Below are 144,179 nucleotides of genomic sequence, written 5' to 3'. Positions count from 1 at the left end.
ACATATTAAGACCCGTTTACGGTGTGTTTTAGCCGGGTTTTCGCCTGGAAGGCTCTATAGAAATCTGGCACCCTATTGAACGAAGTTAACATGAGAGAGCGTGCCGTTCACAGACACCAGAATGAATGAGTTCACAGTAACGTTTATCAGGCAGTAATGCAGCACGTTCAGTTCACGTTCGCCCAAAATATGAACGAGTTCATGAACTATCGTTCAATGAACGCGTTCAGGCACAACACTGGGAAAATTTCATTAGCCTTTTTTTGTTTTATTTTATTTTTTTATGAAAAACAAAACAAAAAAGTAATATGTTATTAAATATATATGTTTTTAATATGATTTGCATAATAATAACATATCATTTGTTATAAGAGCTGGGAAATTACATTTTTGGAATGTGTCAAAAAAAAAGAGCTGTTTAAGTTTATTGCTTTAAATGCACATGAGCTGCATATTCCCACCCCATCTCCAGAAAAGGGTGTCGCGTATCAGTCTCTCTGCACTGCATATTTACAGCAATAAACAGCCAGTAGAACCAACACAACAGAGAGAGGGAAACGGTGTTTAGCCATACAGACTGTATGGGAAGCCAAATGCACTGAACGGAGTGGAACGAAACGGCGAGCTCGCACCGCGCTGACCTGTCATCGGCGCGGATCAATTGACCGAGCTGCACAACCACACTACCGAATGGATCTCATGCTAAGCACGGCAATCTAAGTGCAAATCTAAGCGCAATCATGGCACAAGCGCAGTGCTGATCAGTTAAAAAATAATGTACGCACACAAATACGGTTAAAACGCTAAGCACAATAACGGCATGAAATTCGCAAAGGAGTCTGGAGTGATACACGGATTTAGATCAATTTTGAGGTGCATAACCTTGAAAAATGAAAGTAATACACAAGTAATAGATGGATATTTATCATTGTTGGGTGGTTGTGTAAAAGTGGACTTTGCATAAAAGGTGCCATTTAAAAGATAAGATAAAGAAAAAGAAAGTGCTTTCCAGGAAACACTTTTGAAGTATTAAAGGATTCGTTCACTTCAAGAATAAAAATGTCCCGATAATTTACTTACCCCATATCACCCAAGATATTCATGTCTTTCTTTCTTCAGTCAAAAAAGAAATTAAGGTTTCTGAGATAAACATTCCAGGATTTTTCTCCATATAGTAGACTTTAACGGGAGCCAATGTGTTTCAATGCGGCTTCAATAGCCTCTACACAATCCTAGTCAAGGAATAAGGATAAGGGTCCTATCCGGTGAAATCAATTCATTTTGACATGAGGGTGAGTAAATTATCTGGAAATTTTTATTCTGGAAGTGAACTTATCCTTTAAGATAACAAACACACAATGCATATGATACAGAAAATAACTTCGATAAGGATAAAACAGCGCTTTGAAGATGATATCAGAAGAGAACGACCTATGGGCTGCACTGTCAACAGCAATGTCCAAGGACTCAAGAGACCACCTCAGGAGAAACAGAAATATCTCTTCTTCTGTGCCGCTTTCACCTCAGCCTCTTCTCTATCCTTCTACTTTTTGTTTCTCACTAAATCTTTCTTGTTCTCTCTGTCTCCTTTTCAGTATGCAGGTGAGGTTGAAACGCAGCTGCCTCCTCTGTGCTGTGTTTATCAGAAACAAGGCCCAAATATATCCATATATCCCCAAGCCTCGGCCCTTCTGTGCCAGTCACACTCCCCTGCAAGGTTTTGTTTGGTTTTGGTCTCTCTACATTTTTAAAGGATAAGAAACACTTCAACACTGTGGTGGGATCGAATAACAGGCCTGCTCTTATACTATAGATGTTATTAACATGTGGTTAATAAATCAAATTAATTTTTTAGTAGTAGATACTATCATCACACAATCTTGTGACTCATTAGAAGAATGGACATGAGGATATCGGTAAATTGTAAACAATCTTAGAACATTGCTTTAATGAACCAAAAGTGCTTTAGGAGTTTGTAGATGGTCACGCAATATGACTGAAAGGTGTTACACTTGTATGCAATCTATCATGTTAAACAGTGGGCCCTAATGGATGGTCCTAATAGCCCATCTCCAGCTCTGCAGGTCCTCTAAACACTTAAACATACCCCTGCTACCACTTCACAGTCATGTGAGCCTGCATTTGGGTTGCTCCTCTCTGCTTATTTTCCAGCTCAAGAGCTTTTTTCCCCCCAACAAATAATGGAAGATGAGAGCAAATGCAGAAAAAAAGCACTTAAGCTAAACAACAGGATGATGGCTGAACTTTTTTTCCCCCTTTCAATAGTATTTTCTTTTGGTTTTTGGAACACTTTGATCACTTAGCACCATGTTTGGCACTCAGCTGGCTAAACGTGAGAAGCCATTTGACTTCCAGAAAATTACTACATTTTGCTGTGCTTCAACAATGGGTTGACTTTGAGGAAAATGTACACTTTGTTAAATGAAGCCTGGGGAATTGAATGAAATCATACACTGAACAACGTAAAAATATAGCTTTTAAAAGAAAGGGAAAGAAAATAAAAAAGGCTGGCTGTCTTTATTTCCTTCTTGCACTGTATAATCCAAATATGCACAATTTCGATAAGACTATTAAAATCTATATCCCTTAACTGCCTTTAAGCACTACAAAGGAAACGTTATAATGTCAGAGAGATGCCAGTCACTGACTGTTTCATTGTATAGAAGAGAGCAATTTCGTACCAACTCCTCCTTTGAATATTTTTTTCTTAGATAAATTAACAATTATTGAACTTTGTATCACAGTCCAAAAAGGCAAACTGTCATGCACAGCAGATAAACAAGTAGAATACTGGAAAATTAAATGTTCCACTATCAATTTTTTTCTTCTTTCTTTATCACAGTGTGCACATTGACCCAGCAGACTTTGTCAACATTGTTTACTTTCCTTGAAAGGAAGCTGCTGTCAAAGCACCAGAAACTTATTGAAGTGGCAAAACAGCAAGAACAACATCAGAGAGTCTAAATACAACTCATCCCTCTGTTTGAGAAGGCTGGAACACACAGCTGTATAGAAGTGTCAATTTTACTGCAGTATTTTGTGTATACAACTCTCAACTATAATGGAGTTCTGGATCCACATTATAACTTGAAAACTATGAAGACAACTGGATTTTAAAATTAATGTGTTTTTATATATATATATATATATATATATATATATATATATATATATATATATATATATATATATAAACACATTAATTTTAAAATCCAGTTGTCTTCATAGTTTTCAAGTTATAATGTGGATCCATGAAGGCTATTATATATATATATATATATATATATATATATAATAGCCTATAATGTATTAATTGTAAAGATGTAGAAAGCATAGCACCATATATCATTTATGAACATATTTATCATTTAAAAAATATCTGCTAAATGATGCAATGATTTGAAATATCTGTGCCTATAATTAACAATAATTATTAATTCTAGATTTTCAAGTCATAGATTTCTACACTGCTGTAATGTCCTTCCCCCAAAGCAAAGAGCGGATTCAGAAACCACTTATGTCATTACACTGCTAACATTCTGCAACTGCAGACAAGAAGAACTGAACACAACAATACTGGAGAGTTTTAGCCTTTTTCCTAGTCTACTTCCACTTCTATGGGACTTTTTAGGATACTTCAGACAAATAATACATTCGATATATCTTCATAGGACTGGCTCAATTATGACAACTTTGTACATTTGTATTAGATTTTTTTTTTTTTTTTTTTTTTTATGGGTGTTCCACCCTGTTGTGTGCTTGGAAAAATAGACAATTAAGCCAGTAGTCAATCTTCCTTTGTTTAGCCTCATGATTACTGAAAAACAGCAGAGGTGGATTTTAGATTGTGACAACAGAAAGACTGGAATGAAGAGGAGGACTTGGAAAAAGAGTCTGATGTTGGTCCACTTGGCCCATTTTTTCCATGAAACAAGAGATATGGAGGACTGGGCTGGCCGGTGGGAGGTTTTCAGTGACAAATATGAGAAAGTCTGGAATGTGTTCACAGATGTCAACTAGTATCCTGTGACGGTTTCTAATTATGAGCCACCATCACTGCCTGGCCCATAAAGAATTCAGCTCTAAAAAGAGAAGGAGTCCCAAAAGTAAGGCCAAGCAAGAGGAAGAGCAGAGGTCCCAGGACAGCCACACTCTTCACAATGTCAAGACACTGTTCATTATTGAATTCAAACCATAATTATCATGTGGTTTCTGTTTTCTATCTTTGCAATCTCACATCACTCACTGACTGTCAGAGAAGCCAGAACAAACTTCTGGGGCGAAGCAGAAGATGACTATTATTTAATCAAAATATGATTATCTATCAAACACATATCTACCTTAACCATCCATTCCAAAATACAAAGGAAAACAATTATTCATCCCCTACCCATCTACACATCCATCCATCCATCCCTCCCTCCCTGTACCCATTTGTTCCCATACAGTATCTACTCATTGGTCCAAATATCCATTTACCCATCTACTCATAATTATACTTGTACATTAACCTATTCACACATCCATCCACCAAAAACAGATTTGTGAAAATATCCATCCATTCATCTTTAATCCATCCATCACCCATTTATCCAGCCATAAATATACTTTAATCCATTCATCTATACACACATCAATCCATCCATCCCCCAAAAAAAACATATCTTTAATTGTACCCATCCTTCCAGTATATTAATAAATGCTGGTGCTTAAAACAACTTCATACAACTGAGTATCAACTGAAGTGAAGGGCCTTTAGGCAGGTTACATAAAGCTGTTGTCTCTCTAACTGACCTACTACTGTGTTGAACTGTCTTGACAAACTTGTCAAATTTTTATCATAGTAATAAGGAGACACTTAGGAGGCCTTTTCAGAGCTAAAATAAAAGTTCCGTTTGATGCTGTCAGTGCACTGAGCCCAACAATCTCCCCAAACCCATGGAGTGGTCAGTTCTGGAGAGATGCGAAGCCAATTTGACCTTTATGGTGCACTAACTACCTGAAGCCCAGCCAGTGAGCGGTCAGATTCGATACATTTCAGCACCCTGCACCCACGTCCTGTTGCCATGACTGACCTTTTTAAACCAGCGCTGTCACCACGCAACAGATTAATCTGAGTAAAACCCAGCAGCTCAGGCATCCTCCACCCTGCATGACACAACGCACGCTGACCTTTTCTCTAGGCCTCTCTCCGATCACTCTTCTCCTCTCACACTCCCCTTATCTCACTCACCTCCATTTCTGTAGCTCAGCCTACATTTGTCTTGTCCCCGTGTTTGTTTACTATGACAAAGAGACACAGAGAGAGTGTTACTGTGACTCACTCTTTTGACATCTTCTGTGCAGATTGGAGGCAGATAGCAATGATGAGCAACGTACTGTTTCACTTGGACCAAATGTCAATGTTATTCCTTTCAATAAAAAATGGCCAATAAGTACAGATTCTCAGGGTTTTTTTATTTGAAGTTGTTAAGTTGTTTGAAGTCAGTTCAGTTTTTTGTAAAATTTACAAAAAATATGAACATGATTCGAAATCGTAACTTGACTATGGCTTGATTTTTTTTTTTACTACTTTTTATTGGAGGAGGGGCATTTCAGATTAGATTACATATTTTTTGTTACCATTCCAGACAAAAAAAAAATGTTTATCCTTCTCACTCTGAATTCAGATTTCAGCATAAATTAAGATGGTCCAAGTTATTTTTTGCTGGTTTGATACTGAAAGGAGGAAGCAACACCAGCATCCAAAACCAGCATTGTAAAAGCCATTTCACGAGTTTACACTTCCATATAATAAACTGAGTAAAGGGTTATGCGTATTATTATTATTGTATTATTTATAGGGGTTCTCTCTTGAGCTGATTGGGTAGATGGATGTGATTACTGATGATGAATTGGCCTCGTTAATTATCTGCACGTGCTCCTCCCGAAACTTGTTTATAAAACATCACTTAAAAAGTTCTCTTAAAACTCCCCCTCCCACAATTGACTGTGAGCTTGCATTTATTTAAAATGCAGTGCCCACATATAAAATTTAATTGATAACCAGTGGATAGAACCAACTCTCTGCCATATGAATGAAAAGATCTGTCATTACTAATATAACCCAATTTTATAAACAATGTCAGATAGGAACTAAATGCTCAAAACATTTTCACAGGGCAAAACTGATGATTGTTATTCCTATAACAAGAAGAAGAAAAATGTTGAAAGCTTTTGATGGGCATAGATAGTCTGTTCCCTCTGGGCTAAAATGCTCAAAGCATCCACAAATAAATAAATCCTGATGTGTCATCAGGTAACTTAAGCAGTAAACTCACTTTGAAGATCTGACACCAACTTCTGATACTTGTAAGTACAAAAAAAAGAGAATCGGCAGTAAGTTTACCTCTCTGGCCGCTGAATATCAAGGGAACGGGGGTCGAGCCAGCAAAGGAAAAGAGATTGAAAAACTCCACCTTGTAACACAATGCTTGTAAGAAGTTTTGGTCTTTGAAGAGGGGGAGGACGAATCCCAAGAGAGGAGAGGGAAGATGAGCTTGAGACAACAGAAGTTGGTTTGAAAGTTTCAAAGCAGGCACTAAAAAAGCTGCCTCCACTTCTTCTCTGCCGCCTTATCAGAATTCACAACCAGAACCAAACCAACAAATCATCCATCCCACAACACCACAGTCCATATAAACCCATAGCTGGCACCACTGAAGAAAGCCACCACCAACATAATAGCATCACTCTCTGGCTTTGAAAGTCCCAACACTCTTTGTTTAATTTCTCATGCAATAAATCAATCAATAAATGAATGGCACCTGTACACTGCTAAACCTGATGACAGTATGAAAATGGTAGACAAGGATCCGAGAAAGTAATTTCAGTGAAAGCATAGGCCTCATGAGCAAAGTTAATTTGAGTGAAGGCTCCTCTGTGCTTGACCTACAGGTTAAACACCAATCAAGCAGAGATGGCAGTAATCAGACATACAGCACCTGTCACTGCCTGCTGCTCTCATCTGAAGCACACGGAAACACATGTTACAGATGCAAACACCCTGCTAACAGCAACCAAAATAAAGAGGTTACTTAGCATGGTATCAGTTGATGAAGTATGGCTACGGATCATTGTTTTCCTGACCAATGTGAATCAGTCTGATCAACCCTTCATTGGAATCACTCACTGAATCAGTCAGAGCCATCCTGAATTAACATCTTTGTATTGACACACTTATTGTATCCCATTACTTATATTACACTCAAAATGAACCAAAAATGACACTACCATTCAAAAGTTTGGGGATGGTAGGATTTAACGCTTTTGAAAGAAGTCTCCTATGCTCACCAAGGCTGCAATTATTTTATCAAACTACAGAAAAATATCACAAATAAATAAATGTCACAAATAAATTATGGGTGCTAAACTGCAAAAAACAAATTGGAGATACACATACTTGTATGCTTCAGGGACAGACATTCTTTGTCTTCCCACTCTTTCTATCTCTCTCATAGTGTCATCCTCGTGTTAGTGCAAGCTAGCGCTTATCACAGCTCGCGTCAGAGAAAAGTCAAGGAAACTGATTGCTATTTAAGGTGCAGTGGTATTTTCCTGTGGCTAATCTCTGGCACTCTCCAGCAGTTGATTTTGATGAAGTGGCTGTTGCGGTCCAGTCAGGAAACAGTAGCTGGAATGCAGAAAGAAGAGCATTTAGGGGAATACTGGATAGGGAATGAGTAATACCTAAATGAATAGGACACATACCATTTGTACTATTAAAAATTAATCGGTCAAACTGGTCAGTGAGGTCATTTTATTATTTGCAACAAGTGAGCTCATGTAAAGGGGCATTACTGACTTGCACCCAGTCTTCAATGTAGGCCTACCTCTCAGGTAAAGGTACATCATAAGCACCATGCACCATAAAAATTTTGAAAGAGAAAAGAAATGCCATATTTAAAAGAATAGAAGTCAGTTTTTTTATTATTATTTGAAACATGCATCAACTTGTAATATTGCAATATAATGTGACAATGTTATGCAGGCAAAACATGTGCAAAAGACATAGATTTGATTTGTGCTGAAGGAGAGAGGCAACAGTTCAGAGATTTATATTTGAGCAGAAATGTACAATTCCCACATGCCCACATGGTCAGCTTTGCTTGTATTAAACTTTAGTCTTTATTTTCCAGATAATGCAATAAGAGTTAAAATAACCATTTATAAAATTACAAAATAATTAACCTTTCATAAAGGTTTTTTTTTTTTGCACTACTTAAAAAAAAAATACAATAAATAAAATATTATTTTCATTAAATTATTCTAGAGATTCAGCTGGTATACTCAGTGAGCCTGAGTATTAACCCTCACCCTGAGGCCATAAATACAAGATGGCAGACACCAGACTTGCAGTTCACAGTATGCTTCCAGAAGCACAGCTGAATATACTAAACCTCTGGAGAGCATATGGGCAAACTAAACAATATAATTTGAGATCCGCTAATTAATGTGCACCATACAGCCTATTGTTCATCGGTTATGTCTAGAAGCTGCACCATCTGTTTTTCACACATAGTCCAAAAGTAACTTCATTAAATGACACTTGACTGACACTTGTTCAAAAACATCTCCACATTTTAAATAATCTATGTGTGATGAGCAATGCTAAAATTAGTTTGAAGATATGTTAAGAGATGCTTTCACGCATCCTTGATGTGTCCCTTATATTGTGGTCTTGTCCTTGAAGTAACTGTAGTCAAATTATTAGCTATGTCACATAGTTACACAATGATCTCATTAAGCCATTCTATACATGTTTTGTGCAAACCAGGAATCACTCTATGCCTAAAACTGCCAAAGTTATAAATGATATTTTGCCTAATGAACAAATTTGGCCATTTACAAAACTATGCCCATAATCGGTCCACAGCCAATGTTTATACAGTAATTACTGTAATGAATCGCTCAATATAATGGCTAACTCAAAATCGCTGGGCATTACTCCACTAGGAGTTTTTTGCAATGAGTCCAACACTTTAAGACATGATGGGAAAGGATGCATTAATGAGTTTGCCCTACTCCCTCACACACACACAGAGTTTTGCAATTAAATTTGAAATACAACTCAATCCATCAGATTTTATTTCTTGATTATTACCCATTATTTCCCTCCCAGAAAGAGAGAAACTCTAAAGGCAATTTGCAGTAATGTTACATCCAATAATTCTAGCTTTCTCCGTTGGTTGTATCAATGGATGTTGTAATTGGCATTTTACTCATAGCTGATTGATTAGAACATAAAGTAACAAGAAAGGAACAATTACGTCAAGGAGACAGATGAGCACGCTCGATAGGCCAACTCAGATTCTGCTGATTTCTGGGAATCGATCCCGCCCTCTTCCCTCGCAGGGTGACAGTCTCGCCTATAACTCACTTCCAGCCTCTTGGGTTCCTTCAAATACCCCAACAAGGCGATATGTGTGCACCTGGGCTTTATGTGAACCGTGACTCCTGTGTATGACAATGACTGGTGTGCTGTAAGGTTAATGGTGTGGCCACGGAGCTGTCCAAGGTGCTGAATGAGCTCTATTTGTGAGAATCTCTGCAATAAAAAGAGATTTACTATATGTGCTCTGTGTAATACGGGCAAGCGCTAGAGAGAAACAGATCATGAAGGAAATATTGAGCAAGCAGAAACTGTTCCAAATGCTTTACAACACTTCTGAAGTTGTTTCAAGGAAAAAGTAGCAAGATATTGAGACACTGCTGTCTAATGTATATATATGATTAGGCTCCAACAAAGCTAACAAACATACATAGACTTTTACATTCACCTGATAAAATAAGATTCAACACAATAAATGAAGAAAAACCTGAAACCAGTGTAGAAAATGTGTAAAAAAAAAATGAACAAACAAACAAAAATTCTTAAAACACCAAAGAATTTGGTTTGGATTGGACTGAACAATCTTTCTTCATTTCATATTACAAAACTCAATTGTGTCATGTGTGAAATTAAATGATATTCAGGGGCCAGTTGTGCAAGCTGTGCACAAGTTACAACTTAGCCAAGTTCCAACATAAAGGGGAACTAAGTTATAAACTAATAAATATTTTGGTAACACTTTAGTAAAGGGACCAATTCTCACTGTCCACAAATTGCTTATTAGCATGCATATTACTAGCATATTGACTATTTAATAAATAGTATCTATTAGTACATATACTACTTATTATTGCATATATTCTGCAAGACCATATTCTACATATCTAATCCTACCCAATACCTTAACAACTACCTTACTAAGCAGCAATTAGGACTTTATTAAGGTAAAAGTTGTAGTTAATAGTTAATTAATAGTGATAATAAATCAATGTATCCAATAAATACGATTTACCTCATAAATTTAAGATTCTTTATACAAATACCATGTGGACATTTACACTTGTTTACTTTTCAAGCATGACAACATTGTGAATAAATGACTTTTTAGTAGCATAGACCCAATAAAAGCAGTGTGTGTGCATCAGTCAATTATTATTATTATTATTATTTATTTATTTTTGGTATCAGTATTTATTTATTGCTATTAATTTTAAATACATTTTCTGGATGTTATTTGATTTAAAATTGCTTGTTACATTATATCATGTATTTCAGTTGAAACTTACACAAGTTAATTAAATGAGTTGCAGGAGGCAAAAGTTATAATCAACCATAACTGGATAAACTGACATTTACAGCACGTCAATACAACTTCTGCGCACAAATTTGAAGGCTGCTATTGGATCATTAGGTAAATGCAGCACAGAGAGGTTGCAACCTGCTAGCTACATTCTGCCTTAAGGACAAATGATGCGACCAACTTAAGAGATTTCCTTCAGTATAAGGGTAAGACTATAGGCTATTTCCACCCATTGTATCGTTGCTTAGAAAAGTAGCACATCTAACCTAAAATGTGAGGTATGATTCATGAACATCAGGATAAAAGAGATACATGTTTAAGCTTTATATTTAAGAATTTGAGCAAACCACTAAAACAAATTAGAAAAATAATAGTCATGCTTTCCTCAGTTCTAATAGTTTTTTTTCTGAAATGAAAGCAGACACAACCAGTACTTTGTGGTATGTGTCACAAACAAACCAGAGAAAAAAATATCTTCAAAGAGACTGCTCAATTTTTATATTAAATCGACTGGCTTTCAACTAAAAAGCAGAAGGATGGATCAAAGAAATGTCATTTTCACTTGTTTTTAAAAATAAAACCTGTTTAGCACTGCACCAATAAAATACATTTGATTAGAAGACCCTCTGTTTTTTACAGCACTGCAAAAGTTAAAAGTAATGGAAAATAAAGTCAATATTACTGGGGTGAGGGGGAAAAAGAACAGAGACTTGCGGACCAAAGTCCACACCGTAGGGAGGAAACATGAGACGGCTGCCATTAATGACAGTCAATAGAGCAATAATACCCTTAACAAGGTCAGAGCCGCACCAGAGAGTACGATGCTGGCAAGTGTCCGTGCCGCCCCACAGAGACTGATGAGAACACCGGCCTGGTCTGGTTTCTTATGTTGTGCTTGACCGTCAATAAGGACGTGATGAATTCTGTGTGGCTTGGAACACTGGGCAGGGTGAGATAATAAATAAGCGGCCCATCAAAATAAAGGCTCTGGACACTGATGCAATTACAGAGCAATGTGTCCACCAGTCCATAATACACGTCTGTCGATGCAAACTCAATAGGCTTAATTAAACATCTCAAAAACATTGTAAGCACAGGAGGAAAGAGCGGAGGGGCTACATGCTAATGTCCGTCCAGCAAATGAATTCGAAAATTTGGAAGTACAGCACTGCTCCCTTTTCAAATTAACTCCCAGCAAACCTAATCAAACACATTCTATATGTGTGCAATGTGTTTCTATTATTTTTTGTATCCGTTCAAAATGGGAAAAAAGACCTGAAACAGAACTGCTCTGTGAAGATGCAGCAAAGAGTTACGTTAAGGTATTATTTAGGTATGCAGTGTTACTTTTAAAACGCAGTCTTAAAAAAAATGATAAATAAATAAGAATAGGACACAACAGCCTAACAACAACAAAAACACATTGTGTCTACATCAACTTAATTGTAAAATGGATTTTTGTGGACTGTAGGATAATGATATATCTTTGCTCAAAGATATGGAAATAAAACAAACACTTTTAATCGACTTATAACATGGTTTAAAGCCACTGACCAGGATGACCGCCATGTCATGTGACCAAATGTCACAACAACCGTAGAATGACATCAAGTCACATACTAAAAGAATGGCAAACGGCAGCTGGGGTGAGATGCAGGGGGCAAAAACAGTTCAAAACAGGCTCCTAGGGGCCGGGCAAAAACAGAAAAAAAGCCCTTCATCAATAAGAATCTTGCAGACTGAGGATTGCAAGGATTGGACCATAGTGGACTGGAGTAAGTCCATCGTCTATGATGAGTTCAATTTCCAGCTTTGCCCACCACTTGGTCGTCTAATGGTTAGACTGAGACCTGGAAAAGGCCTACAAGCCACAGTGTCTCGCACCCACTGTGAAATCTGATGGAGGATCGATGATGATCTAAGGTTGCTTAAGGTCCCATGACATGAAATTTTCACTTTCTTAGGTTTTTTAACATTAATATGAGTCCCCCTAGCCTGTATATGGTCCCCAAGTTTCTAGAAATTTGTAATCGGTGTAAATCGAGATTTTGCTATCTTTTCTCTGCCTTTGAGAAAATGGAAGCTCAAACGGCTGATCTTGAATCTCCTCCATGTGACGTTGTAAGGAGAAATGTTACCTCCCCTTTGCCCGCCCAAATATTTACATATAATTCAGTCGCAATGTCAGCACAGGCGTTACAAACAGACTTTTATGATATGGATTCGACAGCACCGCCACAAACAGTGAGTGACAGTGTTCATTAATGCCTGATCTGTGATCAGTGATTTCTGATGAGTAGCCTATCATTCAAGTTCACACAGATTTTCTTTCTAAATCATTTAATACTGTTTATGCATCAGTGAATCAAGCCAGTGACTAAACGATCAAGTTCACGTTGTTTCTCTTAGTAGCATGAAACAAATCTGTTATTTAAATTGTGATTTAACTACAGAGAGCGATCAAAGAACGCTCCCTTTTTTTCGGAGCTGTCACACATCGCGAGTATATCTGCACACTTGCCTAAACTGCCGTTACAATGAATGACGCTGTTATGCTGCACAACAAAGCTCTTACTGTATTCATGTGGTGTATTCATGTGTTTGCTGTTAGTTGTGGTGAAAGCATTTTGTGAGAGAAAACGTGTTGCAATAATGACGAGATCACTGCATTCACGTGATAAACAGACACCATTTACTCAATCCTCATCACTGCAGCCTTTCATGTGATGGGACGAGATCGAAAAAATAATTATATAATCAACACTTCCACGATTCGTTAATCTCGACAGCTGTAATAGTAATATATATATATATATATATATATATATATATATATATATATATATATATATATATATATATATATAGTGGCGGGAGGAGCACAAGACAGACACAGTGGGCGTGGCGTCAGGCCTCAGAGAGGCTTTTATTAACAGAAAATCAAATAAAACAGGAGATAAAGGTGGCCAAAGGGGAAGAGTGTCCAAAATAAACCGGGAATCTGGTGTCCTCGTCGTGCTGCGGAGTTCGTGTGGGTCGGGCAGTTTACATGGAGGAAGGGTCCAGGTAAGGGGCGGAGTCCGGCGGCCGCACGCGCTCCACTCTTCGGTCCGGGACGCGAGGGGCGGCGGCTTCCTCTAGCGGCCGCATCTCTCTCGTTGGCCGCGGCGCTGGCAGGGGATGGACGGCCCGGCATCCTGGCCCGACGGCCGTGTAAACGGGTGCGGTTCCCAACCGGATCGCAGGTCCGGCAGCTCACGTCTCTAGTGGCGCGGTAGTCCCTCAACGCGCCCTTCCAGGACCCACGAGGACACCAGTGTGCATGCACAGGGACGAGACCGGTCTCCCGAGGAGAGGCGCGTTGGGCTTTTAAACAGCGGCGGTGATGAGGCTCCATTTCCTTCAGGTGTGCCCCATCACACGCCGCCAGCCCTGACTCGTCCAGCGCCCCTCCCCTCACACACCCACTCCAGTCAGGAGCCTGGTGAAGGGCGACGATTTAGGACGGGGTGCCAGTGACAATCAGGGAGGAGGCAGCTGACTCATCACAATATGATGAGTCAGCTAATATCATCTAAATATTAAATGTAAAAATCATACTAACAATATAAGTAGACCTAAGGAAACATTAAAAAGCATTTAAAAAAAAAAAGGAAATAATCCATGTCATGGGACCTTTAAGCAACGCTGGAATCAGGCACATTTGTCTTTAAGGTGCCTGAGTGAAGCTACAAACTTGTTTTCTTCCACTCTAACAATGTACCCCAACTCGGAGGATTGGTTTATCCAGCAAGATGATGCTTCATGCCACACAGCCAGGTCAATCAAGGTGTACGGAGGACCCTGTCAAGGCCAGCACAATCTCCAGACCTGACCCCACTAAAAAACCTCCGGAATGTGATCAAGAGGAAGATGGATGGTCACAAGCCATTAAACAAAGCAGAGCTGCTTGAATTTTTGCACCAGGGCTGGCATAAAGTCACCCAACAACAATATGAAAGTCTGGTGGATAGCATGTCATGATGCTTGAAAGCTGTAATTTAAAAAAATAATTTTCCCCCCAAAATAATTCTAAACTCTAAACTGAAGTTCTGACATCATGAGTAACTTCTAGAAATAAGCTAGTTTGCAAATATGCAGATTTAAATATCTGGTTAACAGCAGCATCAAATTCCTAAAAGCAGACAGAAAGAAAAAAACACTTGTTATAAGAAATTCTCCTTTTGAGTCTGCCATTAATAGGCAAACCACAAAATGTAACACATGGATGTCAATTCTATGAAAACGGTGCACAAAACTTTTATGAATGTAACTTTCGAAGGCTGCAGTATACCAGGTTTATGATAGACTGCAAATAAGTTATAAAAACTCCCTGCACTGCAGCAGGGTAAATCAAGATTTATGAGTATGGTCTTATTTATAGTATGACGTGAATTCATCACCATCGCCTTGAGCCTCATTCCAATGACTGACTATTTTGCCAAAGCAAAATGAAATTATTTTTCAGAAATGCTTATAAAACTTAACCATCATTGTAAAACCGGCAGCTGTTTTACTGAGACATAATAAATCAGCAAAGTACACAATAAAACACAGCCTGTATGTACAGTATTTATAAATCTACTGTGCTGCGGTTTTATTGACATTAGTGTAATGGACTCGTGCGGTTGGCTTTCATTAGATGGAAACAGGTGTTTGGATTTGCACAGATAGTTCATCTTTAGGGTGCTACAGTTAAACAGCTTTGATCTACAATCAGCACAATCTGATCAGCATCAATCATTCAGTTTTTCTCCCAGTTCTCCTCTCCATTACTAGAGCATTTTATACTTCAACTACAACCATGTCTCTTTTAGATTCAAACCAGCGTTTGGCTCAGGAGTATGAATTGAAGGAACCTTGCGCATTCAATTCAGCTCCTCTTTCATGACTTTGTCCTTTACAAAGTCAAAAGCTCTGAAACTCTCGAGAGATGAGTGAGCACAATAGGTTTTGTGCTTTTATGATTACTGAGAATGAATGAATAAAGAACATAAAAATGTGCCTTAGGCACAAAAGACTTTTATTCTTGACAGACTTCTACACATACAGAAAACTATACGTGTTAGAGCTGTCTTTACATACTTAAGCCTGTATTTTGAAAAAGAAGAACAAGTCAAATTGAGAAGGTGAAGACAGAGTAGAAGCAATGAAGAAGCAGAATGTTTGGTCACAATAACTGAAACCTTGGTGAACAAAAGACGGGGATCAGGAGGTATCAGGGGGTGTCAGGGATTTGAGTATCTCCTACTCCACTAACAGCCTATATATTTTTTTTCAACAATAACAGCATGTTATTACTTTACTACACCTATTTTAGATTGTGCAGTAATTAAGTCTGACTTAAGACATGCATTTCAATTTGGCTACAAAATTCATCATTTTAATTCTGAATAAAACTTTTGCACAAAACATACTCGTTCAGTTAAAACATTGACAACACACTCAGCCACCTTCTGTGTACATATGCAAATAGTAAGTGCTCAAAATGTTTCTTAGCTAAAGTTAAAGTATAATTTTTGCGATGTACTTAAGTTATTTTTAAATCATAAAACACAAGGGGTCATAAGTTCTTTCTTTTTTGGGAGAAAAACAGGAGCTTCTCGGACCTCTTTTGTCAGTATTGCCAATGGCATAAGGCTTCTGATCGCTAACCATGGTTTACCAATGAAAAGGATAGTTACCTCATACACACACACACACACAGATAAAAAAAAACATAATATCAAACCAGGCAGGTCATCTGTTAGCTATATGTTAAACTATGGAATAAAGTTGAGGGCAAGAGGCATTTACAAGTACATTTAAAAAGCATAGTTTTAATGTTGATGTATTGAGGCCATCAAAGAAAAAAAGTAACGTCAATAATAATAAAAAGGCCCCCTCTAGCAGATACTTTGTCTTGAGTCTTTCATGTGCAACCATGTGAGGCAGGTGGATGAAGACTTTAAAGCAGAAGACTGTCTGCAGGTGGACTGACCCGTATGTGAACTGAGACTGCCAGCACAACCTGAGCGCAGTCTTCAGAGGTAACTGCACCACTCAATCACAATAACTCCTTGAAATTTTTCAAAGGATCTCTCAAAGAAATATAGCCAATTCCCACTGCTATGTGCGAAAGAGACATACTAACACAAAACATATATTCCTGTCATCTTTCTTCATGCATCTTACTTACCTCTCATAATACCATCTCAAAAAAATCGACCGAAGATGCTCTCTGCTCAATCACTTGAAAAACGTCAATGTCAATGGTTTATCCAAGGGATGAAATCTATGTATTAAGCAACAATTCCAAATGTTATAATAAAAAATTTAAGTTATGATAATTCAAATTCTTAAACTTGGAGTTTGGGGGGAAAAAAGGTCATGAGTCATTTGTTCATTAATCAAAGAACAAGCTTGACGCCGTAGATTCAATTTGCATCATAATGGAATGGCTTTTGAGAGAAAGAGAATAACAACAAGAGAAAGGGAAAGGGAAAAAAGCTAATTAATAACCAAAAACAACTTAAAGAAAAGTATGAATATAAGAACAAAAAAACACTTAAAACACACACACATTTGTTTTGTTATCTTAATGAGGACATTGCTTACACTTCCATTAAATTTTTATTAGGTTAATGATATTTTCTATCACCTAACCTCACCCCTAAACCTACCCATCACAGAAACATGTGCAGAACACTACAGTATCTAGCCTACATTGAAACATCTTTGGCTTGATTTATAAGCCTTTTTAATTAGTGAAGACCAGTCAAATGCCATTACTAGAGGGTTGTCATGATCGTTCACTATATATGACATTTTGTCCTCACAAGTTTCGTTAAACCAGTACATACATACACACACAAAACAAGGTTTAAATTAAAGTAACTTGCACAGTTGTACAAGAAACACACAAGAACCAGTTTTGTAAATTGAAGAACCAGCTTGATGTTAATAATAAATGTTTCTCAAAACAGCTCTGATATGTTCTGTGGTCTCTGGCACTTAGACATTAGCAGATTTTTTAAAGGCAGAATAGGTGAGGTTAGCAACAGCAGGCTAGCTTTGAAGCATAAGATCCCATCCTCCTGCAAATCACTCTCCAAAGCCACGACTTCTCCAAAACACATGAACGTGCACAAGCAGACCAGAAGCTAACCAGCGACACGATGAGAGATGGTGTTGGTGGAAGGTTAAATACAACGCTGTCAGATTACCTCATGTCTCATTCACCAATGAGAAAACATTACAGTACAAAATATTAGTCATTATACCTTCCATTCTCGTTTGGTCTGCTATAGCGTAATGGAAAGTGCTGATGACAAATCATGTCTACGCAAAAAGGATGCACAGAGGTATGCAAATATATATGTTGACATGCAGGTAGCACAGCCTATCACAGCCCTCTGACCAAGAGATATGAATGGAAGAACATCTTTCAGTCCTACACCTTTCACAGATGATATAAACATATAAATACAATTAGACCACTTAATTTAGTGATTGCTCTCGACCACTGCCATCAGGGAAAATAATTGTCATGAAGGGGTGTACATTCTGAGACAATCTTAGATATTTGTGCATGCAAGTATACAGCATATGTGACCCTAGACCACAAAAGGTCTTAAGTTGCTGGGGTATATTTGTAGCAATAGTCAAAAATACATTGCATGGGTCAAAATTATTGATTTTTCTTCAAAAATCATAAGAATATTAAGTTAAGATCATTTCCTACTGTAAATATATTAAAACATAATTTTTGATTAGTAATATGCATTGCTAAGAACTTCATTTGGACAACTCCTCTCAGTGAAAGCTGACTGAAAGGCTCATTATGCAGCTCATTACGCAGCTCATTATGCAGGTCTTTGTCTTCTCAGGTGTAAATCACAATGATATTCATGATAGTTGACGCCTACTCGCATATGACTTTTACAAACAAAAAGTGGCTTAGAAAATGTAAATCAATACATTGTTTTCTGTGAGTGAGTAAACAAGATGATTTTCACAATTTATAAAAAAAAATTCTAGGCTACATGCTCCAGTTCTCAAAAGTCCTGGGAACCAATGTTCTGTATGTGTTTTATGGCCTTATTCAAGTGATTTAACCTTTTTAGTTTTTCACTAACAACGCGTAACATTTTTTTTCTCAAAAACACAATAATGTACATACATGCTGCTCACATATTATTATAGCCCAGTTTGTGTTGATTACAATGAGATTAGACTTTAGTAATAAGATGTTTTTAAGTTACTGAAGAAAACACAAATGTCAGGGCGTGACAAAACTTCTCCAGGCCCCCAAAATACCCTTAGACTCCAGAGGGTTTGTGGCGAGTGGGGCGGGGTCGAGGGACATGGGAGCGAAGCCGGTGGAGTGATTGGAGATGAGCTACACCTGTTCGACCCACTGGTCTCGAGGCCCACGGAGGAGATGGAAGGATATAAAACTGGAGCGACGACAGTGAAGGACGAGAGAGGACCAGGCCTGGGATTTTAGTTGTGTTTAGATTTTTATTTGAGCGCACCAGTCGTCCGTGAGGGGCTGGTGCGCTGTTTTGTGTTTATTTTGTATTAAAATGTTATTTGATTGTCCGCCGGTTCCCGCCTCCTTCTTCCGGATGAATATGAAAGGTTGTATCGTTGCAGTGGTGCCGAAGCCCGGGAGAAGGAGGGACGCGCTGCTGAAGATCCCTCGCCGCTGTGGTGAATCCGCGGTGCCAACGAGCTGGCGAGGAGTGTGCCGCCATGGACGCTCGAGGCGGTGGACTGGAGCGAGTTGCCGGGGACGGGCGAGCTCGCTGCCGACCGCCCGCTATCCGGAGGGGCGGCTGCCGTCCGTGAGGGAGCGGAGGAGTCTGCGCCGTTCGCCAGGTGGCCGGAGCCTGCTGCCATCCACCGGAACGGGGAGGAGCAGGGAACGGGGGACTCCTGCCGGCTGCCCAAAACCGGAGGAGCCGTCGCCGTCCACCGGGCGGCGGAGGAGTGTTGTGCTGTCCGCCGAGGGCCGTCCAGTGCCACCGCCAGGCACCGCGGAGGAGATCACCCAGCTGGTAGAGGGCCGAGCAGCGGTGCGTCTGGGAACCGGATTTTTTTTTTTTTTTTTTTCTCCTCTCTCCCCTCTCTCGTCTCTGTCGCTCCTCCTTCCATCTCCTTTTCTCTCGCCTCGCCTGTCCTACCCCCAGGTTCCCGCAGGTCCCCGTGAGCGGTCCCCCCCGGAAGGAGGGGGGGGGGGGGGGAGTAGAGCGCAGTCTCGGGAGTACCCCCCGGCCTGCGAGGGGCGATGGGGGTATGTGACGAGTGGGGCGGGGCCGAGGGACATGGGAGCGAGGCCGGTGGAGTGATTGGAGATGAGCTACACCTGTTCGACCCGCCGGTCTCGAGGCCCACGGAGGAGATGGAAGGATATAAAACTGGAGCGACGACAGTGAAGGACGAGAGAGGACCAGGCCTGGGCTTTTAGTTGTGTTTTGGTTTTATTTTGTGTGCACCAGTCGTCCGTGAGGGGCTGGTGCGCTGTTTTATGTTTATTTTGAATAATTAAATGTTATTTGATTGTCCGCCGGTTCCCGCCTCCTTCTTCCGGATGAATATGAAAGGTTGTATCGTTACAGGGTTAAAGGCGATTTTCTCAATATTTTCATTTTTTTGCACCCTCAGATTCCAGATTTTCAAATAGTAGTATCTTGGCCAAATATTGTCCAATCCTAACAAACCATGAATCCATAAATGGTTTTATGGTCTAGTGTCACATATGTATACATTTTTTCACCAAACAGTTTTTATAAAATCATTTACTTCTTTTTTTTTATCAGATATATTGGCTGGAGTTTATATCTGGAGTTTAAGAAAGAAAATTCCTGTTTCCCCGTGAGCTAAATCAATAACAGGAATTTAATTACATATTTTGTCAGTCCACCTGCATATGAAAATGAATTCACAAGTAAACATCTGTGGAGAACCAAAAATATAACTAATAAGCTATGATTTGTCTTTTAATCTAAACTTTTAATTCAAGGTAAGTTCTGATATGTAAACCTAAAATTGGTTATCTGTCACAACACAGCAGGTGTAGGAATGGGAAAATTACACCAATGAAAATGCAGATTAGTAGGCTGAATAAATATTTGAATATAACAAAGCAAGAAAATACTGAGGAAAAACAAGTATGGGATCATAATAAATGATAGTACCCAACACAAAATCATGCATTGAATGACTAAACAGCATCTGAATATCTATGCAAGATCTGTTGTTACCCAGAATTCTGCCAATGACTGAACTTCCTCTTCCAGCAGAAAAAAGCAAATGAGCGGCACTAACTCTGAGAAGAACAGCCACAAAACGAATCAGAACTGCCAAGCGCAAGATATCCAGGATCCCACCAACTCAATATTTTCAATAAATCTCTCTCTAAACTTATTCTGCACTCCCCATAGTTCATTTAACATGATCTAAACACTTATTTTCACAGTCCTATGGAAAACAAATGCCTGCTTTTTCTTTAATAAACCACACACATATGGCCGCATGCAGCTAAACGCACAAAAAAACCACACATAAACAGCACAAGACATTTGCCAAGGGTGGGATATACTTTTGAGCGATTAGTATCTCACCGCAGGGGGACACAAGTTCAAACAGAAATCTATCACAGAGCAAATGAAGGAGAATTATGGATCCACAGGCGGTGGCCGTGGACTCCCGACTGAGTGATGTAAGAGTGTGGCCACAGGCGACATATTACAGTCTAGCAGAGACATCCATTTCATTTCTCACACTTGCATCTCATTACTCTCCTGTGTTAAGATGGGAAGACAAATAACCTACAGCCACATGGTAATAGACACCCACTCAGAAACACTGCAATGGCAAACAAAGTTAAAGCAGAAGTTGCAAAGCATCACATGAGCCAACACAGAAAGTGGGTAACGTTCGCTCTCTCCGTGCTCACAAATGCACACTAGTGGCATGACTCAGGAATTGCAAACTCTCAACAACATCCTACCGGTTCAGAAGTTGTCTCGGCTTCAGTGCTGTCAGCTCAGCGACATTCGGCAGAGTGAAACGTGTCTCCTCTGTTCTGTGTGTGTGCCTCTCTCTGTCTCTGAGTGTGCCGTACCAGGCAGTCTAGCCCAGCCCAGCCCAGCGCAAGAAGCTTCAGTTCTGTTCTGTTCAGCACGGGACAGCTCGGCTCAAAACAACTGACTTCAGAAGTGTGCCGCCTACACTTCACAATCACTAAAACTGTAGTCAGTTTCACCTTACCTCACTGTTTCACTACCACAGTCAGCTGATTAGTCAATATGAGTATTTATGTGGTTGGCTGATTTTATTTCAGTGTTAATGAACAAAGCTCATTCAAAAAGAAATACTCATAATTCACTTCCCTTAAGATTGTGCTAAAGCTTTCTGTTATTCCACGAAACACAAAAGAACACATTCTTAAGAACACTCGTGCTACTCTATACAGTTAAAGTGAATGGGGAACAACTGTCCAAAAAAAAAAAAAATCTTTAAAGTGGTCATATGATGCGATTTAAAATTTTCCTCTCTCTTTGGTGTGTTACAAGCTCTTGGTGCATGAAGATCATCTGTAAAATTGCAAAGACTAAAGACTCGAATCCAAAGAGATATTCTTTATCAAAGTTAAGACTTTGCCAGGCCCCCTGATAAGGCTCGTTCAAACACTAACAATTACTATGTTTCTGTCCAAACCAGCAATGATATTGTTCCTTTGTTGTCAGCATTTTAGTTGTGGTTAGTTTAGCTCTGCTATTCTCCAAGTATTAGAATCATTATTATAGTTTTTGTTAGTTCCTGTCCTTGGTGTGGACACCATCTTTGATAAAAAAAAAAACACGCATGTAAACCCAGTGGGCAACATATTGTGTCAGTTATCATGATTATGTCCACATATCATATCATAACATATCATAAAAATACATGTACTGTTTAATATTTTTAATATTTACTGGCACCAAACTTTTGAACAATATAGTACATAATAGGGACGCACCGAAATAAAAATTCTTGGCCGAAGCCAAGCAAAAAGAAATGCTGGGCCGAAGGCCGAATACTGAACACGTTTTTTTTCACATTTTTCCCCCCATGTAGGCCTATTTTGCCATTTTTTTTTCACCATTGAAATAATTAAATTACAAAAATGTGCTTTTTACTGTTTTGTCCAGCTTTTAAAATAAAAATAAAAAAATTACAAAACAATGATTAAAAGATTTCTACTTAACACTGAACATTTTATTTTTCAGGCATGTATTTTTTACTGTACAAAGGCAGCCTTGATGAGCAGAAGATAATTCTTTTAAACATTAAAATATATCAAAGATCCCAATTTGAACACTATGTGTGAATGTAGGGTAATTATTAGTATGTAATTATTAGTATCATTGTTATAGTCTGACTTTTTATTTTATTTCACATACCAACAGTAAAATTGCAATACTATCATTTATGAATGTCGATGGAGTTGTTGCTTATTCTCAGCTTTTATTTTGACAGAAACCCGCAGGAAGATCTCAGATCTTCTTTTTGTTGACAACAGCATGCAGATTTATTAATGATTCTCATTGCGAATTTGGGAAGATGTTTGTTGTGCGTATGACATTGTCACATGCCTTTTAAAAATTCACAAAAACATTACTGAGCAACTGACGAGTAACAAGTTCAGAGCAGATTTTCCTCACACTTTGGACTTTGAACCCTGGCATCGCGAGCTCATGCAGCCCTATCAGAATACATGCAATCTGTGCGTGCATTAGAAAATATAACATTCTGCAGTTTACTTACTAATCGTTTGAGATAATTTGGCGATTTCAATCATCATACAGTAACCTAACCACGAGCATCAGGCACCTCTTCTTCTCATCGGAGACATTAAACCGTCTCTCGCTGTCAGTGCTTCATGCTTGTAATGATTTCTGCATCTTTCTCTGATAGTTTTAGATACTTTCACACTGCCGACATGTTTGCTGTATTAGTGCATGCCTCTATTTGATAGCGTAAGTCATTGTTCGGTAAATATTATTCAGCCTTTTCGAGATTCGAGATTTTTTTTTGCTTTATTCGGCCTATCCCAAGTACATAAACGTGAATAAGTAACATGAACATGGATCAAACGGTTTCAAAAGATGAAATAAACAGCACAAGATGCAAGGACCACCTTTTAATGATTGTTGGAGCTTAAAAGTGTCAATCACCATTCACTTTAGTTGTATCTACATCTTACAAAACTCGTTTTGTGTTTTCTGAAAAAAGTCAGTCATACAACACAACATAAGAGTGAGTAAATGAATAGATTTTCATTTCGGGTTAAACCTTTTAACACAAGAGGCATCTGTTTTTAGAGTTGTGTGAAACAGAAGGCAAAATTGGAAGAGTAAAACTCACTACTTAAGACACAGATTGGGTGAGAAAGAGAGATAGTGTTAGGAGTAATGCCTCCACAGCTCCCCCACCGAGACTCATTGGCAGCCACATCCTGTATCGTCTCCCATCCTCTCTTGATCCCTTTCTCTCCTCATTCCCTGTGATTCCATCATTCTGTCTTCCTCCCCCGAAGAAGGAAAGTGGTTCAGATTAAGTTCCTCTCATCCACACGAGCAGAGCCCTCTATCCTCTCACATCTTCACTTATATATGTACACCTACTGTGAGAACACCCTGCCATTACCCCTCCATCTCATCTCTGAGGAATCTCAGATGTACCCAGGTGTTACTGCTCACACATGTATGCTAATGTGCAGCAATTTTCCTCTATTTCATTGCATTTTCTATTACCACAGAGACTTCAGCAGCCATAAGACGACACTTCTCTTTACGTGAAGCAGTAGAGATTGAAAGAAAAACAGACGGTTTGCTGAATACAGTCCATCAGGCCGTATCCATTCTGCTGTGGAGCTCTGGGTCAGACCGGGGCTGTACTCTTTCACAGGAAGCTGAATTTCAAGGGCTCGGTGAAATGTCAGCTGGGCGCTGGACCTTTAGTGGCTATGATATCTTGAGGGATGGCTCTGGTCTAAAGGTAACAGGGGTTGGCGTATTGTGTAAAAAAAGTGTACCTGGCATTTTCTCTCTCTCTCTCTCGCTCTCTTTTGTGAGAGATCTTTTGTGGAGATCCACCTTGAACCACATCAATGATATAGTCAACCCTTAAAAAGAGTAGAAGAAAGAAATAGACAGAAAGGTTTCCTATCAAGAGACAAAGACTTGAGACCTTAGACCCGCTCATAATAGAGCATGTCTAGCTGACAATGACTTAATTTTGAGTGCTGCATAAGACTGATCAGTCTAAAAAAGATTAAAATAAAGTTAAATATAAAGTAACTATAGAAATGTAATCCTGCAGTAATACAGTACTGTATAGTCTAAGAGCAAACAGGGCTGCAACTAAAATTCTAATGCTTAAAGAGGTCATATGATGCTTGACACAGTGATGAAACTCGTATGTGTTTGCAGTACACAAGACGTGGACAGTTAAGACAGCTGGCTCCACTGTGTGATCCTGTCTCTCTCGCTCTCTCTCTCGCTCTCTCTCTCGTTCTCTCTCTCTCTCTCTCTCTCTCTCTCACACACACACACACGCACAAGCGCGTGCAATGCGCAAAACTCTGCATTTGAAGAGATTGTCGTAGCAAAGTCAGAATGACCTCCTCTCAAAGGTTCATGAAACGGTCATCCATAAATTTGGTAGCAGTTCTGTTGTAAGTAATCTTAAAGATTCCTAAATGCATCTACTTTTGGAAGGCCAATTAAAGTGCTTTTGCTTTCACCTAGATACACACAGCATCTCCCTGACATGACTGCTTCAACACTAACTGCGGTTACTGAAACCCTGCCTTCTTTCTTTGTGTGAACATCTGGGCATTATTACACAAATATTTCAACATCGTAGACATGTGGGGGTGTGTTTGAACGAGCCGTATTAGGGGGCGTGGCAGAGACTCAACTTTGATAAAGAATATCTCTTTGGTTTTGACACTTTAGTCTTTGCAACTCCAGGGATCTTATCTATGCACAATCAGCTTGTAACACTCCAAAGAGAAAGGAACTTGAAATCGCATTATATGAGCCCTTTCATATAGGATAGGGATAAATACAAAACAAAAACAATAAATAAATATGTAATAAAAAAAAAATATATATATATATATATATATATATATTTAAGATAGAATTATCATATTGAAATATATAAAACTTAGAAGATTAATGACAACATGACAAAAAAAATAATACACAAAAAAAAATCATCAAATAAAAATTATTTGAAACACAAAAGGTAGATATAGAGCAGTATGGAAGTAAAATAATGACTTATGACTTTGAAACAAAAAAGCATGCTGAATAGCACTAACTGAAAAATAATGCATTGCATTAACAGTACTTGCATTTTAATGCCTTGAATTTCCAGGGCTTGCATTGTTAGGTCCTGAAATTTTATATAGTTGTTCATTTAAGCTGTGAATATTTCAATTGAAAATATTTCACACACTTTTTATAATTAAAAAATCAATAATTCATATTCACGTTCCAGAATTCACTTCCAAAATATTAAATCGGTTAAAAAATACGATGTATAATATTCGACAGGCAAATTTCGGTCCATTTTATTTCACTTTCCAAATTCGCTTCCACAAATTCAGTGGTTAAAATTCGGCAGATAATTCGCCCTTTCACATCCGGGAGCTGCAGGAATAGCAGTAGAGCACAGAGGCATAATCTCCAACTGCTGTCAATTGCTCACCAGCAGGTGGTGCAAGCGGCTTCTGATGAAGACCAAAGCAACAGGTGGATTAAGTAATACAGTTACAAAAACTGATCTGCAGAAATTAAGCAAGCGCTAAGTAGAAGTTTTGATTATCGGGGCATGTGGAAAAACTAACATTACATCTAAGGAAGACACATATTGCTTTCGGTTGTTTAGTTTCCGTAACTTTGTGTCATGGCTTTTGCGTCGCTGAGCTGTAATACTGGGGATCCCCTCACGTCACACTCCAGGATTCCCCAATGACGAGTTACGCTTCTCAGTCAAATAATACTGTGATATAAGACCTCAGATCTCAGAATAGATTTTATTGATGATTATGCAAACTATATACAGGCAAGCAAATTGGGTCAAAAAGAATCCAATGCGCTGCATTTTCTTTATAATTGATTTCCATTAACGCTGATCTATAAAGTCGACAGTCACACAAAGATATCAATACCATGATTAGTTTTAACAATATGCAACCAATTTATATTAACATAAAATAATGAGTTAAAAACAATCTAGGTATATTCTGAAAATTTAAACTGAAGAAATTATTGACGTGCTACCGCACCCAAGGGACCGTCTGACAATTCCACTGACTGGGTTAAAAGGTCCAATGTGTTTTAATTAAAATTTTAAATAACACAGTCAAATTCTTAATCTTGTATTTCTCATAGTGATTTTCTACAGGTGAGATTTTGCCAATACCTCCCTTCATATATTTACATTATACAATTATTTACATATTAAAGATCCCTGGAAAAGGTTTTCATGTTCCAACAGTTGTAGTACATTGCTAGATACAAGACTGACTTACTAGGGATTGGCGTTTTCCACAAATATCACATTCGAATATTTGAGCTCACAAAAAAAAGAATATTCGAATATTCGTTTATTTAAATTAAGTTTAATGAGTCAGACGTTATTTTTCAGCAACATTTGTTTTCGTCATTTTGAACAAGCTTACACACAATAAGCTTGAACATTACACATCGTGTTTTGTAGCTGAAAACCTTTAACAATGCGTGCAAACATATAAAAGTACAGATTAAAAGCAAAAAATAATAATAATAAGTGAACAAAGAAAAAACGTAAAGCAGCCTGCAGCAATTAGGCTATTGTACACGTAACTTTTAAACTGTCAGCAAATCTTTTTTGCTTTTTTTCTATTGTTTTACATTTTCGTGTTAAGAAATATGGGCATGAAAACATGATCAGTGGAAAGACTGCTCCTTAGTCTGTTAACACTAAGGCTGGCCGCGGAGAAAATGCGCTCTGACGGCACAGACGTTGGCGGGACTCACAAATAACGGTGTGGTAAGCGAATAAGTTTTGTGAAGCGCTTTGTGTTTTCGTTTCACCACTGAATGGGATCCTGATCTGGTGGAATACATGGCTCCAGCAAGAACTGTTCCCACTCGTCTCGGCTGGACTCTCTGTAATCATCGCTGAAGAACTGGCTCAGCCTTTTCCAACGAGTGGGCATTGCATCTTCTTCATCGTGGCGACTGCATCCGCACCACTCGCATCAAGGAAAATGTTCTGATAATGTTAAAAAAAGTGTTTTTTTTCTTACTTCTCTCATGTTTTCATCAAGAAACCTGAGATGTTTGTGCCGAGGGTCTAGGGCAGACACGAGAGGAGTAGTTTTCACTGCATTCTCCAAGTTAGCGGTGTTTATTCGTTGCTTGAGAGATGCTGCAACAATGTTCTTGAATTCGGTCACTTTCTGTGATTCTCCACGGCATATTTGAAGTAGAAGACCGCAGTTCTTAGGGGGCGTTCACATATCCCGTCTTTTGCATGCTCAAGTTCGTTATTTCCAATGTAGGCGCGCGGTATGCGCGCTCATAATGAAAGCGACGCGGTCGCGATGCGCACGCGGTGCGATGCACCGCGACGCGCCCGTTTTTTCCAGGCGCGTCCGCACTGCATCGAGTTAAAAACATCTCAACTTTCAAAATGCCACAAGCGCACCGCAGGTCATGTGACAAGAACTAAACATTCAGCTTCATCCTTTCCCGTAAACGTTGAAAGCTCAGCCAAGATGAAGGAACTGCTGATCATAGCTGTATATGGATTGCCATTTTGAAATAAATTTAGTAGCAGAGCTACTGAAAGCGATTTTTTTTCTTTTGTGCTGCAAATCCATTTATCCTTTGCTGAAATTTCCGCGTCTTCATGGAGAGAGCGCGTCATTGTTGCTTAGCCTCAGGAGCGCTTCTGCCCGAGCGCTTTGGAAAGAGGGAGAAAGTGGCGCGCATAGCCTTTTCCACACATTATTAGGCGCGATACGTGAATGGCCCCTTATTCATTCATTAATTATTTTTTAAATAAATTATTATATATATATAACATGCACTTTTTCTTGTTCCGTAACTTGCATTCATATCCTCATCAGTAAGATGTGAGTTTGTCTTTTAATCGCTGTCACTGTTAGTGCGCTGAGCCAAATGTGTTTTCTTTTCTTTAACAGATTTCTGAGGGAAACCGCGTGAAACCTTGAGCGTTCGTTCATATTTTACATCTGCTTAACTGTCTATATAGTTTGCATAATCATCAATAAAATGTATTCTGAGGTCTTATATCGCAGTATTAGCTGATTGAGAAGCGTTACTCGTCATTGGGGAATCCTGGAGTGTGACGTGAGGGGATCCCCAGTATTACAGCACAGCGACGCACAAGCCATGACACAAAGTTACGGAAACTAAACAACCGAAAGCAATATGTGTCTTCCTTAGATGTAATGTTAGTTCTGTAATTCAAGCGTTGGGTAAAACACCATTATAATCTCCTTTGAATGCTGCTTACTTGGTAACAGCAAAGAGGTTGAAATAAACATACGCACAATCAGCTTTTCCACATGCCCCGATAATCAAAACTTCTACTTAGCGCTTGCTTAATTTCTGCAGATCAGTTTTTGTAACTGTATTACTTAATCCACCTGTTGCTTTGGTCTTCATCAGAAGCCGCTTGCACCACCTGCTGGTGAGCAATTGACAGCAGTTGGAGATTATGCCTCTGTGCTCTACTGCTATTCCTGCAGCTCCCGGATGTGAAAGGGCGAATTATCTGCCGAATTTTAACCACTGAATTTGTGGAAGCGAATTTGGAAAGTGAAATAAAATGCACCGAAATTTGCCTGTCGAATATTATACATCGTATTTTTTAACCGATTTAATATTTTGGAAGTGAATTCTGGAACGTGAATATGAATTATTGATTTTTTAATTATAAAAAGTGTGTGAAATATTTTCAATTGAAATATTCACAGCTTAAACGAACAACTATATTAAATTTCAGGACCTAACAATGCAAGCCCTGGAAATTCAAAGCATTAAAATGCAAGTACTGTTAATTCAATGCATTATTTTTTCAAGATAGTGCTATTCAGCATGCTTTTTTGTTTCAAAGACATAAGTCATTATTTTACTTCCATAGAGCAGACATATATTTTGAACATAGAAATATAAATACAAAGCAGGTAACCACTAGATTACAGCCAAAATGAGTCCGCTACTTGTAAGAAACACAGCATTTGACCCAGAAACTGTAGTTATTTCATAGTGTCTGTGAAGTAAGGAGAAGAATTAAGATTCCAGCAAGCCTGTTGGCAGCATGCAGGTTCAATATAATACAATATAGAGTATAACAGTAATGGATCCTGTGCAAGATACACACATCCACATGAGAAAAATGGCAGAGAAAAATGAGTGTCTGAAGTCAAGGACAATCTGTCAGCCTGTGACCCTTGTACTCGAGCTACTGGAAGTGCCTCCCTCAGCAGAAAGCCTGTGTTACCACTGCTGCAGTCCACTGAGTCTGCAAAACTTTCAGTCAGACGCACTTAAAACTTCCAGCTCCGTTTTAAAGCCTTTAAATCAGCCCACCGACTGGATTGTAATTCTCCTCACAGTCTCATCCCATCTCTGTTCGCCATAATAAAACAAAGCTCCCACAGTGCAAACCCACTTTTCTTTTGCCAATGTAAATATGAAAATAAAGTCACCATGCACTTTTAAGTGCACCCAGTAGAGCTGAACTACTCTGTTGTGCAACTCTGAGAAGTCGTATTGCTTTTACAAGTCATATTTCGTCTAGCAATGTACTCAGGGCATATATATTAGCATTAATTGTAATGTACCTTGGTGCACAAAATATGCCAAGCTAGCAACTGTTCCTGTCCTAAATTAAAGTCTTGAAGTATTCCAGTGGATTATGGGAATGGATAGGTAATTTAAGTCTACCTCAAGAGGAGTGTTATCTGCTGTTATAACACCTTTCAAAATGAAGAGGACTAAAGAGCTGACATTCATACCCCGAGATCTCATTCGAAGTTCTTTGAATAGGTTGGGAGGTTCTTTAAAAGTCTTGCGGGATTGTTGAGCACCAAGATTAACTTTGGTTTATTTGGCCGGTTTGCCATCTAAAAGTTCTTAGCCTAATAATTCCACACATATTTCTCTGAAGGCCTCTTTCCACAGCAATAACCATCCAGAAGCTCACGCTGGAGACTAGAGGCTGCTTTTGTTATCTGAATGTACGTCACAAATGTCACAAAGTGGAAAATGTAAAACCGTACGCAGAACCTGCTCATTAAATCCATACAAGCAGGTACGCAATAAAACCGGCGCAAATAGTTTAAACATAATAACAGTTTATAACAGAGACACAAGTCTCTTGTTAAAATCTTAAGTGTGCAGATTTGTTCTCCTGAGTGCATTTCTGCTAGTTGTGATATATTTCTGAGAAGATCGCTATTATGATCTCAAGCAATGCAAATTTAGGCTGAGAGATGGGACGTGGGAATTAAAGGAGCTGTGGTAAACGGTAATGCGAGATTTATTGGGACTAAAAGGAATTCATTTCGTTTTAATATCTATGGATGGCTCAGGTCAAGACCTTGAACATTTTAAAGTAGAAATTGAGCCCCTCTTCTAGTTAACACTGCCTCTTGACAAGATTCAATCATAAAACCATATATTTGAATGATAGTTTCCAGTGACAGGGGACTCTATTTATGAGTTAAGCAATTAAAGCAATTATGGTTTAGAGATTATTAGCACCGAGCTGATAAATGTCCATTCATTCATTATTGCAAACAGTATAACAAAAGATATAATAGGAAAATTAATAATCTGAGCACAAGTCCCCCCAGTGCAAAGGAGGACATTTTCAGACTGCTGTCTGATTTTACAGAAACCATGTAGCAGAAACGCTCTTGATAAAAAGAAAACTTAAATTAAAAATAAAACAAAAAAGAGAGAAATTATTATTTTATTACTGTGTTTAATTCCTGCCCCCCAAAATATTTGGGGGCATTCCTCCATGGTTGCATAAAGATAAGACAGCTTTACGTGTGACCCCGCCTGCCTGTTTATGGTGAAAGGATGACATCATTAGCTTTATTTAGATCAATTTCACACTGTCTGTCTGATTAATAGGGATGCAATTAAACTTAGCACAGCTCTAAATCCAACGATAAATTACAAAAGGATATGTGGAGGAGAGTGTTTCACATCAAACATTTTCCAATGTCACCAGAGTTGCTAAAGTCCACAGGCACTGAAAGATTAAACTGATGAAGATTACAATTAAAGCACAATGTTTTTATAAGAAAATCTTTCAAAAAAAGATTTATTATTAAAAAGCCAATTTAGCAGAGATAAAACTGCACAAACTTTGACTCAGAATAAGAATTAATTTAGAATCTTAAAGTACACAGAACAACCATGAACACTGACAAAGATGAAGCATAATCTTTGGATTCACCCTCTGTTGTCATTTTTTACCAAGTGTCATTATAAAAACGAATATATACAATATAATCATATATATATAGTGTATACACATGCACGTGCATGCATAAAAGGCATTTTATGCAGTTTGTTTTCAATTCTTTAATATTTAAAAGGTGTGTGTCAACTGTATTGTATAGTTTCTTTAGTTTCTAGTTTGTAAATAAGTGAAAACCAAATTACATTTTCAACTAATTATTTTTTGATTAAAACATGTTTAATTAAAAGAATATTCTGTAAATAATAAAACACTGGTAGAATAGATATTAAAGGTCACGTTCTTCATGATCCCATGTTTCAAACTTTAGTTAGTGTGTAATGTTGTTGTTAGAGTATAAATAATATCTGTAAAATTCTAAAGCTCAAAGTTCAATGCCAAGCGAGATATTTTATTTAACAGAATTCACCTACATCGAACGACCCGTTTGGACTACATCCCTGTAGTTCCTGCAGTAATGACGTCACTAGAACAGTTTTTTGACTAACCTCCGCCCACATGAATTCACAAAAAGGGGGGCGTGGTCTTGCTGCACTCCGACGGAGAAGAGGAAGAGTTGCGTTTGTGTTTGTCGCCATGTCGTCGAAACACTGTTATTTTCATCTCTGAGTCCAATCATCTTTGTTTGGCGTTCCCAGGGACACTGTACATGGAGATTAATGGTTACAATTTATGTTTAACTCGGTTTCCGAAAATTATAATCCACATGAAAAACTATGTGCAGCACATTTTGCTGAGGACAGCTTCCTTTAACCTCTTTTTTTATGCGCATCTCATCAGTAAAGGCGTTCTGTGATTAGAAGTACATCTCCAGCACGTGCGTTCAGATCAGGGTTGCCAGGTTTTCAAAACAAATCCTGCCCACTTGCTTTTCAAAACTAGTCCAAAACTAGCCCAATCGCATTTCCAAGAGGGCAACGTGTGCTAAGCTGGTGTCGAATCACAACACAGGAACCACAACTCGTTACGTATTTCTGAAGGAGGGACTTTATAGAACAAGGAAGTCATCAGCCCATTTTGACACTGAAAAAAGCGGTATACAGATAAGTGAATTGTGTGGAAAATACTGTGGTTTTTTTACACGCGAAACTTTTGCACACTGTAAACACAATCAAAGCTTAAAAAAACACAAAAAACGGGACCTTTAAAATTATTGACCCAAACATCAGGAAAAAAATTATTAAATGTTGAGCTCAGAAAATGATTGACATTTTGTAGATAAATATACAGAAAAGCTCAGAAATTTGTATTCGGGTATTGTCAAAAAAGTTAGCCACTGACACTTCTGAAACTCATGTTTACTATCCTGATAATCTTACTATTTTTTAATACTTTAAAAATCATTTTGTTATGTTTCATATCACTGCGGCTGCCATGTCCGGGGGCTTACTAGAGGGTTTAAAAACAACAGACATACCAAAGACAGACACAACAATCACTGCATCCGTTCACTTTTTAGCAGATTCTCAGGAGAGAGTTTTATCTGTACATGACCCCCACTGTTCTGTTATACAATCACATATCACAGACAGCATTTGTTCCACTCAGATATCCAGTAATCTCTTCATTGTTCTAACCGCCTTCCTGCATCTCACCGCATTTGATCAGCTCCTCATGGAGTGCTTTACCCTCACAAATGAAGCTAAAAATGACCTACATCTACCCATCCCTCCACAAATCACACCCCATGCACGGATTCTTGTTTTTTTGGGCACCCCTTCATTTCGAAGCACTTTTGGCAATTTTCTTCACTAAATTGGCAGTTCTGAATGGCTGAAGGAGCAGCGTGAGGTGGACAGGTCTACAGGAGGGGGTCATCTTACACACAAACATTACTGTCATCCTTTTCATTTCTCTTTCAGCACGCTGTTGTCAGGAAGCAAACAAGATATCATTCTCCACCCACCTCCTGACGCGTGACCGCAGAAATAAAGAAAGGAAAAACAAAGATTTGACAGACATCTGAGGACCTAATCTTAACGTATGGCATTGTTTCTCATTCCTTTGAGTCATATAACTCCAGGCCCACCTGCTCCATGCATTCGGACCACCTCTGCAGCTCATTGCGGTGAATGCAGCCTGACAAAGCATGTTGTCAGAAGATAACTACATTATCCAAACTTTCATTTCCCTCACGCCAGGAGTTCTATCACACACAGATGTCTTTCCACATTAAGCACTGTGCAGGGGTCATTTCGTATTCTATATCCATGCCACCTCCGACATTGCCAGCAGAAATGATAAGCAGAGAAAAAACACCAACAAACCTGTCATCTTTTAGATTGCCATACTCTGAAGATCTCGTTCACCTTTAGCGTTGCTCTCACAAAGTAACTTCGGTCCACACAAGGCCATCTGTGCTCCATTATGGGCATATTTTTACACCCAACATAAACTTTCAGCATCAACGGGTCAATGCGAGACGAGACTGTCACAACGTAATGGCAATTCAAAAGCATCTGAAACAACAGGAGTCGTAAACTCATGGCAAGTTTAAATAAGCCTATTGATCGTAAATTGAGCAACAGCTCAAGAATGGTGCTTAATTCGTCATGTTTTCCTCAGCTGCAGCAATTACAAAGAAAGCGATCCAATTTGGTGTCGTGACGGTGATAAATAGATCGTAAAGGACGTGATTTAGGCCAACCGGGTGCTGCGGTGTGGTTCACTTTAACAGCTTCAACAGCCGGGTCGCTTCTAGATTTAATACAGCGGCTGACACAGATGCTCTCCTTCATTCTCCTTCTCGTCTGGCCTGACATGAATACACCCACTACATAATAGGTTCACAATGCCTGGAGCTTCATGTTGATGACCTGTCAGAATTGGTAAGAATGCATCATCTAGACAGACAAGGCCGACACGCCAAGTCGTTCAGCTGAACAATTAGAGATTCATTAAATTTACAGCACTACAGCGCCTTCGATGAAACTCAAAAAGGGCGGAGAGAACAATCACTTTCGCTTTCGATAACAGCAAAGAAGTGTGATTGAAATCAGATTGAACCTTTATGCTCATCTTTTCACCAAATAAATCAGTACGGCGAGGCTGAATAGCAAGCAAGAGGCACGTCATAATAAATCTCAGCTGTTGAACGTGCTGCGCAACTTTCTCGGGGATCTAGCAGCATTCAGGGAATTAGGAGCATCAAGCATCATTCAGTCCGAGGTGGTGTCATATTACGAGCCTCTTTTCACGGACTAATGCCCTTTTGATATAATCTAGGCACTGGCCCAGTGAATTCAGGCCAGCTTGTGGGAAAACAAAGCCTAGTACACCAATGGAGCACAGCTCCAGAGCCCCTATTTAACCAGGGCTCTGCTGGACGGGTGAATAGGTAATTTCCAAATGCCCGAAATGGGAGTTGCTCAAGAGCCGTACTGAAGAGCCCATCTGTGCATGTTCAGCCAAGGAGGAGAAATTGAAAAGTGTCCAATTAGGCTTTGTATTTTGGATGATGGCACTGAGGCATCATTGGAAGTTTAGAAGGAAGTACTAAAATTGGGTGCTGATGCTCTCCACCATCCCATTAATGGATAAAAAGCTAGACTGGTCTAATGGCCCTAAACATATTGAGAAATCATGCACCGATACATACAGCACACCCATTGATAAAAGGCCTCCAGAAACAGGTCGGTTTTAACTCCAAAATCCAAAATAATACACCAATCTTGTGAAGAGGCTAAACAGACAGCATGTTATATTCTTAAAAGGCTCTTAAAAGTGAGATCTAATCCAGATGGTACAAATGATGTGCCTGCATGCAGCAAATGCACTTCAGATAGATAATACCGTTGTCCAAAAGAGCCCCACTTATCTGCCAGACGATCCATTCTCTTGATCTGTCAGCGTGTGTCCCACAAGGCAGACACATACACACTCACAGATGCACACGAACGCACCATACACAAACCCATCCGGCAATCATCTCTCTAACTTACCTGCAGGGGTTATGTCAGAACTTACCCTGTTCATTACTTCAGAACAAGTGTCGTTAGCAGAAGCCCTCGCACACATTCATCAGAGAGCCTCACCTCAGCTTGTTAAGCATATTAAATGTCCGACAGCAAGGGCTCAATTAGTCCTCTCTGGGGTACGGTGGCAATCAGAGGGATTGTGCACAGATCTATGGTTCGTTTAACCAGGCTGGGTAGAGGCTGGCTGAGAACGATGGATTGTGGCGGTCACTGACAGGAAGTTCTCTGCACTGTGCTTCTTCATGTTGATGAGCTGCCCTGCAGAAAGCACATCTGTCTCTCCAGCAGTAATGCACTGACTCTGGGCCACAGAGGAAAGTGATATCATCCTTTTGTCCAGCCAAGGAGCTCATTTGCCATGGCCTCTCTAATTCATGTCACTCCTTCAGCTCAGAGTCAGTTCTGGCTGTAGCATAAAAGGAGTTTTCAAATAGGGCTAGGTTTAGGTTTTTCACAGGCTTTTGATTCGATTTGATATTGATTATTTTGATATATATCAGGTACAAAGTTTCTAAATTAAAAAAAAAAAAACTAGCTCTTCATCCAATGCTGTAAAATATACACGAGAGACATTTGGTACTACATTACTATAATATTGAAGGTTAATATTCACTGATTTGTAAGCTATAGCCTACAACTTCAAAAATTACACTTAATTAAGTTTTTAAAATAATAAAGTTACAATCACATAATATTTTACATTTAAATGGTGGAGTTATTCAATCATAAATTAAACAAGAACAGTAAAAATTATAATGAATGTTATATTGGGCATATATTTAGCAAAATACCCCTCTCTACAGTTTATTTTTCTGGCTGACATGAGAGCCACATGAGTTACATGAGAAGAGGCAATGCCTCCATCGCAATATGATTGAATATGACTGGTTATGTACGGCTGTGATTGGTTCACTTGATAAATCCCACCTCCTGTTTACGCTCATTTCGCATTTACAAAATTGATTGTCTGAATAAAAAATATAATGGCATTAACTAATAAAAAATAATAGTTTTTTAAGTAATGCAAGTAAGTGACTGGGACATGAATTTACATTTGATAAAAAGAAATAAAAAATCATTGGGATCAGGAAAGGTCCACCAGCCGGGACGCTGTGAAGCACAATAGCGCTATATATCGGCGTGATGCCCACAGGCTACTGATGCTGACGTCAGCAAAGTTTTTGACTGCCAGATGAAGTGCTTTGCTAATAAATAGGCATAAACAAAGATGACTGGTGTTGTCCTTTTAAACATCAAGCTACCTCAAAATGCAATAACAGCATATTAACTTTTAAATGTTTCCTCATTTCAAAACAAAAGCACATGCAAGACAGTGGTCCATCATCAAACAGGACTCTCCAATGGAGGTAGAAGGTTAATTCAATTATATTTTCTTATCCGTTGTTTTCCAGAGCTTGCAAGCATATGCTTGCTGGAGGGGAGAGTCGGGGCTGAAATAAACTTGCGTCGTAGCAAGGGACATCAGCGCTGCTCCTGATTACTGAGCATGGAAATCTGGCAAAAAAAAAGGTAAACACACCGCAGGCGCGGTTTGATTTAAATCCAAGCACTAGGACCCACAATCCAATTATTTATGTGACCGGTCTTTCAAGGATGAATAATAATTATTTTTATTTTTTTAAAGGGGTCATATGATGCGATTTCAAGTTTTCCTTTCTCATTGGAGTGTTACAAGCTGTTCGTGAATAAATAAGAACCCTAAAGTTGCAAAGACTAAAATCTCAAACCCAAAGAGACTTATGCAACAAATGCCTTGTTTTTAATAGGTTTTAATGTTTTTGTCTCGTTGCAACGGGCATGACAATATGGTAAGGGGTGTAACATTTTCATCACATGCTTGAGGTATTCGGCCAATCACATCACACTTGACAACTGGCCAATCAGAGCACACCTCGCTTTTCAGACCGATGAACTTTGTAAAAATCAACGTGTTTCAGAAAGTGGGGCACAGAGGAGAAACAATGTACAGTATGTTGAAAATAATGTGTTATGTGCAATCATATGACCCATTTAAAAAAAAAATTCCTAGGCTTAGTGAGAAGCAACGATTTAAAAATTACAAAGGCAACATACCGATTTATCTACACCAGCCAAGTGATTTAAATTGGAACCTTACTAGTCTTTCTCTGTCCCACTTCTGTCAGTGAATGTGTGATGAACTCATTTAAGAGCAGCATGGGCTCTGTGACAGAACATACCGCAAACAAAATCTAACAGAATAAGAAAATGAACAGATCTGAGGATTCATATAAGCAAAGATGTTCGGGTGATTCAAAAGACTTACAAAAGATTCTTACATAAATCTATAATACAACTGCAGAAGACTTAAAGTCATATGGACCACTGTCAGTGTTATTTTGCTCATCTTTAGATCTTTTATAGCCTATGCTCATTGTACTGAAACGATGTAAAGATTCTTCATTATTATCATTTTTTAAAAGGACTTGGAATGACTTACGAACAAGAAAATAATAACATTATCATCTCACAGGTGAATTATACATTGAATTTCACAGTACAGCACGGTTATACAACACTTCAAGTGCAGTATCTATATCTGGGGAATGAAGTGAGATCGCCTGTGAAGTCTGATCATAACACACGATGAGTCAGATCTGGTATGTTAATATCCTGTGCTGTGTGACGGAGAAGAGAATTTATGATCTTTACTGTGACATTAAACAGAGGAGGGCACTTTCTCTGCTCCCTCTCACTCATCAGCAGGCTGTTATTTCAGAGAATATGATCGATTGTATAATCATATCTGATTTAAGGCAGCAATCAGCTCAGTTTTCTCCATTATCTGCTCTTTTCCTGCTGTATCCTCAGTTCATTGAAATTAGATGAACAATAAATCCAGGGCTTCATTCCTAAAAATTAGTCGTGTCCTAGGGGTTATCACTCATATTCAAATGTGGAAGCGTGAACAATTTGCTGATCCCAGCTTCTTCCCACTATCTCTTTCACTCTCTGTAAAATGTTTAGTTTTATATTTGCTTTAATTTGAAATTCTGAAAATGTAAAAAAACAAAAATGCTATAGTAAAAGGGGATTTACTTTAACTACAATACGGTTTAAAATGTTGGGGTTCTGATGTTCTAAGATTTTGTATGTTTTTGAAAAAAAAAAAGTATCTTATGCAATTATTTGACATAAATACAGCAAAACATAAATATTCTGAAATATTATTACAGTTTAAAAGAACTGTTTTGTATTTTCATATATTTATGAATGGAATTTATGTGATGGATTTTTTTCAGTCTTCAGTGCCACAAAACTGTTTTAGATTTGATTTACTTAAGATTTTCGTGGTTATGGTGACTCATTGATTAATAGTATGTTCAATAGAACAGCAATTATTTAAAGAGCAGGTCATATGGTATTTTAAAGTGTCCTAATATTGTGTTGGAGTCCCCTACAACAGGTTTAAATGCATCTAGAGGTTGGGAAAACACAGTAATTTTCTCAGAATATGCATTTAATATTAAAATAATTTGACAATGACTTCGAAACAATTCGTTCCAAGCAAGTTCGGAGCAAACCCTTCCCTTCCATAAACCTACTCTGCACTGATTGGTCAGCTGGCCAAGCCTGTTGTGAGACTTTGAGCAAGTTAGCCAGCGCTACCATTGGCAAAGCACCTTTACATAAAACAAAAATATAGTGCGCCAATCCGTTCTTATGATAATGACATATAATACAAAAACACTTAGGCAAGCGAATCATGCACACAGCTAAAGTCTAGCTGCTAAACTGTGAACACTTAAAACAATAATTGTGGATTGCCTTATGCTAGCCGAGTGCTAACGTGACTAACTGGTGAAACAATACAGTATGTAAACCAAAATATGTCTACTGTAATGTTTGAAGAAGACGCTGTCTTAACTTTTAATCACACAGAACAGCTGTATAAAAGGAGCACCAGCCTTAACTAACTCACTCGTCTCTCCTGCATTAACCCTATAACTGCAGCAGCAGCAGCAGCAGCAAAATAAACAGCAATTTCACAATGATTATAAAGTCTTTGTGCTACACTACATTCTTTATTGTTAAACAAATTAATTAGAACAACATCAGTCTACAATAATCAACACATTCTCAGGAAATAGTGGGTTCACAGCAAATTATCAGAACTTCTTCAGTAAGACCGTAATATGGTGCTTTACCTGGAAACTTAAAGCTGCACTAGGTATACTGTGCATCACATATTAGCACAAAAACCTGATATTTTGAGCACTCAATTGAAAACATACACTTAAAGTATCAATCGCACTTACAGGTTGTAGTACAGAGAGCTTGTTAGTCCAAATTAAGAAGATTAGAAGCCAACAAAGATAAAAAGCCAAGATTAGAGATGCAGTCCTTGATAAAATGACATGCAACACAACAAAAGGTTCAAAATTGTATTTCTGTGGTATCCTTGAACACAGCGCCTTCTCAACATGATGTTACACACTAACTAGCGGTCAGACTCTGTTTGTATTTCGCAGGCCGCCGGGGATTATGCAAATGTGTTACCCAGTGATGTACACTGGTAAAAAGCAAAAGACTCTGAGTCGACTCTCTCTTTTGAGAGGCAATATCTTTATCATGCATTATTTTGTTTAACAGCTTTGCAGATTGTTTTCTTTTAAGGATAGCTGCGTTATAAACTGCAAAAGATATATTTTTCAAAAACCCATATCACCTGCTCTTTAAAATATATATATCATTTTTTTTTAATTATGGATGTCTTTACAGTCAGGTTTGACCAATTTGCATCCTTGCTAAATAAAATCATTTACAATTTCTTTAAAAAAAAAAAAAAAAACAGTTTATTGTTCACTTTTTTTAATTACCATACAATTATATGCTTTAATAAAATACAGCAAACTGGAGCGTAAAAATATGAAGTAACTTTATTTATACAAAAATAACATCATCACATTTGTTAACATTTCTTGACATTTAAATGATAAATGCATCACATCATTTAATAATTCATCCGGCTATGAACTGTTAAATATAGTCACCAAAATGAACAACTCAAGGGCTTGATTCAACCCAAAGATCCCAGAAACCACCTATCTGAAACAGTTACACACCAACTCTGTCAACCAGGCCAGCTGAGGTCATAGTGTGTATGGGGTGGTGTCAACACCTGCAGATATCTGCCCCACAATAATGAGTCGACACGGCCCTCCACTCCTCTATATCAAACTATAATTGCGTTGCATGCCCCGCAAAGCTCCGTCATTGCCTGACAGACGGCTCATAATTTACAGCCCATTTAGTTTGGCGCTACCCGCCGCTGTGTTTGCCACAGAGAGGGAACAAATCTTAGTCGGATGAGGATGCTGATGCTCCAAGAAGCAAGAGGCACAGTTTACAGATGTCATTAACACAAATAACCCTGCATGGAGCGAATGCCTGATTCCTGATTAGCCAGTCTGTATATGCATTAGCAAACACAGCACAAGACACAGTTCAGAATACCAAAGCCCTGTTTGCGTTCAGTGGGCCTGCCTTAGTTCAATAACACACATATTTACTCATCAATATTACAGTGAGAACCTTGTCTGAGTCAATGCGGATGACAAGTGGAGACGTGGGAGAGTTTGTGAAATGCTCACAAGGTCAAATATTACTATTTTATTGAAGAGGCAACTAGAATCAGAACATATTCCGGTTTCTAATATTCATGTTCCACTCTAAGCGAGAACAAATAGCTTTCACTCTTATACACTTTCAGTCCCACTGAATGTCATTCTCTCTTTTTATAAAAATCTGTTCAAACAGGCCTAATCCAAAATCACACAGCACAAACATTGCAGTTCCATTCAAAAACAAATGACTCATGTCAGCTGGTCCTTTTCATGAATCATTCTAAAAGAATTACAAACTCACACGTTACCATATGATGGATCATTTAATGAATGAACTTGGTTACTGAATAAGCATCAAGTTTCAGTGATGGATTATTTAATAAAATAGTTTAATAACGTAACTTTAAAAGTAAGTGTTTTTTTTTCTTCTTTTTTTTATATTATACAATAATAAAATAGTTTGCTTATATTTGATTAATTCAATTCAGCCTGTTGGGTCATTTTATTTATTTTTTTTTATTTTTACCCAGGTGCTACAGTGGGGAAAATATTTATTTGAAGGTTCTGTAATTATTATGGTAGGTTTATTTTAAATGTATAGAGACAAAATACCAACCAAAAAATTAGAAATTGATTTGCATATCTTTGAGTGAAATAAGTATTTGATCCCCAAGCAAAACATGATTCAGTACTTTGTGCAGAAAGCCTTGTTGGCAAGTACAGAGGTAAGATATTTCTTGTAGTTGGTCACCAGGTTTGCTCACATTTCAGGAGGGATTTTGATTCACTCCTCTTTACAGATCCTGGTTTCTTGGCTGTCATTTGGCAACTCGGAAGTTTCAGCTCCCTCCACAGATTTTCTATAGGATCGATGTCTAGGCCACTCCATGACCTTAATTTGCTTCTTCTTGAACCACTCCTTTGTTGCCTTGGCGGTATGTTTCGGGTCACTCTCATGCTGGATGTCCCATCCATGAGCCATCTTCAGTGTTCTGGCTGAGGGAAGGAGGTTCTCAAGTAAGATTTTACAGTACATGGCCCCGTCCATTTGCCCCTCAATGCGGTGAAGTCATCCTGTACCCTTAGCAGAAAAACAATGTTTCCACCTCTGTGCTTGACTGTAGGAATGGTGTTCTTGGGGTCATAGTCAGCATTCTTCTCCCTCCAAACACAGCGAGTCGAGTTAATGCCAAAGAGCTCAATTTTGGTCTCATCTGACCACAGCACTTTCTCCCAAGCCTTTGAATCATTAAATGTTCTTTGGCAAACTTTAAACGGGCCTGTACATGTGCATTCTTGAGCAGGGAGACCTTGTGGGTACTGCAATATTTATTTGTAAATGTGCAAACTTATAAAATCAGCAGGGAATCAAATAAACATTTTCCCCACTGTACCATACACATTACTAACATATTTGCTGTTTATAAGTACTTTTACAGCAAATATTAATGCCTTATTCTGCATGGCCATATTATAGATCCCTTAGCCTAACCCCATACCTAACCAACTATTAAAACAATGTGCTGCTGTTCAAGGCTGCTTGAAGCGTAGAAGTTATGCATATTATAAATATTATGACATTAAGCCTGTTACTGTAATCCATTTATAATATAAACCCAGATGGGATGTTTAACAAAGGCCAAGTCATCTGTATGGGAGAACTAAATTATCATTCAAAGACTAACAAAATTTTGGTATCGACTCATCTTAACAATGAATCGAAAACATTTGCTTGGACTCGATCACCAACATCCCAGACTTGCTCATTTGACTCGTCTTGGGGAAGTTATTGCAAAACCTTTGTAATGGCGGGAGTTTGTTCAATAAAGCTGATTTATGCCTGGTCTGTTAATTTATCTCCTCTCATTAACCCCGGCCGCTGCTGGCTGCACTTCCTTCACTAATCAGCTGTTACTCCCACAGGCTGCGTCCACACAATCCCCAACATCCGGCACTGCAGAGCCCCGCTCAGATGGGCCCTTACAATGCACCATCCACAGTCCGCTTGTGTTCCTCACACTCTAATTAACCAGATGAAATATTCCACAATTACAGCTGCACAGCTAAACAAGATTATATCATAAACTCAGTAAATTGCTCCATTGTTCTTTTACAGAGTAGCTAAAGTCTATATTTTTCAGTACAGGTACAATTCAACAAATTACCCCATATAAACGTAGTTTTATGAACATACATAAGCAGATGAGTGTGTGTTTATCTAGGTGTGAAGTTCAGCCTGCAACTCTCTGGTCCCTTGTCTTGTAGACTGTGAGGGTAATTAAGCAGGTAATGTGCTTAATTACAGATCTGTTTCAGTGTGACCCATCTCACATGTCCCAAAATAAATTCAATATCTCCAGCTACATTAGTCTAGCATTGCCAGAATAATAAGGCCCAGTCCACATTCTGGCAATGAACCTCACATTTAAACAACCAAAAATCATTGCAGCTGTACATGCTATTAAGGGCAGATTTAAAGAAAATGTGACAATAGATCAGAAATAAAATAAAATAAAATAAAATAATATGCAATACAATAAAATACAATAAATTAATAAAATGCAATTAAGGGGAGATTTAAAGAAAATGTGACAACAGAACATAAAATAAAATAAAATAAAATAAAATAAAATAAAATAAAATAAAATAAAATAAAATAAAATGATAAGCTGATGAGTCTCATTTGGTATTTTTAAGAAAATAATTAAACAAATTAAAAAGAAAATATTAAATGAAATATAAATAAATATATATTTAAGAAATCCATAAATATAAATTGAATATATATGCATAAACATAAAAATATGAACAAAAATAATCTATGAACCTAAAGAAAATAAATAAATTAATTTCTATTCAAGGATATCTATTCAAACAAAATTCTTATATTTGAATATATATTTCAAATATTTGATAAGACTAACCTGCAAAATCTGAACATCCAGTGATAAGTTCATTCTCGAAAGCACTGGTACTGTACTTTGTAAAAACAAATAGGGAGGAGTTATAAAAATCTGTGTGTTTTACTCCCAATCAGATTAGATCTTTGGATTGAGAAAGTTTTTCCAGCGTTGAGTGAATTATGCATCAGAAGGTCAGTGATGGGACAGCAGGCGGCCCTGTGAGCACAGCATCTGAGCAATGACAGCGGAATCACTGTCATTTGAGATTTAAACCTAAAATTACAGTCACACAAGAGATCAAATGTAGCAGCAGTATATGAAAGACCGTCTGAGAAAGTGTGTGAGAAACAAAAGAAGAAAGTGACGAATCAAAGAAAGAGCTGCGAAAAGGACAGTCACGTCTGGATTGAGCTCAGAGTAAGGGCAAGTCCCTGGTGCCACAGCGCCAGGCCATGAAGGATTACTTCTGCTGGTGGCACATAGAAATGGAGTCTTTTGATGTTACGTTTTAAATTAAAATTCTAATTTGGACAATAAAAATTTAATGACCATTTTCAGACTCTCAAAGAGAATAGCAATAAGCATTTCCATACAGGAAGCGCATTAATGTTAAGCGGATATAGCTGGTCTTCCATGACACCCTTTTTTCTGCTGCTTGAGTGAGTTGCTGCCATTGATTCAGCTCTGACCTTCTTCTCATCAAAGTCAAATGCTTTTGTGCCACATGCATGCTCTCCATTTCCCTATGTGAATCTACAAACAAGCTCTGCTTCAACACTACTCTGAGGACGTAACATTTACTGCTGCAAAACAACCGTTCAACAATGAAAACGCATCTGTTTACAAACCAAGATCCTGTTACAAATTTACCACTGTTATAAAATGGAAGACATGTCATGAGAACTACTTGGAGAAACTTAAGTAAGAACATTTAATGACTTTCAGTGATTACATTAGCACATGCCTAACACATCACTAGTTAAAGCAAACATGAAACTCGCAGACCATTGTACTCATCTAATGTGACATACAAGAAATTTAGAGTAAAAAAGTGGTGCAAAATTAGATTTTATCCATGTTATTGGATTGTGAAGTGGGCTTTTAAATTACATATGAATGCATGTTTGCTGTCAATTGTGGATAAAACTTTTGTCCAAGTAATCAGGCCGCATTTTGAGCCTATGTTTACTGGAAAATCTAAATGGTCCCAGAATGTGGAGTCTAAATTAAACATTATTTTGCATTATGGCTGTAATGTTTATTACATTCACCAGCATTAAATGGCTCCATTAAATACAGTTTTAAAAAGGCTGCATTAACAACAACAGTTAAAGGGGTCATGAACGGCCTTTGTTTTTTTTATTTTGTACTGTTCTCTGTGGTCCACTTAAAATGTTATCAACATTTTTTCCATCAAAACTAATAAGAGGTAATAATTTAGAGGTAATAGGCTGTTCTCCGTCCTGTTTTGACCCCCCTCATTGGAACTCTCTGTGTTGAATAGGCACAGCATTGTCAGCTCGGACGTAAACACCCACTGCTATGATTGGCTAACACTTGTGTATGTTTGACAGCCTACAACTTGGAAATTAACAGCGTTGTCTTATCTTTGGAGCCTCTTTATCATTTGGTTTACATGCACAAATCTGTGGACAGGGCTAAACAGGCAGTGTTATAAAAGCAGGTGTTGATCACCTTCTTCGAGGCAAGGTTTAGCCACACTGTTACATCACAGAGTGGTACATTCCACGACCTGGCATTTTTGGCAAACTGGCTTTAATATAAGTTGTTTTTAAACTAATGAGAAAGTTTTGAGTTCTAAAACTTAAAGGGTTAGTTCAACCCGAAAATGAAAATTTTTCTGTCTTCTACTCACCCTTGAAGCATCCTAGGTGTATGTGATTTTCCTCTTTCAGAATAATCCAATCGAAGTTATATTAAAAATTGTCATTGCTCTTCAAAGCCTTTCAATGGGGGTAAGTGGGTGTTTGTTGTCAGAAGACGTGAAATAAAGTGCGCATCTGTAGTGAAACGTCCCTCACACAGCTCCGGGAGGTGAATAAAGGCCCACTGTAGCGAAACAAAGCATTTTTGTAAGATAAATATCCAGATTTCAAACATAATAAACCATTTTTTCTCACTTATGCTGACTATTGGGAACCGGAATACGTGCAGGCGGAAGATGGAAGACGTATGTGTCGCGCGCATTTCTTTTTAATTTTAGTCTCCTCTTGGCTTATTTCGAAATCCTCCAACATTTTTCTGTACAAATCCTCGTTTTGTGCTTCTAATTCATGACCAACGTTTAGTTTTGTTCTCTCTCCGCGCTCATCACTAACCATGCAGTGCTGACGAACTACATCAGCCTGCATGTCTTCCGGTTCCCAACAGTCAGCCAAGTGAGAAAAAAAAATGGATTTGCTACAGGTGGCCTTTATTAACCACCCGGAGCCGTGTGAGGGACGTTTTATTGCAGTTGCGTGCACTTTATTTCACGTCTTCTGAACTTTTGACAACGAACACCCACTTACCCCCATTGAAAGGCTTGGAAGATCAAGGGTAATTTTTATTACAACTCCGATAGGATTATGCTGAAAGAAGAAAGTCACATACACCGATGCGTCGAGGGTGAGTAGAAGATGGACGAATTTAGAAATACAGAATATAGGACTATTGACTAACATGGCATTCCAATCCATGCATCCAATGTGACATTAGCCTAGTTCAAATTCAGGGCAGACAAGTTCCTAGATTTTTAAAGATTTTTCCCCAAACAGACATGCACATGAAGAGCTATAAAGTGTGAATAAAGTAAAGTGAATAGTAAATAGTGATTTAAATTGATATTCACATACACTACCATTTAAAAGTTTAGGATCAGTACGTTTTTGAAGCATCTCTTATGCTCACTGATCAATACAGTAAAAACTGTAATTTTGTGAAATGGTATTACAAACTGATATAACATGCAAACTTAATAAACATTACTTTTAGTATTAAATAATTTCTCCCTTTAACGGTAAAGCTGAATTTTCAGCATCATTGCTCCAGTCTTCAGAGTCACATGATCCTTCAGAAATCTGATCCTGAAGGATCATTCTGATATGCCGATTTGCAGCTCAATAAACATTTCTTATTATCAATGTTCAAAACAGTACCCGTGTACCCGTGATACATTTTTCTTAGAATTCTTTACTGAAAAGAAAACTGAATGAAAAGCAATTTGAATCTATTTGATATCTATTTGAAATAGATTTTTTACATTTTCTTTGAAGTCACTTCTGGTCAATTTTAGAAGCACTTGCTTAATAAAAGCATTATTTAAAAAAAACATTCAAATGGTAGTGTATATTCAGATCCGAATGTAATTTAATAAATGATAGTTAATGGAAGTTATTGTTAACTGTTAAAAAAAATAACAAGCCATATGAGCAAAAATCCCCTCTTTATCTTCTGGGAATGTTTCAGTGAACAGGAGGTCGGAGCACACAGCAGCACATTTGACTTCCTCAGAGACCTCCTGGATTGGCTGAGAGCTGCCTAATGATTTGGAATGATTTGGAATGACAAGCGGAGTGTAAACAGCTGGTGGGGGTGCTGGGGTGATGACATCGAGAAACTGAGTGCCCTTGGACACCAGGAACAGCTGTAAGACAGTATACACCCTCCAAACAAAATGATGCCTTCCACTCTCCTCTTCCAAACAAAGCACCGAAAAGACCCATGTCAGGGTGGAGGAAGAGACTTCTTACAAAAGCTGACAAAAGTCTATCATGTGACCAAGCAAATCATAGCAGCTAGCAAACTTTGTGTGTTGTCATATATCCAAATCCTCTACAGCTCACATTAATAAACTGGCTCCAGAAACATGCCAAGCGTTCACGAGGACAGCTTCTGAGGACGAGACTGCTCCCCTCTTCATCCTGGAGCTAAGACTGTCCTCTCCTCTCCGTAATGAGTTTGGTCCCGTTCCAAGGCCCAGCACGAGCTTTACTGTATAATGTGTCTTCAATGGTCCACTGGTGACAAGCTCACTAATTCACTCCACATGATTGCAGAACTATTCCTATTAAATGTTCAGGAAGAACTGCTGATGAGACAGTTAGATGGAATGTCAGATGAAAAACAGAGAAGATTCCCCCAATGTCTGCCCTGTATAGCTCAGCAAGCCTTCTTTCTTCTTAATTCACCTCTCCACTCTTTTGTCATGAGTGCAATAATGAAATAACGGATTACTTTCTTCATAAACCCAGTTTTGACAGTAATAACAGCAAGTAGCAAATGAACAAGATTATAATCTTGCAAGTAGCAAATGAACAAGAAAACATTACTCTACAGACATTTATCGGTGCTCCTACAAAACATCGCTCTGATATTGTTTTCTATAGCCCTATTCAGACCAGATTAGTTTTACAGGGGTAGATGGAGTAATGTAATATTCTACCTCAGAACATCTGTAATATTAATGACCAATTCACACGGGATGAGAAATCGCTGTAAAACTACCAGAAGTGGGAGGGGTAACTCGATTTTGCTTGTCGTCACGCTGCTTCCTGATATCCTTGTTCGACTGGACCTAACTTTATATCCAATCAAAATTTAATAATTTAAGTAATTAATAATTCGACCGCACCTGTGATATCTTTTTGATCTGAATGGTGTGTGGAAAACTAATTTTAAACTGAAAATGGCAGAATGTTTACGTACATATTTAAAGCTGGTCTATACAGACAGAATTAGATGAGGTAATTTCTCCAGGCCTTTTTAACAGAAGGTAAAAGTCATGGTAATCTTTGTCCGTAATGATTACCGAGATGGTGCATTTGGATGGGACTGAAATCACTGAGAAGCTTTGGTAATAATTACTTTTACCCCACCTCTCCATGTATAACTAATCCCATCCGAAGAGGTCTTATGACTTCTGTCACATGGTTTTGACGTGTTATTTTTAAATGCCTGCTTGCATTCTGTACTAAATTGTCCAGTGTACATTTCAATCATACAAACTTATGCAATTCACACAGTACTGCAATGGAAAAACATTGTGACACACTGCCTTTGTACCTACTCGCAACATTCCAAGATAACATGCTTGACAAAATCCTCTGAAAAATTTTTTTCTAAAGTGACAGTAAAGACAACAAAATATTGAAATTTCAAATAAATGCTGCTTTTGAACATTGCTCATCAAAGAATCCTAAAAAGGTATCAAAATTTCCAGTTAATTTCAAATATTAAGCGGCACAACTATTTTCAACATTGATAATAATGAGAAATGTTTCTTGAGCAGCAAATCAAGACTGGAGTACTGATGCTGAAAATTCATCTTTGCATTACAAGAATACATCCAATTTTAAAATATACTCCAATAGAAAACATTTAATAATATTCCTATTTTTACCGTAGTTATTCACTGCATTGCAGCCTTGGTAAGCATAAGAGACTTCTTTCAAAAATAAAAGTAAATATCACAACTATCATCTTAAGTCACAACTATAATAAAATAAAGGATTTTTATGGGGGTTTAATAGTCGTGAATAACTCAAAGGCAACACTAATGTAATGATCTGAAGACACTCAAAGGAGACTGCTTTACTGATGCATGCAGGGCTGTCAGACATCAAATGTCTTTTCTTAACTTGAGTTTTAAACTCTTATTACTAGTTCAAATTTAGCCAATTAACCTGTGTTCATGTCACAGCGCTTGAATAATGCAGTTTTCTTTTGAAAATCTGTTAAAATGACCACTGAGACAACTTATTGTCTCCGCCTGACTAGGCCCCTTAATATTTCTGGCAGTTGCAATATGCAATATTTAGGAGCATAATTAATTTCTTTTCTCCAACACAATTGGTTCATTAAAATGGGACACTGCCTGTTATCTTTTCCCCAAAGGTGTTCAATAATTTTCCATTCTACTGCTGGCCTATAAACAGGGTCTTTCTGAAAGAGACAATCAGAGCTATTCAATTATTAAGCTGGAATGGCTCCCTAACGCTGAGTTCACTAACCTTACAACATTTAATTGAGTGAAGAATAATTTCTCTTTCAAAAAAAAACCAATCCGTTTAACAGTCCTCAACAATTATAGCTGGCCTCAGTGGTTGAAAAAGACAGATGGCAAATGGCGAGAGATTCATAGCATTTGTTGACAGATCTGTCTATCAATCTATTTGTATATCTGTCCGATCTAATCAGCATCCATATCATCACACCAACAACAGCGCAGCAAAATGCAACCAGCCAGTTGGTACTGGCCCCAAAAAAGACAGCACTGAGATTGTTCTCTAAAGCCATTGTACACGGCTGCCTCGTCGCATATTGAAAGAGAAATCCCAATCTCAATTCAAAGAGACCAATGCAGCAGTATAAATATTGATCTTCTTGCTATCTCTCATTGGAATAGTTGCCACAGGTCCGTATTTCTATTTGTGTGGGACTGTTTGCAAGGCTGGCCAGACTGCAGCCAATGCACTAAAGTCCATTCAACATATAAACAACAAATACATCAGGGCTCTGTTTAAGCCAGCGCATGGGAACCAGCTCCTGCTGCAGTGTCCTACTGCCACCTACTGCTGAAAACACTGAGCGTGTATCATCACCACTCGAGATCAAAGCTTAGTTGCTTTGCCTCCCAAGTGATGATAGAGTGTTTAGATATTAAATGAAAAGGAGGATGTGCCGATGAGGTTAAGCCATTCAATTAGACATAATTGTTTAATGATACGTTGGGGTGATCATCTTTTGGCTTCATCCAAAAGGCTTTTAGAAGATCATTATGGATCTTCTTCTCTTTATCACATAAACTGTATATTTAATGTGCATATTGATATTTTCAGGGATAATAAAGCTAATCTTAATGTGTTTTCTTTCTAAACTGCTCATTAGATGCAATACCAGACCTTAAAGGGATAGTTCACCCAAATCATCATTTACTCAACAGTTGCTGGAAGCCAGACTTCTGATCTATTTTTTTCTACATTATGGAAGTCACTGGTGACCAACAACTGTTAGGCTACTAGCATTCTTCAAAATATCTTCCTTTTGAGAAACCAACTCATACATGTTTGGAACTTGAGGGTGAGTAAATGGCAATTAAAATTTTTATCCCTTTAAGTAATGAGAAGCCTGAACAGTGCATCGTTAAGCAGCGCAACACAAGAATCTTACTGGTATTTTCAAGTTCGTCATTCATTTGTGGTGATATTCTAGACATTCATTTTAAATCTACCACTTTGGAAATAAAAGGAAGGTTATTACCAATTTAAAATTGCACATCATATGCCATTCTCAGCATCTCTCCTGCCGGGGAACGCTGTCGGAGTGTAAGCCGTGATTGGGCCTTTTCCCGACGGGTCGGGTGAAAGCGGTGGTTTGGAGCTGAGATTGACTCTGGGAGCAGTGAGACAGTCGGTCCTGCTCTTTTCTCATAGATAATGAATCAGACAGTGGGCTGCTAGACTGTGTTTATGGGCGTTCAGAGTCATAAAGCGGGACATGGGGAATTCATATTCACATATACACCCTGTGACATGTACAGAAATGACAGGGTGTGGCCCGAAAGCAGTGCGCCTAGTGACTTGCACCTAAATTCAGGGGAAGAGGAGGATCAGGGATAGCAAATCGATTCAGCGCTCGCCATCCCCCGACCACCAAAGTCATTTTGGCTGCAGTAAAAGGAAATTCTATTACCAGTGACAAGTTTGTTTCATTTGCTCTATTGCTTTCATAGCCTAGACATTGACAATGTTGATGGTTTTTCAAATAAAATCATTTTTATGTCAAGGCCATGGTGCTATATTATCTGCAGACCTGTCTAAATTGCTGTCTTCTTCTTATAGATGTTTTGACACTAAAAATGCCACAGTCTGATTGATATCTCCCAGAATCTCTCCCAGTGGAGTTCTAACCTCCGGACTAATAAATATTTGACCCCACGTGACCAGAAGCAAAGAACAGACTGTAAGGTCAATGTACACTCGCACTCAAAAGTTTGGACATAACCAACCTGACATTAATTATATTTTTGAATGATATTGAAGTCATCAAACAATTACATTTTATACTACCTAAATACCATTTAAACTACCTAAATATAATTTAAAGGTCCCGTTCTTCGTGATCCCATGTTTTAAACTTTAGTTAGTGTGTAATGTTGTTGTTAGAGTATAAATAATATCTGTAAAATTCTAAAGCTCAAAGTTCAATGCCAAGCGAAATATTTTATCTAACAGAATTTGCCTATATCGAACGACCCGTTTGGACTACATCCCTCTAGTTCCTGCAGTAATGACGTCACTAGAACAGTTTTTTGACTAATCTCCGCCCACATGAATACTCAAAGAGGGGGTGTGGTCTTGTTGCGCGAGTTGCATTTGTGTTTGTCGCCATGTCGTCAAAACGCTGTTATTTTCTTCTTGGAGTCCAATCATCTTTGTTTGGGCTTCCCAGGGACACTGTACATGGAGATTAATGGTTACAATTTATGTTTAACTCGGTTCCCGAAAATTATAATCCACATGTAAAACTATGTGCAGCACATTTTTCACAAATCTTCAGATAAAAATAAAAATTACACACACACAAACACACACACACACACACACACACACACACACACACACACACACATTAGATTTCATAAAATAGGAACTACTAAAATACTGTTGCACTTTGGCGTCCTAAGTTCATGTCCCGGCTCACAGACCTTTCTTGATCCCATTACTCCTCTTTAATTTAAAAAGAATTAAATAAATTAATAAAAAACACTACTCCTTATTTATTTGACTGCTTTGCCTTTATTATCCAAAACAAAATAGGCAACAGGCAACTATTTTCAAAAACAAATAAAATAAATAAAACATAATAAAATAATATGATTTTATAAGTTATCCATTTTTGCAAGTAAATAAATAAATAAATAAATATCAGACAGGATGTGCAATTCACATTTCATTAAGTGTCTGTCCCTTTGGCTCCTAATGCTTGAAATGAGCACCTTTATGAAGAGCTAGATGCCTTTTGTATACAGTGTAAACCCTGTTTGAGTTATCTGCCATTAAAACCCATCCAGTTCTTTAAAGAAGCACACACAAAGAGAGGACAAAAGACAAAACAAGCCTGGGCAAACACACATCCACAATTGAGAATACTGGGTACATAGGCATGATCCGGCTCTGATCCAGCAACTCAGACTGACATGATCCCCAATAATGACAAATCTCTCATTCAGAGGCTGCATGGCAGACCACAGAACTCTCTCACACACGCATACATCCTTAAATAAATCTTCAAGTTTCTACAGCTCAAGCTGCATGGCCAAATAAACACCACGTGGCAGTCAACCTTACAATAGCATGCTGAGATCTCTCACACCTGAATATGCATTGTGCAACACACCATATTACAGCCTTATACAAAGAGGTGTAGGGCAATGATAATATTGCTACAGATCTTTATGTCTGACATTTAGTGTTTTCACATTGAAGTCATAATACATCACTGCAGCAGTATTTTAAAACTAATCAGTTTAATATTTGTCATCACAGCCTAATAGTGGAGCCATTCACAAAACTGCTGATTAAGCACTATATATGAGAAGATAATTTTGACAATATGTATGGACCAGGCATTATCATAAAATTGTAACAGACCGAGCAGCTATTGAAAATAAGACCTTTCAACATGCCTCGCTTATTAGCGGTGCATTAAGTACTTCAGACAATCTCACAGAGTGCAATAAAAAGGCTGTATCCTGCCTCCAGCGACCGTTTTCCATAAAGACACACATCTACGATTAAAACTGAAGTTTTCGCTTGATATTTACGCAGTGGGGTAAAAAGCTAACTCCTGGGATAAGACAATTTGGTAAGACACATTAATTGCACCGATGATTATCAGGCAAGATCTACCCCTGCTTCGTATTTATAGTTGTGTCCACTTTTCATTATGGTGTTCATTACTGGATATAAATAATGTGCATAAATGTGCCTGCACCCTTCGACACACTCTATAATATTGCCAAGCAATATCCATCTTGTCTGAGGTTATCAGACATTACCTTACTGAATTATTTCTATTAGTTGCTTCGCAGCTTGCCTTGTCATCCGCCTCTTTCTGCAGCCATGACAGCATTAACTTTTAGCTTTATTGCATCTTCTTTACCCAACATACACCATTAATCTGCTTAATGACTACCATGACCCCTTTCATCCAATTTCATAAAATAAAACATATTAATGAAACGCATTAAAGCTCCTATTGTACAGGATCTTCTTATAAATCAGAGAGCACTTTTCAAGGAAATGGCTGAATATAATGGCTACTGGTTACCTTATTTACTTAATGTTAAGAGGGTTTTTGGACATTTGCACACGAAAATTAAATCAGAGGATATTAGATATTTTTAAAATGAAAGGACTGCTTTAAAGATTGACAGAAGCCTTTTCAGCTTGTTATAAAAACATTTTTTTTTTTTTACTGTCATCCATCAAGACATCCATGTCCTGTGGGACACATAGGCTACTACACATTTGCTGCAAAAAGTTGACAAACATTTCTCTTTAAAAAAAAAACTATGTGCGCACATATATAACCTAATCACACATTTCTTTACAAAACATACATATTCTAAGAATTGGATGACCTCGTGGTAAGTACATTTCTTCCACCGTTTAAATTTTTTGATGAAAAAAATAATGGCTGCCCTCTGCTCCAGGTGTGTGTTTACAGTGTGTGCATGTGTATGTGTTTGTTTGTTCACTACTAACTGCTGTGTGTGTGCACTTGGATGGGTGAAATACCATTACTTTCCTTTCCTAAAGTCTCCATTCCAATCACTGTACTTCCTTGTGGCCTTGCTGTCTGCATAATTATGTGATCTGATTAATAAGAGCACGAGAGCTGAAACCTGCCATATGCACGCTCTAAAATACACTTTATGGTCTGCAAACCTGGCAAATGTTGAGATCAGGAATAATGGCGTTCACTGCCCTGGATCTAAGGCCTTTAAAATCATCTACAGACAGGAAAGACTAATCCCTTTGATCAGGGCCTGCCTGACACCTTGTCATAATTTGTCCTGAGGTCCAAAACACTGGGCAAAGAATTATTAAACTAACGTTACACATCGCGCATTCATAAGTCTGAAGTTTTCAGGGACAGTACAGCAAGTGGTTAAGACAAATCCTATTGACAGAATATTTTATAACTATAAAAATCATCCATTCTCTTGCACTTCTTTCATTCAGTGAAATAATTTAGATTTCAACAGAGCCTGAGTGAAAAAGAAATGACACTTCTCCAACAGCTCTGTGCAAGGGCAAAAGGAAGGAATCTAAAGCCCGAAACACACTCTGCATCGTGAAACAATCGTGACTCTTTCTGTGATCGCAGAGGCTCCTAATCGGTGGTCCTGTGTCGTACAATGAATGGTCTTGCAACCAAAGATAGCTCACAATAATTTTCTGACAGTGTCAGAAATTCAGCACACACACACTGACCAGCCAATAAAAATGTGATTTCATATCAAGGCGACATGGCGCTAAAACAACTGCTTACCTCAAGCTCTTATTCCTTCCTCTTTCACTACTTCCACTTTTTTCAGCAGCACACATAAATACTGCAACTGACAAAGTGTGATTCAGCATGCTGTTTTTGATTATCATAGTGCATACGTTTTAGGCTTCTATAGAAACGTGCGTCGTAGAAGGCTTTAACGGGTCAGGACACGAGGTGGACAGCTATAGGATGGGAACGACAAGGTATCAGCAATATTTCTAATAACTACCAGCTATTAAACGCTTTTTTTTACTTGAAAACCCTATATATATATATATTACACACACACACACACACACACACACACACACACACACATATATTCATGAGATAATCTCAATTTTAAAAAAACATACATTTTAGACAAATATGGCGATGACCACATGAAAACATTCAGATGAAAGCCTCTTAAAGAACTAATAATCTTTTGAAAGATCCTTACACTGTGCTTTTATGCTCCATACTGCAAAATCAACTCAACTCAATTGACCTCTCATAAATTAACCATACATCAAATACAGCAATCAATTAGAATACCATGAATATTCAAACTGTACTACCACCCACTCTAATATCTATATTCAAAGAGGAGAGAGTACCTTTTAAAATTTCACAGGGGATCAGAGGAAATAAATCGCTATGCATTGCATCCAGTTCCAGGCACGTTAGCTGGTGTTGATTTTAATATCAAAGCCTCTTTGCTGATCAAGAGCAGTGCTCGAGATCTCATTACCTGGCCATGATAGAGAGAGGCAGAGCGCACCTGCCAGACACCTCAGTCATCCACCCACCTGCTAAAGCAAGCTTCTAAAAAAAAACTGGATCAGAGCAGAGCTCCTCAACTGGTGGCACTATGACCTCTTCTGAAAGGGTCACGGATAAACAAAATGCAAATGATAAAATGCTACCAATTATATAATCGTGCACAGTTGAAATGTATGAGTTTATCTTTAACTTTAAAAGGAAGACAAAAGCATTTCCCTTATTGATTGATGTGGATGAGCATCTAAAAGCCAAATCAAACTGTACAATGATATTTTGCCATGAATTTCTTTTCTTGGTGAAAAACTAGCTAAAGGACACTAACATGGAACAAGATTCTTAGCATTGCCTCATTTATTAGCCTTTAAAAAATAAAAACTATACAAGGTAAAATAGTATTCATTTAGCTTTGTTTTTGGAAGTGTTTGCACCATTCCTATTGCTGTACTATTGGAAAAGGCAAAAATGACCCAAAAATGCAATTAATGAAATTTGTTATTTTAATTTAAAATGTATTAAATGTTAATAAAAGAAAATCATTTAAGTGCTTTTGTCATTCCTATCACTATCATATCAATAAATGTAAAAGAGCCAAAAAATAATAATAATAATAATTAAATAATTGCATTAAATATATTTAAATAAATGTAATTGTTAATTAATAACTATTCTATTAATAAAAAACAAATTTATAAATTGTAATAATGCAATTAAAGAAAATTAATAAATTAATAAAAAACAAAAGTCCAAAATAGATATTAAATAATAATAATAATAATAATAATAATAGTTTTTAAGTGCTTCCAGAATTCATATCACTTTCCTGTCAATAAAGGCAGACTTGTCAAATTAATAATAAAAAAATAAATAAAGCCTTCAAGTGTTTCTGGCCTCTTATCACCCAATCAATAAATGCAAAGTACCAAAAAAACTAACAAAAAAACCATTTGACATTATTATCAAATAAAGACAAAAATGGCAAATAAATAAATCGTTTTTAAATGCTTCCAGCATTCCAGTCACTATCCTACCGACAAATGAATAAATTAATCAAAATAATTATAATTATATATATCACTCATTTTTCTATATTGAACAATTTTGTAACTCTGTGTGGGTTACCCAGAATTGAGTTATCTAAAGAAAAGACATCCTGACTTTGATCGTCCTCTCAGGTCATGATAAATAGTCCTCCTTAATGAGTAAAACAGTTTTTTGATGTTATATATATGATTAACCCCAGGGGCTCGATTTGGCAAGGTGTCACAGTTTGCCATGGACTAGTAATGTCTTTGAGGCATGTGGTCACTGCTGATGAGAGGGAGACAGATTAAGCCTGTTAAAATAATTGACATAAAAAAGCAGATGACATTAAAAGCAAAAGACATCCAAGCCCTCCTTTACCCTTGACATTCCCTTACTGAGGTGCAAGATGAGTTGCAAAAGGATTTAATTTGAGAAATTACAAAACAGCAGGACTCAGGAGCCCCACAGGTAGCACAGGCTGAATCTCTCCCTTGCCAATTTAATACATAGATGGTGAACAAAGAGGGTGTGAGAAGCTTGAAGGGATAATTCTGTCTTGCACTATGCTTACAATGGGATTTGGTTCAGCGTTCTATCTGGCCTCCTGTGGAGGGGTTTCGAATGGAAGGACAACACCATGTGCCTTTGCAAAAAATCAGAATCTTATTTCACACAAGGATCGGTCCTCATCAACATATCAAAGTCTCCTCACTGCATTAACATTCGACTGAAGTAAGCTGGAGCTTCTGCTACACTACACCCACCCAAACAAATGATCACCAGCTAATGGCCCCAGCTAGACGGCACAAACACATGAAACCATGCCGAAGAGCCTCAAGCCAATAGTTCATAAAACGCTGATATAAATCTGCCAATTAGGCAGAGTTTCAGACTTTGGACAAATCCAAAGGAACGCAACCATTTCATTCTATAACACCTCAAAGAATAATATTTCCATCATGTTTTTGTCGCTGAAACTTATTTGATTGTTTATCTGCAAGTAAGCCATCCTTGTTCGTAAAGCTTGTTTGGAAACAATTGTTATATGATTATTGCCGTTTCGTTAGATGCTGAGAAATTAGATAATTCACCTTTAAGGACAATCCAATTACCTTGTTATTAAAATAAATAACCTACCGGAGCATACTCTTGACAACCTGATAACTGCATTTAATTACATTCACATATTTGTAGAATAAACACTCAAAACCTTTAAATAGAGGAAATATATTACAAACTGACTTCCAATGTGCATATTACATCCAATTTGTTTTTCTTGCTATGCAACACACAGTATCACCTTTTTAATAGAATACATCACAGTTGTGTTGACATGGGGGAAAACGACCTGACCGTATATATATAAAAAAAAAGTATGCAAGGACTTCACTTACTTTAGAGCTTCTCTGACTGATCCATACAGAACAATCTGGTGTGATGTTTTCAAGCATGTGCTGTCTTGGCTCTGTGCACCCATGTCAATACTTTCGCTGTAGCCTGTGAATGCAAAATAAGAATGGCAGGTTAGCATTATTGAGTCTCAGTTCCTACACTGGTCAGATCGATTCCTCCACATATCTATTTTAAAGACTGAGAAGTAAATCGAGCCACGGCCTCTGCCTCCTAATGAGACTGGTAACAGGTGTCAGAAGGATTCCAGAGCCTTATGTTTTATTTGTAGTGAGCACAATGGTAGGCTTCTGCTGCACACCAGACTCTATAGTAAACAGTAGGATACACCTGCAGAAACAGGGAAGGAAGGCTCTTGAGGGGATACTGAAGATTTCATCATATTTTACCAAAACCATATACAAACCATAGACTTATACCCTTGTTCTTACCCCCAAATTAATACTTCATTTAATTCTAAAACAGGATAATTTTAGTTAACTTATACTAAAACCACGAAGGAAAAAAAAAATATATATATATATAATAAAAATATTAAAAAGACAAACTTATATTTTTTCAGCTCACTGACAATGGCAAAATGTCTCATTTACTTCAACTAGACATACTAAATAAATTACAACTGAAGTAAAACTATAAAGCATATAGACATTTAAAAAGAAACAAATAAAAATAACAAAAACAAGCAACAACATTACTATAACTGAAAAAATACAAAAAAAAAAACTGAAAAAAACTTTCTAAGGTTACTTCCAAAATGAATGAATTGGAAGTAATCATTAACTACAATAACAATGTGAGCATTCATGTATATGGCCTAATGTTCAGATGATCCTTGATAATTGAAAGCATCATCATTAACTATAATAATAATAAATATATATATATATATATGTATGTATGTGTTATGTTCTTGAACAATTTATCCAATGTACACCGTTTTATTTATTTATTTATTTTATTGTTATTGTTTTGTTTGTATGTTTGTTTTGCATGTGTGTATCTTGCTGGCCTGTTTAACGGTTAATGGGCAGCTGTGAGCAGGTTCAATCTCTGAGAGCACGAGTAGCACACGACAGAGCCCCGGAGGCCGATCCACGTGTATCGATTAACCCGCGCGGTGGATTCGGAGGAGACGATTAACCTCTGCGGTCATCTTACAGTCTGCTCCACTGCACTGCCAAACGCAACACACCCCTATCTCATTCTGCTCTCCATTTGCACTGCGATAATACCAAAACCCGCTCTCTGCCCCACTCCAACAGTCTGAGCCAAGAAAATTAGCCCATCTTTCCAGCGCAGGTTGATCGATAAAGAGCGTATCTCAGCGCATCTTCATTCTGCAGAGGCCTGGCACAACTTCTCCATTCTGACCCGCACAGCACGAGCAGGGCTCATAGAGGGCCAGCGGTGAAAAGACTGCAAATAGGTTATCATGCTCAGAATAAAGCTGACTGCTGGGTGTGTTTGGCAGGGAATGCTCTTGAAAATATTCCTTAATGGCAGAAAAGATTCATAGTCGAATAGCTTGAAAGGAAGGATGTTGAAAGCAATCTCCAGGGAGAAAATATGCCCACTAACACCAGCATCGATCACATTGAAGATGACACAGCAGTAAGAAAATGAGACAAAACTCAATTCCAACAGTTCATATTCCATTTTTCTCCCTTGCAGCTGAGGACTAAAAGGGCAATTACCAAGCACTTCAGAAATGCCTCTTTCTTTACAAAGAGATAAAGAGAGACGTACCCCGGGCTTGTTGTTTTATTCTCTGGGGATTTGTCATATCTGAGACATTTAGCCATTTTCTCAGCTGTCAACTCTTGCTCTCACTCAGCTCCATCATTCTGTGGCGACATTCATCATATCCCGATATCAGCAGGACAGTGCTTTGGTGCGGACTTCAGCTTCACAGTGGATCTCTCGCCTGCTTCACCGAATTTAGTATTCCAGTGTAAATTTGCAAAAAAAAAAAAAAAAGGGCTGTGAAAGTGCAAACGCCAGTCTTGTGTGTTTTGGAGTGGGAGTGGAATGGCAGGGAGAGGGAAGGTCACGGCAGGGCTTAGTACTGAATTACAGACTGTCACTGCTTGGACAGGGAGCGCAGATGCAGGGGACAGGCTGACAGAGCCGGTGTCCAGACGAAGAACAAGCTGCAGTCAGGCCAAACGCTCTTATATAAAACACTATTGGACTTTGGCTTTCCTCCTGTCAGCGCATTAGACACGAGGCGGCTTTAAATAAATTGCTCTTGCTATAGAAACCAGATATAGTGAGCGTATTTAGACTGTTAGATCTCTAATTCATATTCACATCTGTGAGACAGGAACAGGATTAAGGGCATCATATTAGCACTTACTGTTTCTCACAATTTAACCAACAGCAAGTTTAAATGAAAAGTTCAGAACAGTTCATTAAAAAGTATAAAGTGATATATCAGCCTTTATACTGGTTATAAACAATAGCATAATGATTATGATAATAATTATTATTAGTATCACTACTGCTAAAGTACATAATATTATATTGTTATTCAAAATTATATTAATGTAACAACACTACTACTCCTTAGTACATAATATTATAATATACTATTTGTATTTTTTAAGATTATTATTAAAAATTACATTATTAGATGTTACAACAATAGTAATTTTAATAATAAAATTAATAATATAAAAAAATAATGTTTATTTTGAAGTCAGTGCTTTATTTGCAGAATATATTTTATAATATTATCCATTAAATAAAAAAATTATTAGTAGTAGTATAATTAGTATCGTATTAGTATTACTACTACTATTTAGCACATAATATAATATATCATTTATGTTATCGTTATTAAAATATACAACAATAATAATAAAAATAAAAAAATAATGTTTATTTTGAACAGTTGGTAATTTGTATTTGCAGAATATATTTTATAATATTGACCATAACAAGAATAATATATGTTATTATTATAATTAATATTATATTGGTTTGTATATTATTAATTTTTAAATTATATTAATATGATGTTAGAATATGATTTTAGAATATCATATAGGCTTTCATTTGGTGTAATACGAAATGATTCCTAGAATCTCGTTTTTCAAGGTGACCTGCCTGCTTTGTGTTAATATGGTAATTCATTAAAAGTCTGACTGAAGCTCTATTCACATCCCCCTGATAACGGCTTTATAACATACAGATGAAGGGAGGACTGAAAGAACACACTGTTTTACCTCAGGGGGTCCCATTAGACGGGTCATCCGTGTGTCCCTCAGTGTTAACACTTGAAGAAACTTAAAAGGTGAAGATGCTGATGCTCTTCAACTGCAACTTGACACATTTCCCCCAGGAGTCTGTTTTTCCAGAAGGCCTTGTGCCGCTTTAGACACCTCTGCACCCTGACTCCATAGGCCCGCTTTCATCATAAATCCTCACACATCTGAGAACTACTTCCTGCTCTCACTTGCCCACAAGGACCTGCATCCTGATGGGCTGTTTAGTTCAATAAACAATTCAGCAAGATAAAATGATAGTATACCTAACTGAAATACTCTCCTGACCTGTACATTTTAAGCTGATCGTAATAAAGCCCATTACAGTTATCTGATGTGTTCCTAATACTTCTTAGCGAGGTGACATGCACACGGAGTCATGTCATTACAGGGGAACTTTTGTTTTTCCGCTGATGCCATCAAGAGCGAGGGCTGGCAATCGGAAGCTATATAAGCAGCACGATTCATCCCAATCCTAACCACTCTTGATAGACTGTGCTCACCCAGGAAAGGTAAGTGGGAAACCAAACATATTTTGGTTGCTTTTCTAGATGATCAAGCTTTCAAAATGGTGGAAAGAACCAAATCATTAGGCGTTTTCATCAGTTAAATATGTATGAATGAAGACCACGGTTTTAAGTTTATGCATTCATTCCAGGTAGTACATGTCCACAGCTTCTGCCCAGCATGGTCCTGTTGCTCCAGGCAGCAGCAATAGTCCTGCTGCTGGCCTCCCTGCCTGGATCACTCTCTACTCCATCTCAGCATCTGTGCGGCTCCAACCTGGTGGACGCGCTTTACCTTGTGTGCGGGCCTAGAGGCTTCTTTTACTCCAGCAGAAGCAGGAGAGACCTGGAGACTTTGCTGGGTGAGGACTTCCTGTAAATGCACATGTACAGTTTTTAAATAGTGGAAGATTTCAAATGTTAAGTGTTCACTTCCTCTTCCAGCCTTGCTCTCAAATTTAGCAGATTACGAGGTAGTTGAGGCTGATCCATTAAAGCAGAAGGTGATGAAGATGAAGAGAGGGATTGTGGAACGGTGCTGTCACAGGCCCTGCACCATCTACCAGCTGGAAGACTACTGCAGCTGAACAAGCTGACATGCTTTGTAAAGGTTAAAGATTTTAATAAATGATCATTACATGCACGAAGTATTTGCTTGATTGTTTGCTTGTCATTTTGAATGGAGGCTTGTAGAATAAGGAAGGTTCCTTCCAAAGAATATTGGGTGACAGAAACATGTTGTGGTTTCCCTTGTGTTCTAGCACCCTCTGCTGGGACTCTCATGAGTTTAGGCTCTCAAACAGATGAGAAATGGATGTCACAGTAAGAAAATGTGTAATAATTGTGGTATAAAAATTCCAATGACAAAGCAAATAAAGAGAAAAGCAAGTATTTTATATAAAAAGATCCCATTCACATGTTATGTTCTTTTAATAAAAACATTAAAAATCTATTTAAAAATTTTAATCTTAAAAAAAAAAAAAAAGATCAAACCCCTTTTTCATTAAATGGGCATCTGTAGTTTTCATTAAAGGGACAGTCCACCCAAAAAAAGAGAATAATTTGTTTACTTACCCTCAAGTCAATCCAAACCTGTACTACTTTCTTCTGTGGAACATAAAAGATGAAATTTTGAAGATTCTTTCCCACTGACTTGCATTGTATTTTTGATGGACTATCCCTTTAAGACCAGTGACAGACAAAGCAAACAAACAAACTAAGTATTAAAATGACAAAAAATATTGGACCAACTTAACTTTTATAGAAAAGATGAACAAGTTAAACAAAACAGCTCCTCACAAGGCTCGGTGAAGACTTCTGAACAGAGAGTGGGCTAACTTTGAACTTTTTAAAAAGAGTTTAAGACAATAGCCGCCCAGTGCTGAACAAAACCAGATAACAGAACATTCTGTGAATCCAAGCCCATGAAAGCACATTTTCACCACTGTAGCCAAATCAAGAGCAACATTTAAAAGGGGAGGTTGTCAATTACACATGGATATTGAGTGACAATAACGGTAATACCACAGTATGAAATTCATATACAAGATAAAACAAATAAATTATTGTCAGAGGCACAGTCAGGACATTTGAGCGCTTAACCATCCCATCACAGTGTTTGTTGCAAAGTCATCCATAGGCTACGGACAGTGATAGTTTAATACAATTTTTTGTTGCCTTGAAAACAAAGAAAAAACATAATTAGAATTAAATTTATAATAAAAAGGACATGCAAGAATAATATGAAACGTGTAGCAAGTTAGTCGACTGTTCTCGAGTTACTCACCTTGTGTAAGAGCTGAGGTGGGCTGCTGGTTTTCTTTGAGGTCGTGTTTGAAAGCCTTGCTGGGGTTGAATCTTTGCAGCATCTGACTGGATTTGAGCCGATCCAGCTCTTGCTTCTGTTTCCAGACCTGTGCCCTTAGCTTGGACACTTCCTGCAGAACACACAAACATGCTCAGCTACATAGCACAAACATCAGTCAAACAATGACTATTCCCTTATGACTAATGCCTTACTTGTTTGAGCTCCAAGTTCTCCTCTTTTATTTTGACCAAGTGTTTGATCTTCTGTTTCTGGTTTTGATGACCCATCAGATTGGCGTAGGCATCGGCTAACTTGTTCAACTCTGCCTGCGTGGCTCCTTTCTCATTCAACAAAGCGTTCCTCTCTGCTGCAAAGTGGTCCAGCTGTTCCTGAAGACCAGAAGAAGCAGGATTCATCTAGCACATTTAAATACTGAATAGTAATAACAAAGTGCTTTTACTAAGTTTCATTGTGAAGCTTGTTACAAGCAAAGGTCTCTTGAAGCAAAAAAATTAAATAAAAAGGTAATAAAAATATTTAAAGAGCGTGTTAGTATAGGCGGGTCCACAACACGCGTACACTGCTTATTAAACAGGGATTCAAAGCAGCACACAAACATGGCAAATATTAAAATTTAAAGGATTGCAATGCATAAGAATTGTGTAGGCTAAAACTACCAAATAAACGAATAATAAATATATATATATATATATATATATATATATATATACATACAGTACAGAACAAAAGTTTGGACACACCTTCTCATTCAAAGAGTTTTCTTTATTTTGAAAATTGTAGAGTCACACTGAAGGCATCAAGGGCTATTTGACCAAGAAGGAGAGTGATGGGGTGCTGCGCCAGATGACCTGGCCTCCACAGTCACCGGACCTGAACCCAATCGAGATGGTTTAGGGGTGAGCTGGACCGCAGACAGAAGGCAAAAGGGCCAACAAGTGCTAAGCATCTCTCGGGGAACTCCTTCAAGACTGTTGGAAGACCATTTCAGGTGACTACCTCTTGAAGCTCATCAAGAGAAAGCCAAGAGTGTGCAAAGCAGTAATCAAAGCAAAAGGTGGCTACTTTGAAGAACCTAGAATATGACATTTTCAGTTGTTTCACAATTTTTTGTTATGTATATAATTCCATATATAATTCCACATGTGTTAATTCATAGTTTTGATGCCTTCAGTGTGAATCTACAATTTTCATAGTCATGAAAATAAAGAAAACTCTTTGAATGAGAAGGTGTGTCCAAACTGTGTGTATATATATATATATATACACACACACACACACACACATATATACATATACACATAAATACATACATATATATATATATATATATACACACACTTACATGTCATAATTGATAGTCATCACATGCATCAGAATTAGGCTATCTATTTGCTCGCACACGAGCAGCTCCGTTTCATCTCGGAGACGCGTTCTGTCTTTGCGCTTGCCAAATTCTGCCGTGTAAATAGCGAGTGCAACTGGCTCTTAAAGGGAATGGATGAGACTCTGGTTTATTGCACGTTAAGCCCAAAAAACACCCATTACTCATTAAGAGAATAGGGACAACCCGTTTAGACCATGCCCCAACCGTTTTTTGTCGTTAAAATAGCAAAAGTGGATTTGGACACGCCCTGAGTGCACCTGTGCTTTACACTTTGCATTTAGATCGTTAAAATAGGGCCCTAAGCCTAACAATGTGAACGAACAAAATAAATATTGTAAATTTTGATTTCATGTGTATTTTAATTATCGAAGCCAAAGAGAATATAATCAGCAGAAAATCATTAAAACAAATTTACTGGATTTTGCAAAAGAAAACAAACAAACAATTAAATAAATAATTAAGAAAATGAGAAAACGTATATTAAAGAACAACAACAACAACAAAAAATAATTAAAAAACAGTTTAATTGTATAAAAGGGAACAAAATAAGAGGATTAATTTGGGGGAAAAAAAGAGAATGAAATAAAAAGTTAACTTAAAATCTTTACATAAATAATATGAAGAAAAGAAAAATAAATAATAATAAATGTACTAAAAAAAATGAATTGGCACATTCAATGTAATCCTTGCTTACCTGAAATGGTTTTACTTTAGCATAGAGCTCTTCATACAAGTTTCTCCAGCGCTCAGTCTCCACATCACATGTGCTGGGAGTGAATGAACAATATGGTATTTAAGAAAAATAAAAAATTACTCTTTCAACTGAGCACTGCATGTTTATGAGGACACTATGATGGACTAGAGACCCAGTTGAGTGCATTGTAACTTTCTCACCTCTGCAGCTGAGCCTCTGCGAGTTGTTTGTGATAGTCTTGCCTTTCCTCTTCCATCTGTCTGCATAGCTGTTGTCTCTCCTGCTGCCACTCAACAGTGTGATGCTGAGCAGCGTCTCTCTCCTCCTGCACCTGCCTGTTCAGCTCAGAAACCTCTTCTTCCAGTTCCTCCACGCGGCCCTGCAGCCTGCTGGTTTCTGCAGAACAGCCCTCTACTGACTGCCTCCTCTTCTGTTCTCTCTCCAGCTGGGCCTGAGCCTGCTCTCGCTCTCCTCTCTCCCGCTCCACCTCCGCCTGCAGGCGGCTCAGCTCCTCACTCAGAGTTTCTGCTGCTTGCTTCAACTCCTCCTCTCTCTGAACCAGCTGAGTCTGAACTTCTAAAAGCATCCTGTAGCACAGCAAAACCCCCAGCAGTTATCAATCACTTAAATGTTGACAGACATCTCAAAACGGTGTATATTCTGAATAGTATGACAGTTGAAATATGCCTTAATGGGAGTAGTAGGGATGGCAAAAAATGTTACATATTAATAGATTAATATTCGCCTGTTAACAAAAAATAAAATGCAGTTATGTAATATAAATATTTAAACGTTTTTTAATGCCGTTTTCACATTAATGTGGATTTAAAAATGTGAAAACATTTATGATAGTAAAACTGGATTAAGAAGACTTTAGGATCGCCATCAAAAGTAATCATAAAATCAAATATAAAAATACAAGCAATCATGTATTAAAAATTTTTAAATGTTGAAAATTGTGTATTAACTATTTAATCTGCATCTAAAGAAAAATAAATAAAATAAATAAAATATATTTTTAATTTATCATCATTCGGGTGCAATACTAACTTTTATTTACACTTCTTAATTTAAGCACGGTATATTTGTAGCAATATCCAAAAATACATTGTATGGGTCAAAAATCATTAGAATATTAAGTAAAGACCATGTTCCATGAAGATATTTTTTAAACTTTGTAAGGACTTCATTTGGAGAAGTTTAAAGGCAATTTTCTCAATATTTTGATGTTTTTGCTCCCTCAGATTTCAGATTTTCAAATAGCATTATCTTGGCCAAATATTGACCTAATTATTCAGCTTTCAGATGATGTATAAATCTCAATAAAAAAAAAACTGACCCTTATTTTATTCAATATTTAAATGTAAAATACATTTGAAGATATAAACACAAATATTGATTAGTCAATTACAATATCCACATCACCTTGTTTATTTATTTTGTGGTAATAACTGACTGAACATTATTCTTTGTAACCTTGGACCACATTAATAACTCTGTAGGAGTTGTCTATATATGGGAAGCATAGCAGATAAATACTGCAAACCTCTGAGGCGGGATACTGACCTAGCATGCTCCTCTCGCTGTTTATCCTGCATTTCCTGGTAGCTTATGAGTTTCTGCTGGTCCTGCTGCAGCTGTTGCTTGAGTTGGTTCATCTCCTCCTGCAGCTGATGGGCTTGAGCCTCTGCCTGCTCCTTCTGCTCACCCAGAAACAGTCTTGTGCTTTTGGAATTTAATGAGAACATATTTGATGCCGACACTTAATTTAATGATGCTTAGGTGGGAAGATTAAAGATTAAGAACTGTTAAAGAAACTCATTTGAAATGTCCATGGACAGCATTTTAGCGTTTAAAGTAACACCTCTCAAAGTCAGTAGCCACATCTCCCAGCTTAGCAAGACAGCTGTTGTGATCCTCTTCTAGTTTATTGATCGTCATCACATGAGCCTCTTCTAAAGCCTGCATCTCAGCACACTTCCTGCCCAAGGAGAACCAAACACTGGTCAGTTTTTACCAAAGCAATGTGATCAATCTCGACTCAGTTAGAAATGGTAAGTTCTCACTTCTCTAACTCGGAGCAAGTGTTCTTCAGCTCTTGCTCCAGTGTCTGGTTCTTCTGCGTGAGGTGCTGGATGGCCTCCTCACTGCAATGCTCCTGCTTCTCCAGCTGTGACAGCTCCTCGAGCACATCCTCCAGCTCCTCCCCGAGCTGTCTCTTCTCCGCCTCCGTCTCATCTCTCAGTCGCTCAAGCATGCTAGCCAGGGAGTCGCTGTGAGTCTGCAGCAACACACATTAGAGGAGCTTAAGAGACATTAGCCTAATCCACAAAGTCGATCAGGGAGACTTTGACTTCCTGACTGAGAGATGACAGAGTACAACCTGCTTAAAGTCTATTAAGATGCTCTATTCACTTAATTGTCACACTCATGCAGATATAAATCACGTCGCAACTTTATTCACTATTGATTTTTCCTCTAAAAGTACCACAACTAATCACAAAATGGTATGTTAGTAAACTCTTTTCCATGTCGTGTCCAAAGATACAGATACTCAAGCTAATGAAATACTGGAATACAAGAAAAAAAAAAGAAGCTCCTAACTGCCCTTCACCGCAAAGGGATGAACAATAAATGTACAGCAATGAACAGAGGAAAAAAGGAAAAATATCCCAATATAATGACTCGTGTAAACAAATTTATGTTTCCTCGGTGCCATATTAAACAACGCTGTATTCTGTGCTAATTTTCTTTGAGGTCTGTCAATAAAAATTAAATAAAAGATTTATATTGGTTATATCTTTCCTGTTTGGTTTCCATTTACCATTTGGGATGAGCCCTATATATATATATATATAAATCTTATGGGTTTGGAACAACATTAAGGGGAGTAAATAATTGTCATTTTTGGGTAAACAATCCATCAAAAATCATTGGGTAGTGGGTACCTATGAGCATATTTCACGTTACATAAATAATTACAAACTTTGTGCCAATCAAGCAACTGCTATTTGATTGAATGGGACTGCTACCCAGAACAAAAGTTAATACTACTGTCAGACATATAATTGTGATTAACAATTTCATTCAGTTTTGTTCATCACTTATAGTGTAAGCCAAATATTTATTTTTCACTTGGAATTGTTTATAAATAACAAAAATGTTAATGGAACAGGCCCATTCAATTTACTTTTTTGCTGTGAAAATTAATAAGTTCACCTTTTCCTCTTCCATCTGTCTGGTCAGTGCATCGTGTTCCTCCTTCAGCTTTTCGTATGCTTCTTTCTCAGTCTTCCTACTCTCCTCCAATGAGCTGATCTCTGCCTTCAGCTCTTGCACCCGTCGCAGACCCTCCTCCTGTGTCCTGGCTGCACACAATCACACACAGACAATCAAATAAAACTCACAATATGTGCATCCTAAAAATACTTCATGCTGCATTTTACAGCAAAATCGTATTCACCTCTTTCATCCTCCAGCACCAAGCATCGCTCCCCCATGAGTGCCACACGCTGATCCAGCTCTTCCTCCGTTCTCCTCAAGATCTCCTTCACACGGGCCATCTCCTGCTCCTGCAGCCGTACCACGCTCCGGGACTCCTCGAGATCCTGCGCTCCCTGCTGCATCTGCTCCTCCAGCTCTTTCAGTGAGGTCTGCGAGGCTTGGAGATCCTGCACATGCTGCTCCACCTCCCTCTCCTTCTCTTCTAGAGCCTTCTGGGAGACCTGCAGCTCCTCTTCCTTTACTTTCAGCACCTCCTGACAGTCCTGCAGCTCACTGGTACATTTCTCCAACTTTTTCTCCACATCACTGCACAAGCCGTATAGAGCTGGATGAGGATGTGAGGACTGACACAATAACAACAACAGCAATATGAAAACGCACACAGTTCTAACCTGAGGTTCTCTTGAGTGTCAGAGAACCGGCGCTCCACGGTGGATTTGTCCTGAAGCTTAATCCGCAAATCCTTTGACATTGGAGAGTGAGACAGACAGCTTATCTCAAACCAAGCAGCACTTCAAAGTCTGATGATTCAACCTAAGCGGTGAGTAAATGTCATCTGGCTTAGGAGAGTCAAATTCTGTTGACCAAAACCAATACCTGAATCTCTTCATTTGCTGAGTCCAAGTAACTCTGCAGGGCTTTGATTTCCTCCCTCAGCTCCTGGATTATGTCTTCATTTGAAGAACACAGGAAAGAAAGCAAGATGTAGCCAACTCAGATGATACCATAAGACACACACAAATCTTAGTATGCAAACTTACTGTGCAATTTATCCATTTCATTCTCGAGCTGCTCATTTTGGACTCTTGTCTCCTGATGAAGGTCCTCTAAAAAAACAAAAAAACAACAACAACAACAAACAACATAGTTATATATAAAGTACAGACCAAAAGTTTGGAAACATTACTATTTTTAATGTTTTTGAAAGAAGTTTCTTCTGCTCATCAAGCCTGCATTTATTTGATCAAAAATACAGAAAAAAAATGTAATATTGTGATATATTTTTACAATTTAAAATAATTGTTTTTACATTTATTATACTTTAAATTATCATTTATTTCTGTGATGCAAAGCTGAATTTTTAGGATCATTATCACATGATCCTTTAGAAATCATTATCAAAATGATTCATTATCAAAGTTGGAAACAGTTCTGCTGCTTAATATTTTTTCAGAACATACTTTGATGAATAAAAAGTAAAAAAAAAAAAAAAAAGAAGCTATGTTTTTAAAATATAAATATTTTGTAATAACAATATACACTACTGGTCAGTAATTTGGGGTCAGTAATGTTTTTGTCTTTCTTTAAAAAAAAAAAGAGAAAATACTTTTATTCAGCAAGGATGTGTTAAATTGATAAACAGTGATAGTAAAGAAAATATATTATTAGAATTTTTTTTTTTAATAAATGCAGTTCTTTTTAACATTTTATTCATCAAATATATTAGACAGCAGAACTGTTTCCAACACTCATAATAAATCAGAATATTAGAATGATTTCTAAATGATCATGTGATAGACTGGATGTTACATGTGACACTGAAGGCTGGAGTAATGATGCTGAAAATTCAGCTTTGCATCACAGGAATACATTTTTTTTTTTTAAGTATATTCAAATAGAAAACTATTATTTTAAGTTGTAATAATATTTCACAATATTACGTTTTTTTCTCTATTTTTGTTCAAATAAATGCAGGCTTGATGAGCAGAAGAAACTTCTTTCAAAAACATTAAAAATAGTAATGTGGTGTTAGTAATAGTTACGGGGTGGTGTTAGCACAGTGGATAAGACGCATGCCTGTGGTGTGGGAGACCCGGGTTCGAATCCACTGTGAACCGCCAGTGTGTCCCTGAGCAAGACACTTAACCCCTAGTTGCTCCAGAGGCGTGCGACCTCTGACAGATATAGCAATTGTAAGTCGCTTTGGATAAAAGCGTCAGCTAAATGAATAAATGTAAATGTAAATGTAAATGTAATGTTTCCAAACTTTTGGTCTGTACTGTATATATATACATATTTAAAAAATTCATGTCATTCAAACAAATACATAAATGATTTCTAAACTATGCCACTCAAGGTCTGAATTGTCAAATGTCTCTTTGATTTTACAAGCCTATAAAATTTTACTTCTATAAAAAAAATTTAATAAGATCGGTTCAAAATCGTACCAAGGATGCATTTATTTGATCACAAATAGAGTAAAAAACAATATTATGAAACATTACAATGTACAATAATTGTTTTATACCTTAAAACATTTTAAGATGTAATTTATTCCTGTGATGCAAAGCTAATTTTTTTGCATTGCTACTCCAGTTTTCAGTGCCACGTGATCCTTGAGAAATCATTCCAGTGTGCGGATTTGCAACATTTTTCATAATGTTGACAGTTGTGATGCTTCATATTTTTGAGGAAAGCATGATACATTCAAGTATTTTTTTTATTAATACATAGAAAGCTCAAAAGAACTGAATCCAATATTCTTGGCTTGTTGAAAGAAACTAGCATTTGTTCCACTGATACGATCTAACATCAGCAAAAGAACTCTGAAACTCCACAGGGTCTTCCAGGAAAAATGAATCATGTTAAGCTGCCTGAATTAAACAATTCACTAAAATTCAATTAGGTTTTAACTCTTTAAAAAGTTAAGTTTTACATAGAATTGGACTGAAAATGCAATATACTGTAACTACTGGGATTTCCACAATAACTAGACACCACTCACTAAATTTAAAAAAGGAGCGTAATTAGGTCATGAGTCAATATTGTTAGAAACACTTAATGTGTAAAATTCTGTTTCACTTTATTTTTACAGTATGTTCGGTGCAGTTTTCAGCAAGTATTATATTGTGTTGAGAACATGGTCTGACTTAAGCATAGAGACACCAAAAATATACCATATCAAGCATATAGTTCCTCAAGGTAACTTACCAAGATCTTTGTGCCTTTCCACAAGAACTCTAAAAGTTGCTCTGGCAGTCTCCATGTCGGTTTCCAAGACCTTTACTTTCCCCTCTGAGCTGATCTGAAGAAAGCTCAGTTCCTGTTCACAAATCCAAAATTACACTGAGCAACTTGAAGACAAACTCTTCTCCATGCTTAAAACGACTGAGATAACTGACCTTGTCTTTGGCATCGAGTTTATTTTTGGCCTCAATGAGCTCAATGGAAAGAGCATTGATCTTCTTCTTGGTGATATCAGCAGAGACCTGAGAAAATCAAAGTGCCAAGGCATTCCTCAGTAAAGTTGTTTACGGGGAGCAGTTTACTTAAACGGAGACTGGAAAACACACTGCTACCAAAAGACTAGTCACCTTGGTCTTCAGGAACTCATTAGCTTTCTTCAACTCCGCGAGCTGCCTCTCGAGAGAAGCCACATTGGCAGCGAGGCCGGTCTTCTCTCTGACAGCCACAAGCAATTTAGACTCCAGCTTCTTCAGATCTTCCTCCAGGGTCAGCAGCCTGCGGTCCTGCTCTCCTCTCTGCTGCACTAAAGAACGGATCTATACTCCAGCATCATCAGTGACAGTCAAGGTAAGGAGAAGAGACCATAGAAATTGATCAGGCCACAAAGCAACAGACGCCCATCTAGGAAATGTTGAAAACATTTTGAAATCTACCTCTTTCTCTAGTAGTCTCTGATGTTTCCTCTCAAGTGTGAAACCATTTTTGTCCTTTTTGGAACTTAATGCATCAGCCTATATAAGGAAAAAACAACATGAAAAGCAAATTGTAAAACGGCATAATGATCATTGCACCAGACTGACAAATAGTGAATGAGTTTTTTTTAGACACTTTGATAATTCTGAAAAAGTGACGAGAGCCTACGTTCACCCAAATTAACATTTTACATTTTATTAGATGTTTCTTAGGTCTTAAAACACATGGCTATTAAATAAAACATCTAACACTTATTATGTTATAGGGATAATGTAGTCCAGACTTTTATTACAGGGACAAAAAGAGTAGAAACATTATTCAAAATATTTTTATTTGTACAGATTTGGCACTGCATGAAGAAAATGTTAGAATAGGGCCGTTTAATAAGTGTTCTTATACTTTTCTCAGTTTTCTGCCCATCTTTTAATTAACTAATAATTCAGGTATGGTCGAATCACATGTACATCTCTTACCAAACCATCAACAGACATGGTCCTCCGAACAGGAGACATGGGTACTTCTTTTGACGGGGATGGCAGGGGTACCGCTGCTGATCAGCATTTTTAAAAGAAAGATGTTATTGAAAGGTAGAGCTTCTCATTTATAACCAACAAATGAAAATGTGAACTCAAACGCCAGTTAAACACAATCTGCTCTCACTTTGTGGAGCAGTTCTGAAGCGCTCTGCTTTATGAAATGATGCAGTTCCTTTCACATCAGCAGACTTCACCTCATATGCACCAGGTGGAGGAGCACAACCTAAAGATACGAAAATAATATGTCAAGGATCAACAAATAAAGGCTATGAATATGAACCTCTCATTATCTGGGAGACATCTGACATGTCTTAACCTATACAGTCTATGGTCTTAACGTGTGACGTCACTCTCTCAGCTGTGTGAAATACGTTACATGAGCAGCAGCAACTCTTCATTATGTGACTTTTGATTGTGATTTTGTGAAATAACTGCACAGCGTGTAATTACGGTTGTGTAAAGCCTGTGTTTAAGTTATTTGATAAACTCTGCCAGAGAACTGACAAATCGCAGCTGAAAGAAAACAGCCGTTTAATAGAAAGCTGTATGAAATTATAAAGTTCAGCTTGGTTTAGACAGTTAGAACTAACGTAAGCAGATAACTACATTAATATAACTTTAATAATTTGTTTTTATAATTCAACTGTTTAAAGCACGTACGTTACTCTCAGATTCATTTAACGCTAACGTTACGTCGCATAAATTAATAGAGAACAGACGAGAAACTTACCGACATGCTCGTTAAATCTCTTTAATGGAGCTCTTGAGAAAGACATGTCCGACAAAAGAGGTCGATAACTCAAATACCGTGGTAAAACCTATACAAATGTGAAATTTGTTAAACTAAAACTTCAATACGCTCGAACGTCAACAACAAAAAGTGCACTCCCGCTGAAATTTTGAAGTAGCAGTCCCGCCCAATATAGAGCGGACGTAACAGCTTTAGCCAATGATAATGAAGAAAATGTGACGAGCAGAAATGTAAACCAATCAGTAACGAAATCGTGCTATACGTCACATCTAGTTACGCAGTAGTGGGAGAAGCATAGACATATATGTCTATGGTCTTAGATCTGTGGTCCTGAATCTGCAGCCTCCGGTTGTGCAGGAACGTACTATTGGACGCAGTGCTCTCTCAAAATTCAAACTGCTTGCAGTGCGGTGGGAGATATTTGAAAACAGGCAAATTATCTTTGACCTACAAAGTTGACATTACTTACTACATTTGTGTCTCATGATGATGATAATGTTTGTATTGCATTAACAACAATAACTATTTGAAATATACATAGACGCAATTAATAAATTTCCTTCATAATAGAAACCACTGCAGCTAATCTCAGCTTTTTTATTTTATTTTATAAAAACACTTAGAATAAATTACCAACAGTATATTTGCTTGTGACTTTGAATAAAAGCATCTGCATAAATGAATCATGTAAAATCAGACAAACACACAAGAAAGATTTGTTTACTTTTATTCAAAAAAATCTTACTGTCTCCAGACAGATACAAATCAGAAACATTAACAGTGGATGACAGAGGACAAGGAAATGGTTATGTATGAGTTTATATCTCTGAACAGGGAAGAGTGATAATATGTTTTAAATGTTAACAGAAAAAAGCACTAGAAAATTAAGTTTTACGTTTAAATGCATGTATATTTACACAGTCTATTCAGCAGTTTAATTAATGTAGTGGTGAGGAACAGAAGACAGTTCAAGCCGAAGGGCATTTACTTTCATAAACTTAAAATCTGTCTGCACACCTTCTTTTAAATAATTACACTCATGCCATTTTAGAAATGCACTGTTCCTTTTCTGATGCAAAAAGTTTTCAATGTACCTCACATAAAAGTTTCAACATGGAAGATTTATGTTTGACTACCACCTTCTTTTCCTTTTTAAAACAAGGATGTTTTAAGGCCAAGGCATGGAATGATTAAAAAAAGTATACCCCAGACAAAATGCACGTCTGCAATATAAGTTAATGTATTAATCAAGCTTCATAGAGCTGCCGAATGCAATGCTGTAACATTAAAGGATCTCATAGGATGTCATTGTTACACTTCGAATATTTAAAATCGGGAAAAACAAACTTAGCTGAATGAAACCGTTCTGTCCATGATTTGCAACCAAACTAATTTACAATTAGGAAAAAGCTGAAACCTAAAAACTTCTTAAGACTGACCAAAAAAAAAAAAAAAAAATTAAAATAAAATATTCAAATAATACACACGAAATAAGAAGGGGAAAAAATATATATAAAATCTCAAAACTTTACTTGCTACATGGCTACACACTTTCATGTTTAGTCATGTTCTTATACATATCAAAACCTTTTAACTCTAAGTAGGAGTTTTAAAAATAAGAGAAAAAAAAAACTAAAGCACAATTATAAAATCAGCACCAATTTATATATTTATATATAACTTTATTTAAATGTAGATGTCTATGTCGCTCTAATCAGGGAGAAGAAAATCTCCACCAGACGTACTATACTAAGTTTTGTTTTATTAGAGACAACACAATGGCACTACTGGAGAGATTTCCTCTTCTTTGCTTGATCTTAGATTTTAGAGGGACAAGCGAGCAGATCTGATCTTTGGATAAGCCACGTGACTCAGCGGAAGAATTACAGTCCTTTCTGTGCATCTCCACGGACCGACTGGGATTCTACGTGCCTGATTTACTAGAACAGTTGGCACATGAAAACAGTTCAGCTGGTGCAAAGACAGCAACAGGCCCACTGAAGAGTCGAGGTATTTCACATACACCTATCACTGATCCTGTCACTGAAATTGCACCAAAATATTAAAAATGCACCAAAGGCAGAAATAACTTGGGGTGCTCAGTGGGTTTTGATTTAGGTTTCATGTTGTATGTCATGATTTTTAAGGGTGGAATAAAAGGAAACTAAATACTAGATATAAAGACCTGGAGGTTTTCATCCATTTCACATATTAGATAAGAAGAATAAAATATATCAATACTCACTATGATGAGCAAAAACCTGCTTATAAATTACTACTTTACACCAGATTACTCACTATTACAAAAGGGCTATACATAACAAAGTTGTCTTTAAGTTAAAAAAGATGCATTCACCCCCGGTTTCAAGAAATACCACAACTCTAAGAGATCTCACATATGTTTCTTCAAACATGATGACATTCAACTGTGAAATATTTGTATATATATTTATCTATATATATATTTTTTTTTTATCATAAACTCATGTATGGCTAGGACAGTCCGAGATTCCATGGCATTCAGTATCTACTCTCACTGTTTTGCACGATCAGGGAAAGCCCACACAACGATTACAAAGACTTTGAATTGCTCCTTTATCCTTTCTGCGTTTTAGTAAGCGTCAATGGTACGAGCTGATTTGGATGCCAATCACTCCATTGAATTTAATTCTCTTTAGAGAATCAATGTGAATTCACACAAAATGTCTCTTCTCTTCATACGCCTCCAATTATAATCTTAAAACATGGGCACTCCCAGGACCTACAAGAGAAAATGGTCAAATTCAGTTCAGTGTTTAGACTTACCAAACATTCAATCATCAGTCCAGATGGGTCTGATTAGTATTTATTATAGTGAGATGCTCTCCCGCTCTCTGTCTTTTTGCACAAGGGCAATTCAAACTATCTGAAATCACTCCTGCTAGTGCCATCTAGTGGTGATCTCTCTTTCACGTCCTTAGTGTTGGAGTGAACGAGTTACCGCTGAAAAGCATCATAACCCAGGAAATGAGTGCTTCTTACAGACTCATCCATGATGGAGGCAGGGTCGAAAAAGTCGGGCTTCAGTTCCGATCGCTCTCGTCGATTCTTCGATGGGGGCTGCAAGATACGAAAGCGCAGAAGGTAAGGAGGAGATGTGCTAAATGAAGTTATTAATTTACAAAATATGACATTTAAATTGCATAACAAATAAATAGGCATACACAGAAAATTCAAAAGCTGGGGTCTGTAAGATGTTTGTTTTGAAAGAAATTAATTCTTTATTAACCATTATTCATAATATTATATTATTATAATATAATAATAATATTATTTCATAATATTATTATTATATATCATACATTAAAAAGATCTCAGGTTACACTAAAGATTCCGTTTAAAATGTATTCTGTATATGCTGGAAAGAATCCTGAAAGGTTTGAAAAAATATTTAGCAGGACAAATGTTTTCAGTGTTTATATTAATTGTTTCTTGAGCAGCATATCGGCATATTAAAACAATTTCTGCAGGATCTTGTGACACTGATGACTGGAAGTAAAGCCTAATAAATGGCATTTTCAAATGTATCAAAGCAGAAAACTGTTATTTTAATTTGCAATAATATTCCATAATATTACTGCTTTTACTGTATTTTTGACCAAATCTATGCAGCCTTGATGACCAGATCAGACTTCTTTCATAAACATTAAAAAAAAACCATACATGCCCCAAACTTTTGAACAGTAATATACTCTGTCACTGACACAAAAGTGTGTTCCTAGAGACCCAAATCACGAAGACAAATGGCATTAGCATAAGCTTATTACCAGATCAATATCCATGGTGTCAAAGTCCATGCCTTCATTAAGATCCTCAATTCGGCCTTCTGATGACATCATCACATCTTCCACAATTGGCTCCTCATCATCCTCCATAAGGCCTGTTCCTCGACGACTGCAAGCATCAGAAGCCAGTGGCACCATATTTGTAAAAAAAACATGTTTTTGTGTGCATTCAAACTGCATCTACCCACCGAACATGAAGTGCAGTGTAAAGTTCCCTTACATAGCATGCTGAAGGTTGCTCCTTAATTTGGCATAGTTCATAGCTCTCTCCTGCTGCTGTCTGGCCACTTCCTCTTGCTGCTGTCTCTGTGCTAACATCCAAGTGACTTGTGTGCTGTAAAACAATAACATCACACCTCACTATATCCCTTCAGTCCCAAGCAGCATACCTGCATGAACATTTCATGGCTGAAATGATCGGTCTAAAACATCTGAAAGTGCCACAAACACGAGAAACTTGTAAAGATTGAACATCAGTAATCTTACTTATAGTCCAAGGGTGTTTGGTGGTGTTGTGGCTGAGGGGTCTGAGGGTGTGCATGCTGCTGTTGCTGATCGGGGGTCATGGTGTACACCCCCATGTAGCTCTCCTCAGGACGCAGGCGTTTGGGCTCTCTCATGATGGTGGAGGTGAGGTGGGGTGAAGGCATCATGACGGGCGTCTGCATGCTCTGCTCACGACTCATCCATATTTCAGTGCTGCTGCTGCTCTCCTCTGCACACAGAAAGCAGGACAATCGTTGAAGTCGCCATAAAATGGAAACAGTGGCTGATCGTTTCTTCCATATTGTGATGTACATTTGAATGTAATAGATTATAGAGAAAGAAAAAAGGTTCTGTGCATAGGCTGAAGACTGGATTTTTCTCATGTGGGATCTACATTTGCAGGGATGGGTTTAAAGCGATAGTTCACCCAAAAATGAAAATTCTGTCAGGAAATTAGTGTTCCTGGTCTCCATTGATTTGGGGAGCATTTTTGTTCATACTATTGAAGTCAATGGGGACCAGCAACTGTGTGGTTACTAACAGTTAAGATTTAAAATATCTTTGTGTAAAGCAGAAAAAAGCAATTTAGACATGTTTGAAACAACTTGAGGGCGAATAAATGACAGATTTTCATGTTTTGGTGAACTATCTCTTTAGAAGGATTTGTCATTAGTTTAATACATTTAATACATTACTTGTCTGGTTTCTTGAATTCTAATCGTTTTACCTTCTGGTAATTTCCTCTTGCCAGTGGCAGGCTTAGCTTTTTTACTTCTGACGGAGGAGCCTCGGCTACTGATGCCACTGACCACAGACATCGTGTCATCATCACCCCCTGCCTGCAGTGAGTTCCTGTAAGAGATGAGCGGTAGCCAGCAGTCTTCTCTCTGCAGGGCCATCTGAAATGTCATGAAGCGCTCCAAATACATGTGCCTTTGGGAAAAGAGAGAAAGAAACAACATTAGATCCAACAGCTAATGAATGATCGTTACACAACTATAAATACACATGCTGAGATCAATAAACATCTGCTTACACAGTCCGTTTGTCCTGACGCATGAGTTTAGACGAGAACTCGCTGAGAATGTCAAGAAAAGCCAGGTTGAGAGGAGGATGTCCCTCCCCCTGAGGATTGGGCTCTTTGAAGGCAAACTCAATACCGTCCCTTTAAAGAGAAAGCAACATGGGGTGTGTAAACATCTTGTTTAACTCCACACACAGTTGGTTTTTCCTCGAAGAGGAACTGAATGGGAGCTCACTTGTGTAACATGGCGATGGCCTCTCTGGTTTTGACCTGATCCAGACCAAATGTCAGAGAGAAGCGTCGAGCGAGCTCTTTAATGCCGCAGAAAGCTGAGGATGAACGGTCAAAGCTGGGTCCCAGATCTGACAGCATCTCATTGAACAGCTGCACTCAGCAAAGGGAGAAAGACAAGTCAGAAACCTGCAAGTAAAACTCATTTTGATGGCAGATATGAAAACGTATAGTCACTAACCTGCTGTAAGCTCAGAATGAGTGTCTTTGCACACTGGATTTTGTCGATCTGTCTCGTTTTGCTCATGGTTTCCTTGATGATGTCACCGTAGTCATTGTAATACTGGACAGGAAACGGAAAAACTTGCATTTAAGTGAGCGATAAAGAGAACTAATGATCTGAAAATGCATATTCAAAGAATGCACAGACTCACCCTCATGTATTGCTTAAAAATATCTGCCCCAGTGTTGATCTCAACTACATTGTAGATAATGAGTTTGCAGTATGCAGCCAGCAGGTTTCGCCTCTTGTGCAAAGCTTCGATTTTTCCGGCTTCATCATCCTGCTGTCCATCTGTACGAAAATAAAGGGAAACAGACATTTAAATACTGTTCATGCACTAGAAGGAAAACTGTCTCCCTCTAGTGGTCACTTTTTAAGCACTGCTTCTTGATAACAAATGAAGCACTCGCAAGTTGATATTTGTCCAACAACTCTACCTTTAAACTAGTCAGTATAATTCAGTTAAAGCACAGTGCACAACAGGATTAAGTGTTGTTAGAGTCTCTAATCTCGAAATCAATTAAACGCTTCTAAAGCCAATTTCCTTTGTGTTGTCTTAGTGTTAGCATTCAACATTAAACAGCCAGGGGCGCTAAATCCATTCAGCAAAGCCTGTTGGTTCTAACTGAAAGTCATTATGCCATTAGTAGTGATCGACCTGTGCTGTTGCTATCTTCATCCTGGTCAATGAAGACGTGGTCCAGGATGAAATTGAGAAGATCGGACTGCAGGGACGCCTCAGGTGTGTATACTAAGGGCTCAAGAGGTTCCCTCCCACCTGAGACGATCTGATGGCTGAAGATCAGCAGCAGGTCACAGAGGATGGTGAAGGCCTGAGGGAGAACATACAGTCAGGTACAGGCTGTTTGTAGCACAATGACTCATTGTGACCTTTGATACAGACCTGCTCTTTGACGGCGGTGTTGACGCTGGTTAGGTAACGCTGGCACATCAGACAAAACGCCCTCATCTGCTTCCTCAGAGTCAACATGTCCTCCTACAGAGACCAAATGCATTGTTGACATCCAACAAACCACAGCAAATAAGGGGAATGGATGCATGCATACAAATCATATGAATGGGAGCTACCTTTTTAGAAGTGCCCTCAGAGACCTTGGCTAAGCTCCAAAGAATGACGTAATGTGTGCACTGCAGTGCGTGAATGACAATCTGAAACATCCAGAGAGGCAGTAACATTAACCAACAATCAAAAGCAATGTTTCAGTTGATTTTGAGAGTAAAGAGTAAGAAACAAAATCAGACTGAGATTGCAAGTTCTGAGAAATATAGTTCTGTGAGAAAACAAGTGAATCACAAAAATCATCCACAATTATATAAAATGGTCACAATTACAAGAACTGTGAAACTATAACAAGTGAAAGGTGAAAATTGAAGCCTTAATTGTGAGATATAAAGTCTCAATTAAGAGAAAAAGTCATTAAAAAATGTCTTTAAAGTGTGGCCCTGTCAGGCACTACCTCAATAATTCTTCAATACCTGCTCAGGCATGTCTCCGTTTTCAATACCAGTGTTCAGTAACTTGTAGTTGCTGGTGAAGAGGTCCCATTTGGAAAGGTCATGAGCACTAAACAGAAAAAGTAAGAAATTACCTAAAGTGATAATCTGTTTGAGAGAAACACTTCATAATAACCAGAGAGATGAGACGGGGAAAGCCTTACTTGTGGAAAGCTGTGATCCTCTTCAGTGTGGAAAGAACTTGATACGCATCATCTTCATCTGGGTCTTCACCCTGTGGAGGAAACAGGTCATATATAGACCAGTGAAACTTTCCCAGCTTCTGATACATTGCGGCGGCATTCAGAAAAAAACAGTTGGATTTGACTATTAGGGATGCATTTTATTTACTACTTCCACAACTGACTAGTGAGAGTAGTCTACTGACCTGTCTTAAGGTAGCTCTAAACAATAAAGACTTAAATATATCTACTAGATGAAGTAATCAAGTTAGAGATAGTGGACTAGTCGGATTCATCCATACAGAGAAACAGACACACACACAGTGTTACAGTGGAAGCCAAACTGCTGTTCCTATGCAAACACAGAGCAACATCAAAGTGCTCGCTGTCCTCACCTCCTGCAGGAAGTCCTCCAGTAGCCGGTTAAATTTGTCCACTTGCTCATCCAAGAGCTGGCTACGGGCGATATCCACTCGGTTAAAGATAGTGAACTCCTCGTTGCACAGGGCATGGTAGGTTTTAGAGCAAGCCTCGAGCACATCTGTGTCCGTGTGCTTCTCCACAATCTCTCTGATTTGTCTTAACAATGAATCCAGGTGCTACGAGAGAGAAAACCGGCTTTCAGTTATATGCTGCAAAATCAGCCAATTGTGAATAATCAGTGTTCATTCAGCGCTGTTTAAACGATATGCGGTTCAGACCTTTTCCAAACGCCCTGTGGTATAGATCTCCAGATCATAAAACTGGGGCAGCTGCAGCAGATTTGTCACTTTCTCTGCATCCACAGAGTACTGCATGTAAGAAAAAAAAAACATACTTATCGGTTACAATGCTCTGTAAAACCGATTTAATGTTGCATTTGATTTCAATAGGCTTTAACCTTTGAAAGTAAAGCTGGCAATGCTATAGCAAAGATCTCCGTCATTCTTGTCCGGTCATCAAGCTGAGTCTTCTTCTCCTTCGCTGTCAGAACCTGAAACAAGATCAAGTGAGAATTGAGAACAGCATGTAAGAGGCAATGTGTGAGAGCAGGGATCTGTCTTCAAGGTCTGGCCGATGAGTGTGGCATCAGGTCTTACCCTCTTGCCTGTGCCTCTGCCCACAGGAGGATGGCACTCTGCAGCCTGACGGATGGTGCACAGCATGATCTCTATCAGAGCCGTCTCCTGTCTGTCTGTCAGAGCTGGAAAACACACGCAAAGGTAATTAATCTCCCACTTCCTTTAGAGCAGGTAAAAGTCAACCCTGTGTGTTCTGGTGCTGCATCACTGGGTCAGACCTTCCTCTCCAGGCAGTGGCTCATCCAGCAGTAGGCTGATCATGCACTCCCAGTCCTTCAGGATCTCTGCTGCACAGTCCCACATGCTGTCCACTAGGTAAGCTGCATGCTCGTGAAGCTGAGGATCAAAAAATAACACCTTATAACATCTTACATCTATAATAAAAATGATCCTTCGATGCATATTAATAATTTCTGAAAGACACCGAAGTCTGGAGTATTGGCTGCTGAAAATTCAGCTTTGCATCATGGGGAAAAAAAATTACATTTCAAGATATATTTAAGTAGAAAACTAAATAAAATCAATGTATGCAGTAGACATTTGAGAAAACGTTTTGAAAATCATCATTTTTTTTTATCTGTTTGGTGACTAGTTGCATTAGTCAATGCATAGTACAAACAGCTCTGCTTTGATTTACTGACACTTGCTTCGCGATGATGTTGTTGATGTTAGCTCACCTCACTCTCCAGGAAGAAAAAGACAGCGGTTTTGATGAGGTTGGCATTCACACTCTGTCTGCCTCGTCTCTTGGGCATGCTGTCATCTTCAGGGTCTCGATGACTGAACAGTCTGCAAACAAAGATGAAAATGTAAAGCTATTCAGTTTACCTCAAACTCTTGTTATCTAATCACCATGTCTATTCATTCAAGTCTCCACTCAGTCTAGATGCAGTGAATAGTTTTGTTTTATGACTTTCGCTAGGTTGGAGACTGGGTTTATAGGAAGGCAGAAATGTAAAGCTTCATGGGACATGAATGAGTGAAACTCACTTCTTAAAGAGGAACTCTCCTGCTGCCACTGCGACAGGTCTGTGGGCTGAATACACTAGATGGTACACACTCTCACAGTCTTCTGCAGTCAGAACTTCATCACTGCTACTGTAATAACAAACAACATCATCATCATATGAGCATCCTGTCATGCTGATTATCACAGCTAGTTGTGTCTACAGTGTTTCCTGCAAAGTTATCTTTTTTTTTTGTACTACAGGTACACTTATTTCATTTGAAGTGAACAGTAAAGAATTAGTTTATTTTGATTCAATAACCACTCAACAAACAACATTAAACACATTAAACAAACAATCTGACTGAATTAAATATCTCATGGGTTCATTAATCTTTTTAAGTGATTCATTACAATGGTTAATTATACATTTCCTATTATTATCGGTGTTAAAACAACAACAAATAAACAGTTGTGCTGGTTAATATTTGCTTGAAAACTTTTATTAAACAGATATAAACCAGCACAACGGTTTATTTGTTGTTGTTTTAACGAACAAAGTTCAGTATTTTTTTGTAAAGTTTAGTAGCATTATAAATGTCTAATTTTGATCAGTTTAATGTGTCCTTCCATGCTGGGAAAAAAAAAAAAAATCATACTCAATATTCTGTGGTCTTTCTAACTCGTATTCAATTCAATTCACCAACATATAAGTCAAATAAAATATCATTAATTCTGGTATGATGCAAGTAACTGCTGTAGCAGTAAGTGTATTCGGTGTCTGTTTTATACATACTGTAACACCAGTGTGAGCAGTTTTATTGCTTGCACTGCAACGTCGTACTCCTTGTCCAGCGTCATGGACACAATGCGGTCCTGATGAAGACAAACAGACAATCCATTTTATTTTAAAATATTGAAAAGATACATAAAAAATAAGCTAAACTATTAAATTAAACTCTTCATTTCACAGAGCAGTATTCTGATGACTAATTCCAGCGTTTGCTATGTTTTGGATGAGAAGCTTCCCCAGATGGTTCTCTCACCTTGAAGCGGCTGGTGAAGAGCTCCAGCCTGGCATTGAGCTCGCGGTTATAGTACAGCCCCTGCAGAGCCGTGAGACACTTCAGACGCACCTCACCTTGCTGAGAGGGAGAGAGGAAGAGTTACATTTCCTTCCAGCTCCAGGATTGTGTCGTGACTAACTCCATCTGACACTATATTTAGGGATTAAAGAAATAAGAGAGAAAAATGATTGAATCCTTACCTTGTCGTGCATCGTCCAGCCCACGTACTTCAGATAGCTGTCGTTAAGAAATGCATCACTGTACATTTTCATCCACACGCCAATCTCCTCGATGCAGATCGCCCGGATCTCTGCTATCGCATCTCTGAGAAGGAATAACAGAAGCACTTAAGCCCACAGGAACATTTCTGAGTATTATTGAGTAATCACTGAAGTAGTAATTTGTGATGAGAGCTTGTGCTGGTAGAAAATCAACGTTTATATGCATACCGATATCGGTGAACAAAGACACCCTTGAAAATGGCATTCATCATGTTTTCAATCTCATCTTGATTTTCTTGCAACTGTAAAGAAAACAACAGTTCATTATAATCATTGCTGTAGGCGGCACATAATAGTAAGCTGCATTACTAGACAAGAGTTTGTGTTTAAAAATCAAAAGAATTTCTTATATTTGAGCTTCTGCACACTTCTGCCACAGCAGTTTCTATGATTTGCAATAACAGCACTCTCTCTTTTTCCAGGTCAAGGGCTCTCAAATATGCGATTCATTTAGTGTTTCCTATGCTTACTGTATGGCCACATGTGACCATAATCTGATCACAGTGCAACATGATAGCCATCTTTGGTGTGATCCTTTAAGAAATGGTGTTAATGTTTAGAACCTCTCTTGCAGTAATATAAAACAAAACAACAAAAGGTCGTATAAATATTTCTTAATTCATCCCATTATTAACAAATGTTAAAAACCAAGGTTCCCACAAAAAAACCTGGACATGAGTTTTTGAAAGTGTTATTTTTAGACCTGTAAAATAGGTCACAAAAATGTCCATGGTGTTTAAGGTTTTATAAAAGACATATACATTTTAATCTATATTTATAACATTTTATTTCTTAAAATCCTAATCCAGCAAATCACAAATTACTACAAAAGCCATGTAAATCCACTGGTTATAAAGAGTGGAATTCCTGAAGAAACAGCGCTTTAAACTTCTGGAATTCAGAATTGTAATCATTTTAATTTCTATTAGAATTAACTGCAATGATTATTAAATGTTACTTTAGAACACTTTTTTTTTTATCTGGAGAGGTGTGTTATCTAGGAACACTCCTAACTGCTATAAATTAAAAAATATTTCTCTCATTAGAGCTGATATACTGAGGAAACCTACAATTCTACTACATAGGGAAGGGGTATTTGAATATTGTATGGTTGGAGTCAGAAAGGTTCACAACCAGTGTTGTAGGACATTCAATCAGCTACTATACAAAAACCAATTCATAAAAACCAATTTTAATCTATGGGGTGAAAGCTGTATGTTTGCTGCACAGTTTCCCTGAACAGATAAATCAAGAGCATGCCACAGATGTGGTCATATTCCTCTGAGCCAAATATATTACAACTCAACTTCTGTGTGTGTCCAAGTGGTTTAACACAACACTATCAAGACATCAATAAAACCTCACACATGCAGATGGCATAACAGCAGGGCCTGTTATTACATAACCCAGTTAATTTACAGCACCAGTTACACACAGCTTTGGTACTTACAGCAATTTAGGCGAGCTCTAACCCCACGGGCGCTGCGGTTGACCCGAGAGCCCACAATAAACACAGAATTCTCATTAGAATAGGATCCTTTTTTAAATTGCTTTATCCATGTTAACTTTGCTTTAAAGTAGGGGGAAAGAGCACAGATGAAACGTGCCAAGTGTTTGGTTGGTAGTGCGTTTTTGTGGCTGTTGGCCAACACATGCATAGGTGTTTGGAAGGAAAGCAGCAAACGCTGCAGTGCCCTGGCACAATGACGCAAAGGGAAGTGAATCTCCACAGGGAAGAGCGCAATGAATCCCCTGTTCCTCTGAAGGCTTCATTTATTTACTCTTTCGGCTTTCAAGGTTGCTCTAAGACAATGCCAACAAACAGAATTTATTCAGACCTATGCTGCATCTCGGTCTTAGATAACACTCACCTCCTTTCGTTTCTGAAGCAGGAGTTCTAGTCTGTCGTTGGCCCTCTTGCCAATCATCTTGTTCCTCTCTGCTTCGTACTGCCGCTGAGTGTTGTCCATGTTAATGCTGAGGTTCAGAGCTACATTCACGAGGGCCGTCATCAGTTTCATAGCTATGGAGAAAAAGCATAACGCTTTATTTGGACTAATCAAAACAAAGTTCGGATTTACAAAGCAGAAGAGACACTGACCTGCCAGTGTGCTGGTGTGTCTGAAGGCACGGACTTGAGAGTCAGAGAGACCGGTGAGCAGTGAGATGACCGTGTCCATCATGTACTCGTCATAGATGATGCTGTACTGACACTGCCGCACCAACACGCCAATAAACTCGCAGAAACTAGACTTGAACTTCTTCCACTGCGGCCCGGCCATGGTGAGCGGGTAATCACCGCTGTCCTACAATAACATCAACTCTCACTGGTTAGTGTGGGATTATAAAATAATTCAAAAAAATTATTCAAAGCGGGAATTTACCTCATCAAACTCTTCTGTCATCTTCCTGATGATCTCAGAGTTTTGCATGTTGCGGAACATCTCACCAGAGACAACACCTGCAAAAATAACACTCAAAATGAGACTTAAAAAGTTTGGTATGTTTGAAAAAGTATTACCATTAAGAAACAAAACTGATGTGTTTATAGTTTGCCCAGAACATGCTGCACCAGCCAATTCATTTATTTGTAGCTTTTGTTTTTTTTGAAAGAGGAAAATGCACTGCTAAAAGCAAACTTTAATGACAAATTCTGTCATTATTTATTGCTTTCATAGAACATAGAATTGTTAAGCAGAAAGCAACTCTTTTTTTTTTTCTCCATATACCGTATTTTCCGCACTATAAGGCACACTTAAAAGCCTTTAATTTTCTCAAAAAACGACAGTGCGCCTTATAATCCGGAGCGCCTTATATATGGATCAAGGCGCTCTGTCAAAATGTTGACATTCCCTTTAGCACAGCTCCATCTAGTGGATGCATAACCGCCCCAGTCAAACGTTTGACAACAGTATCTTCTATTCTATGCACCTTATAATCCATTGCACCCTATATATGAAAACAGTTCTAAAATAGGCCATTCATTGAAGGTGCGCTTATAATCCGGTTGCAATGCGCTGCAGTTTTTGCAAGCTTTTCAAGGCCAGATTTTTAATGAGTAATGACCTGGGTTAAAATTTTGGTCTGCTCCTCACACAAAGATATGGATTGAATATAACATGAGAACCAATTTTATTGCGGTTTTAAGTCTTTTTGGAGCTTGATAACCCTAGCCCTCATTCACTTTCATTATAAGGAAGGCAGCAGTGCAAACATTCTTCAGAATATCTTATTTATTGCTCCAAAAAAAAAAAGAAAAAAAAAATGCAGACTGGAATGATATAGTTATGAATAAGCAATAAAAGACTTTTAATTTGAAACTATCCCTGTAACTATCATAATTATGTCTGTCATACAGCACTTATTCTTTACGAGTGCAGATCAGATCACATGAGAAATGACATCCAAACCTTTGCAGCCAGAGCACTGGATGAAGAAATTGATCAAGTCGAGAAGTGCAACGTCTCTGTCATGTTTGTAGGACTCAATCCAGTCATCAACGACCGACTGCAAAAGAGGAGAGCAGAAATCTCGCAAAGGTCAAAATCTGCTGGACTACACAGCGGTACATATGTCTGCATATTCTCCTGCCACAAACCCACACGAGGGAATTTAAGATGTGAATGCCAGAGCGAGACAGAGGGCGGTGTAAAAGCCGGTAATATGCTCACTGACCTGCATGGCACTCTTTCCCAGCCTGACCACTTCAAAAAGCATCACATTTTCCATGCCGTTTTCCTGGTGGTGACCGTTCATGCGTCCAGGCCCTTTCCCCACTCCCTTCCCCTTCTCTCCAGGGCCCTTCTTTCCTTTCTTCGCCTGAAGCAGTGACAACACAGTTCAACACTGACGAACTGGATCAACCTTGTGGAATCTTGTAAAGGATTTCTGATAATCAAAAATGTCAAAGTCCACTCATACCTTCCCCTTCCCGATAATGATATTCCTCCCATCAGGATCATCGAAATCAGTGTCTGATGAGAATCGGGTGTCAGTGTCCCTGTTCACACAAACAGATCAATGTTATGAGAGTGAAGGCGAACGTGTGAACGCATACATGCACACAATCTGTATTCATTACTCCTGTGTGTTTGTGCACTCACTGAGCAAAATGAAACTCTGTTTGTAATTCCGGTGCAGCTATCATTTCTTTAACATCTTCTGGTCCACTTCAACTTATCAAAGGCTTTGTCTTCATACACGCAGGGCAACAGCGGGTACTTCTGTCTCATAAACCTAAAAAAACATACACAAAATGGGGAGAAAAAACTAACATTTAAAATCACACATTTTTAGTGAAAAGCAAGCACATGACATCAGTAATCTATGAATTCTTGCTTGGTATTATAAATAAATTTTGGCTGTTTTTGAACTCATTTTTTAATTGCTGGCTTATATTCATATGCGTCAGCTGGCTGTCGCATCTCAGTTTTTTCATGTTCTCAAGCTACGAGAGGTGCATTTTAATACAGTCTGAATGTCACAGTGTACAGTGTTGACTCAAACTACTGTATGAAAAAAATGGTTTGCAAGGTCTCATCAAAGGTTGAGTGGCAACCAAATTATAAAATTAAAAACCGTTTGTATAGCTGTTGCAGAATTCCAATGGTCAAGCCATGGATTATTGTTTATCCCAAAAATTATACAACACAATTATAAAAAATGTTCAGTGCAGTAGTATATGTGGGCTATTAAAATCAAAATGCTTCCAAAAACATAATTAGTTTGTTTGCTTTACTATGCCTATAATTTCAATCAGTCTGTCATTATGGTCAAGCAGAGCAAATGCCGTTATATTGTAACCACAGGGAGGCAGTATGGCTCCATATCAGCGCTCCTGAGTTGATCACTCTGAGGTTCTTTCAGTCAGGGTGAAGGAACTCCAGTGAAAGCTGAAGGAGCCTGCACCTCCTTATTTCTAGTAATTCATAGCTTTCAGTCACATGATGCCAAAATATTTCAATCATTAAAAACACTGAGAGTGCCTTAATATATTTAAAACTGTAATATTAAAAGATAAAATTCAGTAATCACCATATTAATGATGCATAATTTACATAGGCAAGCAGATGAAACCGAGTGGTATATGAACGCAATCCACTTAACAGTTCAGTGTTCTCCTTATAATGGTTTTCTATGGGAAACCATTTAATGTGAAACTTTGCACATTGTGTTTATATTCTGGGTTCATCTGCTTCCCTGTACAAAATGTACATAATCAATAAGGTTTACGCTGAATTATAATATCTGCATTTTAATTAGGGCTGCACAATTAATCAAATTTCTAGTCACAATTACAATTAAGGACGCCACAATTACGTAATCGTTCACAGCGGCAATTAATCATTCAAAGTCCACTTTGTTATGTTATTCTGCATGCTTAAATGGTCATTCCACCCGTGGAGACATGAATGTGTATTGAAAGTGGGTCATATATGTAGTAGAATAGTATCATTTTTTTATTATTTTGGTCCTTCTGGGCCTATAAAAGGCAGAAAATAACTTTTTAGAGCTTGTGGACTGTAGACAACAATCCCCATAGTGCATTGCAATACTCAGCTCCGCAGGCCACTCCCACTACTCCGCCCATCAATGTGGATTAGTTGAGCTCTCCTCTACGCTACCGATTGTAAATTATTTGGCACAATTTGTTGTGAAGAGTTATTTTGCGACCCAATTAATGTTTTTGTGACAAAATGGTGTGCACTTGCATAGTACCGGGATGTTGTTCAAGAACAAGGAAAAGTATTCACAGATTCCCGAAAGATACGGACTTGTGCAAAAAGTGGATACGGGCTAACGTTATCAATAACCCTAAGTTCGGTGAGGACACAACACTTGAAGCACTAAAAAATGACACGGTGTGCAGTTTAAATTTCAAGCCGGAAGATTATGCGCCTAACCCCCTAGGATTGAAGAGACCCGCACTTTTGAAAAACTCAATTCCTTCAGTATTTTCCTTGCCAGACGACGACGAAAAGCCAGGAACGTCGGGAACCACCAGCTCTAGCAGCACTAAACGAATTTGCCTGGAGGTAATGTTATTTCTGACTAGACTCTATTAGCAGCTAGTGGCTACTGAGAACACACACTGACATAGTCGTCTGCTGTAAAGAAACACATCTCCTATGATTTTTCTGTTTACGAACTAAATATCTTGTATGTTTTGCTCGCTTGTTGTTTTAATGTGTCTGCCTCAGTAACTAACGTTACACTTGTCAAGAAATGAGTAAGTAAAGTTAGTATGTAACGTAATAATGTAACGTTAGACACTTAGCTAAAAGTTATATATAAGTTTGCTATTATCGATGTAAATCAACCATGTTTTACTGTGTTAGTTTGACGCTTTTCATGTTTTTTTTTAGCTGCTCGTCGCTGTACTGTGGCACATAAAGGTAGCCACGAACATCCATTTCTAACATAACTTAGTCTAAATCAAAATCCTCCCCAATGCATCCGTCTGAAAAATCAGTATTTTCCTCCAAGTTTCTCCCGGTGAAATCAAACGCACGGGCACTGATCTGTGATAGGACTGTTAGCGCATTAGGTACAACCCCCTATGGGCAGACTACTTGTGCTTGTAGTCTTTACAGAAATCCACCCTTTTTACACTTCCTCCTACAATGACGTCAAATGACGATTTTTGCGTCATTGTAGGAGGAAGTGAAAAAGGTAAATAGTGGATTTCTCTCGTCTCAGGGGCAAATGAGAGAATGTTGCACAACCATTCAATAGTATGACTGGTTTTCTAACAATGGACCTGAATGCAAATGGGTGGAGTGACCCTTTAAGATTAGTTTTTTTCTTTCTACATTATAATACCATTCATATTTGTACTCTTTTATAATTTAAACAAGAAACCAATCCGATGTTTAATTGATATTTGAGGCTTAATACTATAGACAAGCACTAATAGTTGTTTAGTTAGTGTTTTCAACTTATTTTCCATCTAAGAATACGGCATGCATCTGCATCAAACAATGGTATAAACATCAATGTAAATTGTGATAATACTGAAATATTCCCTTGTGTTTATATTATTATGATTTTTGTCAATCGTGCAGCTCTGATTTCACTACACTACTTAATGTTACCTATGTAAAATTAACTGTCGGTCAGTGGAGCAAAGCTTCATTAGGTGTTCATATAAGGATGAGACGTCACGTGAAAACTATCAATAGCACCATTTCAAAACAACAACAACAACAGTAGATATATAAAGCAGATATTTTTGCCTTCTGAATTATTTCTTCCTTTCTTAAGTTAATGATATTTAAAAGCACACTTAACACGTAACACTACTCTCCAACACAAACCCCTTTTCTAAATAACAAAATAAATACATTTATGCATTTAGCAAACGGTTTTATCTAAAGCGACTTACAGGGCATTCAGGCTATACATTTTCTGCCTAACATGTGTTCCCTGGGAATCGAACCCACAACCTTTTGCACTGCTAACGCAATGCTCTACCACTGAGCCACAGGAATTAAATAAAATAAATGTCTGCCTCCATGAAAATGATTATTACGGCAGCCTATTCCGCTCTCTTTCCAGTGTTGTGCTTTCACTCCTCCATAAAAGCCTAATTTCACATGCAAATCATGTCACGTGACTTTTGCTAAATGGGATGTGCTTGATTTTAGTTGACGCATTTGTGTTTTTAAAAACATGAAATTAACTGCTAGGAGGATTTATGTGGATGTGCTCAGAGACGGATCAGAACACGAACATAAAATAATCTGATTAACTCGAGGTGCGCACCTAAACGGACATATATACTAGGGCTGTGCGTTTAATTGTATTAACGATTTGAACATGCACGATTTCTAAATCTCTTTATAGCATGATTCTCCATGGCCCCGACCTACCGCAGTATGCTATCTGATCCAATCAGAATGCAGCACGCCAAAATGGAGCGCGAGAACAGAACAGACTGGGCATATGCCTACGTAACGCCAGGCTCACACACTCCGTCTGTGGTGCGTATTTTTTTCTGAGCCCATCTTAACCTGTTAACTGTCACCCCGTCCCGTATACGGGACGCCTACGTTGACTATACTATATTACAATCAAATCTAATCTAATCCTGACAAACTATATATCGTTGGAAAGGTTCAAGACTCCCAAATATATATTTTTCCAATATTATTTGTTAAAAATTATGTAGGAAAAGTAATAGATTAATTTATGACAAGAGTGCACCCTCAGAAATCTACATTACAAAATGAGTTTTGACCTTTGTTTAAAAAAAAGACTTCCTCGTTGCCTTTTTCTCTATCATGTTTTAGAAATCATCAGAAGTTATATATCACTTGAAAACATAAAATCTCAAAATTCATCCTTTAAAACCCATTTTAAAATCAGACATTGCATTACCATGTAAATGGCACATCAAAATCATGTTACAAAATGTTTTCAGTCATGAATTATAAAAATTTAGGTTTGTATCATGCACATTCAAGTCTATCTTCAAAAACGTGAGTGACAGTTAAGGTGAAATGTGAAACCATAGTAAAAAACAATTGGTTGATTGATGCCAATCAGACGTTCATGTTTTTTTTTCATCTATTTGAAAGTTAGGCTAATAAACATGTTGCATATACAGCCTGATTATGTCTTTTTTTTTCTGAGCCCATCTTAATGGATCAGAGCGTTCAAACTGCATGCGATAAAAGATGTGAAAGATGTTTTTTTTTTAGTTACATAAACTGCTTTCAGTTTTCCTCAACTTGACTAATTAAGAGGCGATATTTGACCGGCATATCATCAAAATGTCCGGAAAACGAAACCTGACCAGCACCATTTTTTTCAAGCGGAAACTCTGATATATATATATATATATATATATATATATATATATATATATATATATATATATATATATATATATATATATATATATATATATATATATCCTGCTTATATCTAAAATATTACATGCATGCACAGTTTAAGTCAGCTTTAAATCACCTTTTTTGGTAATTCCATGAATTAACTGACCACAACACTGCTTGCACATAGTTTATTTCGCAGTTTGATATACTCACAAAGGAAGCCCGCACCCGCGCCTTTGAGCACAGGACCTTTTCCGTGCTCGCTTAACTTGCACCTGATAATAGAGTGATAATAGAGTGAAGTGGGTGGCCATCCCCACCCCTACGTTAAATATTTTGATACGTTAAACTGAAAAAAAAAATTATCGCCTTCGTTAACGAGCAAATTTTCACACTAATATATATATATATATATATATATATATATATAAAATTTAAAAAAAAATGTAAATATCAACACCGCGCCACCGGCGCTTGTTAGTCCATGACTACCGCGGTGGTAAAAATCAGCCCCCGTCACAGCCCTGTTTAGCACATGAGCATAGAGAGAGTGCACAGGACACCGTTTGAGCTAGATGAGAGACACGTTTTAAGTGCGTGCACTCTCTCCGGGCAAGAGCAGCTTGTATCTGAGCTAGGGATGTGCACGGATAGTCGAACATTCGAATATTCGTTCTGCTCTAATTATTCGATAAATAAAAATGATATTCGAATTTTGCAAAAAAAAAAAATTATCCACGGCATATTTGAAGGTGTATGCAAGCAAAAAATAATAAATGAATGATTAAGGGGCCATTCACATATCGTGCCTAATAAGGCGTGGAAAAGGCTATGCGTGCAGCTTTCTCCTTCTTTCCAAAGCGCTCGGGCAGAAGCGCTCCTGAGGCGACGCGTTCTCTCCATGAAGACGCGGAAATTTCAGCAAAGGATAAATGGATTTGCAGCACAAAAAAAATCGCTTTCAGTAGCTCTGCTACTAAATTTATTTCAAAATGGCAATCCATATACAGCTATGATCAGCTGTTCCTTCATCTTGGCTGAGCTTTAAACGTTGTTACAGGAAAGGATGAAGCTGAATGTGTAGTTCTTGTCACATGACCTGCGGCGCGCTTGTGGCATTCTGAAAGTTGAGATGTTTTTAACTCGATGCTGTGCGGAAGCGCCTAGAAAAAACGGGACCGCGTCGCACCGCGTGCGCATCGCGACCACGTCGCTTCCATTATGAGCGCGCATACCGCGCGCCTACATTGGAAATAACGAACTTGAGCATGCAAAAGACGCGATATGTGAACGCCCCCTAAAAGAACTGCGGTCTTCTACAGTACTTCAAATATGCCGTGGAGAATCACAGAAAGTGATCTCTCAAGCAACGAATAAACACCGCTAACTTGGAGAATGCAGTGAAAACTCCTCTTCTCGCGTCTGCCCTAGACCCTCGGCACAAACATCTCAGGTTTCTCGATGAAAACATGAGAGAAGTAAGAAAAAAGAAAAAAAAAGAAAATTTTCCTTAATGCGAGTGGTGCGGATGCAGCCGCTGTCACCAACGATGAAGAGAATGCAATGCCCACTCGTCGGAAAAGGCTGAGCCAGTTCTCCAGCGATGATTACAGAGAGTCCAGCCGAGACGAGTGGGAACAGTTCTTGCTGGAGCCATGTATTCCACCAGATGAGGATCCCATTCAGTGGTGAAACGAAAACACGAAGCGCTTCACAAAACTTATTCGCTTAGCACACCGTTATTTGTGAGTCCCGCCAACGTCTGTGCCATCAGAGCGCGTTTTCTCCATGGCCGGCTTTATTGTTAACAGACTAAGGAGCCGACTTTCCCCCAATCATGTTTACATGCCCGTATTTCTTAACAAGAACATTTGAAACAATAGAAAAAAAGCTGACAGTTTAAAAGTTAAGTGTAAGCTACATTCTGTACAATAGCCTAATTGATGCAGGCTGCTTTACGTTTTTTCTTTGTTCACTTTTTTTTTTTTTTTGCTTTTAATCTGTACTTTTGTTTGTTTGCACACATTGTTAAAGGTTTTCAGCTACAAAACACGATGTGTAATGTTCAAGCTTATTGTAAGCTTGTTCAAAATGATGAAAACAAATGTTGCTGAAAAATAACTTCTGACTCATTAAACTTAATTTAAATAAACGAATATTCGAATATTCGTTTTTTGTGAGCTCAAATATTCGAATGTGATATTTGTGGAAAACGCCCATCCCTAATCTGAGCATGCGCGTCTGGTTTTGTGACCAAAGGAAATCTGCGTGCGAGCAGAGAGATTCACGCTCGTGCATTATTTTAATATGCTTTCGCGTTACAATAATGCTCTCTAGCTGCTGCTAGATATACGCACTGTATACGCACTGCAGATGGAGTATGTGTAAACCTGTATATATCCTATTTCAACACCTGAGGCACCGTAAAAGTAAATTGGATCTGTCCAGCTTTTAAAGTGACAGCGGGCTATATTCCAGCTGCAACAGTGTGCTTAATATTAATTAAACAACAAAAGACATTCAAAATCACACACTGGTCTTGACTGAAGGACTTAAACAGTAAAGACATCTCCACGCCTCGAAACGTGAGGATGAACGAAATGAACTGTGGTCGGTTGTTTGACATGTCGGTGACATGGCCTCAAGATCCTTATTCCTCGGCTGGGATCGTGTAGAGCTGCATTGAAACTAGGGCTGCACGGTGTGTCGTTTAAGCATCGATATCGCGATGTACGAATCCACGATAGTCACATCGCAGGATGTGCGATGTAGGCTGTCGTAGTTGATCCGTTATTCATTAACTGTATGGGCCGGCTGCTCCCCGGCCCTTGACGAATGTGATTTGCGGATTAATTGCACAGCTTTACCATCATAGAGTGAAAGTTTATCATTTGCATGTGTTTTTAAGTCCTGTCAGTTTAACAGGGCAGAGAGAGAGAGAGAGCGCGCGAGAGAGAGAGAGAGCGCAAGAGACAGAGCGTGCGAGAGAGCGCGATAGAGCGAGAGAGAGTGCGAAAGAGAAAGAGCGAGAGAGCGCGCGAGAAAGAGCGGGAGAGAGAGAGAGACAGATGGAGAGAGAGCGAGAGAGCCTGGGCCGCAGGCTCACCGTCTTCAAACAACACGAGCGCTGTCTTGCTCTCTCTCCCTTGCGCATATTAATCAATTGACACGATGGTGTTGATGTTTAAATCATTTAAAATGAGAATGTAAGTGTGCTCACCCCATTTTTGTTTGTAAGAAAAAATTTGATTAGATTTCATATTGCAGAAAAATATCGCAATGTCATTTTTTCCCAATATCGTGCAGCCCTAATTGAAACTGCATTTTTAACCTTCAATCCGTTGAGCACTACTGAAGTCTACTATGTAAAGAAAAACACTGTAATGTTTTCCTCAAAAACCTTAAATTCTTTGCTAGGGCTGTGCGATTAATCGAAATCGCGATTTGAGACGTTGTGATTTGCTAATCGCAAAAACCTGCGATGTGGACTCGATATTACATTGTTCCAGAACATATGCATGACTGCAGCCTTCAGTGACAGTCTTACTAATCAATGGAGTGAGCGCACCTCCATTCCCCCCAATCAGCTCTGCTCTAGCCAACTGTGTAAACGCCCACCATTAAAAAAAAAAACGCAAAGCAGGAGAGAGACAGAGTGGGATTATGGTGTCTACAGGAGCAGGTCAATAGTTAGGCAAATTAAAACTAAAGAAAAACGTTATGTAACTTAAGCTTAACAAAAAAGATAATTTACAAGAGCTGCGTCACAATGCATATCAAGAGCATCTCTTATTGCATGTTAGCAATTCAGGAGACCGCACACAGCCTGTGTCTCTGAATGCTTCTCATACTCACCACTCTCTTCCCTACGCGACGCGAATCCCGCTTTACGGACGAGCCGTTCACACTTGCTACACTCACGCAGCTTGTTTCGTTAATGCTAGGTTATATTCTCGCGCTGCCCTGCACCGCAAATCTCCACGAGCGCAACTGGCAGTATGGATGAGGCTCAACGCACGTGCGCAACCTGTGTCGACTCGCGCCTGGCTCCGCGTTTAAAACGAATGTAAATTCAGCACATTTTCCACTTGTTCTTAAATTCCCAAATACAGTGTAACATGTAATACTTTAATAATTGACTGAAGAAATACAGTTCTTTATTTATATAAAAAATAAATATTTCCAGTGAAATTCAGTAACTAATTTAATTCTATAAAATTAGTTATACCATTATAATCTTGCCTGCTGAAAAAATTTAATAATATTTTATATATATAAATAAAAATAAAATAATGTTTTAAAAATAAATAATAATAATAATATTATTTATATTATATACTATTTTATATATATATATATATATATATATATATATATATATATATATATATATATATATATATATATATTTTTTAGGGCTGTCATTTTCGATTTTTAAGACATAAGTGTTCATTAAATCGATTGTAAAAATCGTCTACCGCACCGCAAGACCTCCAGACGCGTGTAAGCGCGTCTTTACATTGACTAAACATTGAAATCACTCACGCCAGACGCTCTATTCGCGTTTGGTGTGAACGCAACACAAGAGGTCGCTTTCGACGTCACTGGGTCTTATAGGTACGTAAAATTGCTGGTATTTTCTGTCTAGCTTTCGCAACGCATACTGCACTTTCGGAATTCTTTATTTTCTTTTTCTGCTTGTTTGTGAGGTAATTGTACAAAGAATAGAGCAATACGTTGGTGTACAAACTGTAGTGCTTTATCATTACGGCTATACCATGGCTGTTTGGCTAAGTAATGGTGATGGGTGTTGACATGCACTGCACGCAGCAGACCAATCACAACAGACTGGGTCATCAGACCAATCACCCCAGTTTAGCGTCACGCAAACGAGGGGTTTGGAAAAAGAATCGTTGAGCGAACCGTTTGGGAGTCGTTGAGCAAAAAAGGTCAAATAAAATGCATATTATAAGACAATGAAGATGTTTTTTGACCTTGCTTGCATGTCAACCTGTTGTTGGGGACTCCCAAAACCAAAATATGAACCATTCATAACCCACCTTTCATAACCCATATTAACCCGTAATAGGGGCCCTTTATAGTTTTTAGTTAATTTTTGTCATTATCGAGAAGCTCTAAAATCGGTCATCATTCGATCCCCCTTGTGTCTTTCAAAACTGTATGACTTTCTTCTATGGAAGATAAAACAACAAGTATCACTTCAAATTTAATTATGAATAACAGGACAGCCATGATAATTTTTCTATGAACTACAATTGCTTTCTAAACCAGTTAGTTATAACTTAAAATAAAAAAGCTCTTTGACATGCTCAGCAGAGGAGGAAGATATTAGAGCAATATGATATTATCAGCCCATGAGATGAACACAGCTCTGCAGTAAAATATTCCTGAAGTCACAACCACCTGTTCATAACACATACACAACAACAACACAATTTAATTAACGATTTAATATAAAGCTCACTCACTGAATGAAAGAGTTCCATGATTATCCATGAAGACCTCACTAAATGGCTGTTTCACAATGAAACAGGGTGTTGAGCCAGCACATATCAAATAGCATATTTGCAAATAGCCAACGGCATTAAGTTCACATCCCAGTCATAAACAAGATCTGCTATTGCCAGTGAAAGACCGGTGGTATTAGAAAAAGGGGAATTAATATTTTAAGAAATCATTTCAATAACAAAAACCTGAATACAGCATCAGTTCAGAATGAGCTCACATTCACTGTAAAGTCTTGTTCATCTGCCACTGCTCAGACAAATTTATTTATTTAACCAGGAAAGAGGACTCACTGAGATTAAAATCTCTTTTACAGGAGTGTCCTGGCCAAGATAGGCAGCTGAGTTTATATAGACAATTTTACATCGAAGTTACAACACACAAACATAAACAAACATTTCATAGATATAAAAACATGCATCTGATTAGAAACATTTACACACCATTAATTTACTCTGATGATTATTAAAAAATATTTAAAGTGACCACAAGATACTACATTTTTTAACTTCATCTCAGTCTGGAAAAGATTCCAATCTGAGGCCGCAGCATATTTAAAAGAGGTTTTTTTTTCCAACTTGGTTCTAGCAAAATGGCACACACAGGTTGTGGATCGATTTAGAGCGTAGTGAATAATGACCGGGCAATTTCTGTTTAATAAGACTGCAAAGATAAGAGGGCAAATAACCCAATATAGCTTTGTAAATCAAGAGATACCAATGGTTTTGCCTTCTAATATTCAACGGTGACCAACCAACCATTTTTTAAAGGTCACAATGGTGTGTTGAAAATCTACAGCCAGTTATAAATCTAAGAGCACCATGGTACAGAGCATCCAAAGAAACAAGAAGATAAGAGAACGCGTGCTGATACACTACAATCCCCGTAGTCAAGAACTGTTAAAAAGGTAGCAGACACTAGTTTCTTCCTCGCATTAAATGAAAAACATGACTTGTTTCTAAAATAAAATTCAAATTTTTTCTTAAGTTTTTGCCTCAGATGTTTGATATGTGCAACAAAACGTAATGTATTATCGATAATAATACCAAGGTATTTGTACTCCGATACTGATGTAATCAGACTACCCTGAAAAGTCAGAAGAGAAATTGAATTTTCAGCAGAAATTTTGGAGTTTGAAAATAACATATTTAGTTTTTTTCTCATTTAAGACCAGCTTCAAGGCACAAAAGTTTTTTGGATTATATCGAAAGCAGACTGTAAAAAGGCTACAGACTGTTGCTTAGAGGAAGCTGAACAATATATAATAGTGTCATCAGCGTAAAAATTAGGGATGGGCGTTTTCCACAAATATCACATTCGAATCTTTGAGCTCACAAAAAACGAATATTCGAATATTCGTTTATTTAAATTAAGTTTAATGAGTCAAACGTTATTTTTCAGCAACATTTGTTTTCGTCATTTTGAACAAGCTTACAATAAGCTTGAACATTACACATCGCGTTTTGTAGCTGAAAACCTTTAACAATGTGTGCAAACAAACAAAAGTACAGATTAAAAGCAAAAAAAAAAAAAAAAAAGTGAACAAAGAAAAAACGTAAAGCAGCCTGCAGCAATTAGGCTATTGTACAGAATGTAGCTTACACATAACTTTTAAACTGTCAGCAAATCTTTTTTGCTTTTTTTTCTATTGTTTCAAATGTTCTTGTTAAGAAATACGGGCATGTAAACATGATTGGGGGAAAGTCGGCTCCTTAGTCTGTTAACAATAAGGCCGACCGCGGAGAAAACGCGCTCTGACGGCACAGACGTTGGCGGGACTCACAAATAATGGTGTGCTAAGCGAATACGTTTTGTGAAGCGCTTCGTGTTTTCGTTTCACCACTAAATGGGATCCTCATCTGGTGGAATACATGGCTCCAGCAAGAACTGTTCCCACTCCTCTCGGCTGGACTCTCTGTAAACATCGCTAGAACTGGCTCAGCCTTTTCGGACGAGTGGGCATTGCATCTTCTTCATCGTGGCGACTGCATCCGCACCACTCGCATCAAGGAAAATGTTCTGATAATGTTCAAAAAAGGTTTTTTTTCTTACTTCTCTCATGTTTTCATCGAGAAACCTGAGATGTTTGTGCCGAGGGTCTAGGGCAGACGCGAGAAGAGGAGTTTTCACTGCATTCTCCAAGTTAGCGGTGTTTATTCGTTGCTTGATAGATGCCGCGACAATGTTCTTGGATCACTTTCTGTGATACTCCACGGCATATTTGAAGTACTAGAAGACCGCAGTTCTTTTAGGGGGTGTTCACATATCGCGTCTTTTGCATGCTCAAGTTCGTTATTTTCAATGTAGGCGCGCGGTATGCGCGCTCATAATGGAAGCGACGCGGTCGCGATGCGCACGCGGTGCGACGCGGTCCCGTTTTTTCCAGGCGTGTCCGAACAGCATCGAGTTAAAAACATCTCAACTTTCAGAATGCCGCAAGCGCACCGCAGGTCATGTGACAAGAACTAAACATTCAGCTTCATTCTTTCCTGTAACAACGTTGAAAGCTCAGCCAAGATGAAGGAACAGCTGATCATAGCTGTATATGGATTGCCATTTTGAAATAAATTTAGTAGCAGAGCTACTAAAAGCGATTTTTTTTTTGTGCTGCAAATCAATTTATCCTTTGATGAAATTTCCGCGTCTTCATGGAGAGAACGCGTCGCCTCAGGAGCGCTTCTGCCCGAGCGCTTTGGAAAGAAGGAGAAAGCTGCGCGCATAGCCTTTTCCACGCCTTATTAGGCACGATATGTGAATGGCCCCTTAATCATTCATTAATTATTTTTTGCTTGCATACACCTTCAAATATGCCGTGGAGAATCACAGAAAGTGACCAAATTAGGTTTTATTGTGAACTTTTTTTTTTTTTTTTTTTGCGAAATTCGAATATCATTTTTATTTATCGAATAATTAGAGCAGAACGAATATTCGAATGTTCGACTATCCGTGCACATCCCTAGTAAAAATGGAACCTTGTATTTTCAATATTAAAATCTAAACAATTTACATATATGCTGAACAATAGTGGTCCTAGCACAGATCCTTGAGGGACTACCCTAAAATAAATAATCCCCTTAAATAAGAACTAAACCACAAGACAACATTTTCTGATAGTCCTACTGATCGAAGCCTTTTTAGTAACATGTCATGATCCACAGTGTCGAAGGCCTTTGATAAGTCGACAAAAAGACATGCACAGTGTTTCTTGTCATCTAAGGACTCCACTATATCATTCAAAACTTTTAAAACGGCTGTAGATGTACTGTATCCTGTACTGTACGTCTGTTACGTACTGTATATTTAAAATATATCGAGATATTTTTTTAACACATTATGGATTTTGACATATGGTATATATCGATATATTGTTTATATTTAATTCTGATTCCGCCACTTTGCTTGTTCGCCTTCTCTGTGCTGGGCTCGCCCCCCGCCTCCTTGCTTTTGTCCTCCCTCCCCTCGCGTGTAGAGAACTAGTAAAAATGCATGTTCTCCATTTGACCCTATAACTTTAACTCTCAATATTCTAATTCTATTCTTTAAAAAAATCTAACTACCTTTCTAATCTTTTTATATTCTATTTTCTTTTCATTAATTATGCAATTCTATGTGTGTGTATGTATGTATGTGTAAAGACCTCTAACACTAGCTTGCTCTATTCTTTTTTTATTCTATCTGTTTTCTTTATATTATTTAAAATACCATTCTATGTGTACTGTGTTAACCTAACTGAGACTTGTTATAGCACTTATATATCATTGCTCTTTTTGTTGTTTTTGATTGCTTCCACTGTCCTCATCTGTAAGTCGCTTTGGATAAAAGCGTCTGCTAAATGAATAAATGTAAATGTAATAAAACATATGGTGAAGAAAAAAATAAAACATTTCATAGGGCCCTAAACGTAATATTTGGCATATTTGTTTTTGCAGTAGTTTTTGGGGGGTTATTTTTCCTATAAAGATATCGAGATATACATATTGCTCCATATCGCCCAGCCTTACTGGAAGGAAGGTCTGTAGTTTTATTACCAGTTAAGAACTTAATATCCCCCCAAAACTTCCTAGAGTTTGTTGAATTTATTGTAGTTTTATCAAGGAAATATTCTGATTTAGCCTTTCTGGTCGCCACCGTGCATTTATTTAGAACTTAGATTTGTTTGTCTAGCCTCAGCCCATGCAGCATCCCGCTCTTGAATGAGATCACGTAATGCAATCGAGAACCACGGATTATCACGACATTTAACTCTAGTTTTTTTTTATGGGTGCCTGCTTATTAATAATTAGCATAAAATTATCATAAAAATATTCCCATGTGCAACCAACATCTGGTATTAGAACAATTTGTTCCAATCAATTTGAACAAGATCGTATAAGAATGCTTGTTCATAGAAATATTTAATGAAACATCTCGTAATAATTTTTGGATTTTGCTGAATTAACTTCATGTTTCTAACTACTGCCACAACACCGTGGTCACTAATATCATTGGCAAATACAGAAACTGACGAGTATTTATGTGGGACATTTGTAATAACAAGATCTATTAATGTGCAAACACACAGTCCCACACTAAACTCATACCTTTGGTTGAGATGTTCCAGAGCCACTGCACTTTACACTTTCAGACAATCAATTAATTTAGATTTGCCTCTTAAGCTGGGTTAGGAGGAATCTTTTCTTTTTTAACTAAACCTTTGGTAAAAAAAAATTTGTTTTCATATTGTACTGCAAAACACTTTTGCTGCTATTGAGGTGGGACACAAGTAATGTTAGGGACAGGTTTGGGTAGGTTTAAAGGGATAGTTCACGCTCATCTAAAATTTTGGTATGTTTTAGCTTAGCTTAAAAAAAAAAGTTTGGTTCCGGTTGGTTGTCAGTTGAGGTCATTGGTCGGTAGGGATTTATTATTTTTTTTATTTATTTATTTTTTTTCTCCAGTGGCAGTTTTACACACACACACGCGCGCTGATTTTAAATGTGTGTACCGGTACTTTTACGACAGTGATTCTGTATTCCCGTTTAAAGTCTGTTGTTGCCATAGACACACGCAAAACGCACACACACACACACACAAAAAGCCTTCGCGGGAGTTTGACAGGCGATCTCATAGTAGATTAACATGGAGGATTTGAACTTGAAAAACGGAGTGTACAGACATCTTTTTGTAGTCAAACAACATTGTTATGCTCATTTATGTGGTTTATTTGATTTTGATGCTATAAATTAACTAGAAGCAAGAGACGATCAGTTAGTTTTAACTGATGATCTAACTTACAGCAATCTGTTCGACACATTCAAGATGAAATAACTAAATGAGACTTTGTTTCATATTAAAAGTAAGCTGGTAATGTTAATGTCCTGTCTGTCAGCATGTTGTCAGTGCCCTCTCTGTTCCGCGATATATTGTTGACATTTTTATATTTTTTTATATTTATATTGTTTTGATATTTTTAGGTCCAACCGTTCTTGTCTGTGACTCACATAATGGATGTCTATGGTCACCACCTCAAAGAGCATGCACAGAGGAGTCAAAATTAAACAATTCCCCATCGTAAGTACACATTGATGACCTAAGACACGAAACGAGCGGATTGTGTAAGAAAACGAACAGTATTTATATAGTTTTTACCTCTTGTACACAACCACGTCCAACTGATCTGAGTGCGCTAGTGCTTCCCGATGTGACGTGCGTGCACGCGCGCTCTGGCTTAGTCTGCGCAAGCGCGGAAAGCACCGGAAGCAATCTCTCTCGCGTGTACATCACTCATTGTTTACACTTACTGCCTATGGTTTCGGAAGTATTACCTTTCACTGTGAAGATCTAAACATATTTAGACGTACAGGAAATTGCAATGGAAGACAAATTTCAATATATCCATAGACAACGTTGAATTTTTTTCACAACCATATTTATTTGAAACAGAATACACAGACCAAGTACTCAGGAGCGATCCGCTGCAGCAGCACGTCTTCAAGCCTCAGAGACAGAGATCTCTTCAAAATTGGTGGTGTAGCAAGTGTTGTGAGATGCCAACAGAAGTGGAGAGCATATGCTGTCACGAATGGAACAACTACAAGATGACGACGAGGACGTTGACAGTATCACATCACACGCCTGCCTGACGATCCTGATTTTTCTCCGCTGTTGAGACGCAGCGTTTTGCACGTTGTGTTTAGTGTGCCACGTATAAACTGGAGGCGACATCCAATGCCAGAGGGACCCAATGGCACGCTGTCAATAGAGTGAGTAATGTGTTGTATTTTTATTATAAGCAACGATTATAGGGTGCATTATAAACATTAATTTATTACAATTACTGCATTATATTTCAGACAGTGCAGATTGAAAGCTTAGCGTGTGGTAAACAATGAGTGATGTGCATGCGCGAGACATCACATCCGGGGCTTTCCGCGCTTGCGCAGACTAAACCAGAGCACGCGTGCACGTCACATCGGGAAGCACTCGCGAATAGGGATGGGACGATAACCGGTTTTATTGATAACCGTGATAAAATGTGCTGAAGGTTAGTAATATCGTTTAAAAATGAATTATCATTAAAACCGTGTTTGATTATCGCGGTTTTAATAACTCACTATTAAATCATGTCCAGCCAGCAACAGTCTGACGCAAGCGCAGCGCACAATGTTTTTTTTGTTTTTTTTCGAGAAGGAATGGCGAAAGTCAGTGACTTTTCTATGCTTTTCTATGCTTCTACACTTTTCATTGTAAGGAAGGAAATGCCACAGAATTTAATCTTTCTTTAAATTAAGTGCATAGAGTTGCTTGTTTTATTAGTTGTTTGTTGATTATTAAATATAAAACTTGCTGAAATGTTTTCAGTGTGAGCATCAACTATTTTTGAACACTTTCATCTCGTTTCAACAAAACCGTGATAATATTGATAATCGTGATAATTTTAGTCACTATAATCGTGATATTAAATTTTCATACCGTCCCATCCCTACTCGCGAACTCAGATCAGTTGGACGTGGTTGTGTACAAAAGGTAAAAAAAGATATAAATACTGTTCGTTTTCTTACACAAACCGCTCGTTTCGTGTATTAGGTCATCAATGTGTACTTATGATGGGGAATTGTTTAATTTTGACTCCTCTGTGCATGCTCTTTGAGGTGGTGACCATAGACATCCATTATGTGAGTCACAGACAAGAACGGTTGGACCTAAAAATATCAAAATGGGAAATACCGAGGAAACAAAGAAACCTACATCTTGGATGTCCTTGAGGTAAGCTAAAACATACCAAAATTTAATATGAGAGTGAACTATCCCTTTAAGGGTGGGTTAATGTGTAGGGGATAGGTCAACACAGTGTAATCATAAATGTAATTAGAGAAATTAATTACTTTTTAAATTTTAAAATATAAGTACACAATAAGTGTAATCAATCAAATTATTCATTTAAATGTAATAATGCCACTGAATAGAAAGTGGGATCAAACATTTAAGAAAGCATAAAATGAACAGCTAATATGAATGTTACTGAGAATTCCTCTGAAAAATGCTAAAGTAAATCTTGTAAAGTGGTGCATCCACCTCAATCCATCATTATGCATCATTTTTGGCATTTGGATGTCAAAAGAATTGCGCTGCATATGTTATTTCAATAAACATTGGGCATGAGTAACAAAATGTTTTTCCCTCAAAAAGGCAGAAGTGGGTTGAACTGTGTCAGTGACAGCGAAAATAGTATGTACTGTAAAGGGATTTCAGATGCATTGGGATAAACTGCAAGAAAAACTAATAAATTCTATACTGTTGATTTGTGTTCGTTTATTGCATTTAAATATTCAGAATATAAAAGCATTTTTGTTTGTTTTCTGTTTGTTAAATGTGTATATTCACAATAAAGTACTGTAATTAGCAGGTAGTAGGTATCCTACATTACAAATATAATTAGATGTATGAGTTTTAATTTTTATTTATCCTTGGACAGAGGATCTAAATAAATTAGGGATGCACCGAATATTCGGCCACCGAAAATTTTCGGCCGAAAATGGCCAAAAAGTGCATTTTCGGTTTTCGGCCGAAACACTTTTATTACCGAAACAACACGGCCGAAATGTTATGATGACGCAAACAGAAACCGCGACCTGCACGTGCACCTGCATAGCGCAGACCACGAGCTCCCCGCGTCATTCACTTCACACCAGTGGGTCTTAATAGAGAACATTCTCTCTATTCTTATTCCTTTATTCGCAGCACTAAAGCGTCTCCTAACAAAGAGATTGAGACGGACCACGAAGTGAAAACAAAGAAAAGTACAGTCTTATAGAGTCTGTTAGCACACGTCTCACTGAGATCTTTTCGGATCCTCCGCACTTCATCGCGAATGTGCTTGATCCGCGTTATAAAGACCATTACTTGGACGCGGAAATATGGCAGAGCACACGAGAAATGCTCCAGGGCGCGCTGGATGCGGAAAAACCCGCGTGGAGACGGAGAAGCGCCAAGCGCAGGAGACTGAGATCAGAGCGCAAAAAAAAAGACTCGTCTCTGCATATATAATACACACACATATACATATACATGCATAATATCAGATTGTAGCCATATTTCTGCTAGATTTTTTGCTAGATTTCTGCTTTAATTTGATAAAAATGTTTATTTATGCCCTGGCCCTATTTAAATACACTCTCTCAAATATTTCTCAAATGTCAGGCAGATGACAAGCTCAACTGCTCAACAGCTAGATGGTTATCTGTCTGAAGTCCCCATCCCCAGAAGTGATAACAGTCTTGCCTACTGGAGAAGTAATGCACTTTCTAGTACTACAGAGAAATATTTCAAATGCTCTTCACCTAAATGCACTTTTTATGAGAGAACAGTTAATTTTAAAACCTTTCTGCAGGCCAGTAGGCCTGTACATTATTATTTAATATACAGATGAGTGGGATTAAATTTTAGTTTGAATTTTATTTTATACTGTGCATTGTTGCAATGTGCTTAATAAATATTTGCATAATTTGTAATTATGCATTTTTATGTTTTTTTATAATTTATGTAATTGTAATTATCTTTGAAACTTTAATATTAATTTATGCAATTGCAATGTTTTAATTTTAGTAAAGTTAGTACACGGTCATAGCAATAAATGCAATGGTACTAATAATTGGGATAATTTCTTTCGGTGTTTCGGTTTCGGTTTTCGGCCTTGGTTTTCTCTTTTTCGGTTTTCGGTTTCGGCCAAGAATTTTCATTTCGGTGCATCCCTAAAATAAATAAATCAGTTTACTCCTCACTGGATTTAAAAATATAACTAAGAGAAAGTACTTTATTAGACTGTTACTAAAATACTACTACTCCTCTTACAAGTCACTTTGAGATGAAGACAATGCCACAGAACATTAAAGAGCAGATTGTAGCTGTGTTGACAACAAAGGTGTTTTCATCAATGATTTAGCAGGTTTGGCGCCTTTATCATACATGCATTTGCTTCCACTTTGTGGAAATATTGAAAAATACCACTACATGTACAACAACAGCAGGGGTCTGGAGAATTACAGCGAAATGAAAGTGAAAGGGGCTGTTTCTGAGCTGTGCGATGAAGATGTGCCCGCGGTACAGAATAAAAACAAGTGGGCGTGGCTCTATGACTCCGTAATACCACGCTCCTTCCTTTTTGATTGGCTATCCAGATTACACCGTTTCCAGGAAACATCTCCGAGCGCCGGAGCTTCACGTCTTCTTCTGTGCCCATATAAGGAAGCAACACGTCCGCCCTGCTTTTCACCGCATCCAATCAGAGGCCAGCTAACATTTGTGGACGTAAACATGAACAGAGAGAGAAGGAAGGATCCGGGCAGGCCACCGCTGTAAAAATGACGCATTTAGACACTGCTCATTATTTAAAAGGGATCATTTTGTGTGATTAATGCATATTCTACTAATATTCTGAATTAAATGCTCTGTTAAAAGCATTCCAAGGAGAGCAAGGTTTTTAAGGACATATTACCCGCAACACTTTGAAGTCGGCCTTATATGTGCATAAAGAGGTGTGGCTTTCAGTACCTCAATGTGTGCGAATCAAATAAGTTTTAAATTACATTATCACATTGTAAGTAACGGAATAAAATAGATATGTTTGATTACTTTGTTCCTCTGCACAAAATAGGGCAAAGCGTGTGCTGAGAACGGGAGTTAACGGTTATGTAATACCCAGCATGTAACAATAAGCAGAATTTATGCGCGGTGCACAGATGCACTAAAGCTCAACGTTCTTTAGAATACTCGGCTGTAAGGCGGGAATTCAAAAGCTATGGTATGATCATTGACAATGCGTTCGAAGGAAAAGTGGCGCCAAATGACGGTTCTATCCGCGCGCACGGATGATGACAGCTTAGCCCAAAACGAATACTGCACCATTTCATCCTATGCTTTTCTGTCCGCTACCAATGAGTGGACAGATCAGTTGAGTATATAATACATATAGAACACATAATGGTAAACCGGACCTAGCTTCTATATACATAAAAAATTATGTCTAGAGCATCCGTTTCCTCTTAACATATAACAATAGTCTAAATTAACTACTCTGAACGTTAAACGAAGTAAACCATTCTCCTTTAAAATCAGATACGGTAACGTTACTGTCTTAGTATCCCACTGAACTACACAGATATTGCATTACGCAAATAACGTGTTAGTTTATCGTCCCATTCATCCTAAGACAACTTCATAGTAACATGCATCAAATATTGGATCAGTATTAGCCATTTCACAGAGTGACAGACGAATTTGCGCCAAAATGCCGTAAAGTTTGATTGGATGCACTGCCTCTGACGTCAACAACAAAAGATATGGGAAGTGTCTTTTCCACAGTTTTAAAAGTTGATCAGCACATTTATTTTGCTGCCCTACATAAGCATGGTTTTAGCACCCTATCAAAACAGAAGTGAGACCCATTTTGGGTCACGACCCACTGGTCTAAAGAAGTGAGAAATAATGGGATCTGCTAATGTATGTGAAGTTGAGTGCTGCGATCAGGCACACGCTCGCGAACTCCTCCTCGTCGCACTTCTTACCACGATATTCATTACTCGCGGTGTTTTACTTCCAACGCACAATTATCACCGTTAAACGTCGAGCTTGATAGCGCAAATGCAGGCTACTGTCGCGACATCACACAATATTTTTACGGAAAGATTTAAAACACGATTCAGAGGGGAACAAAATCTCCATCTTGAAGTCGATCCAGCACAGCTGTTTTCGGGATTCTCCATTTTGGCTCCGCTCGTTTCTAGTCATTGTGCACGCGCACCTACCACACGCTTACATATAAGCCGTAAAAATACCCAGCGACTGTATTTAAAACGGACACAGTGTGATGAAATTAGCATAATAGGTGCGACACCAGCTTTTCCATCTCGGAAAAGGGGGGAAAACATCGCGTCCGCGTCCTCCATCTTGCCTCTCAATTTGTGTTCCTGGCTGTGCAGGGTAAGGTTAGCCCGCTAGCTAACTGTTTACCAATGAAACGCCAAGAAACACATAAACTACGTTCGTTCGTGAAAACATAATACGCTTGTTTGAGTTCCCAAAGAGCACAGCGAGGTGGTTTTTATCGTTTAAACGCGGCAACGGAAGCACGGCGCCTCGTTTCGTATCCTGTCCCTCGCTTATCAGGCTAGCCCGGCTAACACATCATCCAAATAACCCTAAAGCCACTAATTTCTATAAATCTCTCCGCCATTTTACCACTTACCCGATCGTCAGGGTCGGTTCTGGATTGTTTATAAAGACTTCTTGAAGCGCTAGATGGACTCCAGTGGCTTTAAAGTGCGCATTCGCGGCTATTTCATGGATGTAGTTTGAAAGTGGCGGTCAGAGGCGGTTTTGGACACGCTCTTACCCCGCTTGCTCCGTTCGGTTTGTTGTTCCGATCACTCAGAGAGAAAGTGTCGGTGTAGAGCCGCCACCTGGTGGACAGCGGAGGAACTGCAGCGGGGAGCTCGAGACTGACGTTCAGTGGTCGAGGCCTTTAAGTGCAAATTGCTCAGTGCAATAGACGCTAGCGTCAGAAATTATCTATTTAATTATTAAGAGGCAATATTTGCCTCTAGATTGGATTTTTGTTTGGACATTTCCTAAAACTCTTTCTATCATATATATCTTTATTTGTATTTATTTATTTTCCATTTTTTAATCGGAACCATTAGAGCTGTTAATTGTAAAAAAAAAAAAAAAATCTATACAACTGCAGCTATTATAACACACATTTACATAAACGTATTTTTAATGAATAAAAGATAACTAATCTGACAGCTACGTTATTACAAGTTTTTGCAGATGCACTTACTAATAAACCCATAAAAAACACAATATAATTTAATTTGTCAATATAACGAGAATTGTGTTCTGCTGTAAGCATAACAGCTTTTAGCCTCACTTTCCAGTTTATGAATTAAAAAACTTGACAGATGAAACGGAAGAGAAAAGATCCACTGTGAAGTCCAACTTTATTGTCATTTTGCAGATGAATAAAAATTATATTACATTATTAAAAGGAATTACAACAACAGAAAAGTATCAGAAGAAAAACTAATTTGGACTGGCAAAGTTTAAATTAACCTTGATTAAAAGTCTCAAACAATTATTCTACAAGAAATAAATGAATGATCAAATATAAGGTGTTAAACATGATTGTATCGAAATTTGAAAATGTTCATAAAACGTAGTCAACATATGGCACGATGCTTATTAAAATGGAATCTCCCTGTATTCCAGGGAAGCATTTAAATGGGAGGTATGAAAAAGCATTCAAGATGTCTTATTCTGTGATATTTTACATGTTAAATTTCATGTCTTCTGTAATATATTACATGTTAAATTACGTAGTGTGCACCCAGCCTTGATCAAACCAAACACATCCATGTAGAGGTTGTTATTTTGAAATCTCAATGAAAAAATAAAACAATATAACTATCATAGTTTAATACATCTACATATACATTATATATATATATATATATATATATATATATATATATATATATATATATATATATGTAGACATGTATATATATATATAAACATGCACACAGTTTATATATGATACACCTGTGCAATTTTAGGAATTACATTCAACAAGCATCAGCACTTCTTTGGAGTGTTGGCTTCGGTGTCTTTTAGGCACTGTAGGTCTTAATCTTCTGCGTGATGGCGGCACAGCAGATGGGACACTTGTTCAGGGGTTCAGAGCATTTCTGACAGGTGACCAGGTGTCCACAGGGAATGAAGACGATGTTAATGTCACCGTCCATGCAGACTTTACAGAGTTTCTCCATCTGGAGTTTCTCAAGTTTTGTCATGGGATCGTCTACAGAAAATATGTAAGAAACAAAGCGCAAGATTAAAACAACGAATCTTATTTTATGAAGTTTTGAAAGCGGTAAAGCTCCACAATGTTTGGCAAGCTATTTTTAGGAGTATGATTTATTCAAGTAACAATTTTGGGTTCTAAAATTTGCAACATTTGCAGGTTAAAGGCATGGATGTACTTGAAACATACCATTTTTAAAGTAATTTGGTAAAAATCTAAAATTATCTTAATTTACATTTCAAGAAAAACAAAGCAAAGCCATCAGACTTCATTGGGTTTGAAAGTAAATAAAACTCAGAAAAACGCACCTTTCTCGTGACTTGAAAAACCATTCTGACTCGGTCTCTGTAAAGGTAAATTACACACATGTAAGACTACATATAACGCACAATATTTCTATCAGAATAAAAGGATTACGTTCATTCTATCCATTCAACACATTCTATTAAGTACACTTAATCGTGTAAAGCAATGACTCACTGAATGAGAATGGTCTCCTGTTGGATATCTCAGCTGCATGCTGTTGACATATTCTCTTCCTTTTTCTGCCAGAAGGAAACTGCAGCTGAGGGTCAATTATAAGAATTTCAAAATTAGGCACCACATTTTTCACTATTGTTAATGCTTGCCTTACATGATCAATATCTAAAATATATAATGAGAAATATTATAGATTTAAGTGTGATTCTATATTTAGGTATCAGGAAGGATTAAGGACTGTTCAATCAAAAAAGGCAAGATTTTTAAACTTAACAGAATGGGAATTATGCCTAATAATATATGCTGGAAATGCAGCTCAGATCCAGGGACATTTCTGCATGCTATTTGGGAATGTGGGACAGTTTACCCCTTTTGGCAAAGAGTACTGGACAGTATAGGAAGGTGGATCGGCTTGACAATACCCATGTCACCAAGATTGTGCTTATTAGGGGATCAGTCTGTGTTACCAGGAGTTTTGAAATATGATTTTGTGGTTATAAAAGTGGGGGTGATTACAGCTGCTCGAGTGATTCTCAGTGTGTGGAAGGATCCATCTCCTCCAGAGTTTAACAGGTGGAAGGAAAATATGCTGAAAATTGTGTCATATGAAAAATTCTTGGCCAGGATTAATGATGATTTGGAGGGTTTTGACAAATCTTGGGGACGGGTTTTTGACTGAGATTGATGGATTTTTTATTGTTTAGTGCACTTCTCTTTTGCTAAGTCTATTATTTTTGTGGTGTTACATGTATAGGCACTTTATAATTTGATTTTATTGTACCTTCTTATTTTTGCATGTGTGTATGTCTGTAGTGATTATTGATAACAGGCCCGAAATGTAAATGTGAATTAATCATGTGTTTGGAAGCTGTTTTGTTTTATTTGTCTTTTTTTGTTTGTTTTTTTTTGTTATGGGTGTTTTGGTTTTATTTAATTAAAAAATGTTAAAAATAAATAAAGACTTCAGTTATAAAAAAAAAAAAAAAAAAAGGCAAGATTTTTAAAGTATGAATTCAGATAAGAGCAGTCTGAATATCAAATTAAATTTTGCAGTGAACATGCAAATGTACTTCAATTTTGAATAGGAAAAAGCAATTTACCCTGGATAGTTCCTTGCATGTTCTTCCCAAGGGTCTTCATCAGGAATCCACCCCTTCAGTCCTCCTCCACATCTGAAGCAGAGCACATGGTCCTGTTTTCCTATACGACCAAACAACACAACAGTTTGTTGATGGTTCACATTTTTAAAGGCCAAACTTGGAAACAAGTTAGCATTTTAACACTTTCTGTATGCATGTGTGTGTATTATATATATATATATATATATACACACACACACACACACACACACACAAAGCTATTCCTATAAAGGTTATATGGGAGAATTAGTTTATCCAGTAACTGAATAAGCTTGGAGAAACATAACTGTAGTTACCAGTGCTGTAGAAACCAGCTCTGGCCAGTCTCTCAGGGTCTATGGGATGTTGTCTGGCTCTGAAGCTTTCAAGACGCCCCTCAAAAGTCTCCACAGAGGCTCTCTGTCCATTCACCCTGGGCCTAGGTGTTGTCAGCGGCACATTGCCCACATCGTGGCCCAAGATGAAGAAGCAGTTTGGATAGTGCTTTGCATGTTCACCCCAGGCTTCATCGCCTGGCTCCCATCCTTCCAGCTGTTGCCCACAGCAAAAGCACTTCACTTTGTCATTTGTTCCTAAGTAATACATCCCTGCTGCTGCCAGGTCTTCAGGCTGAACCGGAGCGTCTGCAGGCCACTCACTGAAAGTATTCAGCCGAGCTTTCTCACTCTTCATGTGTGTCACAACGGGATAAATGGTCTGATCCACCACCTCTCCGGTGCGGAGCTGGAACTCCATGGCTTCGGCCTCTTCGTCGTAAGCAGGGCTTCGAGTGCAGTCGGAGGCTCTCAAACCATGAGCACAGCTGAGGAACCTGCAGTTTGGAGATGCTTGCTGATGTCTCTTCAGTGGGGCGTCCCCTTTGCTCCAGTCCTCCACTGACGCATGGCAGCTAAAACAGCACACCCTGTCTGCCTGACCTGTGAAATAAAAGCCTGCCAGGGCCAGCCGCTTGGCTGAAAATTCTTCAGAACGGGGGAAGCACTGGAAGGAACTCACGCGATTAGGCATGGATGACCATGCATCATCAGCTTCAATTTCACCATCTTGACTTGAGCGTGCCATTATTGCTGTAACCAAATGTTTGTAAAAAAAAAAAAAAAAAAAAAAAAAAAAAAAGTGTCAAAAATTAAATACATGTATACAATAGCAGTCAAAATGTTGGAATAATTAAGAAATAAGTATCTCAAACTGACCAAGGCTACATTTATTTGATGAAAAATACAGTCAATACTTTGAAATCTTATAACAGTGTCACATGATCCTTCAGAAACTATTCTAATATACTGATTTGTTGCTCAGTTACGATCAATTAATATTAAGCAGGACAACAATAATGAGAAAAGTTTTTGAGCAACAAATCAGCATGTTAGAGTGATTAGAATGATTTCTGAAGGATCATGTGACACTAAAGACTTCAGTAATGATACTGAAAATTCAGTTTTGGATCACAGGCAGAAATTACATTTGAAAAAAAAAAAAAGTCACAATATTACATTTTTCATTAAATAAAGTACACCACCAACAAAATATAAAAAATTAATTGTTAAGGCTGGCTGTTAGTTTGCTGACATGCTTGCCCAGATCAATTAGGTCAGATGAGTTTGAGCAATAATTCTCGCGTTTGTACAATTATTGCAAAGTTCTTAAATCTTGTTTAGAAACCCTGTTTAGAAGGAGGTCATGTGACATTCCCACAACAATGGTCTGTTATCACCAGGACACTGTGAACCTGATGGGCTGAGCAGAACATTCCACAACTTCCGTTAAACTGCCTGCGTGTGTTGGGTTGTGCATGATTCATATCCACCACTGACATCACTATTGGTGTCAAGATTTTTATTGTAGGTGGGCCTCCAGAAAACTGGATGGGCCAGTTAAAATAAAATGGGTGGGCCTGGCCCAATGGTAGCGCCACGGCTGACTGACACATGTTCAATAGATTTCTACGGTCCTGAACTAGGAATGCAACGCTAGGAAAGTCTCGCATGTGGAAGGTGATTCAGATATAAACCCCACCCGCCTGCTTCCCACTTCTCAAGAACATTTAGAAACTGCTTCATCCAACTTAATCATGTGGTTGTACATAATGGACATTACAAATTAAGTGTCTTATGTAACTTTTATTTAAACAAGTGGAATGACTGCGCCTTGTGTCATCACCTCTTGACAGGAGCATGACAATCAGTAACATTACCACACCTTTCTACGCAAAAGATGTCCTGGCAGTGTTGCCAACTGGACTATTGCGGCGGGTTGTTTTCATTTCTGCGGGTTGAAGCGACACCAATAACGCGATAGCTAGCCCCTGGAATGTGAGGGGAACCCCGACCGAAAAAAAAAAAAAGTACCCCCGGAAAGCGATTTTTATCGGGGGACCCCCTTCGAAAAGCAGTTGTGTTAGTTTTGAGTAACAATTGGGCGTTACTTCCATGCGTAACAATTTGTTTTGAAAACCTGGCAACCCTTTTTTTCTGCTAATGTAATTTTATTGCTTAGCATTCGAACTAAGTGAATTACAATTAAGCAGCATTGAAATAACTTTCCATCCTACATTACAACTTTCTTTAAATCGAATGTATAACATATCAATACAATCTCCATAATATAATTATAAAGGAGCTTTCACGATGCTCAACCTGTCCTGTTAATATTTCACAAGAAGACAGGTTTTTTTTTCTGAAGAATAATAATATGAATGCATTGTATACAGACATACACAATAATATATATATTTATATATTATTATATAAATAATATTTATATTATCATTATTATAAATAATATTATTTATTCTCACTATTCTAATTCTATTCTTTAAAAAAATTCTAACTACCTTTCTAATCTTTTGTATTCTATTTTCTTTTTATTTGTTATGCAATTGTATGTGTGTGTGTGTGTGTGTGTGTGTGTGTGTGTGTGTATGTGTAAAGATCTCTAACACTAGCTTGCTCTATTCTTTTTTTATTCTATCCGTTTTCTTTTTATTTATTATATTATTTAAAATCCCATGCTACGTGTACTGTGTTAACCTAACTGAGACTAGTTATAGCACTTATATATCATTGCTCTTTTTGATGTTTTTGATTGCTTCCAATGTCCTCATCTGTAAGTCGCTTTGGATAAAAGCGTCTGCTAAATGAATAAATGTATATATATATATATATATATATATATATATATAATTATGATTGTGTATGTCTTTATACAATGCACTTGTTTCGCCTGCTAATGACAGAATATAATGTATGTTATTATTCATATTATTATTCTTCAGAAGAAAAAAAAACCTGTCTTCGTCTGTATACAATGCATATAGATATATATATATATATATATAGCAAGTTTATGCTGTAAAAGGTTTACTAACAGCAAATATCTCCATGGCACACATGGCATCCTCATGGCACTCAACGGTAATACGAGCAGGTTTACATAGTTTCGGTTTGACAAGTCCGTGTGTTAAACATTGGAGTGGAAAGCTTTCACTTTTCTCCATTTGTGATCAACATCGGCACGATCAAAGCAGGTAAACATTCAAAAGGAGGCCGCATCAGAGAGCACAGTCGCACTTCGACCTTAACCTGACAGTAAGGATTAAATACAGCGCACTAGCGTTAGCATTAGCTAACAGTCCGCGAGGCTATAAACCTTAACGTCTGCTTACCTCGGTGATGAAAGAACATCAACTTCAGTACTTGAAACACGACAAGCTTCTTTCCGTTCCGCCCTTGGACGATGCAAATAAACGAGTACTAAGAAAGGAGAGTGGAAACCATTTCAAGTACGTGTATAGTGACGCCCCTAAGGGGAATTTACAAAGAGTGAAGACCGGAAACATGAATATGAATAGAGTTATGTAATGTTCGTTATCTTATTGGCTGGTGCTGTTCTATGAATATGAATTAAAATGGGACTCTATAGTACACGTTCCAAGCAACGTAAAAATGATCTATTTAATATTCATGAGCTAAACCTTTGCAATAGTAAGACGTCACGATCAAAGTGCTGTGGTTCGGAAATTTGGCGATTTGATTTCGCTTTCTCTAACCCGCTTGCAGGGATTTTTCTATCGTGTTACAAGCTCACCGCATTTTAAATTAGGGTTTCCCCTAATAAAATACAAACAGTATTTTTCATGACAGCAGAATTATGTTTTTATTTAGCTGTCACCATTGCCCTTTGCTTGGCAGATTTTAAGTTTAATTCCATTCCTGATTAATCATTTTGCAATGAAAAGTACTTTTTTTTTGCAATTAAAGAAACAATACGTCTTATAAGTTGAAATGAAACTAAATGAAAACAAACATTCAAATTGAACTTCTGTACTGCTCCAAACTCCACAGTTTATATTCAAAGCTGGCATTAGGGTTCTCTTGAATCCATCCATTAAGCTAACACAATGTAAATAAGAAATTCGTTGTGTAGTAGACATATTGATGCTGTATATTGGTACTGTGACAACACTAGTTTAGTATTGAAAGAGTATGAAATTGTGAATTCAATATTGTGAATCGTACTATTAATTGTTACACCCTTAATAATTTGTATTTCACTGTCAACTATGAAAATCTACAGAAACGTCTTAAAAAGTATGGGATTTTGAAAATGTATAGGAACTCTGCATGTATTATGTACTTTCTACAAGGTACTATTTACATTCACTAAAATCAGATATGAATGTAGGCTGATGACACAAGACCACATTTTTGTCATAGCCATTTACATTTCTCTTTTGCGGTATGCATATACTGTTTCAGTTAAGTAACTAGAAACTTGCATTCATTTAGCCTACAGGTGGACTGTTGCCCAGTGGTCCAAAGTCCTCTTTTCAGATCAGAGCAAGTTTTGTATTTCATTTGGAGACCAAGGTCCTGGAGTCTGGAGGAAGGGTGGAGAAGCTCCAAACCAAACAGAGGCCATTTTAGGGCTCAGGAAACCTTTGCAGATGTTTCGAGTTGATTAGCTGATTGGCATGTCACCATTTTCTAATTTGTTGAGATTGGTGGGTTTTTTGTTAAATGTGAGCCAAAAACCATCACAAATAAAAGAACCAAAGCATGCAAAAGGGAGCACAATGAATCACTGAGAGATTTTCTAACACATCAAAACATCTACATGATTTATAAGGTCGGAGAGAGCAAGTCGCCATCACATTAATACAAGAGATGGCCCAGAATCATCTGCTACATGATCTTTTTCCACCAACCAGGAGTGAAAAAAAAACAACTGTTTGGCCTTTTAGGAAAGGAAGCAATTTGACATTATTCAAAGCAAGGACAAAACATTATGCTAGTTATACTATTGGTTTTGGTATTACCTTGTTCAATGAATGTAAAGTGGATGCCTAGGGTCCTTTTTGCAGATGCACATGTATGTTTCAAAACTTTTTATCTTTATGTGCGTGTGTGCATGGATGTATATTTTGTTTATGTATGGACAGACGTATATATCTATATGTGCAAATACATATCTTTTTGAATAATTTGAGTATTATTATTGAATATGTTTTGAAAAGTTCATTTTTTTATATTTCTTGGTTATTTTTGTGTTTTATGCTTTATTTTATTTTATTTTTTTGCAATTGTATCTTTCAATGTACTTTCTGCTGTAATTCAATCTCGGTATTGCGAAGCAGAAAATTAAATAAGCTTCAAACCTCCAAACTGACTGAACCACATCTAAGTAAGATTAAAAATTTTATATTTTTAAGAAACAAACAGAAAAAACTAATTTTCATTGAAACTATGGAGGGTCATATGTAGGAATGGAATTCATGCAGGTGGAATCCATGAGAACAGAAATGTTAGATCCTCATGATTTATCACTTGTGGTCCTTCTTTGCGAGTTTTATAGTGTCTTTAATATTACTAAAAATAATATAATCTAAATGGTTGAGAATGTCGAGACTAGTTGATACAGGATTTAGAACTAGAATATAGGGTTGTGATCACCATTAGATTTCAGTGGAGGCGTTCCACTGCCCAAAATGCTAGAACGGTGCGTGATGGGGCTTTTTATGTTCACCAATCGATATCGTCATGGGGAATTGGGTGAACAGTGGATTATATTTGGAGGAAGTTTTCATCACCACTTCTCTATTTTACATGGTGCAACTTTTTGCTGAGAAGCTGGCAGCTGAAACTAGCATTGTATGAAATGCATTCATAGGATTTTTCTTCAAATGAGTTCTGTCAGCGGTTCCTCTGTTACTAACCTAGAACTATTTAACAACAGTTACGGTACTGTAAGAGGAAGTCTGCTTAAGTACATATACAATACTTCCTTGAAAAGAAAAAGAAAGGTCAGAAGCTTGAGTATATTTAATATTAAAAAGTGAAAACTACTAGCTGAATGACAAAGAATAAATGTACACCATTTAATTGTATAATATAAACTACAGTTCAAAAGTTAGTTGCCAGATCTTTTTTTTACAAAAGCCCTTTATGCTCACCAAGGCTGCTATTTGATCAAAAATACAAAGAGAAACATTGTGAAATATTATTACATTTTGAAATTACCGTTTTCTATTTTAATATATTAGAAAACATTTTTTATTCTTGTGATTCAAAGCTGAATTTTCAGCATCATGACTGTGTCACATGATCCTTCAGAAATCATTCTAATATGCTGATTTGCTGCTGTAGAAACAATTGTGCTGATTAATAATTTTGTGGGAACCACAAAACATTTCCAGATTCTTTGATGAATAGAAAGTTCAAAAGAACAGCACTTATTAAATAGAAATGTCTTATTACTGTTACTGTTCAATTTCAATTGATCAATTGAATGCATCCTTGGAAATTAAAATTATTAACTTCTTCTAAAGAGCTTACTTGTGACCACAAACTTTTGAAGGATAGTGTACATGATGAACACTGTATTCAGCTGAGACTACACTTACCTTTTAACACAACACTTAGATATGACTGCAACAGTAAATTGTATTCAATTACAATTTATTTTCATTATTTAAAAATGAGCATCAAGAATACATGTTGTGATTTTTGCACAGAGATGCAAACTTGGAAATTACATTTTAAGGTATTATCCAATAACAAAATCAGTTTTAGGTTTAACAGAAATAAAGCATCCATTGCTGAAGCAATAATGAGCAGAATGTTACCTGTAAATCTAAAACTAATGTACTCCATAAAATGCATGAAAAGTGACAAATAAATAATGAGATTTTAAATTGCCAAAAAGTGAATGATGATCTTCTCAGCAAACACCTGGAAAACCTTCCACCACAAGGCAGTTCCTCTACGATGTTTCTTTCAAATACTCTCATAAACAAGTATAAATCATACTTGAACAGCAGCGTGATCAACAGCTCTTCTCTGGGTCCATCAACCCTCTACGATCCGTTTCAACACAGATCTCAGGCCACCTTTAGACACTTGAAGAGGAGTCATCTTTTCCTTGTTCTCAATGTAGATGCTGGCACCATGTTCCACAAGGAGTTTTGCAGCCTCTGTTCGCTCCTCGTCACATGCAAGATGACTGGCAAATACAATAAGAAGCTCATGCAGAACGAACAGGAGCAGGAAGCATTTATATAGAATTATGAGCCAGTAAAGAACAGTAACACTGCTACACAGTGGTTCTACTCACAGTGGAGTGTTTCCCTCCGAGTCCTGAATGTTGGTTGAAGCGCTCTCCTTCAAAAGAAGCTGAATGAGTTGATGGTTGCCCTTGGCAGATGCTCTGTGTAGAGGTGTGGATTCCAGTTTATCTGTTGCATTAGGATCTGCACCGTTTTCCAGCAAAATCTGGGCTATCTGTTAAAAAAAAAAAAGACAGAAAACCAATGCATTATAATTAGTTTATTTAAAAATATTTCTTATTGAATATAATGATTGCAAACATTTTATATTAATATAAAAATAAATGTACACAATTTTCAGAAAGATTTAATGTATTTTTTTAACTATGAAAGCTGCCAATATATTCATATATATTAAAACATGAATATAAGAAAATATGAATATAAAACGTTTCACAATATTCTTAATTTTCTGCAATAGTTTAATATATCTGGTTGAAAAAAAAGAGCTGGCAACATATTAACAGAAATAAAATAAACAAAACAATTTATATAAAGAAAATTCACAATTTTCAGAAATATTTAATGTTATGTTTTAATATGGCTGATTAAATAGATCTAGAAAAATATAAAATATTAAAACATTAATCAGTTTTCATGATCTTTAAAAAGATGTAATGTAATCATTTAATATAACTCATTTTTAAAAAGTGTTGGCAATATATTATTATAAAACAAATAGGAGAATATTAATAGAAATACTTTTACAATTTTTTGGAAAAAATATTAAAAACTTAAGAAACAAATAATAACTTTCATAAAAATGTAGGGGCGGTCACACGTGAGGGTGGAACCATGAGAATGGAAATCTCATGATCAATCACCCGAGTTCCTCATTTGAGAGTCTCTGAATGAAAAAAAAAAAGCTGGCAATATACAGTGAGGGGAAAAAATTATTTGATCCCCTGCTGATTTTGTAAGTTCGCCCACTTACAAAGAAATTATCAGTTTATAATTTGTTATGGTAGGTTTATTTAAATAAAAAAAAAAAAAAAAAAAAAAAAAAAAAAACAATAAGCACACTACATGGAAGAACTACAAAACCAGCATCCGTCGGCTTTGGTCTGGAGCTCTGTGCAAGATCTTGCCTCATGGAGTAAGGATGATCATGAGAAAGGTGAGGGATCAGCCCAGAACTACACGGTTGAGCTTGCTAATGATCTTCAGACAGCTGGGCTAAAACAGCCCATATGTACCTACATACATACTGAATGCTACATCCGACTGAACAAGACGAAGGGAAGTTAGCAAGATAAGGGCATGAAACAATGAACTGAAACACAGCCTTAAAGAGGATCTGTGAAATAGAGTAAACCAAAATCCTCAATCAGATGTGTGAAACCTGGTGACCGACTACAAGAAATGTCTTACCTCTGTGCTTGCCAACAAGGGTTTCTGCTCCCAGTACGAAGTCACGCAAATCAATTAATAACCTTATTAGAAGGTGTTTTTTCTGTTTTTTTTTTTCTTAAAATGAACCTACCATAAAAATAGCAGAACCTTCATTTCTTTGTATGTGGGCAAACTTAGAAAACAAGCAGGGGATCAAATAATTATTCTCCTGCACTGCATTAATTGGGCAGCAAAAAATGATTATTTTGATAATTAACTAATCAGAGATTATTAGAATTGACTAATCATCATTATTTCACTGATTAATCAGTATGCTTTGCTTGATTATTCAGCTTTTGTAATTCTTTAAACTATTGAGATATACATATACTACACACATTCATATGCATGTTTTTTTTTGTTTAATCCTGTAAAGCTGCCTGCTATAAACACCTTATATAAAGTGTTATATAAAGAAACATGACATGAGTCACATGACTTTACTGGAGCGCCGACTGCAGTGCAGTTAAATCAAAACTTATTTTACCACTAACTGAATTAGTCGAAAAATAATTACTCAAGTCAACAATAATATATATATATATATATATAAATATATATGTATTTTATGTATCATATACATATTAATATATATGATCTCATATGGCCTAAAGTAAGGGCCTGCAATAACACAGTCAGAACACTGTTGACTAACCGTTTCAGCCCTGTATATTAATATAAGAATACATGACAAAAATTAATAAATGTTTCACTATATTCAGAAGAAATGTTCATGTAACAACTTATTCAAATAAATATATTATTTTATATTAAGCCAGCATTATATATATATATATATAAACTTAATATAAAATGCTGGCAAACGCTGAAGCTACCTCATATCGGTTTTTGGATGCTGCGTAGTGCAGTGGGGTGCAGCCATTCTGGTTCACAGCGTTCAGCTGAGCTCCTTTGGATATTAAGGATCTGACAATTTCTTCTCTCCCAGCAGATGCTGCTATATGAAGAGGAGTCCAACACGCCTGGAAGGACACACAAAAATGGTAAAGAACTCCACCAAGAGGATCTGCAGTGAATGACAGTGTCAATAGTGCTACTGTCTGGACATGTAACCACAAAAACCCTGATGCCATGTATGAACTGCACATTTAGATGAATTAGAGATCAGTATTTACACTGAAAGGAACGTTTCTTTTTAAATACAATAACATTTATGGCTGCAGTGAGAGGTTCTGGACTGAAGCAGGACACACTGCTGACTCACATCATCTTTGAGATCCACTTCAACTCCAAGATCCAACAGAAACCGCACGATATCCACATGTCCAGCTGAACAAGCCCAGTGCAGAGCAGTCCTGTTGTCCTTTAAGTGACAGAAACATTTAAATTAGTGGTCAGACGTCAGTATAGCATCATGCTAACACCGTGTGTGTGCACCTACACTGCCCACAGAAACTCACCTGATCTGTTCTCGTCGCTTGTGAGCTGTCAGACAACACGCATTTCTTCAGTTCGTCAAACTTCCCAGTATAAGCCAGATTACAGATTTCTACATTTGATACTCTTCCCTCCATCTCAGACTTTTGATGAACGTCAGTATGACAAGTCAACACAAATAGCCCCGCCCCAAATAGACAAGCTGCAATTTGATTGGATAAAACAACTTACATATGGGACGCAGAATGGTGCCTGATCAAAATAAATATGCACTAACCAACAAACGTATCTAAAATTTTAATAATGAGCCATTAATATGGTTAATTTGTAGATTAAAGACAGTGTAGCCGCGATTTTTTTTATTATATAAATTCTATATATATATATATATATAAAACCCCTCAAATTACTTTACATTTATTTTGGCTTTGAGTTACATTTTGGTTTATAATACAAAGAATAATTTCGAGAAAGCTATGAAAACATTTTCAAACGGTCTTTTATTACTGTTTTGAGAAACATTACTATTTTGGCTTCAAAAATTAATGTTAATTTTTTTTTCATAATATTAGTTAATCGTATTATAATTTACAAATTTGCGTATGCGTAAACGCAAACTTACGAACAGAAATGTAACGTAACTGTTGGCAAGCTGAGAAAAAAATAAGAACAGTGGACTAAATTAAACAACAACAATAAGATTTCTAATAGTTGTGCGTTTGAAGTATGTATTTTATTTATTTTTGTACTTTGCTTTAGCTTTTGTCATCTTTGTATTTCATGTCTTCCTGTACGTTAGTTGGGAACTTAGAATGACGGTGTAGTTTTCCGGCGGAACAATAATCGTGAACACACACGCATTTGAGCACATTTGTCTCGATGTAAGATTGTTTTTTTTTTTTTTAAAAGCGTAAGAAAGAATAATTCTGAAATAGATTTACACGCAATATCATCCTTTTCAACGTGCGCATAAACTACGATTACCAGTTATTTTCTAACATACTGTAACTTTACGCTGCGCAGCTTTTTTTCTTTCATCTGGCGCTTAATGTAACCTTACCTAACGTACATTTTTCAATCGCTCTGGTTATTTTGTGTTTTATTAACGTTAGTAGTTTCGATATCTAATTCTCAGAACGACTAGTTATCACACACAGTCTGCGGGAGATCTGTATCTTCATGGCTTCATCAGTGGTGAGTGTTTACTGAAGCTAACACGTTACATCTCAATAGTGATCAGTCCTCATCGGTTCTGTTCGGTGCTGAGCAGGACTTCAGGACTCTGGTGGATCAGTCGTGCAGATACTCGGATGAATTCGTCAATATTTATTACGACTGTATGGACAAGAGAAGAAGGGTATGCGCTTCTAATAGCGTTTGTTTATTAACATGATGCTTCGATGCTTCATGATACTGAATGGGTGTTTTCAGAATCTGACGAGGCTGTATCTGGACAAAGCGACGCTGGTGTGGAATGGAAATGCTGTCACGGGTCGAGATGCTCTCAGCGAGTTCTTCGAGTCTCTTCCTTCCAGTGAATTTCAAGTGCAGTCTCTTGACTGTCAGCCTGTGCATGGTATGCAACAACGTGCCCATCATATTTGAATGATTATTAATATATTTTCCTATTGATTTACCTGTTTTTTTTTTTCAGAACAAGCAACTCATGGCCAAATGACTCTGTTGGTGGTTACAGCTGGATCAGTGAAATTTGATGGAAACAAGCAGAGATTCTTCAACCAGAATTTCTTGTTAACTGCCCAAGCCTCTCCGAACAGTGACCAGCCTGTGTGGAAGATCGCAAGCGACTGCTTTCGCTTTCAAGACTGGGCAAACTGAATTGTAGCGTCAAAGCTTTTTTTTTTCTTCCCATATTTGTAAACTCATTGCAATTTAATATGTTCTGTAAATAAAAACCATTGACCAGTAAACTGTTTCTAAAATGGAATACCACACAAACGGAGTAGAAAATGATTTTACTTGTCCTCAGCAAATATCACATACAGTGAACCACAATAAATAAGTCATCATAGAACATTCTACAAGTGAACTCACAATCCATCAATGTAAACATTTGACTGCTGTATAGTCTTGCTTGTGGTGACGTGAACCTTGAGGGTTGTGGGGGGGGGGGGACTGCTGAATTTGTTCGCTTAATGGCTATTCATTTAACAATGGTTAAATCTCCTTGACAAAAAAAAAGAATAGTGCAACTGACAAAATAATTATAAATAAAACTCTCTAGAAAGACAGTTGGTAACAAATAACGCCTGTACAGATCACAATTCTTCAGAAAAATAAACAAGGATTCAAATTAAATGTCTAGGTTTGACCAAATAAATTAAAACAGAATACAATATAAAAATGACTGACAAGGTTCCTCAACCTCAAAATTCATATGCTTGTTTTGAAGTTCTGAACACTTTCTTCTTGTTCCTTTTCAGCTTTATATGTTAAGTATTGAGGACTGGTTTTAATGACATATCAAATATATTAAACACCTGCAGAAGTGGCATTTGCGACAGACAAGAGAGCTTGTGACAATCAGACACTTACAGTAAAATGAATGGTCTGAAAACATCTGACGTGAAAGATGATACAGATATAATACAAACCTTACCTCTGGCTTGAGAGGGAAAAACTATTGATAAACAGTGTTCCCTTCATTTAATTTCAGTCAACAAACCGGTCAAATGAGCAACAAACTACTTGCCAGTCATCTCAACCTGTCCTGAGTCAATCCATGAGCACTAGAAAATGTGTCAATTAGTATTCAAAAACATTACATACATTTTCATAACCAAAACAAAAAGAAATTTCAAGTATATATATAAAAAAACATGCTTTGTAACCATTATTTAGACTAACTCCAAGTGCACTTCATGAATGAAGCACAGGAATCAAATTCTAACTTGCAGCCAATAGGGAATCAGTGTTTAAAAATAGTGACCAATCAGAAGGCACAGAAACATCACTATATATTACTTGTGTCCCACAGTGCAAAGACTTCACCTCAGCTACATTTTGGACATTTTTACAAACACACGTTCGAAAAAAGAAGGCGCAAGTTGATGGCAGTATATCGCTGTTGTATGGATGAAATCCTTTTCGCAAGAGACTCCTTTTGTATACCAAAAGGATTAAATTAGTGGATGCTTTATGCTGGATAAGATAAACATCAGCTTTACCCAATAGGTCTCAAGCTAATCAGCTACGACTAACTGTACACTATTTCACAGCAGAGAGACTACAGAGCTCTGAATGAAAAGCCCAGAGCTCAGGACTAAAAATACACAGACCAACGGCTTATCAACATTGTTCGTCTTTGAAAATTTGTGCACATCAATAAGCAATGGGCTGTGGTGACCGTTGTGGAAAAATGTGTTTAACATTGATTGATATACAGTAATGTTGTACGGCAAGGAGCTGATGATGAATATGTCTTTGGCTGTAAGGGCGGTCCTACTTGCGTCCATACATTCTTTCAATGTCATTGAGATAGTGGTTCTTCAGTTCTATCCTCTTGAGTTTGAATGCGTCCGTCACCAGGCCTGTTTCAGGGGTCCAGGGCTCCGGGCTCAGATGGACCATAACTGGTATCTCAAAGCGCTGGAGTTTAACTACAATGATGGAAAGACCATTAGAAAACATGCTCTTGATTCCACATTTTATACAACTCAAAGTCTAATGCTCACCAGGACTGCATGTATTTGATCAAAACTACAGTAAAACAGAAATACTGCGAAACTGTTTTCGATTTGAGTATATTATGTAACAATTCTGTGGTGCAGAGCTGAATTTTCAGCATCATTCCTCCAGTCTTCAGTGTCACATGATCCTTCAGAAATCATTCCAATATGATGATTTACTGCTAATGAAACATTTATTTTTAACAGTGTTAAACGGTGGTGCTACTTTATATTTTTATCATAAATATTTTATTTCAGCTAATAATTCATATTTTCGTTTAGTTTAGTGTTCTAAAATAAATCTAAAATTCTTTCTGAATATATCTGAATTCAACTTTTATATGCTAGTGTATGCTGAAGTTGTGTGAAGTCAGTGTCAAGTGTGCACAACGTCTGATGGACTAAAATAACAAAAATAACTTTGTTTTGTATCATGGTCTCTGAATTCCTTTTTGTTTATAATATTAAAATAAAATAGATGAAAAAATAATAATGTTTGCATGTCCGTGCATGTTTTTCTTGCAAAAACTTCAAATGTTGTGTTGAGCGGGCCTTCAGGGGTCTTGTCTTAATAAGATCAGTGAATTTCTTACTACGGTGTCCACATTTAGTGTCCGCCCTTTTTCACCACATACCTCACTGCTATAAATACTGTTAGGTTATACTCACTTGAAGTTGCAACTTCTTTAATTGCTCTCAGAACTTCCCTTTCCATAACTGGGTGGTTGCAAATCTCTTCCCATGTGCCCTCAATGCCCTTCTGATTGGCAAGAGCTGTCAGCTTCTTTTCATTAGGAACAATGAAGCTGATAACGTAATTCTGGTCACTGGTGGGCAGAAGAGAGAGAAAAGAGGTCTGTATACAGCACGTCTGCTGTTCTAAAGAGAGGACTCTTTGTTAGGGTTATTAACAGCCCATATGTGTCAGACAAAGCCGAACATATGATTACGAACCTGTTTGCATAAGCGCAGATGTTGTCAATGAGAGAGCAGCTCTTCAGAGCGGACTCAACTTTGCCTAAAGAGACATACTCCCCTGCTTGAAGTTTCACAAGGTCCTTCTTGCGATCTAGCCATTACATACAATAGATGTGAATAATACACATAGATAACAAATATGTGATTTGAACTAAAACAAGAAAGACTTCATTATGATTCAGAACCCAAACATACCGACAATCTGAAGACAGCCGTCAGGGTGCATCTCTCCTATATCACCAGTGCAGAACCACCGCTGGCCGTTCTCATCCACAATGAAGTCATTATTACAGCCTTCACTCCGGAAGTAGCCCATGGTCACATTAGGACCTCCGATGAGGATCTCACCACGTGGATGAGGCTTGTCATGCTTCGTATAGCCACCTGATGTATAAGGAGAATCACGACAGCTGTAACGGTTTGAATTTTTTCAAGTTAAAGGAATAGTTCCACCAAAAACAACATTTCTTACTCGACCTGATCTTGTTTCTTACCTTTTTTTTCAGAGAAGACAAAAGCATTTTTAAAGAATTATTGTGCAGCACTTCACTTCATGCGTGTAATTTTAATATTTTTATATACTATTATAGTGCTTATTAATATTTTAAATTCGCTGTTACTTTTATATTTTCTGCTTTTATTTTAGTTATTGTATGTACTTTTTTCTTTTAATTATTTTTATATTCTATTCAGCTATTTAGGCAACATTTCTAATTTTTCATTCAAGTTATGTTTTTCTTAATTTCTTAAATTATTTTATTATTTTAGCTTAGTTTTATTTTAATGAACAAAACCATTTTTATTTAGTTAATAATAATAATAATAATAATAATACTACAAATACTGCTTCCCTGAAGCTCACATAACACCAAACCTGATGCTTTTGGTGTCACTGATGCCATCAGATTACATTTACATTCATATATTATGCTGATGCTTTTATCAAAACTTATATTGCATTAAGATGCAGCTGTATAAGTTCCTGTGTTGTCTGGGAATTGAACCTATGACATTTGTGTTTTTGTGCCATGTTCTACTGTTTGAGCTACAGAAATGCTGAGGTCAGTATATATAAAAAAGAAGTCAAAGTCATTACACTTCAGCCATGGGTATTGAGGGTGGAAAAGCGCTGTTCATTTACTCGCCCCACCTACTCCTGCTGGCATTGAGACTCGAACCTGCAACCTTCTGGGTTACAAGTCTGATTCTCTAACCATTAGGCCACATCTAACTATAAGTATTGGCAAAGGTAAAGAAAGACACTTCCTTAAAGCAAGCTTTCACATTACCTAAGTAAACTTGGTATAGAATGTGTCTTAAGTGTTTATTTTTGTCCTTTTTAGAGTTGTTGGTGGATTACTTCTTTAAGATATGAACAAGCATCTACAATAAGGAAAACTGGTAGTATTTACCAACCTTCTGCCCAGTCTTTGAGTTTGACCTCACAGCAGATCAGAGGAGCTCCAACTCGTCCTGTGCTATAGTCAGCAACTACACAACATAAGATGATATGATCCTTACTGCACATTGAGATAAAGCTCTGACCATTTTTCTAAACAAGACTCTACAAGTAATAATAAACAGTGCAAGATAGACTGGAAAAGATGTCCAGATGTAGCAGGACTCCTCACCCTCAGTTATAGTTCCCGCTCCACAGGTCTCAGTAAGACCGTAACCCTGACCAACAGGACAGCAGAAGCAGATGTTCATGAAGCGCTGAGTGGCGGGAGACAGAGGGGCTCCTCCGGACAGCATCATCCGCACGTTTCCACCCAGCAGAGCTCTGACTTTCTTAAACAAACTGAATACATGAGGGAACAAAGACGATTAAACTCAAGATTCATTAATGTGATTAACTGAAGGCCTATTTTAATATCCTCTTACATATTGCACAGGGGCGCATCATAACCCTTCTTGATCTGCTCGAGCTTATAGTCGTAGGCCAGTTTGAACAGGGTTCTCTGCACGCAGTTCATCTCCTGCACTTTACTCATGACGTTCTTATTGATCCGGTCCATTATTTCCTGACAGAGTGTGAGATTTTAACATGACTGGTGTGAAGGAAACAAGATGAAAATGTTTTGAGGAGTCAGACTTACAGGTACGGCGGCCATTAGAGAAGGTTTCAGCACAGTGCAGTCACCTTTACTTCCCTTCTTAATTTTGGTTGACTACAAAGCAAAAACAAGCCATTCAATCATCTGAGATTAACATCATTTCCCTGTGTGTGACTATATTTATCTGATCCAGTAATAAACAGAGGTGCAGTACCTGATCAGACAGTGTTTGTGGTGTGGAATAGCCGATCCTGCAGCCGTACGTCACACACGAGATCTCAGCTGTCATTTCCAGCACATGAGCAAGAGGAAGATAGGCAATATAGGTATCCTTTGGTCTGTGGAGGCATACAGGAATATTAAAGCAAAACTAATATGCATTTCAGTCAGGCACCATTGCATTAATGGAAAGCAACAACCAGGTTCCAAAAGCAAAAAATCCATTTATATTTTCCACTGGTGAATTGATTTTAAGCAGTACGTTTTAAACCATTAAAGACATACCTTCTGTGAGCTACAAGGTTGGTATATGCTTTAGTTGAAGATATCAGCCCATATTATTTAAACTAGATTACAGGAGCACTGAGCAGCATAGAGCGCCCTCTCGCGGCTGGAGACGGTAATGTTTCTCTTGGTTAATTTCTTTTGGTTCATATCAAGTTAATTTTGATAAATGGGTCGCACCTGACTATAAGTCGCAGGACCAACCAAACTATGAAAAAAGTGTGACTTATAGTCCAGAAAATACGGTAGTTTTTAATAATCTCTGGAAAAACTGCGTTATACTTCATATATTTAGTTGAAGCACCTCTACAGTCTCAAGTCTTATTTGTTTAATGCGTCAAGCTTTGCACATCAGCATATTTGGCAATTAGATGCACATTTTCAGGTTTCTCCAGAAATATTTGACTGGGTACAATCCCAGGCTCTGGCTGGGCCACTCAAGTACATTCACAGAGTTGTCTATAAGACACCCTTGCTGTGTGCTTAGGGTCACTGTCCTGTTGGAAGGCGAACCTTCTGCCCAGTCTGAGGTTCTGAATGCTCTGGACTGGGTTTTCATTAAGGCGATCTCTATATTTTGGTGCACTGAGCATTTTCTTCTACTCTGACGAGTCCCTCAGTTCCTGCTGCTGTAGTAAAGCACACTTTACTTTTGGGATGGTACTCTGCAGGTGATGAGCAATGCCTGGTTTCCTTCAAACGATGCATCATCAGACCAGATAATCTTGTTTCTCACAGTCTGAGGACTCATTAGGTGCTTTTATTTTGCAAATTCCAAGTGTGTTTTCACGTGTCTTCACTGAGGAGAGGATTGAGTTTGGCCACACCACCATAAAGCCCAGATCGGTGGTGTTGCAGTAATGTTTGTCCTTCTTTAGATTTCTCCTATCTGCATATAGGAGATTCACTCGAGCTCAGCTAGAGTGACCATCAGGTTCTTGGTCACCACACTAACAAATGCCCTTCATCAATCACTCAGTTTGGCCTGGAGGCTAGCTCTAATAATGGTCCTGGTTATTTTAAACTTCTTCCATTAAGGGTAACAGAGACTATATGCTTCTGTGAACCTTCACCCTTGTGTGTGGCTTGATACAAACCTGTTTCTGAGCTCTACAGGAAGTTCTTCTGACCTCAGGTCTTGGTTTTTGCTCCGATATGCATTATCAGCTGTTAGACCTTTTATTAAGACGTGCATGTGTGCCTTTCCAAATCATACCCATTCAGATAAGGGTACGAATACTTATGCAATAGAATCGTTTAAGTTTTTTACTTTTAATAAAATAGCAAAGATGTTAAAAAATTTTTATGTATGTATGTATATATATATATATATATATATATATATATATATATATATATATATATATATATATATATATATATATATATATATATATATATATATATATATATATGTGTGTGTGTGTGTGTATATATATATATCTCAAAATTAATGGTTTCATATTTCTCAATTGCTTTTGATTGTATAATAAGCAATACTTTGTGGGATTGTAGTTCTTTTCATTAAAGTCTCTTGGTCTTTTTGTTCGTTTTTGAAATGCAGTTTTGCTTCATATTATAGTGTAAAAAGTTTATAATATTGTGTTTCACCTCATAGCTAGTTGGTTTGGTTTTGGCTTATAACACTAAGATATTTATAAAATCTGTATGGTAAAAAATAAATACAATTTTGGAACCAAGTTTGCTGAATAAATGGGTGGCCATTGTGGCACCCTATTGATATTTATACACACCCCAAACCAGGTATCCTCTCGCACTGGCCTGCCATGCCCCCGATCAGGTTACTGTGAATGATCATCACCCCTTTAGGTCTACCGGTGGAGCCGCTGGTGTACATAATAACAGCAAGGTCTGATGGGACGGGCTTCACTATGGGTCTGCTCACTGCAACACAAAGCACACACTGTTTTCTCCTCTGGTGATAGAGATTAATCCATTACAGTGCAAATCTTTATTCAGATCAATATAGTATGGGTGAACTGTGGGTAAACTGCAGCCAATCACTGAAAAGATTAATTAGCATATAAATTAAATGTCAGTCGTAAAGTTGGTGCCCTTTCTTACAGTTTTCTGGCTTGGCTCCCAGCTCTTGCACAGAGTGCATGCTATGGATCTGAATGCCCTGTGGATATCCCACTGTGCTGATGCTCTTCCTGTCCACATAGATGATCTGCCTCAGTCTGGGGATTTGTGGAAGAACATTCTGTAGGGGAATAAACAAATGGAAACACATATTATAGTTATGAATTATATTATAAATGGAATGCAGATAACTTTTATGGAAACAGAATATTTAATGAAAAATTTAAATATTTCTTGCGGCAGGGCAGGAAAACCCAGGGGACACCAGATATCTGATTGACATCAAAACCCAACACCGGATGGACGTTTAATATTGGTTACTTAATACGATGACTTAAAACCAACAACAAATGATGATGTATATTAAAGCTGTGTGGAAGTTAACATTATTTGGCAGGCATTGGTGTTTGGTTAACATCATGGGTAAATGTCATGGCTAAATGTCTATGTTTGGTGTCTAAAATACTTTGTTGGCATGAATTTTGGTTACTTAATACCACAACTAAAAACCAACAAAATATCAATATCAGCTTTTGTCACTATTCTACGTCAAGTTGACATTGGCATTAGAACAGGTCATGACACTGAATTTCCCCTGACATAAAGGCATGTATTTAACCAAATATCAATGTCTTATGATATTGGTGGTCCGCTGGAAAAAAATTTTAACTAAAGTAAAGGGTGAGATATTCACGGAGACAAACATGACTGAACATAAAGACATGCGATTCAGTCTTAACAGCGAGTCAGATGTTCATTTGGTAACTGCTCTAATTCATTCAAGTTCATTCAGTGATTCAAACTAATAACCCATGAGTTCATGAGTCATGTTTAAAAGCACTAGGAATTAGTTTGTTTGTTATATGGACTACACTGGTTTATGAGTTCAGTTATCAAAAAGAACGGAACTGAAATGGGTGCCAAGTTGGCACTGATTCATTGTACCCTGTTACTGTAACCTTGTTAGCTCTTGTAATATATTGTTTTGCTGTGACTCTGTAGTACAGGAACCACTGAGATGGTTTCATTGCTGTCTTTAGCTCACCTTCAGTTTGGTTTCCAGCAATTCCACGCTGGTGACCAGCTGTGTAGCTCCACACTCATTCAATCCGAAAACCATTGCCTCTTCTCCTAGAGTTGCATAAAAGGTGACCACTACAAAAACCACATGAAACACAAATTAACAGAAGAAGATCAAGACAAACCCAATACAGTCACAGCACATCTACTGTATGCGTCATCACATTAAAGCATGAAGGATAAAACCTATGACTCACTTGAAGTTTTTTTTTCCTTAGGAAAAAATAATAATTTGTTTCCTTACATGGGAAATTGCGTCTGAAGCAGGCCTGAGCCGTGATCATCCACTCTGCCCGTGTCTCACAGAAAATCGCGATGGTGCTTTTTGGCTGTTGGCCTAGTGCTGCCAGTCCGCTCCCAAACTGACTGACCTGAGTGTCCATCTCCTCATAGGACAACCACTTATAATTGCCCAGAATAAACTGCCAAGACAAAGCCATAAAACACCTTTATACATAAAAAAAAAATATAGGCTATATATTTGTTTTTCCTTTCTCAACAAATTCACGTTGTGTTCACATTGAATTTGAATGTGATCCAAATGTTGGATGACAGTGTGAATGGCAAAAAGAATACTGAATCTGACATTTTTAATTCATCAATTTTTTGTAATCCCCAATTATATATGTGGAATTCATACATGTCAAATGATTTTGTGATGGGATTTCACTTTTGAACTCTTGTGAACCATGAATACAAGCGATGTTAAAATGTAAATTAGTTTTTAATATTAAAATGTTAATTTAAATTTCACATTATAATAAATTGTGGTATATAAACATTTATATACTAACATTTATAATTGTATGGATATCTATAAATATAATGTTTATGTATAAAGGGAAATTCACTACATTTTAAACGTTTTGGGGGCAGTAAAATTCATTTTGAAAGAAATGACTTTATTCAGCATGAATGCATTAAACTGATCAAACACCACAGTAAAGACTTTCACAATATTTTTTACATTATTCCAAAAGATTTCCATTTTCAATAAATAAAAAGTTTCTTAAGCAGCAAATTAGAATGATTAAAAAGGTCATGTGAATAACCTCACTAAATAAACTGGATTAGAGCAGAAAATTAGAAGTAGACACTTGTGATAACAGCCGTACAGAATATGTCAGAGGAGGACGTACCTTTTTGAAGACCTTCCCATTCGGCTGAGTCTCATTTTCTTCGCTCAAAACTTCTCTGGTTCCTAGGCAGTCCGTTTTACCGAATCGCTCCACTGCATAGTCAAACAGCTTATCAAGGGTGTCTTTTCCAGGGAAGTCCTCTGTGACCAGGTAGTCGAAGCGATCCACGGAACGATACGGCCCTTCAGCCTGACCGGTGGTTGACCTGGATTTGACTCTCTTTGCCAGGGCTTTCTTTTTCTGAGCTCCAGTCAGGAAGAACCATGGTAATAAGCTCAAGAGTGAGTAGAGCCTCACTACTACATGTACTGGGAACAAGAGAATGGTACTCAGGTCCATGTTCAGACGCACGTCTGCTGAGAAGCTGAAGGGGACTGAAAGATGAAGGGATCAGGCCAATCCTGAGATAGAGCGAGTTTGTTGTCCTGTGGAGGATCCCGGATCAAAGTTCAGAAAGATTAGGGAAGTGTCCAATATGTAGCTCCAAAATGTGCAACCTGATGAGAATGACAGTAAGACATAAAGGAAATGTATGTTATTCAATATGTATGTACTCAACTGAAACACAGCCCTACGAGACATTTCTATGAGAAAATAAGAGTGTGAGGCTTCAATCGGAACAGTTTGCATTCATTCAGCTGCTTTAATGAGACAAGCTAGGCTTATTAGAGGACGTGGTCACAAACACCACACAAGAGGTCCAGGCCAGTGAATAGCGTCTCTCTGTTTCTCATTTAATGACTAATATGAAGTGACACAATTCCTGCAGAGCCTGTCCTCTCCTAAAGACAGGGTGGACTGATGGACGTATGATATTAAATCACAAGGTTACCAGACATCTATTAATGTTTGTACAGATGAAACCTGATACACTCGGTTTATCTAGTGTTCTAGTTGCTGGTACAGCATGGCAGAAATGCCAAGCCCATGGGTTAGATTTCAATGAAACACCCAAAATAATTAAAACAAATGCGTTCTTATTGAGTTGAGCAGAAACACTTAATCTCTGGCTTAAAATAACTTCATCTCAGGAAGATAAAATCATCTCTTGATCACACGACTGGAGTCAGATTAAGGAAGTAGAAATTAGTTTCTCATATATGGAACAGAAACAACATCACCTCAACACTACTGTTACAACCTGTGCACACAGTGCTGCCAAGCTGGGAATTTACTATGAAATTAGACCCCTAAAAGCTCAAGTCCTTCCTGACGGTGAAGACAAGTGTGGCCAACTGCAGGGCTGAGCTAATGGCAAAAGGTTAATGTAAGACATACTCCACTGACTCAGCTAGACACTCAATAACAGCAGACAACCAAATCTCTCTTACTATGACAGTTAATAAGCTCTTTCTTGTTTGTTTAGACTGACAACATTTTTGTTCAGAGATCAAGATGTGATCAGTCCAGCTGAAATATCATGTGATGTTGACACAATCCACAGCCTCATATACCATTCATAGCTTGGGCAAAATAAATGTATTTTTTTGTGGCTTATATTGGTCGATATTTCAATTCTGAACTTTTTTTGTCTAAATAAAAATACCAAAAACAACCAATTTTTTTTTTTTTTTTATGTTAGAAGTGAATGTAGACATCACAGATCACAGTTATGTTGTTTCAAGGAAAAGTATGTGGTCTATTAATTTTGCAATTTGCTTAATATTACATTTAAAAAATGTATTAAATTATAAGTTTAAGAAAGACTGCCAACTTTACTGCTGATAACAATATACGTAGTATAGTATATTAGGGATGCACCAATATTAACAATCTGGCAGATAATGATAAGCCATATTTATTTTTATGTTATGGCAAATAAGCAATAAGTTGTTGATATTCAAACTAAATACTATGAAAATGAATTTAGAAATCACCATTATAAAATACATACATATATAAATATGGATATTAATTTGCTAAAGATTTACATTTAACAGCATTATTCGAAAAAATACCATTGCCATCATCTATTGTTCACAATACAGTTCATCAAAATGTAAAACCAAGAGGAAAAATAGTTAGTGTCTACAATTAAATATCCAATACTTAAACATTCACATACCTTCACATTGGAGATACTACATTAATTAAACCTCCACCCTTGCTCATCCAAGTTAACGACATTACCCAATAACAAATTAACTTACGACGAAACAAATGTGGATGCTAACTGGTGCAATTTTTTAATCTTCCCTGATGAGCTGAAACCTGGACAAAGGTTAGATTCAATGTGAACCCTAAAGCCTGGTGAGAGTGGTCAGTGAGAAGAGACAGCCAATGATATCCATCCCTCCAGCTCACCCCACTCACAGAGCAGATCTTCAGCAGGTGGACACACATGGACTGGAACTGAATGATTGGATCCTGGATCTGATCCCATTATGTCTGTTATCATCTTTTACAACCCAACCTCTGTTTACTAGAAGGACACCTTATGATAACTTGACCTGAATGTACACTTTAAAATTACACATCAGTACTGCCGTTGAGTGGCTGTGATTACAACTCCTAAACAAATATTAGCATAATTCATTGATGATGTCATGTCAACACTACTTTTGAAAGTCTAACTTTCTGTATACATTCAACGTTAGTTTGAAACGATTTAACACACAGATAAAGTAAGAAATATCATAAAACATAAATAAAAGGTGTTTTATCTACTAGCTTTCGATAATAAAGTTTTTTCCACCTCTAAGATACATAAAATATATTAGCATCCATTTTTGGCACGATCACGTGCTGTTCAAAACGCCGGCGGCTCCTGAGACGCAGCTAACGTCACACGTGTTCCGTTCATCACCGTGGAAACGGCTCGTTTAAATAAATGGAACACTGTTGGTTTATGATTAATGGAACACGCTAAAGCTGTTTAACTCCGACAAGTCTGATCTTTTGAATGTGATGAAGACGGTGATGATGACGCTCTTTGTCGGATGTCGAAACGTCAAACGCAGCATCATCATCATCGTGAGGAATGCCAAGACATGCTTTTCCATCACCTAGCCTCATATTAAACAATCATGTATTAAAACTCTATTTAATCTTCATTCAGACCCGGTAATGACGTGTACATTCAGATTTGAAGCGTAGCAAGCTAGCGTTTCCTTGATCTCTTTCAGCCGTCTATAAAATTGTCGCACTAAACAAGAAAAACAAACGACAAAACAATCCCCTCGTTAAGTATGACTGAAGTGTTACGACTATATGAGTATGTGGCTAGAAAATGATCTTACCGGCTTTTAGTCTCTTACCTCCAGAACCGGTTTGTGTTTCAGTCTTCCACTGCCAAGCGCAATGACCGACAGTTACCTCCGGCGCGTGCCGTTACACCCGGAAATATTGCGTCATCTGACTCCATATTTTTCAACCAATAAGGTTTAGACATGGAAGCGAAAGACTTCCTGTTTCTGCTAGTGCACTTCAGGTCACGGCTACACTTAAAAAAAAAAAAAAATTTGTATTGATAAAACTTTTTATATTGATAATATTAGTATTAATACAATTAAAAGACTCACGTTTATTGTTCTGTAGTTTCACAAACAAAAAAGAAAAGAATTGTAAAAAGCTAACGGTAAAATCCCAGTCATATTCTAGACTCTAGGCAGTGAAGAGAAAGATTTATAACTCAGTATGTAATAATAACAATATTCTCGTTCTGTAGTAAAAAAAAAAAAAGAAAGAAAAAAAAGCGTATGTAGCTTAATGAAAGCATCAGTAGTGTAAGCTATGGAAGGCTTACTGGAATAATATGTTACAACAAAATTTGTGAGAAAAAGAAAACACACCCAACACTAAGACAAATTCATCAAAACCATTTGCTCCTTAAGATCAGTTTTTATTGGCTGCTATTTACATAGTGATATACATATATAAAAAAACAATCTTTCATGACTGCAAAATGTTACTATGCTGTAAATGCTGTGTTGTAGATTAACCAAATGAAATTTTACCACAACATCAAGCTGTTCAGTGCATTTATTTTTTGCCTTCAACCATGATGATGTGTTAACCAAACTTGGTTTTCACGGGAGGATCAGTGTATACAGGTTTGTCCATAGTGCTGATGGGCAGTGCAAACGCTGCGTCCTGAAATGGTCCCACCATTTATCCTCTTGTCATCCAGCCAAGGTCACCCTGTATGCAAACCAGAACTTTAATCTACACAAGCAGTTGAGGTTATCCTGATACTTACAAAAGCATAATTTGAATAACAAATTAATGAATGAGTAGTACTAAAACATACTTTGATAAAAACTGTGAAATTAAAGGTATATGTGGTAGAGCATTGTGTTAGCAGCGCAAAAGGTTGTGGGTTCGATTCCCAGGGAACACATGTTTGGTAAAATTTTTTAGCCTGAATGCATTGTAAGTCGCTTTGGATAAAAGCGCCTGCTAAATGCATAAATTTAATTTAATTTCATTTAATACACAGCACTGAAGGTACTAGGCTACAGTTTTTCCCAGGAGAATTACATTTCTATCACAGTGTTCAATTTAAATTATGATACAGTACTACTGATAAACTATGACAATAGCATATATAGAACATATAATCTTTTATATGACTTATTTTAAACAGACTGATACTGAAATGATACAGAAAGGCTGTATGTAAGTGTTACTGAAAATCCATCGAATAATATGAGTTCAGTATTCTATGCAAATTAGGGGTTTTCTAGCATCGATAGTGCATTGACTGCCATCTGCTGGTAAAAAACTATATAGTACACACAGGAACTTCAGGATTTTTTAAAACTCCACTTCATGCAAGTCACATTACTGCTACTAATTCACTGTTTTTATGCATGACAAATGTCTTACTCCTTGTCTGGCTTTGTCCTCACTGTACTGTGATCACTGAAGCGCATGCCAGACTTGATTTTCTCCATTGCTTCCATACACTAACCATGCTTTTCACACAGAATATGCAGAACCTATCAGAAAATTGTTCTCAGTTATTATTATTTTTGTAATATTTTAAAGTAACATTTCTTATGCAGATACAAAATACAGTATACAGATGTTTACTTTACAGCTGTACCTCCTTTCTGAGCCTTCTGTCTCCACTACCTGAAGCAGCTGCCCCTGTCCAAATACAAGTGTATGTTTACATCTTACAAATACAACAATGCAAATAAGATAATACCTATCCATCTGTATGTAGCTAGATATATTAAGCATTTTGAAATAACAATATTAGGCGAATTACACATTTGGCCACATTCTTCCTCACGCATTTCTAACACCTTTAGTTAAGATACAATATCCGGAAATGTTATATTAACACTAGTTGGTCTTGTGAACAACGAGACAAAATCGACAGACACACAGCAGTGTAACAATGTTTACAATCTGTTAGCCACAAACGCTGCAAGCTATAGCTAGCACATCAGCAAAAGCTAATGTAACAGTAAAATTATATGCTATAAATTCGATATGGTGACATATGTTAGAGTTTGTTCATGGAGCATCATATATTTGTTGTTTACCTTTAACACCTTTTCCTTTTGGTGGCATTTTCTATCACCTCGTGTCGGATAATGTATTTCCACTTAAGACCTTCGCTAGCCCTCACAGATTCCCACGCGGTTACAAGTAGGGCTCGCTGCAGCCTGCGGTGGACATCCAACCCCGCCCACATCCAAGCGTGACGTCGATACTCCGCCCACATCCAAGCGTGACGTCAGAAACCACACCCACATCCAAAGACGTCACATATCCAACCCTGCCCACTCGGATGTGCCATCATAAACCGCGACTATATCCGTCTACGTAACGTTCTCATTAAATTTCAAACAGGAAGAATCGTCGAGAAGACGTGAAGTGAAGAAGTTTGTGATGTTTTTAATCGGTAAAAGAAGGAAATATTGTTTTGCCATCGCCAGAAAGAAGAAGAAGTTGTTGTTATCTGTATTTGCCAGTTGCCCAGAAGAGGAAGAAGTTATCTGCAATGGCTGTAAGTAATGAAAAATTCGGTTCTTAGCCCAAAAGTGTTTGTCACACTCACTGTATGTCTCTGCTTAACGTTAATAGTTAAAATGGTAAAATGTACACATTAAATTATCAATGAATGTTTTGTTAGACATGAAGTGAAACGATAGCACAACGATAACTGTTTTGTTATGGGCTTTAGTAAAGTTACAAAGACACGATGCTGACTTCACACAGGCACGTTATAAGGCTACCAACACTGCTGTGTTTACTTTCATAATGTCTATAATGCTCCTAACTGTATCCTGATAAAATGTATGTGCATTGATTCATCCTTCGTGTTTTTTTTTTTATATCCCTGACACATAATACTGATCTCTCTTTCTCTCTCACACACACTCGCACTCACACTTCACCT

General features: G+C 37.6%; 7 protein-coding genes and 1 pseudogene across 11 annotated transcripts; 2 read left to right on the top strand and 6 right to left on the bottom strand.

Annotated features, from left to right (window-relative positions):
* Positions 1-62,951: 62,951 nt before the first annotated feature.
* Positions 62,952-63,946, top strand: LOC132109457 (insulin-like). The gene is made up of 3 exons (XM_059515535.1): positions 62,952-63,309; positions 63,456-63,665; positions 63,748-63,946. The coding sequence occupies exons 2-3, from the start codon at positions 63,485-63,487 to the stop codon at positions 63,888-63,890; spliced, it is 324 nt and encodes a 107-aa protein (XP_059371518.1). The 5' UTR covers positions 62,952-63,309; positions 63,456-63,484; the 3' UTR covers positions 63,891-63,946.
* Positions 63,947-64,053: 107 nt separating this feature from the next.
* LOC132109456 (hyaluronan mediated motility receptor-like) lies at positions 64,054-75,821 on the bottom strand. 2 transcript variants are annotated; one of them, XM_059515533.1, is made up of 20 exons: positions 75,640-75,821; positions 75,034-75,132; positions 74,847-74,923; positions 74,334-74,411; positions 74,028-74,216; positions 73,836-73,922; positions 73,645-73,756; positions 71,475-71,540; positions 71,311-71,384; positions 71,106-71,176; positions 70,673-71,019; positions 70,429-70,577; positions 69,276-69,490; positions 69,074-69,190; positions 68,776-68,934; positions 67,410-67,796; positions 67,210-67,282; positions 65,323-65,499; positions 65,090-65,240; positions 64,054-64,980 (listed from the first exon to the last, which is right to left on the bottom strand). In XM_059515533.1, exons 1-20 carry the CDS (start codon positions 75,683-75,685, stop codon positions 64,961-64,963), a joined length of 2,694 nt encoding a protein of 897 aa, XP_059371516.1. In that variant the 5' UTR covers positions 75,686-75,821; the 3' UTR covers positions 64,054-64,960. The 2 variants fall into 2 exon arrangements, with proteins under 2 accessions (XP_059371516.1, XP_059371517.1); XM_059515534.1 differs by having other exon boundaries at positions 74,847-74,920.
* Positions 75,822-76,371: 550 nt separating this feature from the next.
* Positions 76,372-112,861, bottom strand: LOC132109454 (cohesin subunit SA-2-like). Its single transcript, XM_059515532.1, has 33 exons — positions 112,646-112,861; positions 90,664-90,796; positions 90,482-90,560; positions 90,236-90,379; positions 89,971-90,067; positions 88,945-89,021; positions 88,662-88,866; positions 88,432-88,583; positions 86,729-86,802; positions 86,480-86,603; positions 86,259-86,357; positions 86,009-86,088; positions 85,257-85,364; positions 84,944-85,055; positions 84,485-84,602; positions 84,285-84,388; positions 84,086-84,178; positions 83,907-83,996; positions 83,601-83,804; positions 83,188-83,258; positions 83,006-83,093; positions 82,598-82,678; positions 82,413-82,505; positions 82,167-82,341; positions 81,660-81,799; positions 81,467-81,568; positions 81,230-81,378; positions 81,007-81,135; positions 80,698-80,903; positions 79,971-80,199; positions 79,705-79,818; positions 79,467-79,593; positions 76,372-78,759 (listed from the first exon to the last, which is right to left on the bottom strand). The coding sequence occupies exons 2-33, from the start codon at positions 90,705-90,707 to the stop codon at positions 78,637-78,639; spliced, it is 3,831 nt and encodes a 1,276-aa protein (XP_059371515.1). The 5' UTR covers positions 90,708-90,796; positions 112,646-112,861; the 3' UTR covers positions 76,372-78,636.
* Positions 112,862-113,950: 1,089 nt separating this feature from the next.
* Positions 113,951-119,686, bottom strand: LOC132109453 (E3 ubiquitin-protein ligase XIAP-like). The gene is made up of 6 exons (XM_059515531.1): positions 119,546-119,686; positions 116,178-116,948; positions 115,843-115,942; positions 114,743-114,827; positions 114,571-114,607; positions 113,951-114,259 (listed from the first exon to the last, which is right to left on the bottom strand). The coding sequence occupies exons 1-6, from the start codon at positions 119,562-119,564 to the stop codon at positions 114,069-114,071; spliced, it is 1,203 nt and encodes a 400-aa protein (XP_059371514.1). The 5' UTR covers positions 119,565-119,686; the 3' UTR covers positions 113,951-114,068.
* A 3,134-nt stretch (positions 119,687-122,820) lies between these two features.
* LOC132110074 (26S proteasome non-ATPase regulatory subunit 10-like) lies at positions 122,821-126,469 on the bottom strand. The gene is made up of 5 exons (XM_059516662.1): positions 126,298-126,469; positions 126,102-126,200; positions 125,713-125,859; positions 123,493-123,659; positions 122,821-123,381 (listed from the first exon to the last, which is right to left on the bottom strand). Exons 1-5 carry the CDS (start codon positions 126,409-126,411, stop codon positions 123,228-123,230), a joined length of 681 nt encoding a protein of 226 aa, XP_059372645.1. The 5' UTR covers positions 126,412-126,469; the 3' UTR covers positions 122,821-123,227.
* Positions 126,470-127,079: 610 nt separating this feature from the next.
* On the top strand, positions 127,080-128,205 carry nxt2 (nuclear transport factor 2-like export factor 2). 2 transcript variants are annotated; one of them, XM_059515530.1, is made up of 5 exons: positions 127,080-127,155; positions 127,410-127,468; positions 127,545-127,631; positions 127,706-127,850; positions 127,929-128,205. In XM_059515530.1, exons 2-5 carry the CDS (start codon positions 127,454-127,456, stop codon positions 128,111-128,113), a joined length of 432 nt encoding a protein of 143 aa, XP_059371513.1. In that variant the 5' UTR covers positions 127,080-127,155; positions 127,410-127,453; the 3' UTR covers positions 128,114-128,205. The 2 variants fall into 2 exon arrangements, with proteins under 2 accessions (XP_059371513.1, XP_059371512.1); XM_059515529.1 differs by having other exon boundaries at positions 127,086-127,468.
* A 30-nt stretch (positions 128,206-128,235) lies between these two features.
* On the bottom strand, positions 128,236-141,228 carry LOC132109449 (long-chain-fatty-acid--CoA ligase 4-like). Of its 3 annotated transcripts, none has more exons than XM_059515527.1 (15): positions 141,082-141,228; positions 137,825-138,321; positions 136,930-137,107; positions 136,651-136,760; positions 135,588-135,726; positions 135,257-135,407; positions 133,213-133,336; positions 133,041-133,112; positions 132,826-132,965; positions 132,573-132,742; positions 132,358-132,432; positions 131,137-131,325; positions 130,918-131,032; positions 130,633-130,790; positions 128,236-129,894 (listed from the first exon to the last, which is right to left on the bottom strand). In XM_059515527.1, the coding sequence occupies exons 2-15, from the start codon at positions 138,161-138,163 to the stop codon at positions 129,737-129,739; spliced, it is 2,118 nt and encodes a 705-aa protein (XP_059371510.1). In that variant the 5' UTR covers positions 138,164-138,321; positions 141,082-141,228; the 3' UTR covers positions 128,236-129,736. The 3 variants fall into 3 exon arrangements, with proteins under 3 accessions (XP_059371510.1, XP_059371509.1, XP_059371511.1); XM_059515526.1 differs by having other exon boundaries at positions 141,064-141,215; XM_059515528.1 differs by lacking the exon at positions 141,082-141,228 and adding an exon at positions 139,890-140,054.
* A 577-nt stretch (positions 141,229-141,805) lies between these two features.
* Positions 141,806-143,347, bottom strand: LOC132109452 (peptidyl-prolyl cis-trans isomerase NIMA-interacting 4-like; annotated as a pseudogene).
* Between the last annotated feature and the right edge of the window lie 832 nt (positions 143,348-144,179).

Source organism: Carassius carassius, chromosome 29, assembly GCF_963082965.1.
Source record: "Carassius carassius chromosome 29, fCarCar2.1, whole genome shotgun sequence".
Lineage (NCBI taxonomy): Eukaryota > Metazoa > Chordata > Actinopteri > Cypriniformes > Cyprinidae > Carassius > Carassius carassius.
The sequence above is the reverse complement of the archived record's forward strand: the minus strand, read 5'-3'. Positions and strand labels throughout refer to the sequence as shown.

Bases quoted from the DNA above. Each gene is read 5' to 3' on its own strand.
- LOC132109457 (XM_059515535.1), top strand. From the start codon at position 63,485: ATGGTCCTGTTGCTCCAGGCAGCAGCAATAGTCCTGCTGCTGGCCTCC. The intron at 63,666-63,747 runs GTGAGGACTTCC...TTCCTCTTCCAG, and splicing joins AGACCTGGAGACTTTGCTGG to CCTTGCTCTCAAATTTAGCA.
- nxt2 (XM_059515530.1), top strand. The intron at 127,632-127,705 runs GTATGCGCTTCT...GGGTGTTTTCAG, and splicing joins GTATGGACAAGAGAAGAAGG to AATCTGACGAGGCTGTATCT. The intron at 127,851-127,928 runs GTATGCAACAAC...TTTTTTTTTCAG, and splicing joins TGACTGTCAGCCTGTGCATG to AACAAGCAACTCATGGCCAA.
- LOC132109453 (XM_059515531.1), bottom strand. The intron at 115,943-116,177 runs GTAACTACAGTT...TTGGTCGTATAG, and splicing joins AGCTGGTTTCTACAGCACTG to GAAAACAGGACCATGTGCTC. The intron at 114,260-114,570 runs GTGCGTTTTTCT...TATTTTCTGTAG, and splicing joins TTTTTCAAGTCACGAGAAAG to ACGATCCCATGACAAAACTT.
- LOC132109456 (XM_059515533.1), bottom strand. From the start codon at position 75,685: ATGTCTTTCTCAAGAGCTCCATTAAAGAGATTTAACGAGCATGTCG. The intron at 71,385-71,474 runs GTAAGTTTGCAT...CTTCAAATGAAG, and splicing joins TGAAATGGATAAATTGCACA to ACATAATCCAGGAGCTGAGG. The intron at 67,283-67,409 runs GTGAGAAAGTTA...ATTCACTCCCAG, and splicing joins GCAGAGGCTCAGCTGCAGAG to CACATGTGATGTGGAGACTG.
- LOC132110074 (XM_059516662.1), bottom strand. From the start codon at position 126,411: ATGGAGGGAAGAGTATCAAATGTAGAAATCTGTAATCTGGCTTATACT. The intron at 126,201-126,297 runs GTGAGTTTCTGT...TGTCACTTAAAG, and splicing joins AAGCGACGAGAACAGATCAG to GACAACAGGACTGCTCTGCA. The intron at 123,382-123,492 runs GTGAGTAGAACC...TGTATTTGCCAG, and splicing joins TCGGAGGGAAACACTCCACT to TCATCTTGCATGTGACGAGG.
- LOC132109454 (XM_059515532.1), bottom strand. From the start codon at position 90,707: ATGATAGCTGCACCGGAATTACAAACAGAGTTTCATTTTGCTCA. The intron at 86,803-88,431 runs GTGAGTGTTATC...TTTTCTTTACAG, and splicing joins TGCTTCAGAAACGAAAGGAG to TTGCAAGAAAATCAAGATGA. The intron at 86,358-86,479 runs GTAAGGATTCAA...TCTCCCTCTCAG, and splicing joins GCTGGACGATGCACGACAAG to CAAGGTGAGGTGCGTCTGAA.
- LOC132109449 (XM_059515527.1), bottom strand. From the start codon at position 138,163: ATGGACCTGAGTACCATTCTCTTGTTCCCAGTACATGTAGTAGTGAGG. The intron at 132,433-132,572 runs GTGAGGAGTCCT...TATGTTGTGTAG, and splicing joins AGCGGGAACTATAACTGAGG to TTGCTGACTATAGCACAGGA. The intron at 129,895-130,632 runs GTGAGTATAACC...CCATCATTGTAG, and splicing joins TAAAGAAGTTGCAACTTCAA to TTAAACTCCAGCGCTTTGAG.